We start from the raw sequence: 144,179 nt of genomic DNA, 5'->3' as shown, positions 1-144,179 counted from the left end.
TTCCTTTGCTTTTAACTAAATCAGACATCAAACTGCTTAATAGTGCGGCACAATGCTTTATATTGAAGGGAGGGAAACCGCATGTCGCGAGGAACAAACTATGTATGAACTTTCTAAATGGAGGACTGGCTCTCCCTGACTTTATAAAAAAGGTTAAATATGAGCGCAGGGTGATTCACCAAACTCCTGAAAGACCTAAAGGTCCCTAATATAGGTCAGAGACTAATAATACGAAATAACAGAAAACAGGAGCGCTAAAAGCTGAAGGTGAATTAACTCTAAACGTGAATTATTAAATGCAATAAAACCAGGTATATCCTATAAGAAAAAAAGTGCTAATCAAAAACAGAATCTAAATTAATTCAAGGTGCCATTCACTAATGGTGTATATTTAGTAGAAAACAAATTACTTCAAATTGCCAGGTGTATCCCTTTAAATAGTGTACTAGTGTTCTTAATAGGTTAAGATACTATGATTGAAAAAGAAGACCAAATCTTAGATATAAAAAGAGGCTATGCCAATTTAATATACTTCATAAAACACAAAAGGATAGTATTAAACAATTCTATTAAAAATTCTAATCTGTAAATGCATAAAACTAACGGACGTCTCCGTTAAAAATAAAACTCAGGATGCCACCACATAAAAATATATATAGGAAGATCCGTTAATGTGGACCAGTGGAACTAATATCAGTTCGAGTTAGAAAGTTAACAGGAGTGATTTCCAGAGTCAATACTCTCAGATAGCGATCAACCGCAGGCTTACCCCCATACTGTGTGTGCTCTGAAGTCTCTGTAATCAAAGTTACCGCCGTAGCGGGGTGACGTCACCTTTATGGGCGCTGTCCTGGATCAGCCTCCTGATTGGTCCTTTATCGGAGCGGCTTTAGAAAGTAACTGAAATTTTCGCTACCAAAGTATCTGCTCTTAAGTGTATACCAACACGCAAGATACCTTTGAAGGAGTGATGTATAGAAGAATTAGCTTTGTCCAATCCCCAAACGGAGGGGCTCTGATTTCACTCTGTGATAAAGTTCTGTGCAGTAGTACCCTTGTGAGATTATGCCGACCTTGTTTGCCAATAATGTCAGTCTCTGCCGGTCCAGCTAACAATTGCAAATTTTCGATTGTACAAAGGGTAACGATTTCCTGCAGCAATGCACACTCACAAGTGTAGCTCCAGCTTAGAATGTAGATAGAATAACTATAGTTGTGACTTCATCAACGCGTTTCTCCCTATACAGGGCTTTTTCAAGATGAGTTAGTCACAGCATATGCACCTTTTTAAAGGTGTATCCCAAATCTCATTGGTCCAAAGTTCATTGGTAGTTTCTAAAGGTGGAAATTATCTTGAATTGCAAAAAAATTATTTTTCAATATTTAAGGTGGTATTGGCAAACCTAAATAGTGAGGCAACCAATCCTATACAATATATTTCATAATAATAAATAGATAATTTAATATATAAAATAAGAAAATGAATATGCTAAATTAATACTAAATTAATACATTAACATAGTTTACTAGCAGCATAACTATAGTATGTCATGAATTGACACTGAGAAAATACAATGTACATATATAGAACAGAGATAAAACAAATAAATATAGGGGACTTAAAATTAGTATTATCTTAGTCTAACCAGTAACGACATTAACTAGTCTAATAAAAAAGGGGAGATGTCCAACTCAGAGTTTAGACCAGCAGGATATAATGTATCATACTTGTATATAAATTCAGCCTCTTTTAGTTTTAGAAATTTTTCTATGTTTCCTCCTCTCCAATTCTGCTTAACATGCATTATCCCCCAATATTTTAAATCTTTTGTGTTCCCGTTATGTGTATGTTTAAAGTGCTTGTACAGATTAGTGTCCTCAACTCCTTTCTCAATGCATAAGAGATGTTCCCTTATTCTATCTCTTATCATTCTCTTAGTTTCTCCAAAATACAGCAGATTACATGTGCATTTAATAACATAGACCACCCCTTTGGTTGAGCACATGATGCATTCCTTAATGATAATTTCATCTCCTAACTTGTGCAAATTTATAGTACTTCTTTTGTCGCTATGCTTGCACGCCTTACAGGAGTAGCAGGGAAAGAAACCGGATACCTTTTCTCCATATAAATTCTTTTGTGTGAAGCATTATTTTTTATTTCCATTTCGAGCACTAGGTGCCAGAATGGATTTAAATTTTTTTGTTTTTTTAAAAATCATTCTGGGTTTATCTGGAAGTGAACTTCCCAATATGGGGTCAGCTTTAAGTATGGACCAATGTTTATTTAAAATCTTTCTCATAATGCCATGGTCAATGTTATATTGCATAATAAATGGGACATTTATCTTTTCTGTATTTTCATTGGGGTGTTTTTGTTTATATGAAAGGAGTGATCCCCTATCTGTCTCCCTTGACCTATTCACGGCCCTATTTACAACCTCCTCATCAAATTTATCAATTAGAGTTATGATTTGATTCTCAAAATCTGAGAGTCTGGAACAGTTCTTTCTTACTCTCAGACTTTGGCCAACAGGGATATTATCCTTCCATTGTTGGAGGTGGCAACTATTGGCATGAATAAAATTGTTGGAGTCCACCTCCTTAAAATGTGTCCTTGTTTCCAAACTCTTATTAATAGCCATAATTTCTAAGTCTAAGAAAACAACTCTTTCTTTACTATAATCAAATGTAAAATGCATACCAATATTGTTGACATTCATGTCAGTAAACAAATTTAATAACTCTACTTCAGACCCCCGCCATATAATCAGGACATCATCGATGTACCGCCTATAGAGCATGAGGTTCGCACCATAGTCACCATCCTGGAAGAAAGACTCTTCCCAGCTGCCAACAAACAGGTTGGCGTAACTTGGTGCGAACCTCGTGCCCATAGTGGTACCCTCTATCTGTAGATAAAACTTGTCGTTGTACATAAAATAATTATTTTTCAATATAAAAGCTATGCTCTTTAGTAAAAATTCTTTTTGCTCTGACTTCATGTCTGGATCAGTGTCTAGATATTTCTTAATAGCCTTAATACCCTTCTCATGATCTATTATAGTATATAATGAAGTTATGTCTCCAGTAACTAAAATGAGATTATCATGCCAGTCTATCTGTTCTAGAACGTTGAGGACTTGCGTCGAGTATCTTAAATATGAGTCTAGTTTTTTAACAAATTTCTGTAAATAGGTATCAACGTACTGTGAAAGATTCGAGGATAATGCCCCTATACCCGAAATAATCGGTCTACCCGGTGGTCGAGTCAGATTCTTATGTATCTTGGGAAGGAAGTAGAATACCGGGACTTTAGACTATACAACTGGGTGGCATTAATTTGCTTAGTAATTGATTGGCAGGTGGGCTCCCATCACTTCCACAGGCCCACACTAGAACAAGCGGTCTTGGGGAATATATCATTGGCTTACCTACCACACATAACTAGTGCACGGGCTATCAAAACTTTGGGTCTGAACGTACTATACAGAGATCTCTTGAGAGCATGGCAACAAGCGCATAAATTCCTGGAAAAATCATGTCACGCATCATGTTATTTGCCGATAGACAGGAATCCAGAATTTCCAGCGGGTTCTGAGACAAAGCCTTTCCTGTTGTGGGAACGGAGAGGGCTAAAGTCTCTTAAACAATTACTGGACCCCCTCTCTTTACAGAGGGGATATAATTTACCTAAGACACACTTTTACGTGTTCCTACAGGTGCGCCACTATCTGGGGGCACTGGTCAGGGACAAGCCGGAGTTTTGGGAAGGACCCCCCTTCCGCCTCACACAATCACTATACCACATGGGCAGATTTTCACTTTCGGGGATATACCAAACACTTCTACACCAACGTTTGGCGGACTCACAGGCAGCTATACAGTCTGGGTGGGTCCGAGAGGGGCTAAGGGAAATCACATGGGAGGAAATACAAGATAGCATGAAAAAGACAAGGAAAGTCACTTTGTCCGCAATGTTCAGGGAATCCCAGGTGCGCGTTCTGCACAGAGCATACCTCACACCAAGAGCAATGGCGAAATGGGCACCTGGATGGTCAAATAAATGTACTAAATGTTCAATAGAATCTCCGAATCTCCTAAATTTCATGTGGGCATGCCCTCTAATCAGACAATACTGGGGTAAGATACAATACTGGATTAATAAAATATTACGTATACCACTTACACTACACCAAGAGACTATCCTGTTTCTACAATGGGATTCTCAACATAAGGAACATGAGGCAATACTGCAACACTGGACCAAAAAGTTAGGCCCCTCTTTTAATGGTTTCAAAAATCTGCTGAAACTGTAAATATTCACAGAACAAATGGATGTCAGAGTGGACGTCCAAAACAGACTGAGCCTTTTCTTACGGAAATGGCGCAGTCTCATCTTAACATTTGAGTTAGAAAATACAGAGATTGATCTTAGTGCCCTTTAGGGACTCTGTTATACTCGCAGAGGCCAGGTTGAGAGGGGAATGGGAACATGTGTTTGAGGGGAATTAATAAGACTAACTAGACAACTAGTAGGCCATAACTGAACATATTCCTGCTCGTGCACGATTTCCCCATAGGAAACAATGGGGCTGAGCTGGCTGGAAAAAAAAATAACACCTGCAAAAAAGCAGTGTTCAGCTCCTAACGCAGCCCCATTGTTTCCTATGGGGAAATAAAAGTTATGTCTATACCTAACACCCTAACATGACCCAGAGTCTAAACACCCCTAATCTTACACTTATTAACCCCTAATCTGCTGCCCCCGACAACGCCGACACATACATTATATTTATTAACCCCTAATCTGCCGCTCCGGACAGCACCGCCACCTACATTATATGTATAAACCCCTAATCTGATGCCCCCAACATCGCCGACACCTACATTATATTTATTAACCCCTAATCTGCCCCCCCAACGTCGCAGCAACTATATTAAATGTATTAACCCCTAATCTGCCGCTGCCAACGTCGCTGCCACTATAAAAAATTTATTAACCCCTAAACCTAACCCTAACACCCCCCTAACTTAAATATAATTTAAATACATCTAAATAAATTTCCTATAATTAACTAAATTATTCCTATTTAAAACTAAATACTTACCTGTAAAATAAACTCTAAGATAGCTACAATATAACTAATAGTTACATTGTAGCCATCTTAGGTTTTATTTTTATTTTACAGGCAACTTTGTATTTATTTTAACTAGGTAAAATAGTTATTAAATAGTTATTAACTATTTAATAACTTCCTAGTTAAAATAAGTACAAATTTACCTGTAAAATAAACCCTAACCTAAATTACAATTACACCTAACACTACACTATAATTAAATTAATTCCCTAAACTAACTACAATTAATTACAATTAAATTAAATAAACTAAATTACGGAAAAAAACAAACACTAAATTACAGAAAATAAAAAAGAAATTACACATTTTTTAACTAATTACACCTAATCTAATCACCCTAATAAAATAAAAAAGCCCCCCAAAATAAAAAAAATTCCCTACCCTATACTAAATTACAAATAGCCCTTAAAAGGGCTTTTTGCGGGGCATTGCCCCAAAGTAATCAGCTCTTTTACCTGTTAAAAAAAATACATAACCCTCCCCAACATTAAAACCCACCACCCACACACCCAACCCTACTCTAAAACCCACCCAGTCCCCCCTTAATAAAACCTAACACTACCCCCTTGAAGATCACCATACCTTGAGACGTCTTCACCCAGCCGGGCACAAGTGGACCTCCAGAGGGGCAGAAGTCTTCATCCGATCCGGCCAGAAGAGGACATCCAGACCGGCAGAAGTCTTCATCCAGGCAACATCTTCTATCTTCTTCCATCCAGAGCGGAGCGGGTCCATCTTGAAGACATCCGATGCGGAGCATCCTCTTCCATCCGACGGCGACTGAAGAATGAAGGTTCCTTTAAGTGACGTCATCCAAGATGGCGTCCCTTCAATTCTGATTGGCTGATAGAATCCTATCAGCCAATCGGAATTAAGGTAGGAAAAATCCTATTGGCTGATGCAATCAGCTAATAGAATTGAAGTTCAATCCTATTGTCTGATCCAATCAGCCAATAGAATGCAAGCTCAATTCTATTGGCTGATTGCATCAGTCAATAGGATTTTTCCTACCTTAATTACGATTGGCTGATAGGATTCTATCAGCCAATCGGAATTGAAGGGACGCCATCTTGGATGACGTCACTTAAAGGAACCTTCATTCTTCAGTCGCCTTCAGATGGAAGAGGATGCTCCGCATCGGATATCTTCAAGATGTACACGCTCTGCTCCGGATGGAAGAAGATAGAAGATGCCGTCTGGATGAAGACTTCTGCCGGTCTGGATGTCCTTTTCTGGCCGGATCGGATGAAGACTTCTGCCCCTCTGGAGGTCCACTTGTGCCCGGCTGGGTGAAGACGTCTCAAGGTAGGGTGATCTTCAAGGGGGTAGTGTTAGGTTTTCTTAAGGGGGAATTTGGTGGGTTTTAAAGTAGGGTTGGGTGTGTGGTTGGTGGGTTGTAATGTTGGGGGGTATTGTATTTTTTTTTAACAGGTAAAAGAGCTGATTACTTTGGGGCAATGCCGCGCAAAAAGCCCTTTTAATGGCTTTTTGTAATTTATTATAGGGTAGGGATTTTTTTTATTTTGGGGGGCTTTTTTATTTTATTAGGGGGATTAGATTAGGTGTAATTAGTTTAAAAATTTGTAATTTCTTTTTTATTGTCTGTAATTTAGTGGGGTTTTTTTTCGTAATTTAGTTAATTTAATTGTAATTAATTGTAGTTAGTTTAGGGAATTAATTTAATTATAGTGTAGTGTTAGGTGTAATTGTAACTTAGGTTAGGGTTTATTTTACAGGTAAATCTGTACTTATTTTAACTAGGAAGTTATTAAATAGTTAATAACTATTTCATAACTATTCTACCTAGTTAAAATAAATACAAAGTTGCCTGTAAAATAAAAATAAAACCTAAGATGGCTACAATGTAACTATAGTTATATTGTAGCTATTTTAGGGTTTATTTTACAGGTAAGTATTTAGTTTTAAATAGGAATAATTTCATTAATTGAAGTAATTTTATTTTTGTTTTTTTAAAATTATATTTAAGTTAGGGGGGTGTTAGGGTTAGGGTTAGAGTTAAGGGTTAATACATTTAATATAGTATCGGCGACGTTGGGGGCGGCAGATTAGGGGTTAATAAATGTAGGTAGGTGTTGGCGATGTTAGGGACGGCAGATTAGGGGTTAATAAAATTTAACTAGTGTTTGCGAGGCAGGGGTGCTGCGGTTTAGGGGTTAATATATTTATTAAAGTGGCGGCGATGTCCGGTTGGCAGATTAGGGGTTAAACATTTTAGTTAAGTGTTTGCGATGTGGGGGGGCCTCAGTTTAGGGGTTAATAAGTAGTTTATGGGTGTTAGTGTACTTTTTAGCATTTTAGTTAAGAGTTTTATGTTTCGGCATTAGCCCATAAAACTCTTAACTACTGACTTTTAAATGCGGTAGGAGTCTTGACAGGAGAGGGTGTACCACTCACTTTTTCCAGCAATCATAATACCGGCGTTAGGAAAATCTCATTAAAAAGATAGGATACGCAATTGACGTAAGGGGAATGCGGTATGCTAAAATTGCGGAAAAAAGTGAGTGGTACACCTGTACCTGCCAGACTCGTAATACCAGAGGGTGTTAAAAAGCAGCGTTGGGACCCCTCAATGCTGCTTTTTAAGGCTAACACAAGACTCATAATCTAGGTGATAGTTAGTTAGGTTTAAGTTAGTTAGGCTGTTAAATTATAGGGAAAAAAATAATTAAAAAATGTATGTTGGAGGGAGTGGCTAAGAGGCGGCCATGATCAGTCCCATTTTATGAAGCTCCTGGGGCTAAACTTCCAATATAAAAAATGCTTTGAGATGTAGCTTTCATCTAACTCTACAATTACTTGATCCCACTACTACTCATCTGGTAGATCTGAGACTTACCAAGATTTGTACATCAGACTATCCAGGAGCTGAATTAGCCGATTACTAACACAGGCCGTTACCTTATGCTGGAGCTCACAACTTACTTCAACAACTACTCAATCTATACAGTCGCTCCTCTGTGCTACAAGACTGTGCTATACTAATATTTTTTTACTAGAGGAATGTGGCACTAAAAGGGATATTACACCCGGTACCCTTCACGGCATAACTACTCGAATCAGGAGGCGGACTGTACATTTTTACTTTGTTATCTTTTCAACCACCCGCCGGTGAGCCGGGTTTTACAGGCCTATCTGTTTGCTGACCTCATTTAGTAAGTTGGAGGAATTCCAATTCAATATACTAGCCTTGCTACTAGACATTGACCGTAAGATGGATTCAGGATTTGCTGAACTCAGAGCTGCTATCAAAGGGGACGACATTGAAGAGGGCACCTGGCAACTGCTACCATCTAAGCAGGACACAGCTGCAACACCGGAGATCCACCCCACTATAGATTGGACCTTGAAATATAGATCCGAAGAGCCTAAGAGGACCATGGGACCAGCGGAGACTGAGGACAAAGGAGAAAGCCCAGACACTCACTACCCGCCTATCTCACACGCTCAGTCTCTTCAACAGCGGCAAATCTGGAGAGTGAGCTTGGCTTTGCTTTCTGATCCTGAGCGATCCATAATTATGGGGCATATATCGTGTCTTCAGCTATCTACCCCAATTACAGATTTAGATCGACAACTCTTCTTCTCACCCTTGGTGCCCTGTTCGGGGGATGCGGCTGATTCCTGGACGGGATGTTGGGGATTTTTTCAGAACCGCATCGCAATTGATCGATCATGTGATTGGAAAATGCTCTTGTCAGCTGCTCCTTCAAGACGGCTCACTACAAAGGACTATCGAGATTTCTTCTCAGTCTTAGTCTGTCATCTTAACAGAGAATGGGACTTATACCGCAACTGGTCAGACCTGGACAGAGATGGCATAGGCTAGTTACAGCATTGTTTCTAAGATGTATATTATTTCTGCACCTGCGTGGGAATTGAGTGTAGCTCTTGATAATGTATACATCTCTCCCCTGGGTCTGTTGCTAATAATCAGATGCTTAATGTATAATATGCAATGTCAATATAGTGTCTCTTTGCTTTATACTGTATTTTTGCCTATGTCCTTATCCAGATAGTTTTAGTTATATTCAGATCCAGACTTATTAGCTTATAAATGTATAGTAGACACATATTTCCAGTCACTAGCATAATTATATTATTTACTTAGCACTAGTAGCTGGTCCTAACCGCAGTTATAATATTACCCAGAACCAGAGGGAAGTATGCTAATACGACTCTACTTCTTTACTTTTCCCACAACCTTTTATTTGAATCTATGATAGAGTCTTTATATAATCTCACTTTTCATAGCTCTCCTGCTTCTAAATGACAGGACATTCATTACAATCCTATACTTTCTTAGATTTGATTTACAAGTGTAGAGCTAACCCGTTCTCTTTCTGATCCTTCCCAGCAATTTATACGTACCTATTTTTATTATAGTCTGCCCTAATTATGTGGACGACGAAGATGCCCATACTAGTCAGGGAAACTAAATTATATCAATAGCCCCCACACGTAGAATTCATTGTGAACTATTTACCCCATTATTATCTTCCTCTTATTTACCCATTACTTACATAAATAGGCATGATTTTGTTTGTACTTGTACTTTTTGTTTTTGACTCACAATAGACAATACTTCATTTTGCCTCTAGTATGAAGTAATATATTACGAGTTTATAAGGACAAGACTCTCTAGCTTCTGCTATAGTTAACATACCTTTCACAGTACTTAATAGTTTTTAGGTCCATATATTTTATGAACCAATGGTCCTATAGTTATTTTGCATCTTTTAGCACTTTATATATCCCTCATGTGGCAGCCCTACTTCTATTTCAGATCCATTGATTTTATGAGTGCCCAAACATAATGGATACTGGATGCTTATATATTTATCTCTACATCTGTTCTGTTTTATTTACTGGAGGTCCTAATATCTCTTGTATAAAATCTAGACATCATTAAAACTAATATTGGTTCAGTTGTTGGCCTGAGTGTGAGATAACTAGCCAATGCCTTAAACTATAGATGTCTAATATTTAAGCTTTTACCACTTTTGTTCAGGTGATCTTCTAATTTAAGCTTCCTCCTGAATATGAGTATTTATATGCACGAAACAAAGATAGAGTCAGTCATAATATACTAGCTCCAGATATTTACTCAAGTTATGTATGATACACCATTTTGGAGAGTTGTCTAAGCTTGACATTTTGCTATATCCTTATACTCCATCTAACTAGAATTTTAATATCATATGTGTTATAGAGGTCAGTTTATAATATTAATTACTAACCCTCCCACTCCCCCCCCATTTCTCCTTTTAGTGGTGCTTACCCGCTGTTTCCTTTTACCTACTATGAAGCCCAACATGGCTGCCAATCTGGCTATCATATGTTTTTCAGTATTTCTTGATCAAATGGCCCATAAGTGGTCACTTAATTAGCCAGCCAATTGGAATTGAGCTATTATATTCACAAAATAGAGGTCTGAGAAGCCTATCTATTGTCATACATTGTTCTGTTGCATTTTCATTTTTTACTTTTCTTATCTACTTACAACTGATGATGTTTATGGAATAGTATTGTACCTGTCTTTACTGTTTGTTTTAAGGCTATCCTGATATGTTGTTTGTATTGCTAAACCTCAATAAAAAAATTATTATAAAAAAAAATAAAAAATAAAAAAAAATGTATGTTGGGAGGATGTGGACACACACAAAAGCGGATAACAACTTTGAACATAGAGCTCGGATGTCAGGTTCGGTGAAATGAGGGTTTGGTCCTTAAACGGTCAGGATCCTCGTTAAAAATGTCTCATATTAATACGGTATAATATCATCAAGTGTAAGATTTGTTTAACTGCAGTATTTTGTCTATAGGAGGAAAAGACTGGAACATGTCAGTTGATTGTATCTATATAATAATGTGTGTGTACATATTGTCTTTCTCAACAATAAAAACGAGATTTGAAAAAAAAAAAGGACCCAGTAGGATCTTTGTTTCCCAGGATTTTAAAGAAAAAGGATAGTGCCGCCAGATGGGACTGGACTGCGCCCTTGCATAAACCTGCCTTTTACATACACACCAACCATTCGCACAGCATCACCTGAGAGCTAAGTGAAGAATCTGCCCCTCGAGCGTTGCAAAATTGGTCCCACTCTTTCCAGAGTCTAACGTAAGTTTGCCAAGTTGTTGGGGCGAGTGAGGAGCAGACTAAGGGCATTAAGGAGAGCCAGGAACCGCCAGCTGTCAAAGAAAGCTGGGACAGATTAGCCCGTCTTTGGCCACCTGAGGCATCAATTTTCTAAAAGTCACCAAGTGCAAAAAAAAAGAAAGACATACAATTTTAATATAAAATGGGAAGGAGAGATTTTCTTCACAATGGTGAATGCAAAATGTTTGTGTCTTATATGCCATGCAAGTGTGGCACTTCCAAAAAAAGGAAATGTTGAAAGACATTTTAAAAGCATGCATGAAAGTTTTGATAAAGATTATCCATTAAACAGCGAATTACGCAAACAAAAGTTAAAGGAATTTAAGTCCCAATTAACTGCCCAACAATCATATTTCATTAAACCCAATATTATATCTAAGGCTGCAACAGTTGCATCGTTTTGTGTGAGTAATGTGCAGGTAAAGCATAAGAATACTTTCGCAGATGGTGAAATAATAAAAGAAGCATTTCTGAAAGCCAGCGATTCATTATTTAATTCATTCAAAAACAAAACTGAAATTATTTCCACAATTAAAGATGTGCAACTTTCACGTAGAACTGTCACGCGTCGTACAGAACTTATGAATTCTGATCTGGTTGAACAACTGACCGAAGATATCACTAACTCTATTTGTTTTTCCCTGCATTTTGATGAATCTACTGACATAATTGATATTTCTCAGCTCTGTATTTTTATAAGAATGGTCTTTAATGATACGAGTGCAAAATAAGAATTATTAACTATATTACCGCTAAAGAAGAAAACACAAGGTGAAGATGTTTACTGCACTTTCAAACAATATATAGAGAAGAAAAAAAAATCCAATTTATAAATTGCATCCTTTACAACTGATGGAGTTCCATCAATGACTGGGTCAATCAATGTTTTTTTGACTATGTGTACCAGAGATGATGACTTTCCAGATTTCCTTTCATATCATTGCATCATTCATCAGCAGGCCCTCTGTTGTAAAATTCTGAATATGCATGCATCATATTATGGGAATCTGCATGAAAATTGTAAACTCCATTCGAGGAAAAAGTCTGCAGAGGAGAATGTTTTGTGCTCATCTAGAAGAAAACGAATATGAATATGGAGAATTGTTATATCATGCAGATGTACGTTGGTTAAGTCGGAGCATATTTTTACAAAGATTCAGAGACCTTTTACGAGAGGTAAGAGTTTTCTTATAATCAAAAGATGAAACATACGTTGAACTTAGTGATGATGCTTGGTTCGTGGATTTAGCTTTTGTTGTCGACATAACCATCTGAACAAATTAAACTTACTATTGCAAGGAAGAAACAAAACAATAGCTGAAATGATTAGATACGTTCATACTTTCAAAAACAAGTTAAATATTCCCAGTTGATGAAGGACAAACTGAAACATTTCAAAAATATTCTGAATTGTCAAAAAATGGAAGACCATTAAACAAAGACAAATATAATCAGGAAATAATGACTCTTCATTCTGAATTCGAGAAACTTTTTCAAGAATTTACCAAACTAGAACCAATTGTTACTGTCATGTGTTACCTGTTTGGCAATGTTGATGTGGAAGACATAACTATAAGTATGAATAATATTTTTTCTTTATCTATGGATGAAAATTAAGTTCTCCTTCAAAATGACATAATTTTAAAAGCACACAGTTCAGAACCTCACTTTTGGAATCTAATGGACAAAGAAAAGTATCCCAATTTTAAAAAAGGTTGCATTTAATCTAACATCATTTTTTGGCTTTACCTTACCTGTGTGAGTCTATATTTGAATATAATTAAATCAAACTATCGTTTCAGGCTCACAGACGACCACTTAGAATCCTGTGCAAGAGTAGCGGTTAGCAATTATACACCAAGATACTCAAAATTAGCAGAAAGTATGCAGTGCAATTCTTCTTCTTCAACAACTTAATAAGAAACTTTCATGTTTTCACATTAAAATATCTGACTTATATTGAGTTTTTGTTGTATTTTGAAATGTTCTAACAATAAATACATTATTTAAGCAGTAGTAAGGGCATGTAGCCAGAAAAGTTGCTGTTTTTTGCTGATGCTGCAAATAAATCTGTGACAGATTATACAGGGAGTGCAGAATTATTAGGCAAGTTGTATTTTTGAGGATTAATTTTATTATTGAACAACAACCATGTTCTCAATGAACCCAAAAAACTCATTAATATCAAAGCTGAATATTTTTGGAAGTAGTTTTTAGTTTGTTTTTAGTTTTAGCTATTTTAGGGGGATATCTGTGTGTGCAGGTGACTATTACTGTGCATAATTATTAGGCAACTTAACAAAAAACAAATATATACCCATTTCAATTATTTATTTTTACCAGTGAAACCAATATAACATCTCAACATTCACAAATATACATTTCTGACATTCAAAAACAAAACAAAAACAAATCAGTGACCAATATAGCCACCTTTCTTTGCAAGGACACTCAAAAGCCTGCCATCCATGGATTCTGTCAGTGTTTTGATCTGTTCACCATCAACATTGCGTGCAGCAGCAACCACAGCCTCCCAGACACTGTTCAGAGAGGTGTACTGTTTTCCCTCCTTGTAAATCTCACATTTGATGATGGACCACAGGTTCTCAATGGGGTTCAGATCAGGTGAACAAGGAGGCCATGTCATTAGATTTTCTTCTTTTATACCCTTTCTTGCCAGCCACGCTGTGGAGTACTTGGACGCGTGTGATGGAGCATTGTCCTGCATGAAAATCATGTTTTTCTTGAAGGATGCAGACTTCTTCCTGTACCACTGCTTGAAGAAGGTGTCTTCCAGAAACTGGCAGTAGGACTGGGAGTTGAGCTTGACTCCATCCTCAACCCGAAAAGGCCCCACAAGCTCATCTTTGATGATACCAGCCCAAACCAGTACTCCACCTCCACCTTGCTGGCTTCTGAGTCGGACTGGAGCTCTCTGCCCTTTACCAATCCAGCCACGGGCCCATCCATCTGGCCCATCAAGACTCACTCTCATTTCATCAGTCCATAAAACCTTAGAAAAATCAGTCTTGAGATATTTCTTGGCCCAGTCTTGATGTTTCAGCTTGTGTGTCTTGTTCAGTGGTGGTTGTCTTTCAGCCTTTCTTACCTTGGCCATGTCTATGAGTATTGCACACCTTGTGCTTTTGGGCACTCCAGTGATGTTGCAGCTCTGAAATATGGCCAAACTGGTGGCAAGTGGCATCTTGGCAGCTGCACGCTTGACTTTTCTCAGTTCATGGGCAGTTATTTTGCGCCTTGGTTTTTCCACACGCTTCTTGCGACCCTGTTGACTATTTTGAATGAAACGCTTGATTGTTCGATGATCACGCTTCAGAAGCTTTGCAATTTTAAGAGTGCTGCATCCCTCTGCAAGATATCTCACTATTTTTGACTTTTCTGAGCCTGTCAAGTCCTTCTTTTGACCCATTTTGCCAAAGGAAAGGAAGTTGCCTAATAATTATGCACACCTGATATAGGGTGTTGATGTCATTAGACCACACCCCTTCTCATTACAGAGATGCACATCACCTAATATGCTTAATTGGTAGTAGGCTTTCGAGCCTATACAGCTTGGAGTAAGACAACATGCATAAAGAGGATGATGTGGTCAAAATATTCATTTGCCTAATAATTCTGCACTCCCTGTAGTTATAAAGTTTGGAGTGCTGCTGTTTCTTTCCATCTTTGGATTACTATTTTAGGGTTTGTATAGTACCCTGCAACAGCTTTACACAGTGTGTGTTGGTCTATTCTTTGTGTTTTTTTAATAAATACATTATGGTAATTATTATTTTCAAGACTGGTGTTTATTTTTAATTAGGTGACCCCATTACTTTACAAAAGTCTGCCCACCCCTGCCATAGATAACGTCATACTTAACAGAAGAAAACAGCGCTATGTTCAGCAAATACATTTCTCATACACAAAATAGTATATTAAAAAACTTTTAATTATATATTGAAAATTTTAACAAAAAGAGATTGTTATCACAAATATAATACAGTGTATACATATAAAATATAATAAAAACATATCAAATAGAATGTAACACCAATTAATAATGCTTATTATTATTCATTATTTATAAAGCACCAACAGATTCTGCAGCACTGTCCATGGGTAACAAAGATAAAAGGACAGTACAATATGAGACACCAGACAAAATGTAACAAACAAATATAGAGGGGATTGGGAGCCCTCTTCCCATGGGGACTTACAATCTAAATGGGTAGGAGGGTGAGAAACAGGAGCGTTCTTTTCTATAAGAATTGCAGAGAGTTACAACGTAGGACAATAATAGAGATACTGAGGCCTACTTATCAAGCTGTCAGCTTACTTGCATTCGACGGAATACGCTCTCCATATTTAACAAAAAAGCTGTCAAAAAGCCACGCACCAAGGATGGGGCGATGAGCAGCAGACTGTTGTCAACTAACAGTCATCGATCTCGTTGCTATTCGGCTTTTTCACAGCTTTATTTATACCCTGTCACTAAGCACCGCCACTATACTAAACTGTTTAACCCCTATCCCGCCGCTCCTGGACCCCGCTGCAACTCTAATAAAGTTATTAACCCCTATCCCGCCGCTCCCGGACCCCGCCTCAACTAAATAAAGTTATTAAACCCTATCCCGCCACTCCCGGAGGCCACCGCCACCTACATTATGTTATTAACCCCTAATCTGCCACCCCCTACATCGTCACCACCTACATCATGTTATTAATCCCTTATCTTCCGCCCCCTACACCACCTACATTATGTTATTAACCCCTAATCTGCCGCCCCCTACACCGCTGCCACCTACATTATGTTATTAACCCCTAATCTGCTGCCCCAACACCACCGTCACCTACATAAAAGTATTAACCCCTATCCCGCCACTCCTGGAGCTCACCAAAACTAAAGTTATTAACCCCTTAACCCCTGGCCTCCCACATCAGTACCACTTACTAAACCTATTAACCCCTAAACCGCCAGCCCCCCACATCACTATAAACTAAATTAACCTATTAAGCCCTAAACCTAACAACCCGCTAACTGTACATTAAATATTAACTCATCCCTATCTTATAATAAATTTAACTTACCCTTAGAATTAAATTAAACTATATTAAACTAATAATAAACCTACACAAACTGTTAAACTAAGATTACATTAAACTATATTAAACGAATAATCTACCTACCCTAAAATTACATTAAACTACCAATTAAATTAACTATATTAAATATTTATAAATCTAACCCTACTCAAATTATTTAAATCTACTATTACAAATTACAGAGTTACAAAAAACTAACTAAGTTACAAAAAAAAATAACACTGTTACACAACATAAAAAAAAATCAAATATTTCAGCTAATTACACCTAGTCTAAGAGCCCTATGAAAATAAAAAAGCCCCCAAAATAAAAAAAACCCTAGCCTACAATAAACTACAAATAGCTCTTAAAAAGGCTTTTGTGGGGCATTGCCCCAAAGAAATCAGCTCTTTTACCTGTAAAGAAAAAATACAAATACCCCCAACAGTAAAACCCACCACCCACACAACCAACCCCCAAATAAAACCCTAATCTAAAAAACCTAAACTCCCCATTGCCCTGAAAGGGGCATTTATATGGACATTGCCCTTAAAAGGGCAATTAGCTCTTTTTCAAAAGTCCAAACCCTAATCTAAAATTAAAACCCACCCAATAAACCCTTTAAAAAAGCCTAACACTAACCCCCGAAGATCCACTTATAGTTTCTGAAGACCCGACAACCATCCTCAACGATGCGGAATTCCAGCGTATTTGCGGTTGATGAGTTGATAAATAGGCCTCACTGACTGTGTTCTAACTTCAATTTGTTTGTGGGCAGTTTGTTATAGGAGGAGTGCTGCTAGTGAAAATTCCTTGGCGTAAAGTCTATCTGGCCAGGCAAGTGTTTTGTTTTGTTTTCTTTCATTTTTGAGGTAAATTGTAATAATGTTTCTTATATAAAAGTAATTTTAAAACAACTCTGCTATTTTGTATGTGCGCAGTAATTAGAGGGATGGTTGTACAATTCCATTGGCGATAAATATGATAGACTTTACACCAAGGAATTTTCACTAGCAGCATTCCTCCTATAACAAACTGCCCACAAACAAATTGAAGTTGGAAAACAGTCAGTGAGGCAGAATTATCAAATGTCTTGCGTACCTGATCCGACAGTGCAGATCAGGTCCGCAAGACATCGCTGAATGCGGAGAGCAATACGCTCTCCGTATTCAGCATTGCACCAGCAGCTCCCAAGAGCTGCTGGTGCAATGCCGCCCCCTGCAGACTCGCGGCCAATGGGCCACAGCAGGGAGGTGTCAATCTACCCGATCATACTCGATCGGGTTGATTTTTGCTGATTCCTGTCCGCCTGCTCAGAGCAGGTGGACAGGGTTATGGAGCAGCAGCCTTTGTGACCGTTTCTCCATAACTTGTGTTTCTGGTGAGTCTGAAGACTCGCCGGAAACACGGGGTGTCAAGCTCCATACGGAGCTTGATAGATAGGCCCAGTGTCTCTATTATTGTTCTACATGTGCACACTCTGCAATTTTTATAGAAAAGAATGCTAAGCTTTATTAATTGCTGTTACATTCTATTTTATATGTTTTTATTGTTTGTTTTTTGGTGGTTTAGAAATAAAGCCTAATCGCCTAGATTTAGAGTTTGGCGTTAGCCATCAAAAATGGCGTTAGAGGCTCCTAATGCTGGTTTTGGGCTACCGCTGGTATTTAGAGTCAGTCAGGAAAGGGTCTAACGCTTACTTTGCAGCCGCGACTTTTCCATACCGCAGATCCCCCTATGCCATTTGCGTATCCTATCTTTTCAATGGGATCTTTCTAACGCTGGTATTTAGAGCCGTAGTTGAAGTGAGCGTTAGAAATCTAACGACAAAACTCCAGCCGCAGAAAAAAGCCAGAAGTTAAGAGCTTTCTGGGCAAACACCGGTTCATAAAGCTCTTAACTACTGTGCTTTAAAGTACACTAACACCCTTAAACTACCTATGTACCCCTAAACCGAGGTCAACCCACATCGCAGCCACTCTATTAAATTTTTTGAACCCCTAATCTGCCGACCGCACACCGCCGCCACCTACATTATCCCTAACACCGCCGACCCCTATATTATATTTATTAACCCCTAATCTGCCACCCCCAACGTCGCCTCCACCTACCTACAATTATTAACCCCTAATCTGCCGACCGGACCTCACCGCTACTATAATAAAGTTATTAACCCCTAATCTGCCTCACTCCCGCCTCACTAACCATATAATAAATAGTATTAAACCCTAATCTGCACTCCCTAACATCACCGACACCTAACTTCAAGTATTAACCCCTAATCTGCCGACCGGACCTCACCGCTACTATAATAAAGTTATTAACCCCTAAAGCTAAGTCTAACCCTAACACTAACACCCCCCCTAAATTTAATATAATTTAAATCTAACAAAATAAATTAACTCTTATTAATTAAATTATTCCTATTTAAAGCTAAATACTTACCTGTAAATTAAATCCTAATATAGCTACAATATAAATTATAATTATATTGTAGCTATTTTAGGATTAATATTTATTTTACAGGCAACTTTGTATTTATTTTATATATAAAATAAAAGGTTAAATATGAGCGCAGGGTGATACACCAAACTCCTGAAAAGACCTAAAAGTCCCTAATATAGGCCAGAAAATAGTACTATGAGATAACAGAAAACAGGAGCGCTAAAAAGCTAAAGGTGTCTCTAAACGTGAATATAATTAAACCAGGTGTATCCTGCAAATAAAGTGCTATCAAAAATAAAAACTAAATGAATTCAAAGTGCTGTTCATTAATGGTGTGTATATACAGTAGAAAACGAAATACTTAATATTTCAAGTTACAAAGGGTATCCCTTTAAACAGTACACTAGTGTTCTTAGAATGTATAAAATACTGAGGTTGAAAAAAGAGACCAAATCTTATATTTAAAAAAGGGACTATGCCAATTTAATATACTTCATAAAACATAAAAGAATGATATTAGACAATTCTCTTAAAATTGTATAAATGCATAAAACTAACGGACGTCTCCGTTAAAAATAAAAATAAAACTCAGGTTGCCACCACATAAAAATATATATAGAGGAAGATCCGTTATTGTGGGCCAATGGAACTAATAATAGTTCAAGTTGGAAAGATGTCAGGAGTAAATTCCAAAGTTCATACTCTAAGTTAGCGATCAACCGCAGGCTTACCCCCACACTGTGTGTGTTCTGAAGTCTCTGTGTTCAAAGTTACCGCCGTAGCGGGGTGACGTCACCTTTATGGGCGCTGTCCTGGATCGGCCTCCTGATTGGTCCTTTATCGGAGCGGCTTTAGAAGGTAACTGAAATTTGATGAAGTCACAACTATAGTTATTTATTCACATTCTAAGCTGGAGCTACACTTGTGAGTGTGCATTGCTGTTGGAAGTCGTTACCCTTGATATAACAAAGAATCTGCAATTGTCAGCTGGACCGGCAGAGACTGACATTATTGGCAAGCAAGGTCGACAGAATCCGACAAGGGTACTACTGCACAGAACTTTTCCGCAGAGAAAAATCAGAGCTCCTCAGTTTGAGGATTGGACAGAGTTAATTCTTTCACACATCACTCCTTCAAAGGTATCTTGCGTGTTGTTATACACTTAAGAGCAGATACTTTGGCAGCGGAAATTTCAGTTACCTTCTAAAGCCGCTCCGATAAAGGACCAATCAGGAGGCCGATCCAGGACAGCGCCCATAAAGGTGACGTCACCCCGCTACGGCGGTAACTTTGAACACAGAGACTTCAGAACACACACAGTGTGGGGGTAAGCCTGCGGTTGATCGCTAACTTAGAGTATGAACTTTGGAATTTACTCCTGACATCTTTCCAACTTGAACTATTATTAGTTCCATTGGCCCACAATAACGGATCTTCCTCTATATATATTTTTATGTGGTGGCAACCTGAGTTTTATTTTTATTTTTAACGGAGACGTCCGTTAGTTTTATGCATTTATACAATTTTAAGAGAATTGTCTAATATCATTCTTTTATGTTTTATGAAGTATATTAAATTGGCATAGTCCCTTTTTTAAATGTAAGATTTGGTCTCTTTTTTCAACCTCAGTATTTTATACATTCTAAGAACACTAGTGTACTGTTTAAAGGGATACCCTTTGTAACTTGAAATATTAAGTATTTCGTTTTCTACTGTATATACACACCATTAATGAACAGCACTTTGAATTCATTTAGTTTTTATTTTTGATAGCACTTTATTTGCAGGATACACCTGGTTTAATTATATTCACGTTTAGAGACACCTTTAGCTTTTTAGCGCTCCTGTTTTCTGTTATCTCATTTGTATTTATTTTAACCAGGTACAATAGCTATTAAATAGTTCATAACTATTTAATAGTTACCTAGTTAAAATAATTACAAAATTACCTGTAAAATAAATCCTAACCTAAGTTACAATTAAACCTAACACTACACTATCAATAAATTAATTAAATAAAATACCTACAATTATCTACAATTAAACCTAACACTACACTATCAATAAATTAATTAAATACAATACCTACAAATAAATACAATGAAATAAACTAACTAAAGTACAAAAAATAAAAAAGAACTAAGTTACAAAAAATAAAAAAATATTAACAAACTGATCGGAACAGCCAATAGAATGCGAGCTCACTCTGATTGGCTGATTGGATCAGCCAATCGGATTGAACTTGAATCTGATTGGCTGATTCCATCAGCCAATCAAAATTTTCCTACCTTAATTCTGATTGGCTGATAGAATCCTAACAGCCAATCGGAATTCGAGGGACGCCATCTTGGATGACGTCCCTTAAAGGAACCTTCATTCTGTTTTAGGACGTCGGAAGAAGAGGATGGATCCGCACCGGAGGTCTTGAAGATGGAGCCGCTCGTCATCGGATGGAAGAAGATAGAAGATGCCGCTTGGATGAAGATGTCTACCGGTCCGGATATCCTCTTCTGCCCGGATAGGATGAAGTCTTCTGCCCGATGATGGACTTCTTCAGCTGCCGCTTGGATCAAGACTTCAGCCGGAGGATGGACGTCTTCAGCCCCGCTTGGGCTTGGATCAAGACATCGGAGCCATGGACCGATCGGTGATACCCGGCATGGTGAAGATAAGGAAGGAAGATCTTCAGAGGCTTAGTGTTAGGTTTATTTAAGGGGGGTTTGGGTTAGATTAGGGGTATGTGGGTGGTGGGTTGTAATGTTGGGGGGGGTATTGTATGTTTTTTTTCCAGGCAAAAGAGCTGAATTCTTTGGGGCATGCCCCGCAAAAGGCCCTTTTAAGGGCTGGTAAGGTAAAAGAGCTTTTCTATTTTTATTTTAGAATAGGGTAGGGATTTTTTTTTATTTTGGGGGGCTTTGTTATTTTATTAGGGGGCTTAGAGTAGGTGTAATTAGCTTAAAATTGTTATAATATTTTTCTAATGTTTGTAAATATTTTTTTATTTTTTGTAACTTAGTTCTTTTTTATTTTTTGTACTTTAGTTAGTTTATTTCATTGTATTTATTTGTAGGTATTGTATTTAATTAATTTATTGATAGTGTAGTGTTAGGTTTAATTGTAGATAATTGTAGGTATTTTATTTAATTAATTTATTGATAGTGTAGTGTTAGGTTTAATTGTAACTTAGGTTAGGATTTATTTTACAGGTAATTTTGTAATTATTTTAACTAGGTAACTATTAAATAGTTATTAACTATTTAATAGCTATTGTACCTGGTTAAAATAAATACAAAGTTGCCTGTAAAATAAATATTAATCCTAAAATAGCTACAATATAATTATAATATATATTGTAGCTATATTAGGATTTATTTTACAGGTAAGTATTTAGCTTTAAATAGGAATAATTTATTTAATAAGAGTTAATTTATTTCGTTAGACTTAAATTATATTTAATTTAGGGGGTGTTAGGGTTAGACTTAGCTTTAGGGGTTAATACATTTATTATAGTAGCGGTGAGGTCCGGTCGGCAGATTAGGGGTTAATACTTGAAGTTAGGTGTCGGTGATGTTAGGGAGGGCAGATTAGGGGTTAATACTATTTATTATAGGGTTAGTGAGGCGGGAGTGAGGCGGATTAGGGGTTAATAACTTTATTATAGTAGCGGTGGGGTCCGGTCGGCAGATTAGGGGTTAATAATTGTAGGTAGGTGGAGACGACATTGGGGACGGCAGATTAGGGGTTAATAAATATAATATAAGGGTCGGCGGTGTTAAGGGCAGCAGATTAGGAGTTCATAGTGATAACGTAGGTTGCGGCGGTGTACGGAGTGGCAGATTAGGGGTTAAAAAAATATGCAGGGGTCAGCGATAGCGGGGGCGGCAGATTAGGGGTTAATAAGTGTAAGGTTTGGGGTGTTTAGACTCGGGGTACATGTTAGGGTGTTAGGTGCAGACTTAGGAAGTGTTTCCCCATAGGAAACAATGGGGCTGCGTTAGGAGCTGAACACTGCTTTTTTGCAGGTGTTAGGTTTTTTTCAGCTCAAACTGCCCCATTGTTTCCTAGGCGGAATCGTGCACGAGCACGTTTTTGAAGCTGGCCGCGTCCGTAAGCACCGCTGGTATTGAGAGTTTTAGTGGCGGTAAATTATGCTCTATGCTCCCTTTTTGGAGTTTAACGCAGCCCTTCTGTGAACTCTAAATACCAGCGGTATTTAAAAGGTGCGGGGGGGGGGGGAAGCCAGCGTTGGCTACGCGGGTCATTGCCGACAAAACTCTAAATCTAGCCGTAATAATAATAATAATAGATATTGCCATTTTTAGTTTCATACTATTTGTTTTTTTCAACCTTTATAATGTCATATAGCACATGGTATTTCACGTTTTCTTTTGACTGGTCAAGGATCCACACCTAAACACCAGCAAAAATATTACATTGTTAATGGACAGAAAATATATTGTGTGAGTATTTCTGTGTGTTTGAGTGTGAATGTGTTTGTGTATAAATGTGTTTGTGTCTTGCTTTGTTTGTGTAAATGAGTGCTTGTGTGTGTTGTTCTGTGTTTGTGAGGTTCTGTGTGTGTTAGTGTGTGCAAAAGTGTATCTGTGTGTGAGAGTGTACAGAGAGAAAGTGTTCCTTTGAGTGTCTTTGTGACGGATATATTGTATCTGCGTGTATGAGATAGATCTGCATTTTTGTGTCTATGAGTGTCAGCACGTGATTTATATATATGCTCACTAGGCTGAACATTTTATACAACTTAAATGTCTGTAACTCTAGGGAGTACTTTTCAGTGGTGGTTTTAGTTTGGCAATGGTTGAGGTTGTTATATACTTTGAGGATTTGATGGTTAAGGGGCTATGTGCATTAGGGAGTCATGGTTAAGGGTTTATTGTAGTAGAGTTACACAAAAGTGCTGTGGGTTAGGTTAGGTGCTCAGTGGTCAGGTAGTTAAGTGCAGTGTGAGGTCATTGTTAAGGGATTTAGGTGCTGTATGTGTTAAGTAACTAGGGAGTCAAGTGCAATGAGGTCTGATGGTTAGGAGGTTAAATGTGATGGAGGTTGCAGTAAGGTGGCCTAGGTTGTAGTTTTAGTGGTTAGAGGGTTAAAGGAATATTAAACTGCTGGGCACAACTAAATTAAAATAGTAAGTACTTACTATTACTATTTCTGTACCTCCTGTTGCTGCAGCTCTCTTAAAACCCATGTTCCAGTTGTAGATGTCTGATGGTAAAGCTCCACCTCTTTGTAGTGGGGCTACCATGTTGGAGCTCAGGTATTCTCATAGCCTGTGACAGAAGTACTTACATTTACATATCAATGAGCTTGTCAACTTTTTGACAACTGTATATTGTGCTTCAGATTAGGGTGCATGATACAGAGCAGAAGATGTACATTTTTTTCCAGTTGCTGCATTGCTCTATATTATTTTTGAGCACTTTTTAAAATATATTTTGTACAACTGTAAAACTGTGTAAAAAAAAAGGCAAAAACATAAAACTCACATGATGTATCATGAACACTAACTCCAAGCAATGATAATAATGTAAAAAAATAGGCAATATTACAGATCTGTGAGTGAGCACAGCGTCTGTCATAGGCTGTGAGAATTCCTGAGCTCCAAGATGGCAGTGTGCCAGTATGAAGAGGCGGAGTTTCAGTATCTGGCTCCTTTAAACTATTAAAACAGGAGAACTGATTTGAAAAGAGCTGCAATAGTAATGTTACTATTATTTTGTTTAATGCCACTTTAGGTTAAGCAAAAGGTATTTACAGATGCGTTGCTATATGTGGCAACTGTTTATGTGTTAAGTGCAGTGTATCTGGTGGTTTTGGGGCATGATGAGAGTTACTGTAAGAGGGGTTAAGTGTGATTTGTTTTCAATGGTTAGTAGCTGAAGTGTAGTGGCAGGACCAGAGATAAGGCAGATAAATTCAGTAGCTGTTCCAACAATTCGGAATTAAATGTGAAGTGTCTGCTGCAGTTAACCCAATTAACTGAAAACCCAGAGGACCAGCTGATAAGAGGATAAGTGTGCCTATGGGTTTGGGAATTTAGAGATTAACTGGTGTGGGTTTTTTTGGAGGGATAGTTTAAGGAGTGGGCCAGCAGTTTGGGGTTAATAATTGTTAGGTTTAGGTATTGGGGGGTGCATTGTAACCATTTGTTTTAACTAATTTCATTAATAGATTTTGTTAATTAATTTTTGTTCTAATCGAATGATGCATCTAACTAAATATTTTCATGAGTACATTTATAATAATCATCAGTGTTTATATATAACTAGTAATACCTCCAGTGCAAAAACAGTGTTTTAGTTGACTTTAAGGTAGATAATACTGTTTTTTGGAAATACCAGCTGAAAAGTATGCAAACTGATTTAATATTTCATATTATTAAATTGTTTCTTAATAGAATAAGATTATTAAAATTGCAATTTAAAGACATGAATATTTAATATGCATATGAAGAAAACTTGAAAATTAAAATCAGGTTGCTGACTATGCTGACTATCAAGTATTGCAAGTAGTCATTGTAACAGTCTCAAACACACCACTTACATTGGAATTCTCAGAAGAAAAGCCAAGAATTTGATTGATGACTATAATTCCTCTAGGCAATTCTCTTCTTTGGATTCATGACACGGGCTATGTCGTTCTATCAATATATTTATTATAGCTTTTTTGCTTCTCATTTCTTTTCATTACTTTTTTTATTTTCCTATATGTTCAACACTATTGTGAAAGAGTAATAATCCTAAATCCACCTACCATTCTGTACTGCTGCATACCAGTGTCACTGGATATCCCTTTTGAGCAATTTTTTCATATTTATAGATATACATTTCACATCTTCCAGGATGACTGCTGTACCTGACGTATATTAAAAAGTTTGCCTTCTCAATTTAAACTTTGTCACTTTTTTCTTTCTTCAAATTTCAGACCATATCTTGTTGGGCAAATTTTAACCAAATGTCACAATGATCCTAAAAAAAGTAATTGTGACATTCATATGTGTTTGAATTCTCTACACACATGACATGCACACAAAGATTATTGTACGTATGAGTGTGTTTGTTTTACATTTATTATCTGCAAGCAAAGATATGCTGTAGCTTGCATGATTGTTAAATCTAATAAAAAAAATAGAATTCTTTCCTTTTCACACTCATGTATTCATAAAGCACAAGGTATCTATGGGATTTTACATTTTTATATTGAATTGTACCAGACATTGCTAATTATGGGCAAGATTACAACTGCACGCTTACTGTAGCATACGAGCGATATGGGGTATGTATCTGCTCTTTGCACAAGATTTACATTTAATAGTTCAGTTACACTCATATTAGCACTGTCTGATATATTATTTTTTCTTTTAAATTGAAATAAAAGTTTATAAGGGTGCAAAGAAATGAGGTCTCAGATGTTAGAAAAAAAAGGGCTGCAAAGGGCTTTAACATAGAGATATCATATATGTACATGCGTGTGTATATGTATATATATATATATATATATAAATATAAGGATCAGAATGAGAGCCCGCACTTGTAGGTCTTACAAGTCCACCAAAGTGAATGTATTCCCAGTAACGTTTCGGGGTTTCCCCCTTTATCAAACATTAAAAACAAAATGTGACATACCTTACTTTATACCCCATACCGATCTTTCTATCCAGCTCTGCCAAGTAGGACTTCCGGTGGCGTCTCCCCATTACAACAGCGCATGCGCTGAGTAGCGCCATGGAAGCCCGACCTGGATAACTGCAAGAAAAAGCAAAACAAAAAGTACCGTAACTAGGATACGGCATATAACAAAACACTGAAGAACAGTCCTATAATATTATATACATCAACTAGCCTTAGTATATGGTGTTTATTAGCAACTTAAATATAAATGTTATAATGTAATCACACGTTTTGAAATTTTCATGTCATCATATATGACAACCCATACTATACGTATATGATACTGCTACAGATTGTGACCCAGTGCTAAAACTGATTCTATCATCCACAATTAATTTGGTGTGTCAATTAGTACATATGTCTAAGGTATTTGTGTTGACTAGTATCTGGGCTATACACATTACAATAGTAAATCTTTATGGCCACAGGTATATATGTAAAATAGTAAAAAACATTATTATCTAGTGTAATCCGTACGAGTTGTACCAAACTTATGTACTATATGTACCATATACGACACATTTCACTATAAGATCATGAAAGACTATAGAAACACTGTAAATCGAAGTGAGTGTTTAGGCCATTTAGCATCAAAGTGTCCAGAGTATGAATCCATCTGGACTCTTTTTGCAGCAAGAGTTTGCCCCTGTGACCTTACCATGTTAGAGGGGGACATGATCAATAATGGAAGATAAACAAGGGGCGCCAACATAGTGTGAATCGTTCAAACAACAAATATAAAAGTGATGTGCAAAAAACTACTCACAAGGAAAGTGGCACCTTAAATGAATAAGGTGCGATAAAGCAGGCTGACATTCAAATTCCAGCAGTCAGTACGCTGGAGGTCTCACCCAGAGGACCTGTGGAATCCAGATAGGCGTCTAGAAAGTAGCACCCACGTTTTTTAGGGCCAATGGCCGGACCAGGTGAGCTGCAAGCTGATAGGTGTTCTCCTGCTGCACTCACGCCACCGAGACTTTTCTCCAAAAACGACAGTGTCAGTGTATGAAAGGTTCTGTGGTAAAAGTCCTGTTTCAAAAACAAGTGGATCGTGGAAAGAAGCAAAAATACCGGGTCGTGGTATAAAACAAACAGTATTTATTTTGCAACGCGTTTCTCAGTCTATTCCAGACCGTTTCATCAGGCATAATCATAGTTAACAATAGAGATCTATTTAAACCCACAGTGACCCGGAATTGAAACAAAAGGTCAACTCTATTAACAATGTTGCAATTGCAAAAACATTTAACTTTTGATACATTGTATAAATTGGTTTGAACAATTGTGACCACACAGATAACACTTAAATAAAAAGTATATAAAAAACCCTATTCGCAATTACCAAATATATCTGGAAAAAAATAAAATATCTCATAGTAAACTGGACATATATTAACATGTGTGTATATGTATATCTCATCTCCTGGTTGGATTCGAACCCAGGACCTAATGTGTGCTAGGCAATGGAAAAATCAAAAGGCTACCTTTATGTCTTGTTTGAATTTCTTGCAAAAAGGATTAGTATTGATACAAAATATATAAATTGATCTACATGTCTCACAATGTCTAGAAGATAATCTTATTTGGTCTTTTTAATAAATGACTCTAATTTTTAACACCAAACTAAAAGGAATTTTCTTATAAATATAAAACTAAAAAAGAAATGTTCGTGACAAATGCTTACTATAAATAAGTGACATATAAAAATTGTAAAAAATATATATGTATATATATATTTTATTTTATGGCTCCACTGGACTTGAACTTGGGACCTTCTGTATGTTAAGCGAGCATGAAATTGATAAGGCTATCTTGAAGGGCTATTTTTATGTTATATATTGGAGCAGAAATATGTTAGGAATTATATGATTAATAATATGTATATATATATTTGGGACTCCACTGGACTCGAACTTGGGACCTTTTGTATGTTAGGCGAACAAGAAATTGGTAAAGCTATCTTGAAAATTTATGTTATATATTGGGGCGGAAATATATTTGGGAATTATGTTATTAATTGTTTCCAATCATACACAACAACCAAATAGACTAAAAAGTGTATCCAGAATGTATATAAACAATTGTAGGTGTATGTATTGATGAATAATCAAACATTCAAAAAGATGAAATGTGCAAAATAGTGTATCGTAGAAAATAATATAAATCAGGTATGTGAAATATAATATAATATGAAACTATATAGGTGCTTGGACTATTAGGTTTAGAACCGGATAGACAAGTGCATACATATACACAACTATGTGGACATGCTCATCATGGGCATATACACATAAATATAAGTGTATGGAAACATAACATATTCTATATGTGTCTAAATTGCATTAATGCAATATATTATTGAAGACTGACAAAGAAGAGAAAAAGAAATAAGAGAGATATAATGTAGTGGTATCAACATATGGTAGTGTTTGTTAATGTATATCAAAAAATATAAGAAAATATGATGTACTAGACCCTAAAAGCTAAATCTCATATTAGATATAAATGTAACCTGTATAAAAGTGATAATTTATGTGAAGGCTGCCAAATCTACATTGGCGTTTAAGCCTAATGGATACAAGGTTTTGAGTTTGTGTATCCAATATGTTTCTAATTGCCTGAGTTTAATCAGACGATCATAATCTGTGGAAGGTGGTACATGATCAATAGGGATAATTTTATAGATATCTGAACTCCCGTCGTGTATCGTTTCACAATGGTTGGGGACACTATGGTTGGTTTTAGTTTTTTTACAATTTTTACAATTTCGATGATGTTCACCCCAACGGGTACGGAGATTTCTAATAGTGCGCCCTACATACTGGACGCCACAAATACAATTAAGGAGATACACTATATATTTAGATTCGCAATTGAGACGATGTGTGATTTGATAAGTTAAACCAGTAATATTGGATTTAAAAGATTTTTGTGAAATTGTAAATTTGCACATGTTGCAACCTCTTTTGCCACATTTAAATGATCCATGGGAAGCTAAAAAGTTTAAAGTTTTGGTTTGTTTATTGGACCGAAATTGGCAATGTTTTACTCTTTTACTGGGGGCTAATTGATTCCTTAAAGTGGGAGCTCGTCTATATACAATTTTGGGTTTTTCACCGACTATATCTTTAAGGAAAGGATCCTTTTGGATAATGTTCCAATGTTTATGTAGTATGTTTCGAATTTTGTAGTGGTTGTTATTGTATTGTGTAATGAAAAGTGGTTCACAAACAACGTTGTTTGTGGATTTCTTTTTGGTTTGATTGTTGGTGCTATTTTGGACTTTTTCAAAGATTAATTCTCTATCTAGATTGCGTGCTTTTTTAAGACATTGATTTAGTAGATCTATAGGATAACCTTTGTCTACAAAGCGTTGGTAAAGAACCTTGCTTTGAATGTCAAAAGATTCTAAATTGGAGCAATTCCTGCGTATTCTCTTAAATTGGCTGTATGGGATGTTTCTTTTCCACCCTATATGGTGGTTACTAGAGAAGTCTAGATAGCTGTTGCTATCGACTTTTTTGAAAAAAGTTTGAGAAATGATGTTACCTTGATTATCCCAACTTAGTAATAGATCCAAGAATTCTATTGAAGATTTTTGTATATTAGCTGTGAAGGTTAAACCCATCTGATTCTGATTTAAATGTTCTATTAGTGTGTTAGCTAGCTCGTGGCTCCCTCTTAAAATAAAAATCAGGTCATCTATATGAAAATTGGACGACTGTTCACAATAGAAACTATAGAAGAGAACAAAACAGAACCTACAGGAATACACATAACAATTACAATACTAATTATAGACCGCACTACAATGAGAATTACAGATTCAATTCCCCAAACCCCCGCAATAACTATGGACCTAGAACTCATTACTCCAACACAAATAGACATTCCCAACAATATCCACAAGGGACATATCAGAGTCAATTTCGTGATAACCATTCTAACACATATCAACAACATTTTTCACCCCAGCATGGCTTCAGGCCTCATTCCAATCATCCTACTTCTCACAATCAGGTTACAACAAATTATCATACACAACAACCTAATAGAACACTTTTGGAGAGACCCCATGGGCATATACTCAAACCAAACAATCCATTAGAACACACAAATAGATTCAATATTTTAGCATCTTTGCCAGATGAAGAAAACACACCAGGCACCTCATATGAACATTCCTCTTCTTTTTTAGAGAATGGCCAAAATCACAACAGACATCCCTTTCCAAACAGCAACCTAAGTGTAGAAAAACAACGAAAAAGACCGTACACTTCAGACCAAGAGGGTCTAGAGGAAGGGGTTTATCAGCCAAAAAAGAAAAATTATCCAAATTAGAACAAGGTATATTCAATTTATCATCGCACATTCTAACAACTAATGAGAAAAGAGTACTCCACAAAGGCCTTTCATACTGCCCACCCAATCCTCACAACTTATATCATCTATTTGTGGATGTTAATAAATTTACAAGGAAACTATCCTTGCAGAAATTCTTTGCACAAAAGAAACTAAAACAACAAAAATATATACAACCTGAAAATACACAGACTATACTAGTCAATAATATGACCCCTAATAAGAATATGAAGGTCATATTTGCAGAAACAGAAAGCTTAACTACCCATTTATTTGATGATTATATTCATACAGATATTAAGGTAAAATCCCAATTTACACCATCTTTTTCAACAAACCACTATATAGAATTATATCAAAGATCAGTCATTGAGGATCTTGAAAAACTTTCAAAAGATCACAAAAAACAGTACCATTTACACAAAAGCGAACAAACAGCTTTACGTATGCTAGCCAACAATAAAAATCTGATAATCAAGGATGCAGATAAGGGCGGTGGTATTGTCCTACAAGATCTAGGAGATTATCTCAAAGAGGCCAATAGAATTTTAACAGACACTGAATATTATAGGGAAATCTCTTTCAATCCAACAAGTATTTTCCTAAAAGGGTACAGTACACTAATACAAAAGGGCATATCCACAGGTATTCTAAATAAAGAAGAGAAAGAATTTCTCAAAGTCACAAATCCTAGTGTGGCACACTATTACCACCTGCCCAAAATCAACAAAGATCAAGTTAATCCACCTGGACGCCCCATTATAGCAGGCATTGGTAACCTCACATACAATTTATCTTTTTATTTAGATCAATTTTTACAAAAATATGTTGTTACTTTACCCTCCTATATCAGAGATAGCACACATTTACTATATCAACTTAAAAACATTTCTACTAACGATGATCTAATTTGGATCACTTGTGATGTTGGCTCCCTTTATTCTAACATTTGCCATAACATGGGTATTAATGCAGTTTCCATCTTTTTGGAAAAGGACCTATATATGCCAGACATCCAAAAAGAATTTATATTGGAAGGAATAGAATACATCCTCAAGCACAATTATTTTATTTTTCAAGATAGATTTTTTCTACAGGTCAAGGGGACGGCCATGGGTACCAGGTTCGCCCCGAGCTTTGCAAATTTGTTTATGGGAATCTTTGAAGACCGATATATTTATTCCTCAAGCTTTTGGGCGAACCTGGTATACTATGGCCGCTATATAGATGACCTGATTTTTATTTTAAGAGGGAGCCACGAGCTAGCTAACACACTAATAGAACATTTAAATCAGAATCAGATGGGTTTAACCTTCACAGCTAATATACAAAAATCTTCAATAGAATTCTTGGATCTATTACTAAGTTGGGATAATCAAGGTAACATCATTTCTCAAACTTTTTTCAAAAAAGTCGATAGCAACAGCTATCTAGACTTCTCTAGTAACCACCATATAGGGTGGAAAAGAAACATCCCATACAGCCAATTTAAGAGAATACGCAGGAATTGCTCCAATTTAGAATCTTTTGACATTCAAAGCAAGGTTCTTTACCAACGCTTTGTAGACAAAGGTTATCCTATAGATCTACTAAATCAATGTCTTAAAAAAGCACGCAATCTAGATAGAGAATTAATCTTTGAAAAAGTCCAAAATAGCACCAACAATCAAACCAAAAAGAAATCCACAAACAACGTTGTTTGTGAACCACTTTTCATTACACAATACAATAACAACCACTACAAAATTCGAAACATACTACATAAACATTGGAACATTATCCAAAAGGATCCTTTCCTTAAAGATATAGTCGGTGAAAAACCCAAAATTGTATATAGACGAGCTCCCACTTTAAGGAATCAATTAGCCCCCAGTAAAAGAGTAAAACATTGCCAATTTCGGTCCAATAAACAAACCAAAACTTTAAACTTTTTAGCTTCCCATGGATCATTTAAATGTGGCAAAAGAGGTTGCAACATGTGCAAATTTACAATTTCACAAAAATCTTTTAAATCCAATATTACTGGTTTAACTTATCAAATCACACATCGTCTCAATTGCGAATCTAAATATATAGTGTATCTCCTTAATTGTATTTGTGGCGTCCAGTATGTAGGGCGCACTATTAGAAATCTCCGTACCCGTTGGGGTGAACATCATCGAAATTGTAAAAATTGTAAAAAAACTAAAACCAACCATAGTGTCCCCAACCATTGTGAAACGATACACGACGGGAGTTCAGATATCTATAAAATTATCCCTATTGATCATGTACCACCTTCCACAGATTATGATCGTCTGATTAAACTCAGGCAATTAGAAAAATATTGGATACACAAACTCAAAACCTTGTATCCATTAGGCTTAAACGCCAATGTAGATTTGGCAGCCTTCACATAAATTATCACTTTTATACAGGTTACATTTATATCTAATATGAGATTTAGCTTTTAGGGTCTAGTACATCATATTTTCTTATATTTTTTGATATACATTAACAAACACTACCATATGTTGATACCACTACATTATATCTCTCTTATTTCTTTTTCTCTTCTTTGTCAGTCTTCAATAATATATTGCATTAATGCAATTTAGACACATATAGAATATGTTATGTTTCCATACACTTATATTTATGTGTATATGCCCATGATGAGCATGTCCACATAGTTGTGTATATGTATGCACTTGTCTATCCGGTTCTAAACCTAATAGTCCAAGCACCTATATAGTTTCATATTATATTATATTTCACATACCTGATTTATATTATTTTCTACGATACACTATTTTGCACATTTCATCTTTTTGAATGTTTGATTATTCATCAATACATACACCTACAATTGTTTATATACATTCTGGATACACTTTTTAGTCTATTTGGTTGTTGTGTATGATTGGAAACAATTAATAACATAATTCCCAAATATATTTCCGCCCCAATATATAACATAAATTTTCAAGATAGCTTTACCAATTTCTTGTTCGCCTAACATACAAAAGGTCCCAAGTTCGAGTCCAGTGGAGTCCCAAATATATATATACATATTATTAATCATATAATTCCTAACATATTTCTGCTCCAATATATAACATAAAAATAGCCCTTCAAGATAGCCTTATCAATTTCATGCTCGCGTAACATACAGAAGGTCCCAAGTTCAAGTCCAGTGGAGCCATAAAATAAAATATATATATACATATATATTTTTTACAATTTTTATATGTCACTTATTTATAGTAAGCATTTGTCACGAACATTTCTTTTTTAGTTTTATATTTATAAGAAAATTCCTTTTAGTTTGGTGTTAAAAATTAGAGTCATTTATTAAAAAGACCAAATAAGATTATCTTCTAGACATTGTGAGACATGTAGATCAATTTATATATTTTGTATCAATACTAATCCTTTTTGCAAGAAATTCAAACAAGACATAAAGGTAGCCTTTTGATTTTTCCATTGCCTAGCACACATTAGGTCCTGGGTTCGAATCCAACCAGGAGATGAGATATACATATACACACATGTTAATATATGTCCAGTTTACTATGAGATATTTTATTTTTTTCCAGATATATTTGGTAATTGCGAATAGGGTTTTTTATATACTTTTTATTTAAGTGTTATCTGTGTGGTCACAATTGTTCAAACCAATTTATACAATGTATCAAAAGTTAAATGTTTTTGCAATTGCAACATTGTTAATAGAGTTGACCTTTTGTTTCAATTCCGGGTCACTGTGGGTTTAAATAGATCTCTATTGTTAACTATGATTATGCCTGATGAAACGGTCTGGAATAGACTGAGAAACGCGTTGCAAAATAAATACTGTTTGTTTTATACCACGACCCGGTATTTTTGCTTCTTTCCACGATCCACTTGTTTTTGAAACAGGACTTTTACCACAGAACCTTTCATACACTGACACTGTCGTTTTTGGAGAAAAGTCTCGGTGGCGTGAGTGCAGCAGGAGAACACCTATCAGCTTGCAGCTCACCTGGTCCGGCCATTGGCCCTAAAAAACGTGGGTGCTACTTTCTAGACGCCTATCTGGATTCCACAGGTCCTCTGGGTGAGACCTCCAGCGTACTGACTGCTGGAATTTGAATGTCAGCCTGCTTTATCGCACCTTATTCATTTAAGGTGCCACTTTCCTTGTGAGTAGTTTTTTGCACATCACTTTTATATTTGTTGTTTGAACGATTCACACTATGTTGGCGCCCCTTGTTTATCTTCCATTCTAGACACCCTGACCCATCGCACCGCGGGACACAAGAGGAGCACGCCAAACACCTGAACACATCACTGTTCACATATTAGGATTGGACACTTATTTTTTACATCACAGCAATTTTTGGGACATTGATAAGTACTTTTTTTATATATTTTACTAATCGCCACAAATATCATTGTTTATCTGTGATATCTGATTATTTCAATGTATCACTAATATTATACACAAATTGTCCTGAGCACTTGTTTTACACACAATTTATTTTCGTCATTATTATAAATTATAAAAAATTTTTTACACATACCAAACACTGTGCTGTTTATATAAAAATATTTATTTATTTATTTATTTTTTTTTTTTTTTTTTTTTTTTTTTTTTATGCATACGGGTACAAACCCAATCATAAAGTGGTAGGTCCCACTTTGATAACCTGTGTTCCAAGCGCATCCTCTTAAGTTTTTTCCTCCTCAGGAATTTCTTTTTATATGATCAATAATGACATACTTTAAGTCCATGACTGTATGCTTATGTTTGGCAAAATATCTTGCCACGGGCTGATCAGAGTCATCTTTATCAATGGTAGCCCGTATGGCTGCCCTGTGATTTGCCTTTCTCGCTCGCAAGTCATCAGTCGTTTTGCCAACATAAAATCTGCCACATATACAGTGTAACAGATATATCACAAATTTAGTAGTGCAGGTGACACGATGTTTGATCTTAAATTTCTTGTTTGTCCATGGATGTGTGAACTCTGTGCATTGTGTTAACGCACTACATGTTGTACAATCTATGCATTTAAAGCATCCTGTTTTCTTCTTTTTTTGTAACCAAGTAGCATTGGTGTATGCTTTCGTCAGGTCTGGTCTCATAAGTACATCATGTAATGATTTCCCTCTGCGATAACTTATCCTGGGCACTGGAGATCCCTGTAAAGGTAATCCTTTGTCACTTGCAATAATACGTCAATGTTGGTCAAGTATATTCCTCTAGGCTTTCTTGTCAGGGCTGTATTCAGTGATGTATGTCATCATGTTTGATCTCTGTCTGTTTTGATTACTCTTCTTATCCAGAATTTGTTGTTGTGACACCTTGCATGCATTTTGATAAGCTTCATCAATCAGGTTGCTATCATATTTTCTATCTTTGAATTTCTGGTGCATTACTTTCAGTTGTTCCATTTTGCCCTCCTCCGTGGAGTTATTCCTAACTGCCCTGCAGAATTGTGAAGTAGGTAATGATTTCTTGGTGCCAGGTGGGTGGCAGCTGGTATATAGTAACATAGAATTGCGATTGGTTGGTTTGTAAAAAAGTGCTGTGTTCAATCTTCCAGCCTGTTTGCTTATTCGTAGGTCCAAGAACTCAATGGTGTCACAGTTGCAGGACATTTTGAATTTTAGCTCGGGACAAATATTATTTAATCTGATAAACCATTCCTGTAACTCTTCTTGGGAACCACGCCAGATTAGAATCAAATCATCAATGTACCTCCTAAATAGGAGTATCCTTGAGTCTTCAAATGTTGTAGTATGTTCTCTTTCAAATACACCCAAGAAGATATTCGCATATGATGGGACCACATTTGACCCCATTGCTGTTCCTGCTAATTGCAAATAGTAATAGTTTTCAAATTTAAAGTCATTCATTCTTAAGCAGAATTCCAGTAGTTGTAGTAACACTTCACTTGGAGGACCAATATATGGATGATGGGCCAGTTCTTTTCGTACCTCCTGTATTCCTCCAACGTGGGGAATCACAGTATATAGACTGGTCACGTCTAAGGTGACCAGTATATCAGTGTCCATAATGTCATCCATAACTTTTAGTAGTCTTATAAGATTGATGGAATCTTTTAGATATGAAGGTATAGTATGTACCATCAGTTGGAGTACCTTGTCCAAATATGTAGTGATAGTCTGCAATATTGAACCCCTGGACGATACAATGGGCCTGCTAGGTGGGTGTACCGGGTCTTTATGTACCTTAGGGAGAGTGTATAGCACCGGTGTGATGGGGTACTCCACCACCAGGTATGACAAAAGTAATTGTGACATTAATCCTTGAATGTTTAGGTTCTTGAGGTATTCATCAATTTTCATTTTAAAATTGCGTGTTGGATTACTTGGCAATTTTTCATAGACCAGAGCATCATTTAGCTGTGACAGTATTTCAGTTCTGTAGGTGGTATAATCTTGAATGACAAGGGCACACCATTGTCCCCCTCCCTGATGGCAATGTCACAATTCTCCTTTAGACGCTTCAATGCTTGTTTTTCTTGTCTTGTTAAATTGTTTCTAACACCTTGTTGGTTGTTTTTCACTGTTACATGCATATCAGTGTTAATTAATCTTTTGAAAGTAACAATGTTAGGCTGTTGGCTTCTAGGGTCAAATGTACTTTTTTTCTTTAGCTCAGTTGATTCTATGGTTCCATCAGAGGTTGAATCATTACAATTTTCTTTTAGTCTTAATGTTCTCTGAAATTTATATGAGTCCACACACTTGTCAAATCCATCAGCATAAGCGGTTGGTGCAAAACGAATCCTTTGTTGAGCACACTTTTTTCTTCCAGACTTAGAACATGACTGCTAAGATTGATAATGTTATTGACTAGTACCTCCAGTTGTGCCTGGGTGGTCTGCCTCTTACGGCGGTTCTTGCCCCCCCCCTTCCTCGAGTGGGGTCTTGGCGCTCCCCATTTTTTGAACGGGTAATCATATGTGAGGTTTGTTCTGTTTGCCAGTCTGTTGTGGTAGATGGTGATTCATTATTAGTAGCATAATCCGAACTGTCCACAGTTGTCAGATTTTTTGGTTTATATACTCTGGGTCGTCGTCTCATCATTCTATAACTCCTTTCTTCAGGACTTAACGTCCATTAGTATGTCCGTCTTTCACGGTAATCTGTAGTTACAGCTTCCCATTTCCTTTCTTTAAATGCTATGAGTTCTCCTTTGTAGTCTTTTAGCTGTTTCTGTAGTTTCACTAACCACTCTCCCTGTTTATCCTGTTCCAGTTTTTCTAAGTGTCCACTTTCAAGTTGTACAATTTCGATGTCTAAGCTCTTTAAGGTTGCTCCTGTTTCTTCTATAACTAGCATTATTAAATCCAATGAGCTTTTATTTAATATACCACACCATTTTTTACAGAAGACAGGAATATTTATGCCTATGGTGGGCATATTTTTGATCCTGAAACCCTTTTGAATGTACATTTTCTCATGATATGCAGACAAATAGCAGCCATGAAGCTTAAAATCAACCTTTCTTTTTTTAAGTTTAAGGATTTGGTTATATAAATGTAGAGGAATCTCACGTTGGGTTTTGATTACTCCACTGTGAAATCTGATGCCCTTGTCATTCAAGATTATACCACGCACAGAACTAAAATACTGTCACAGCTAAATGATGCTCTGGTCTATGAAAAATTGCCAAGTAATCCAACACACAATTTTAAAATGAAAATTGATGAATAGCTCAAGAACCAAAATATTCAAGGATTAATGTCACAATCACTTTTATCATGCCTGGTGGTGGAGTACTCCATCACACTGGTGCTATACACTCTCCCTAAGGTTCATAAAGACTTGGTACACCCACATGGTAGGCCCATTATATTTTCCAGGGGTTCGATATTGCAGACTATAGCTACATATTTGGACAAAGTACTCCAACCGATGGTACATACTATACCTTCATATCTAAAAGATTCCATCGATCTTTTAAGACTACTACAAGTTATGGATGACATTATGGACACTGATATACTGGTCACCTTAGACGTGACCAGTCTATATACTGTGATTCCCCATGTTGGAGGAAAAGAAAAGAACTGGCCCGTCATCCATATATTGGTCCTCCAAGTGAAGTGTTACTACAACTACTGGAATTCTTCTTAAGAATGAATTACTTTAAATTTGAAAATTATTACTATTTGCAAATAGCAGGAACAGCAATGGGGTCAAATGTGGCCCCATCATATGCGAATATCTTCTTGGGTGTATTTTAAAGAGAACATACTACAATATTTGAAGACTCAAGGATACTCCTATTTAAGAGGTACATTGACGATTTGATTCTAATCTGGCGTGGTTCCCAAGAAGAGTTACAGGAATGGTTTATCAGATTAAATAATATTTGTCCCGAGCTAAAATTCAAAATGTCCTGCAACTGTGACACCATTGAGTTCTTGGACCTACGAATGAGCAAACAGTTCAAAGATAGAAAATATGATAGCAACCTGATTGATGAAGCATATCAAAATGCATGCAAGATGTCACAACAACAAATTCCGGATAAGAAGAATAATCAAAACAGACAGAGATCAAATATGATGACATACATCACTGAATACAGCCCTGACAAGAAAACCTATAGGAAATATACTACTACAACATTGGCATATAATTGCAATTGACAAAGGATTAACTTTACAGGGCTCTCCAGCGCCCAGGATAAGTTATCGCAGAGGGAAATCATTACGTGATGTACTTATGAGACCAGACCTGACAAAAGCATATACCAATTCTACTTGGTTACAACAAAAGAAGAAAACAGGATGCTTTAAATGCATAGGTTGTACAACAGGTAGTGCATTAACACAAAGCACGGAGGTCACACATCCATGGACAAACAAGAAATTTAAGATCAAACATCGTGTCACCTGTATTACTAAGTTTGTGATATATCTGTTACACTGTATATGTGGCAGATTTTATGTTGGCAAAATGACTGATGACTTGCAAACTTGAATGGCAAATCACAGGGCAGCCATATGGGCTGCCATTGATAAAGGTGACTCTGATCAGCCTGTGGCAAGACATTTTGCCAAATATAAGCATACAGTCATGGACTTAAAGTAAGTCATTATTGATCATGTCCCCCTATAACATGGTAAGGTCACAGGGGCAAACTCTTGCTGCAAAAAGAGTCCAGATGGATTCATACTCTGGACACATTGATGCCAAATGGCCTAAACACTCACTTTGATTTACAGTGTTTCTATAGTCTTTCATGATCTTATAGTGAAGTGTGTCGTATATGGTACATATAGTACATAATTTTAGTACAACTCGTACACATAACACTAGATAATATAATGTTTTGTACTACTTTACATATATACCTGTGGCCATTAAGATTTACTATTGTAATGTGTATAGCCCAGATACTAGTCAACACAAATACTTTAGACATATGTACTAATTGACATACCAAATTAATTGTAGCTGATAGAATCAGTTGTAGCATTGGGTCACAATCTGTAGCAGTATCATATACGTATAGTATGGGTTGTCATATATGATGATATGAAATTTTCAAAACGTTTAATTACGTTATAACATTTATATTTAAGTTGCTAATAAGCACCATATACTAAGGCTAGTTGATGTATTTAATATTATCAGACTGTTCTTCAGTGTTTTGTTATATGCCGTATCCTAGTTACGGTACTTTTTGTTTTGCTTTTTCTTGCAGTTATCCAGGTCGGGCTTCCATGGCGCTACTCAGTGCATGCGCTGTTGTAATGGGGAGACGCCACCGGAAGTCCTGCTTGGCAGAACTGGATAGAAAGATCGGTATGGGGTATAAAGTAAGGTATGTCACATTTTGTTTTTAATGTTTGATAAAGGGGAAACCCCGAAACGTTACTGGGAACAAATTCACTTTGGTGGACTAGTAAGACCTATGAGTGTGGTCTCTCATTCTGATCCTTATGTATATTTATGCACTGCACCTGGGCAAATAGAAAGTGAGTGTGAGTGCTTGGTACAGTACATATATATATATATATATATATATATATATATATATATATGATACACAGTAGAAGATGCACTCTCACCAACTTAGGGCAGCTGCCAGGGTGCTATAAGTGTGAACACACAGAATCCAAATAATCAAAAGTAAGTACTCACTGGACTTCAGTCATCTGTTCAAACAAAAATGTAGTTTATTGTGACGTTTCGGGACAGCACAGTATCCCTTCCTCAGACTAAAAACACTATGTGAAAAAACAGATTGATTTAGCCAAACCCCACATACCCCACCTTTCTCTGAGCAAATAAAAGTCTATCAGGTAATTAGTGTAAAACAACAATCAACTGTGTGCATAGTAAGCAATGTGAGATGCAAATGTAAAAAAAAAAACTAGTGTGTAGACAGAATCATAAAAAATGTGTGTATAAATATCTAAATAAATGTGTAAGTAAATGTGTAAATCAAGGGGATATTGGTCGCAGGTGATTGCTCAGATACCCCTGTTTGTAACAATAAAACTAACATTTGGACTATATAAACATAGCACTGTGTACTCCCCTAACACCAACCTCTTTTCATTGGTAGACTAGACCAAAATCTAACAAATCAGCACACCCCATTCGCATGAAGGAGTTATAGTGAGCCTATCAGATATAAAGCATTATTCTTTTCAGTTCACACAATAAAATCTACTCATTTTCGAAATGAAAGAGCACTCTAAACAGTCTATTTAAATCTGTCACTTGCGTGCCCATGTTCATATGCCACCAAGGAGCGGGGAAATAAATATAGTTATAATATATAAATATAGGACCTCACTTCCAAAAGGAGCAGTCTCATAACTCATAACACATTGCAGTGCATCAATATTCAATTGTTAATTTGCACTGTCATCCTTATGTTAACGAGTGCAACCAGATTCAAGGTATGTTGTGCACAACCCTGTGTTCTAGGGTATAATAGACTGACTCTATTGGCTATAAACTCAACCGATAGAAATAAAAAAACAACCTATTAGGGTGATAGAAACAAATAAACAACCTATCAGGGCATTAGATGTCATCTATTGAATATATAGTAATATCATAATCACCGCACAGAATCTAGGAAACCAATCTTTATATTAGTATGTCCCACTCAACTAGATTAGCTGTGTTGTTTTCACAAATGTGTTGACATAGTTTGCAGAGAGCTTTGTTGCAGCGCTTGGTTCCATTCTGGGTGTTCTTTTTATCAAGGGGTAGCTTTCAGTGGACTACTTTCTGTTTTAGGTTGGGTGGTTGTCTGTGTGCCAGGATAGGGGGTTTTGGAAAGATTTTTTGAGTTTGGGATCCTCTAAGAGTAGTGGCTGTAAGTCTTTTATGATTTTTCGTATTCCTTCCACAGCAGGGTTATATTTGACAACTAGTGGGATACGCAATATGTTTTTCTTCTCCTTGTATTGTAGCAAGTGTTCACGTGGGGTATTAAGGGCAGAGTTCATTTGTTTGTTTATAACTCTTTTTTGTAATTTTTTTGAGTGTGGGATCCTCTAAGAGTAGTGGCTGTAAGTCTTCTATGATTTTTCGTATTCCTTTTACAGCAGGGTTATATTTGACAACTAGTGGGATACGCAATATGTTTTTCTTCTCCCTGTATTGTAGCAAGTGTTCATGTGGGGTATTAAGGGCAGAGTTTTTCATAAATCATTTAATCTATTTCATGCATCAATCTATCTTAAAATTGACTTTTCTAGAGACTGTGTCAGCTTCCTTGATACAACAATATCTATCACAAATGGCAAATTACACTCATCTGTATACAGGAAACCAACAGATAGATGCAGCTACCTCCACAGCTCCAGCTCCCACCCCAATCACAAATCCATAATCTACAGTCAGGCCACCAGATATCACAGAATTTGATCAGACACCAAGGACCTTGACAAACACCTCATCACACTATCCCAATCATTCAGAGAAAAAGGTTACAAACAAGGGTTATAAACATACAAATGAACTCTGCCCTTAATACCCCACGTGAACACTTGCTACAATACAGGGAGAAGAAAAACATATCTCGTATCCCACTAGTTGTCAAATATAACCGTGCTGTAGAAGGAATACTAAAAATCATAAAAGACTACTCTTAGAGGATTCCACACTCTTAGAGGATTCCACACTCAAAAAAAATCTTTCCTGGCACTCAGACAACCACCCAACCTAAAACAGAAACTGATCCACAGAAAGCTACCCCTTGAGAAAAAGAACACCCAGAATGGAACCAAGCGCTGCAACAAAGCTCTCTGCAAACTATGTCAACTTTGTGAAAGCAACACAGCTAATCACAAGAGCAAATCCTATAACATTAAAGGGGCATATTCATGTATATCTCCAAATGTGGTATACATGATACATTGCACTGCATGTGAAGTGGGATGTTATATTGGAGAAACAAGCCAAAATCTGCACCTTCAGATGAACTTACACAGATACTGAATCAAAAAACATTATGAAACAAAATACTATACCCCTGTTGGTCACCATTTCACCCAACCTGACCACTCCATCCAAAAACACCATGGAAAGAAAAACCTTTGAAATGAAAATGATAATGCAGGGGGCGGTGTTGCACCAGCAGATCTTGTGAGCTGCTGGTGCAATGTTGAATACAGAGAGCATATTGCTCTCCGCATTCAGCGATGTCTGTCGGACCTGATCCGCACTGTCGGATCAGGTCCGACAGACATTTGTTAAATTGGCCTCATAATCTGTAAATTCCATCAAATTGGTCAGTATTGCTTCAGACTTGAAAAAGGAAGACACTCTTCCGAAAGCTTGTCATCTTATAAATGTATAGTTAGTTCAATAAAAAAGTATCATTGCTCAATGCAATACTCTTGTTATTTTGATATATATATATATATATGTTTTGTTATACTTTTATATATATATATAGGGAGTGCAGAATTATTAGGCAAATTAGTATTTTGACCACATCATCCTCTTTATGCATGTTGTCTTACTCCAAGCTGTATAGGCTCGAAAGCCTACTACCAATTAAGCATATTAGGTGATGTGCATCTCTGTAATGAGAAGGGGTGTGGTCTAATGACATCAACACCCTATATCAGGTGTGCATAATTATTAGGCAACTTCCTTTCCTTTGGCAAAATGGGTCAAAAGAAGGACTTGACAGGCTCAGAAAAGTAAAAAATAGTGATATATCTTGCAGAGGGATGCAGCACTCTTAAAATTGCAAAGCTTCTGAAGCGTGATCATCGAACAATCAAGCGTTTCATTCAAAATAGTCAACAGGGTCGCAAGAAGCGTGTGGAAAAACCAAGGCGCAAAATAACTGCCCATGAACTGAGAAAAGTCAAGCGTGCAGCTGCCAAGATGCCACTTGCCACCAGTTTGGCCATATTTCAGAGCTGCAACATCACTGGAGTGCCCAAAAGCACAAGGTGTGCAATACTCAGAGACATGGCCAAGGTAAGAAAGGCTGAAAGATGACCACCACTGAACAAGACACACAAGCTGAAACGTCAAGACTGGGCCAAGAAATATCTCAAGACTGATTTTTCTAAGGTTTTATGGACTGATGAAATGAGAGTGAGTCTTGATGGGCCAGATGGGTGGGCCCGTGGCTGGATTGGTAAAGGGCAGAGAGCTCCAGTCCGACTCAGACGCCAGCAAGGTGGAGGTGGAGTACTGGTTTGGGCTGGTATCATCAAAGATGAGCTTGTGGGGCCTTTTCGGGTTGAGGATGGAGTCAAGCTCAACTCCCAGTCCTACTGCCAGTTTCTGGAAGACACCTTCTTCAAGCAGTGGTACAGGAAGAAGTCTGCATCCTTCAAGAAAAACATGATTTTCATGCAGGACAATGCTCCATCACACGCGTCCAAGTACTCCACAGCGTGGCTGGTAAGAAAGGGTATAAAAGAAGAAAATCTAATTACATGGCCTCCTTGTTCACCTGATCTGAACCCCATTGAGAACCTGTGGTCCATCATCAAATGTGAGATTTACAAGGAGGGAAAACAGTACACCTCTCTGAACAGTGTCTGGGAGGCTGTGGTTGCTGCTGCACGCAATGTTGATGGTGAACAGATCAAAACACTGACAGAATCCATGGATGGCAGGCTTTTGAGTGTCCTTGCAAAGAAAGGTGGCTATATTGGTCACTGATTTGTTTTTGTTTTGTTTTTGAATGTCAGAAATGTATATTTGTGAATGTTGAGATGTTATATTGGTTTCACTGGTAAAAATAAATAATTGAAATGGGTATATATTTGTTTTTTGTTAAGTTGCCTAATAATTATGCACAGTAATAGTCACCTGCACACACAGATATCCCCCTAAAATAGCTATAACTAAAAACAAACTAAAAACTACTTCCAAAACTATTCAGCTTTGATATTAATGAGTTTTTTGGGTTCATTGAGAACATGGTTGTTGTTCAATAATAAAATTAATCCTCAAAAATACAACTTGCCTAATAATTCTGCACTCCCTGTATATATATATATGTAAAATATATGTTTATTACTGAAATAAACGTATAAAAAATATTTTAAAGTAATATGATAAATGACAAGGTGTTTGACTGTGAAGGGCTCAAAGGTGTAAATATATGTGTTTATATTTGTATGTGTATATGTATTTATGTGATATATGTGTATGTATGTGTACATTCACTCATACATACTGTACATCATGCATACTTGCATACTCATATATACATACACACATTCAAATACACACACACACACACACACACACACAAATGTGCAAAAGTTTTAGACAGGTGTGAAAAAATGCTATAAAGTAAGAATGCCTTAAAAAATAGAAATGTTAATAGTTTATTTTAATCAATTAACTAATGCAATATGAGTGAACAGAAGAAAAATCTCAGTAATATCAATATTGAGTATTACCACCCTTTGCCTTCAAAACAGCATCAATTATTCTACGTACACTTGTGAACTGTCAGGGGTTTTGTAGGCATATAGGCAGGTTCATGATTAAACAATTATACTAAACAGGTGCAAATGATAATACATTTAATAGTAGGTTGAAAAACAGATTAAATGAAACAGGAATGGCTGTGTAGGATAAATACAACTGGGTGAGGAACTGCCAATCTCTAACAAGGTTAAAGGGACACTGTACCCAAAAAAATGTATTTTGTGATTCAGATAGAGCATGCAATTTTAAGCAACTTTCTAATTTACTCCTATTATCAAATGTTCTTTATTCTCTTGATATCTTTATTTGAAATGCAAGAATGTAAGTTTAGATGCCGGCCCATTTTTGGTGAACAACCTAGGTTGTCCTTGCTGATTGGTGGATAAATTCATCCACCAATCAAAAACTGCTGTCCAGAGTGCTGAACCAATAAAAAAGCTTAGATGCCTTCTTTTTCATATAAAGATAGCAAGAGAATGAAGACAAATTGATAATAGGAGTAAATTAGAAAGTTGCTTAAAATTGCATGCTCTATCTGAATCACAAAATATTTTTTTGGGGTAAAGTGTCCCTTTAAAGACAGTTTAATGCCACAAGTCGTACATTATGGCACTAATACTCAAAATAAAAAATAGACAATAATAAAACATTACAAATAATATTTGTATAGTCAGGAAAAAAACATATGACATCCATTCTTATCCTTCATAGATGTAGAAAGCATGAACATTGTTTTTCTTTCAACCAAATAAATAATACATTCTTCAGTAATATGCAAAGCAATTCCAAGAGATTTTACATCAAAACAATCATAATATTCACAATACCTCTAGCATAATCATCTCAATACTGTACATTTTATACTTGATACAAATGTTAAATATAATTATAATTATGACACATAATTAAGTCAAATGAATATATTTTGAATAAACATATTGTGTATCTATAGAAACTTTAGAAGGATAAAGCAGAAGCTAAAAATAATAACAAACCTTATGTTTTCCACATAAATCAACAACAATAAATTCAAATTATAACTTTTATTCTTGAATATGTTTTTTTTTAAATAAAGTAAATAAGAATAATATCTAAAATGATAATATTGTTTGACTTCAATATCACAATAAAGCCCTTAGGGGTAAATTGTAACAAGGTTCTCTGCCTGTTGCATTATTCATACAAATAACAAACTTGTAATGCTTTAGAGTTCAATAAGATATTTAAAGGAATAGGAAACCACATTTTTTTATATTATTTAGAGAGAGCATACATTTTAAAAAAAACTTTCCATTGTACTTCTTTTATCTAATTTGCTTCTCTTTGTACCCTTTGTTGAAAGTCATATCTAGATAGGCTCAGGAGCTGCAAGCTAGCTGCTGATTGGTGTCTGCATATATATGCCTCTTTCTGTTGGCTTACCGATGAGTTCAGTTATCTCCCAGTAGTTAATTTGTGCTCCTTCAAGAAAGGATACCAAGAGAATAAAGCAAAATGATAATAGAAGGAAATTCGAAAAATGTCTAAATAATGGAAAAAACATTTTGGGTTTCATGTCCCTTTAAAGTCCATGAAATGTCCAGTTCGTTATTAAAATGTAATATTGGTTACGCTAACTTCAATATGCATGAAGATTTTTCCTTACCCTTAAAACTACAATATGCGTTAACACAAAATGATTTAATGTGGTTTTTTTAAAAAAAATATTTTTAAACTGTTTTTCTTATGTGTGATATAAACAAAAGTTATTGATAATGCTGCACCTAGGTCATTGATAATATGATATCATTAGTAAAGGTATTGATAATGTCACAACACATTTTAAGTATTTTATTGAGCGCTAGGCGGTTTTGTTTTGTTTTGCCTATGCATTTCTCAACTTTTTTTAAAAGAAACTGATGAAAAACAATATCTCTAACTACGCAATTTACTCAGAATAGTATAACCAGAAGGTCAGATGTGATATAACACAAAGTGCATTTTGTACTCAAATATTAATTTACAATATGACAGCTACAAAATATAAACAAAAAGGTCAACAAAAACGTAGTAAATACAATGAAAGCATCATGATTCAGATAGAGTATATCATTTTAAACAATGTTTGAGTTTCCTTCTATATCCTGAAGTTTCACCCTGCAGTCTGATTGCTATACTAATAAATATATGACAGTTTAAACTAGAGGATGTTATCACAAACTGCTGATTTTAAGCTACATGAATAAAGATGCTGCCTTGCTAGAAACATATGTCATTGTTTATTATGCTTATTGTTAAAGGGACACAAAACACAGATTTTTCACGATTCAGGAAAAGAATACCATTTTTTTAAAGTTTCCAACTTACTACTTTTATCAAATGTGCCTAGTTCTCTTAGAAACATAGAAACATAGAATTTGACGGTAGATAAGAACCAAAAAGGCCCATCAAGTCTACCCATATTAAATGTTACTTTTTCCTTAGGATAGTCTTATGCATGTCCCAGGCATTTTTAAATTCGATTACAGTCTTTGTGTTTACCACCTCAAATCGAAGTTTATTCCATGAATCCACCACCCAATTCCATGAATCCACCACTCAATTCAATGAATCCACCACCCACCACCTCTTAAAATTATTTGTTGAAGAGATATCTAGATAGGTATTGTTCATGTCCGGAGCACTACATGACAGGAAAGAGTGCTGCCATCTAGTGCTTTTGCTAATGTATAACATTGTTGCAAAACTGCTGCCATATAGTGCTGCAAACATGTGCACGCTTCTGAACTTACGTCCCTGCTTTTCAACAAAGGATAACAAGAAAAAAACGAATATTTGTTAATAAAAGTAAATTGGAAAGGTGTTTAAAATCGTATGTTCAATCTGAATCATGAAAGAAAAATTGTGTTTTATGTCCCTTTAAGATAGTTCAAGTTAAAGATCTGTCTTTTTATATGAAAATGTTCTCACAGTTTATTGTGAATTGTCATTAAAACATGCAAATAGTGGGGGCGGAGCCTGATCTTACTGCGGTAAGACGTGTCCTTAAGAAGCTCCTGATACCGGATAGATTTTATGTGGTTTTTCTGCAGAAAATCTACACTATTTTGTACCTGTGTGATCGTCTGTTCAACTGAGATCCGACAGATGCTAAGAGTGGATATCCTGACTACGTATTTACCTATGTTCTCTGAGACAGCTGTGTGACCCATATCTCCTCAGGCCTAAAAGCCATTTTACAACTGCTATGTTTGAGCAACGTGAGGATCTCAATAGGCAAGGCCTGTACGAGAAGTGAATCATAGGTCTTGGGCTGCCGCACAATTACCCCCCCCCCCAAACTCTGGGGTTAAGATATCCTGTAATAGGATAATTTCATAATACTGCAGAATACTGTGGGACTCTAACCCACCTAAATTTTACTCTGAAAATGGAGGGCCTACGCAGAGTTGCAAATGACCCAACTTGTGGAAGAGCACTATCAGAATCTGCAAAAAGAACTGTGCGCTATTTTAGTAAATTTTCTACACAAAGAGAGGGTAAAACTGGAGCACATACATTTGTCCATAACAGAACGGCTGAAGATCCTGCACCTTGTGAGCTAATAATGGATGGTATTGTAATCCCCATATCCCGCTCACAGAGTGTATTACTAAGTGCCCCTCTGAAGAAATCATTACCTACCCTACAATTCCAGATGGAGAGCCCTGTAGCTTTAAGGGATACACCAGACACTGCAGATCTAGACACCATAAGCCCACCGACTGCTTCTGAAACAAAGGTGAAGGCAATGTCCATACCTTATCTGCTTAGGGAGTATGCTGCTCATCATAAACCTGGAGGTGCAGCAGAGGTCCCTGCCGAAAAATGGAGCATCAATGTTTCTGCTTCACCAGAGGTGTCACGAATAAGTAGAAGGATTATACTGACTCGTCCATTTCTGGTCTCGGTGCAAGGTAGAGCTGCGGTCAGAGAGGAAATCTCTTCCAGACTTGAGTATGCCCAGATGAGGAGTAGTGGGGTATGGTGTAACCCAGTATCTCTGATCCTGGACAGTGTGGAGGCTTATTCTGTCTGGAGCCTGGATCAGGGAGGCCGAATTCAAGTGCGCCACAAGCTACACGGCAATTGCCGGCTGAAGATAGAGCAGACCTTCACTACTCCAGTAAGCGCCTTTGGCGAAGGAAATTAGACTGTAAACACTAAAGAGGGAACCATATCCACAGCCATTTTTCAGAGCTCCTTTGACACTCAAGTCTCCTGGAACACTGTTTATTACTTAGAATCCTGGTACGGTATACCTCCTGTGAGCTCTATGCTATGCCTGGGACGCTCTGGTGTTGGCTAACTTTAGGGAGCACTTTATTCCTACCTTACTGCAGTAAATATGTTTGTTAATCTGCTGAGATTGAACCCTGCCTTTCCTCAGGGTTTTCAGTTTATTCCATTATATTTTCAATAGTATGTCATGTTGGATTTATGCAAATCAATTTGTAGCCAAAGTTTATGTTTGCATCCTGCCTTTCCTTATTTGGCAGTGAATATTAAGTTTATCCCACCATTTTTAACTGTTATGCCATGTTGGATTTTTATGACTCAACCTTGTAGGCAAAGTCTTTTAAGAAGTTCTAGTTGTAACTCTGTTCTCTCCCATGCGGTATAAAAGGGACATATAGTTATTCATGGAGCTATCATAGAGCGCTATTGAAACAAGGTAAAATGTACAGTTAATCCTTATTATCCTCCTACATCCTAGTTCTAGCTGTACCCTGCTTATATATCAGCCACTCTGTATTACCTGAGGAGTGGATGAGGTGAACCTGTTTGCTGGTCTCTGGCTCCATGCGTATCACCTCCAGTTTAATGTACTCCTATCCATAGGTGCTACTCTAACATAGGAAGTGGTTCAGGATGGAGAAATATACTAGAAATAGTACATTGGATCTCAACGGAGATGTAGTGAAAACTCCAGAGGTAATAAAGCGTGTGTCAGCTAACCCTAACAAATAGACAGTTTGGAAATACACACTGTATATATTTAAGAAAACTGTCACTGGTTCATATCCCCATAAACCCATAGCGGAGTCATTCTGTTAATTTATCATACCACTTTATAGTTATATGGTTCTCAATTAGGCTATATTTTAAAATATCCCATTCCCTAGCAGATGACCTCATTGACATAAAGTACTTGCTCTTGCTCCCCTAAGTCACCTAGCGGCTCACTTAGCTCAATAACCCAGCTCTACCAGCATAGAATAACTCCCTGATTTTGACTAATCTATACAGAAAATAACACATAATAATTTGTTTTAACCCACAACAAATTAGCACAGTTTCATGCCTCCATATTAGCTAATTTATAACTTATCCCTTCATTTAGATCAAGAGTCCTAGAGTGATGTGTAGTTTTCCTCCTACTATATTGTATATCAGTGAGTAAGATTGTAATCTATATCCATGTAGGGGATACTTACTTTCACATATAAAGAAAAACGGAGGTTTGTTTGTGTTTTATTTTTCCCATATATGCAGCATTACAGTAAGACTATATTATATTACTAATATATTCAATTGCCAACTTGTATTCTAATACATGCCCTTTAACCATGTATCTTGCAATGTTATGTATATCAATGACCTTGTTGATTACTATTGTGTGTTTTACTTTGCCTTTACATAAGGCAATCTTGTACTGCTTTTCTTCTTTAACTTCAATAAAAAATATTAAAAATAAAAAAATAAAAAAAAACATGCAAATAGTTACATATAGGGTAGAATAAAAGATATTATACCTGAATAGCGGCTTCATGTTCCTCACTTGAGGGCCGATTATCTAAAGGTCTCTGGGTTGGTAAGATTATTTTAGATTGCTTCTATTTCCCTGGTGGAATTATATAAAGCCAATTTTTACCCTGAAACAGGGTGCCTCGCTGAGGGACTGTAAACTGCATTTTCACATGGGAAGGAGATGCATACATTACAAAAGTGCACAATGAAAATCAAAAATAAAAAATCATACAAAATAAATAATTGAGCCATTCACATATAAATACACAAGAACATTTTTTGTTGTTAAATACTCTCCTCCGCCCTCCCCCACCTCTGAATACAACTTCTCTGTCAGCTCAAGACTTTGCCAGCCACTTCAATAACAAAATCGACTCCATCACAAATGAAATCAGCTCTCAACATAATTCCATTCTCTCACCCCCTCAAATACTCTCAATCAACCACAACCCACATAACCTTAAACTTAGCTCATTCTCACCTGTTACTGAGGAAAAAGTTTCGGCACTTATATTGAGCTCTCACCTCACTACCTGTCCCCTTGACCCTATCCCCTCACAACTACTCCCCTCCCTCTCTGCTACCCTTACCCCTATACTAACACACATTTTAAACCTCTTCCTCAGCACTGGTAAATTTCCCTCATTGCTGAAACATGCACTGGTCACACCTATCCTCAAAAAACCTTCCCTTTATCCTACAACCCCATCCAACTACCACCCTATTTCCCTCCTCCCTCTTGCCTCAAAGCTTCTTGAAAAACTAGTATATGCACGCCTATCCCATTTCCAATACATTAAACTCCCTTCTTGACCCACTGCAATCTGGATTTCATCCCCATCACTCCACAGAGACAGCAATTGTTAAGGTTACCAATGCCCTACTTACAGAAAAATCAAAAGGCCACTTCTCTCTGCTTATCCTCCTTGATCTGTCCGCAGCCTTTGACACTGTTGACCACCCTCTTTTGCTCCAGACCCTCCAATCCTTCGGCATCTGTGACACAGCCATCTCGTGGCTCTCTTCCTACCTGTCAAACTGTACCTTTAGTTTAGCCTTCTCTGGGGCCTCCTCTGCCCGTCACCACTTTCTGTTGGAGTACCGCAAGGCTCTGTCCTCGGTCCCTTTCTCTTCTCAATCTACACGTCATCACTAGGTTCCCTAATAAAGTCCCATGGTTTCCAATATCATTTGTATGCCGATGACACCCAAATCTACTTCTCTGCACCAGACCTATCTCCTTCCTTGCTAACCCATATCACTAACTGTCTTTCTCACATCTCTTCCTGGATGTCCTCTTACTACCTCAAGCTAAATCTCTCCAAAACTGAGCTCCTCATTTCCCCCCCTTCTTCCAAAATCTCCACCCCCAATCTCTCTATAACTGTCGACAACTGTCGACAACTCCATCATTACCCCAACCTTTTTTATTTACTCCTATTATCAATTTGTCTTCCTTTTCTTGGTATCTTTATTTAAAAAGCAGAAATGTATGTTTAAGAACCGGCCCATTTTTTGTTCAGAACCTGGGTTGCACTTGCTTATTGGTAACCAAATGTAATTAGCCAATCATCAAGTGCAAGTGCAATCCAGGTTCTCAACCAAAAATGGGCTGGCTCTTAAACATACATTTCTGCTTTTCACATAAAGATAGCAAGAGAAGGAAGAAAATTTGATAATAGGAGTAAATTAGAAAGTTGCTTACAGTTGCATGCTCTATCTGAATCATGAAAAAAAAAAAAAAATGGGTTTACTATTCCTTTAAGATGCATTGTTCACCAAAAATCTTATTTTATCAAAATGTTTTAATTTGTATGTAAATTACACAGGAATAAACCGTATTAAATATACACAACATAAATCGTAATTTAAATAAACCGGATATGCAAAATATACCAACAAGTTTGTACTTATAAGTACAAAATAAAAAGTGTTGTTGTTTTACGAAAAAATGGGCATAATATGGGCATGTATGAAATTGTCTATTCCTGCTTAGGCCTAGATTTGGAGTTTGGCGGTAAAAGGGCTGTTAACGCTCCGCAGGCTTTTTTCTGGCCGCACCATAAATTTAACTCTGGTATCGAGAGTTCAAACAAATGCTGCGTTAGGCTCCAAAAAAGGAGCGTAGAGCATTTTTTCCGCAAATGCAACTCTCGATACCAGAGTTGCTTACGGACGCGGCCAGCCTCAAAAACGTGCTCGTGCACGATTCTCCCATAGGAAACAATGGGGCTGTTTGAGCTGAAAAAAAACCTAACACCTGCAAAAAAGCAGCGTTCAGCTCCTAACGCAGCCCCATTGTTTCCTATGGGGAAACACTTCCTACGTCTGCACCTAACACCCTAACATGTACCCCGAGTCTAAACACCCCTAACCTTACACTTATTAACCCTTATTCTGCCGTCCCCGCTATCGCTGACCCCTGCATATTTTTTTTAACCCCTAATCTGCCGCTCCGTAAACCGCCGCAACCTACGTTATCCCTATGTACCCCTAATCTGCTGCCCTAACATCGCCGACCCCTATATTATATTTATTAACCCCTAATCTTCCCCCCTCAATGTCGCCGACACCTGCCTACACTTATTAACCCCTAATCTGCCGAGCGGACCGCACCGCTACTATAATAAAGTTATTAACCCCTAACCCGCCTCACTAACCCTATCATAAATAGTATTAACCCCTAATCTGCCCTCCCTAACATCGCCGACACCTACCTTCAATTATTAACCCCTAATCTGCCGAGCGGACCTCACCGCTATTCTAATAAATGTATTAACCCCTAAAGCTAAGTCTAACCCTAACACTAACACCCCCCTAACTTAAATATAATTTACATCTAACGAAATAAATTAACTCTTATTAAATAAATGATTCCTATTTAAAGCTAAATACTTACCTGTAAAATAAATCCTAATATAGCTACAATATAAATTATAATTATATTATAGCTATTTTAGGATTAATATTTATTTTACAGGCAACTTTGTAATTATTTTAACCAGGTACAATAGCTATTAAATAGTTAAGAACTATTTAATAGTTACCTAGTTAAAATAATAACAAATTTACCTGTAAAATAAATCCTAACCTAAGATATAATTAAACCTAACACTACCCTATCAATAAAATAATTAAATAAACTACCTACAATTACCTACAATTAACCTAACACTACACTATCAATAAATTAATTAAACACAATTCCTACAAATAAATACAATTAAATAAACTAGCTAAAGTACAAAAAATAAAAAAGAACTAAGTTACAAAAAATAAAAAAATATTTACAAACATAAGAAAAATATTACAACAATTTTAAACTAATTACACCTACTCTAAGCCCCCTAATAAAATAACAAACACCCCCAAAATAAAAAATTCCCTACCCTATTCTAAATTTAAAAAGTTACAAGCTCTTTTACCTTACCAGCCCTGAACAGGGCCCTTTGCGGGGCATGCCCCAAGAATTTCAGCTCTTTTGCCTGTAAAAGAATAAATTCAATACCCCCCCCAACATTACAACCCACCACCCACATACCCCTAATCTAACACAAACCCCCCTTAAATAAACCTAACACTAAGCCCCTGAAGATCTTCCTACCTTGTCTTCACCATCCAGGTTCACCGATCCGTCCTGAAGAGCTCCTCCGATGTCCTGATCCAAGCCCAAGCGGGGGGCTGAAGAGGTCCATGATCCGGTCAAAGTCTTCATCCAAGCGGGGCAGAAGAGGATCTTCCATCCGATTGAAGTCATCATCCAGGCGGCATCTTCTATGGTCTTCCATCCGGAGCGAAGCGGCAGGATCCTGAAGACCTCCAGCGCGGAACATCCATCCGGACCGACGACTGAACGACGAATGACTGTTCCTTTAAGGGACGTCATCCAAGATGGCGTCCCTCGAATTCCGATTGGCTGATAGGATTCTATCAGCCAATCGGAATTAAGGTAGGAATTTTCTGATTGGCTGATGGAATCAGCCAATCAGAATCTAGTTCAATGCGATTGGCTGATCCAATCAGCCAATCAGATTGAGCTCGCATTCTATTGGCTGATCGGAACAGCCAATAGAATGCGAGCTCAATCTGATTGGCTGATTGGATCAGCCAATCGGATTGAACTTGATTCTGATTGGCTGATTCCATCAGCCAATCAGAAAATTCCTACCTTAATTCCGATTGGCTGATAGAATCCTATCAGCCAATCGGAATTCGAGGGACGCCATCTTGGATGACGTCCCTTAAAGGAACAGTCATTCGTCGTTCAGTCGTCGGTCCGGATGGATGTTCCGCGCTGGAGGTCTTCAGGATCCTGCCGCTTCGCTCCTGATGGAAGACCATAGAAGATGCCGCCTGGATGATGACTTCAATCGGATGGAAGATCCTCTTCTGCCCCGCTTGGATGAAGACTTTGACCGGATCATGGACCTCTTCAGCCCCCCGCTTGGGCTTGGATCAGGACATCGGAGGAGCTCTTCAGGACGGATCGGTGAACCTGGATGGTGAAGACAAGGTAGGAAGATCTTCAGGGGCTTAGTGTTAGGTTTATTTAAGGGGGGTTTGTGTTAGATTAGGGGTATGTGGGTGGTGGGTTGTAATGTTGGGGGGGGGGGTATTGTATTTATTCTTTTACAGGCAAAAGAGCTGAAATTCTTGGGGCATGCCCCGCAAAGGGCCCTGTTCAGGGCTGGTAAGGTAAAAGAGCTTGTAACTTTTTTAATTTAGAATAGGGTAGGGAATTTTTTATTTTGGGGGGCTTTGTTGTTTTATTAGGGGGCTTAGAGTAGGTGTAATTAGTTTAAAATTGTTGTAATATTTTTCTTATGTTTGTAAATATTTTTTTATTTTTTGTAACTTAGTTCTTTTTTATTTTTTGTACTTTAGCTAGTTTATTTAATTGTATTTATTTGTAGGAATTGTGTTTAATTAATTTATTGATAGTGTAGTGTTAGGTTAATTGTAGGTAATTGTAGGTAGTTTATTTAATTATTTTATTGATAGGGTAGTGTTAGGTTTAATTATATCTTAGGTTAGGATTTATTTTACAGGTAAATTTGTTATTATTTTAACTAGGTAACTATTAAATAGTTCTTAACTATTTAATAGCTATTGTACCTGGTTAAAATAATTACAAAGTTGCCTGTAAAATAAATATTAATCCTAAAATAGCTATAATATAATTATAATTTATATTGTAGCTATATTAGGGTTTATTTTACAGGTAAGTATTTAGCTTTAAATAGGAATCATTTATTTAATAAGAGTTAATTTATTTCGTTAGATGTAAATTATATTTAAGTTAGGGGGGGTGTTAGTGTTAGGGTTAGACTTAGCTTTAAGGGTTAATCCATTTATTATAGTAGCGGTGAGCTCCGGTCGTCAGATTAGGGGTTAATAATTGAAGTTAGGTGTCGGCGATGTTAGGGAGGGCAGATTAGGGGGTTAATACTATTTATTATAGGGTTAGTGAGGCGGGTTAGGGGTTAATAACTTTATTATAGTAGCGCTCAGGTCCGCTCGGCAGATTAGGGGTTAATAAGTGTAGGCAGGTGTCGGCGACGTTGAGGGGGGCAGATTAGGGGTTAATAAATATAATATAGGGGTCGGCGGTGTTAGGGCAGCAGATTAGGGCTACATAGGGATAACGTAGGTGGCGGTCGGCAGATTAGGGGTTAAAAATTTTAATCGAGTGGCGGCGATGTGGGGGGACCTCGGTTTAGGGGTACATAGGTAGTTTATGGGTGTTAGTGTACTTTAGGGTACAGTAGTTAAGAGCTTTATGAACCGGCGTTAGCCAGAAAGCTCTTAACTCCTGCTATTTTCAGGCGGCTGGAGTTTTGTCGTTAGAGCTCTAACGCTCACTTCAGAAATGACTCTAAATACCGGCGTTAGAAAGATCCCATTGAAAAGATAGGATACGCAAATGGCGTAGGGGGATCTGCGGTATGGAAAAGTCGCGGCTGAAAAGTGAGCGTTAGACCCTTTAATCACTGACTCCAAATACCAGCGGGCGGCCAAAACCAGCGTTAGGAGCCTCTAACGCTGGTTTTGATGGCTACCGCCGAAATCCAAATCTAGGCCTTAATTAGCTAAACATTTCCGCCCTACAGATCTCACTGTTTTTTTATCACTATATGCAGAAAGCAGCACAATGCGTTTATTATTTGATGCAGGATTTAATTGTTATAGTGTGCCTCTGCTCACTGCTTACTTCACCCTACACAGAGATGTTTCCCATTCCAGACAGCTGAATTACTTTCAATAGGAAGCATCTCACCACTCGAAGGAACTCCCCCTTTTTAAGATAATTCCACATGGGTAGCCCCTTTGGGGGTTGTCGTAAAGAGTCACTTAAGAACCAGCAAATTTTACATAATCAGCCCCTTTGAATCTCCTTTGCCACATTTGGTCAAGTGACAAGAAAAACTCCCATAGGTTAACTTTTTAAATAATTGAACATAATCTTCTAAATTATTTGGTTTGCACTGTTACTTAAAATGAAATTATTTAGACATGCACATTTTTTCAGCAAACAATAAATGAATAAAGAGTTTTTAACACATTTTCCCATTATTCATTCATTAATGAAATGAGTGAATGAACAAACACACAATTTGTTGATTCATTAATTTATCAACTAAAGAAAGAAACACATGAATCAATTCATTTATATTTGTTCATTCATTTATGTCCTTGAAGAAGAAATAACGTTAAAGTATTCAAATCGTTTTTTAGTTTTTCTTAATAAATATCCATTTTTATTTTGTACCACCTTTCCCTTTATTTAATTGTCACTTGAAAAATGCCCCAGCTATAATTTATTTGACTTTTGAACAATTTAATTTTTTCATTTGGTCTTTAGTAATTTCTAATAAAAACAAATTTCAAAGGCTCAGAATTTTCTTATTTAATTTTACAGTTAATTTAATAGTCAGTTATGCTTTATTTTTCAAAAATACAAACTTGTCTTGCATTGATGGATACAGACTGGTATTTTAAGGCATTAAGTATACTTACAGAATTCTGTTTTAGGCCATAGTACAAAATTAAATCAGTCATTCATTCATTTATTTGTGTCATAAAGATCTATAAAAACAATATTAAACAACTGTCATATGCATTTATTGACCTTTAATGTTAACTACACAACTAACCTGTCACAAACAAACATTAAGGGCCAGATTACAAGTGCTGTGGTATTTAACGCTTGAGCGCTAACTCCGCTAGAAGTATGTTTTTGCATCGGTCAGGTAGTGTTCGTATTACAAGTTTAAAGTAAAAAAATTTTATCAAACGAAAGAGAAATGTGTTTTTCTGAATTTCTTAATAAAATATTTTTATGAAGCATAGCTTTATTATTTATTTTTTTCAAAGATTTATTGAGATCAAAAACAATTACATCAAAATAATGTGCATAAAATAAATTGCGTTATGAAACATTACAGTTCAGATGTGTGCACAGGATAAGATGGAGGAAGGGGGACAAAGGGTTAAACTCAAATATGGTTACAATTATTAAACAACATATAAGAATAAGAATGACTTTTAGCATGCGTTCCATTCTAACATAAATCCGGCTTTGTATCGGCAACTTATGAGACAGTAATTAGTGTGGTTCTATGATGAGGTGTCTGGGTGCGGTTGTGAAGGATAATTTTGTATGTAGGCCTCCCACATAGAGATCATTTGTGCATATAAGTCCATGTTTTTGTTTTTCATGTAAGCATATTCTTCTAAAGATATTGTGTGATGGCACTCAAAGTGCAATTGATTGAGGGACAGTAAAGCATCTGTTTTCCATTTTCTGGCAACCAAAATTTTAAAGCTGTTGCTTAATATGTACAGTAGTTTTTTTGATGGGGTGGGTAGTTTGTTTGGGACTTTGTTGAGTAGCCACAGGCATGGGTCTAGGGGTATGTCCACTCCTAATATTTTACTGGACTCTCTGGCTATTTCGGACCAGATAGTGGTTAATTTGTTGCATTGCCACCATATATGGGACATGTGACATTCCAAAGACCCGCATCTCCAGCAGTGTGCTGTTTTAAGTCTGTATATCTTTTTGCACCTTTCCGGGGTCAGGTACCATCTTTGCGCAATTTTTAAATTGAGTTCTACAAATTTACTTGAGACTGAAGATTTTTTAATATTTGCGAAGATGTGTAGAGCGTCTGCATGGGAGATGTCTGTTCCTTGTTCTAGATTTCATCTGTCAATGTAATATGGGAGAGATCACTGTGGTTGTTGTGACAGCATTGCGTGAATGATTGAGAGTGCGTGTCTGGTTGGGGTCAGTTTGCTACAAAGTGATTCGAATGGTGTCATTGTTCTTGTCAAATTGTTAAGTTGTGGGTGAGAGGTAATATAAGAGTGGCATTGTCTATAAAAAAGCCAATCCTTAAATATACAGATACCAGCAGAAACCAAGTCATCTGTGTTTGGAGAGTAGTGTTCATTTCCAAGGTGATGGATTTGCAAGGATCGGATGGATGTACCTATCAGCTTGGGGGTTACTGAAAGGCCAGGTTGAAATTCGTTATTATGAGTCAGTGGTGTTAGGGGCGAGTATTTGGATGATATATTACGGTATTCTATGAGGATCCCATCCCAGATTTTAAACGTTTCTAATATTAACTGGGAAGTAGATTTTAAAAATTTGATCCTGTCCTTTGGTGTAAAAGAGAAACTGGTGTATATAGTTTAAGGGGTCGTGCAGGTTGTTCGGATTGGAGGCTGTGGGTGTAGTTGATAGGTTATATAGGTGTTCATAATAAGTGCAAAATGATTCGGCAATAGCTGCTGTGTCATGATGCGTTCTGTGTGTGGATTTTATAGAAAGAATATAATTGCAGTTAGCATTGCGTTTTAGTTTACGGGCAAAGAGCCTACTACATTTGTTATCTCCCTCATAGTAGGATTACTTAAGTTTAAAAGCTAAGTTTTTGCATTCTTTATCCATAAGGTGGGCTGTTTTACAGACTGCAGTTTAGCATTCAGCTGTGCGTCTGTGGGGTTTTTTTTTAGTTGTGTTGTGTTGAGGTGTGGTTTGAGTTATCTCTAAAGGGGTCTAGTGTAATATTGAGGTTGCCCCCAATAATTAACATCCCCTTAGCGACTTCTAAAAATTTTCTGGATAGAGAGGATATAAAACTATCTTGACCAGTATTAGGGGCATAGGCACTGACTAAGGTAGTAACTGTATTATATAGTTTCCCTACTAGAATAATACATCTACCCTCGGCGTCTATGTAGGAGTCAAACAGTTGGAAGGGTATTCCTCTCTTAATTAAAATTCCAACCCGGTGGTTTTTATTTTATTAGAAGAGTAATAGGAGGGACCAAATTTGTAAAAGAAGGTTTTTGGTTCTTGTCCCTTTAAGAAGTGTGATTCCTGTAAGAAGATTAAGTCCCCTTTTTTACTTTTGATGTCTCTAATTGCTATGCTTCTTTTATGTGGGTTATTTAAGCCCTTGGCGTTAATAGTTATGGAGGACAATCTCCTATTGGTACGGGTGGTGTTACTCATAATGTCTAAATTCTGAGGAGAAATGTATTATTAGAAAAAAACTTATTGTCAGTGAAATCTGGCCATAGTCTTGTGTGGGATGTATAAGCCGTTGTGTGGGATTGAGGCACGTAGCATGTAAGACATATATCTGAAAACGATAATTGTATAAGCTTAACAATGTATATCATTACAATAAAAAAGTAACCATGAAGATAGATAAATGGGGGGGGGGTGGGGAAATGGTGGAAAGCCATATATAAGATTGAAATTACAGTCATTTCAATCGGAGGTCCTACAACAGTTAGGACTTAAGCAGGTTATTATATTAAACCAGTGTAAACACTACATGCATATAACTACAGATGCACATCTTCAAACTTAAATAAATGGACCTTAACTAGGTCGTGTTGAAAATAAAAGGTTCATATATACTTCGTCATTTGTTATAACGAGTGAAGTCCTGGATAAGCTATAAACATTTAGTTGAAGAAAACTTAGGTGGAAAACATAATATACATTGCAAGTGGTAAAGTATTAACAACGTATTAAACTTATTGATTTAGTGGTTGGATCTCACCAATTATGAAAGATGTATATTGTCCTTGGCCCAGATCAGTCTCTAGATGAGGAAGGAGAAATATTTGCTTTGTCCTTTCTTTTTTTGTATGGCTGCACTTTGCTCCAGGCTGTTGTCTGCAGGCTGGACAGATGAGTTTGGAGGCTTGTGGCCTGGAAACTTTCTTGAGAGGATGATGGAGGGCCTGGCGGTTTTAGAGGAATTCCCAAACCATTGGAGAGCTTGTCTGGATCCTGGATTCCTTTGTAGATAAGGATTTGTCCGTCATGGGGTACTATTAGACTGAAGGGAAATCCCCACCGGTACTTGATGTGTTTATCTTGGAGTATTGACGTGATAAAACGTGCATCTCTGCGTTTCTGGATAGTGCTTTGACACAGGTCCGGGTAGATTTGTAGGTCATGATCCAGGTAGGATATCACATGAGAGGATCTAGCCTTCTGCCAGATGATTTCTCTATCTGTAAATCTGAGAAACTTGAGGATAGTGTCTCTAGGTGGAGCATTTGGAGGTGGTGGGGGTCGAAGAGATCTGTGTGCTCTTTCAATTTCCATTGGTGGTGCTTGTTGATCACCGGTTAGTTGCGGAAAGATGCCTTGTAAATAAGCCGACATGTCAGCTGGTTTTATGGATTCTGGGATTCCTCTTATGCGTAAATTGCTCCTTCTTCCCCTGTTCTCTAAGTCTTCAATCTTTTCTTCCAATGCTTCTATCTTTCAATCGTGTGTAGAGATATGGTTGTAAAGGGATCCAACCACTTCAGTAGTAGTGTCTTGTACTTCTTCCATATCTACTATTCTCTCCCCCATTTCAGAAATATATTTACGCAATGAGGATAGTTCTTTGGTAATTAGCGACTTGAATGATTCAAAATCATCCTTAGATGGGAGCTTTGCGATGTCCTGCTTGAGCTGTATAATGTAATCTGGCGATGATATTATTTCAGGAGTAGAATGTTGTTCAGGGATGGAGGGTTCCTGAGATTCTAGATTGGTTGCTTGAAAAAAGGAGCTAACAAGGGAGTTGCTGCTAGGTTGGTTTTTAGCATTTTTTCCCCCTTTGTTTTTATTTTTAGTCGCCATATTTTTTGTTAAAGTAAGGTAGAGTCAGTATTCAGTGCGTGTACGTATTTGTGAGTGTATGACTTGATCCAATTTTCCTCACATAAGTTATGCGTTAAGTTTAAGTTGCTATTTCTTTAAATAAACTTATCCAGGTTTGCGGTGGTATATTGTATGTGCATTACTCATAAATATTATTCAGGCTGCATTGGCAGAGTGAGTCTATTACCATGTGGGGCACTTCTTATTTTCAGGTTGAGGTGAATACTGGCTGATTGTTGTGAGGGTGGATTTCAAACATGCATACCTTTCCCTGCAGCATCGGGGACCCAACCTGCAAGTTCTGAGAGAGCCGTGTTAGTATAGTTTGTTTGCCTCAGGGTAATTTTCACTGCGTGTGTTATGGATTCAAGATGGCGGCGATGCGCTCCTCACCTCTCGTGTCCCTCAGTGCTGCGAGCCAAGCGGTGCTTGTTTAGCAAAAATATTACTCACATCTGAGTCTTCTATTGTTTCCCAGTGGTGTGCTGCCTTTTACTGACAGTTACTGACAGGTAACACTGTTTAAAAGCTGAGAAGTCCCACTGTTGTAACGGAGCTGTGCTACTGTGCGGCCATCCACTTCCTGGCCAAGCTCCGCCTCATAGCTTTATTATTTTATTAGTAAACTAGTGGTAAAGCCTGCCTAGAGAGTAGACTGAACCTCCAAACCACCCTGCCATTTTCTGAAGGACAGTCTATTGTAGTGATAGAACCACTCTGCCATTTTTGGAATCCTGGTGGATTCTTTCACCACCCATTTTGCTCTCTCTCTCCCCCCTCTCTTTTGCTCCCTCTCCCCCCTCTCTTTTGCTCTCACTCCCCCCTCTTTTGCTCTCTCTCCCCCCTCTATTTTGCTCTCTCTCACTCCTCTCTTTTGCTCTCTCTCCCCCTCTCTTTTGCTCTCTCTCCTCCCCTCTCTTTTGCTCGCTCTCTCCCCCTTCTCTTTTTCTCTCCCTCGCCCCCTCTCTTTTGCTCTCTCTCTCCTCTCTCTTTTGCTCTCTCTCCCCCCTCTCATTTGGTCTCCCTCTCCCCTCTCTTTTGCTCTCCCTCTCCCCTCTCTTTTGCTCTCTCTCCCCCCTCCTTTTTGCTCTCTCCCCTCTCTTTTGCACTCTCACTCCCCTCTTGTGCTCTCTCTCTCCCCCTCTCTTTATCTCTCTCTCCCCCTCTCTTTTTGCTCTCTCCCTTCCCTCTCTTTTGCTCTCTCTCTCTCTTCCCTCTCTCTTGCCCTCTCTCCCCTCTCTATTTTGTTCTCTCTCCCCCTCTCTTTTGCTCTCTATCCCCCCTCTCTTTTGTTCTCTCTCCCCCCTCTTGTTTGCTCTCTCTCTCCCCCTCTCTTCTGCAATCTCTCTCCCCCTCTCTTTTGCTCTCTCCCCCTCTCTTTTGCTCTCCCTCTATCCCCTTTCTTTTGCTCTCCCTCTCCCTCATTTCTTTTGCTCTCCCTCTACCCCCTCTCTTTTGCTCTCCCTCTCCCCCTCTCTTTTGCTCCCCCTCTCCCCTCTCTTTTGCTCTCTCTCCTCCCTCTCATTTGCTCTCTCTCTCCCCTCTCATTTGCTCTCTCTCTCCCCTCTCATTTGCTCTCCCTCACCCTCTCTTTGCTCTCTCCCCCCCTCTCTTTTGCTCCCTCTCTTTTGCTCTCCCCCCCCCCTCTCTTTTGCTCCCTCTCCCCCCTCTCTTTTGCTCTCTCCCCCCTCTTTTGCGCTCTCTCTCCCCTCTCTTTTGCTCTCTCTCCCCTCTCTTTTGCGCTCTCTCCCCTCTCTTTTGTTCTCTCTTTCCCCTCCCTTTTGCTCTCTCTCTCCCCTCTCTTTTGCTCTCACTCTCTCCCCTCTATTTTGCTCTCTATCTCTCCCCTCCTCTTTTTCTCTCTCCCCCTATCTTTTGCTCTCCCTCTCCCCCCTCTCTTTTGCTCTCTCTCTTCCCTCTCTTTTGCTCTCTCTCTCCACTATCTTTTGCTGTCTCCCTCTTTTGCTTTCTCTCCCCCTGTCCTTTTATTTAAAATTTATTAGGGCACTCCCACTCCCTCCCCTTCCCTGCTAAGCTGCCCACCTGCCTCCTGCCCACACCTCCCGCCGGCACCAGCAGAAGATCGTTACAGACGGTGACACACACAGTGTCACCATCTGTAACGATCAGGCATCTGGCCTCATATAGAGGACCGATCGTGCTCCGGCTCCATATGCAGCAGATGCCTTAACCTTCAGGAGCTCCAGCTCTCAGCTGTTATGTTACAGCTGAGAGTTGGAGCTCTTGAAGCTGTCTCGCCACAAGATGGCTGCGTGCGCATCCAACATTCCTTTTTAGGATGCGTCTGCAACTGCCGAATGTGACGGATATTATAAACACAATTATAGTATAGATATCTAGGGCCAGATTACAAGTGGAGCAGTATTTAACGCTCCTGTTTGCGTACTAACTCAGGTAGTGCTCATATTACAACTTCAAAGTAAACTATTTTTGCACGAGTGCTAACCTGATGCACGCAAAAAAGCTGAACTTAGAATATCCCATGCGCAATAACCTATTTCCCCCATAGAAGTCAATAGATGAAATAGAAAAGTGGAAAAAAACAAGCACCTTACTCGAACGCAAACACAATCACATATTCTGGTGTGCTTACCCGACATGAAAATATGAATATTTCACATTCCAGTGTTCTTCATAAAGCAGAATATGTTCTATTTATTCATAAATACATATTTCTACATACTGTATATATGATGGTTTTTTTTGGTAAAAAAAAATAAAATAAATATATATATATACAGGGAGTGCAGAATTATTAGGCAAATGAGTATTTTGACCACATCATCCTCTTTATGCATGTTGTCTTACTCCAAGCTGTATAGGCTTGAAAGCCTACTACCAATTAAGCATATTAGGTGATGTGCATCTCTGTAATGAGAAGGGGTGTGGTCTAATGACATCAACACCCTATATCAGGTGTGCATAATTATTAGGCAACTTCCTTTCCTTTGGAAAAATGGGTCAAAAGAAGGACTTGACAGGCTCAGAAAAGTCAAAAATAGTGAGATAGCTTGCAGAGGGATGCAGCACTCTTAAAATTGCAAAGCTTCTGAAGCGTGATCATCGAACGATCAAGCGTTTCATTCAAAATAGTCAACAGGGTCGCAAGAAGCGTGTGGAAAAACCAAGGCGCAAAATAACTGCCCATGAACTGAGAAAAGTCAAGCTTGCAGCTGCCAAGATGCCACTTGCCACCAGTTTGGCCATATTTCAGAGCTGCAACATCACTGGAGTGCCCAAAAGCACAAGGTGTGCAATACTCAGAGACATGGCCAAGGTAAGAAAGGCTGAAAGACGACCACCACTGAACAAGACACACAAGCTGAAACGTCAAGACTGGGCCAAGAAATATCTCAAGACTGATTTTTCTAAGGTTTTATGGACTGATGAAATGAGAGTGAGTCTTGATGGGCCAGATGGATGGGCCCGTGGCTGGATTGGTAAAGGGCAGAGAGCTCCAGTCCGACTCAGACGCCAGCAAGGTGGAGGTGGAGTACTGGTTTGGGCTGGTATCATCAAAGATGAGCTTGTGGGGCCTTTTCGGGTTGAGGATGGAGTCAAGCTCAACTCCCAGTCCTACTGCCAGTTTCTGGAAGACACCTTCTTCAAGCAGTGGTACAGGAAGAAGTCTGCATCCTTCAAGAAAAACATGATTTTGATGCAGGACAATGCTACATCACACGCGTCCAAGTCCTCCACAGCATGGCTGGCAAGAAAGGGTATAAAAGAAGAAAATCTAATGACATGGCCTCCTTGTTCACCTGATCTGAACCCCATTGAGAACCTGTGGTCCATCATCAAATGTGAGATTTACAAGGAGGGAAAACAGTACACCTCTCTGAACAGTGTCTGGGAGGCTGTGGTTGCTGCTGCACGCAATGTTGATGGTGAACAGATAAAAACACTGACAGAATCCATGGATGGCAGGCTTTTGAGTGTCCTTGCAAAGAAAGGTGGCTATATTGGTCACTGATTTGTTTTTGTTTTGTTTTTGAATGTCAGAAATGTATATTTGTGAATGTTGAGATGTTATATTGGTTTCACTGGTAAAAATAAATAATTGAAATGGGTATATATTTGTTTTTTGTTAAGTTGCCTACTAATTATGCACAGTAATAGTCACCTGCACACACGGATATCCCCCTAAAATAGCTATAACTAAAAACAAACTAAAAACTACTTCCAAAACTATTCAGCTTTGATATTAATGGGTTTTTTGGGTTCATTGAGAACATGTTTGTTGTATTCCTCAAAAATACAACTTGCCTAATAATTCTGCACTCCCTGTATATATACTGTATATATATATATATATATATATATATATATATATATATATATATATATATATATATATATATATATATATATATATATATATATATATATATATATATATATATAAAGTGGGGGGGGGGTAATTATTTGATCCCCTGTTGATTTTGTACGTTTGCCCACTGACAAAAAAAGATCAGTCTATAATTTTAAATTTCAGAAAAACGCATTTCAAAAAAGTTATAAACTGATTTGCATTTTAATGAGTGAAATAAGTATTTGACCCCTTTGCAAAACATGACTTAGTACTTGGTGGCAAAACCTTTGTTGGCAATCACAGAGGTCAGACGTTTCTTATAGTTCGGACACCAGGTTTGCACAAATCTCAAGAGGGATTTTGTCCCACTCCTCTTTGCAGATCCTCTCCAAGCCATTAAGGTTTAGAGGATGACGTTTGGCAACTCAAACTTTCAGCTCCCTCCACAGATTTTCTATGGGATTATGGTCTGGAGACTGGCTAGGCCACTTAAGGACCTTAATGTGCTTCTTCTTAAACCACTCCTTTGTTGCCTTGGCCGTGTGTTTTGGGTCATTGTCATAATGGAATTCCCATCCACGATCAATTTTCAATGCCCTGGCTGAGGGAAGGAGATTCTCACCCAAGATTTGATGGTACATGGCCCCGTCCATTGTCCCTTTGATGCGGTGAAGTTGTCCTGTCCCCTTAGCAGAAAAACACCTCCAAAGCATAATGTTTCCACCTCCATGTTTGACGGTGGGGATGGTGTTCTTGGGGTCATAGGTAACATTCCTCCTCCTCCAAACATGGCATGTTGATTTGATGATAAAGAGCTCGATTTTGGTCTCATCTGACCACAACACTTTCACTCAGTTCTCCACTGAATTATTCAGATGTTCATTGGCAAACTTCAGATGGGGCCTGTACATGTGCTTTCTACATTTGTGATCTATTTGGTAACCTGTAAACAATGCCACTTCCAATATGTGGGCATCACTACCCACACCTTAAAGGACAGGATAAAAGAACACCTCATCTCCATAGAGGAAGAAATACCAAGAAAACCTTTAGCCAAACATTTTCACATGCACCATACTGGTACATCAAACTTCTCATTTTTAGGCATTCAACACATAGAACCCCCCCCAGGAGGTGATAGATTAAAACATCTACTAAAAAGAGAGGTACATTGGATCTTTACATTAGCCATTAGAACACCATTAGGCATTAATCAGAGATATGATGTAAACCTGTTTGTTGATTAAACAACACCAAATGACCGTTTCAATGTTAAACAATCTAACAAACAAATTCAATAGGAATCGCATAAATTCACTTCTACGTTACATAACCATTACACCAGTATATGATATATGATATACAATACATATAAGAGCAAGGAATACTAACATACATATTCCCTCCTATTAACTTTATCTTTGTACGTCAAACCACACGAAAGAGAAATAGCAAGCAATTTTAACATAATTCTAGTCAAGTGGACTTTAAACATAAATCTTAACATAGATGAGGTCTTAAATCTTAGATTTGGGACTACATTCAACTATGGGATGATACCATTTGCTATCAATATATTTTCTCAAAGTATATAAACTTATTTATTTTATCTTTAAAACTTATCGTTTTAAACTCTTAATAGTGTTTTTGTTTATTCTCTTACCAATGTAAAAATGCATACTTGTAAATATTCCTTTTTACTCAATTCATATTAGACAACAATAGTAATGCTTATAAGGAATTTAGCTTTTCAAAAAATTGCCAATATTCAACTAAAACTAACTTACAGCTAGATTACGAGTTTGGATGCTGGCTGGATGAGGATGGATGTCCGGACTTCGATAACTGTAAGTGGATCGTTGGGGGGTAGTGTTAGGTTTTATTAAGGGTTTTTTGGGTGGGGGTTTTTTTAGGTTAGGGTTTTGGGCAAGTCGTAAAAGAGCTAAATGCCCTTTTAAGGGCAATGTTTAGCTTAGGTTTATTTAGATAGGTTTTTATTTGGGGGGTGTGGGTAGGTGGGTGTTTGGGTGGTGGGTTTTACTGTTGGGGGGTTGTTTGTATTTTGTTTTGCAATGTAAAAGAGCTGGTATCTTTGGGGCAATGCCCTGCAAAAGGCCCTTTTAAGGGCCATTGACAGTTTAGTGTAGGCTAGGGTTTTTTATTTTGGGGGCTTTTTTATTTTGATAGGGCTATTAGATTAGGAGTAATTCATTTATATTTTTGATAATTTCGTTTTTTATTTTTTGTAATTAAGTGTTTATATTTTTTGTAAGTTAGTAAATTGTATTTTATAAATTTAATTTCATTTTATTGTAATGTTAGGTTTTAGTGTAAGGCAGGTTAGTTTTTATTTTACAGGTAACTTTGTATTTATTTTAGCTAGGTAGCTAGTAAATAGTTAATAACTATTTACTAACTAGTCTACCTAGTTAAAATAAATACAAACGTACCTGTGAAATAAAAATAAAACCTAAGATAGCTACAATATAACTATTAGTTATTTTGTAGCTAGCTTAGGTTTTTTTACAGGTAAGTATGTATTTAGTTTTAAATATGAATTATTTACTTAATAATTGTAAGGTTTACTTAGATTTATTTTAATTATATTTGTGAGGGGGTGTTAGGGTTAGGGTTAGAATTAGGCTTATGGTTAAGTTAGGGTTAGGGTTATGCTTAGGGTAAACGTTAGAGTTAGGTTTAGTGGTTAATAACTTTAGTATAGTGACGGCGACATTGGGGGCGGCAGATTAGGGATAATAAGTGTAATGTAAGTGACGGCGATGTTAGGGGCAGCAGATTAGGGGTTAATAACTGTAATGTAAGTGGCGGCGATGTTAGGGGAAGCAGATGTTACTTTTTCTTTTCCCCATAGACATCAATGGGGCTGCGTTACGGAGCATTTCATTCCGCAATCGCAGGTGTTAGGCTTTTTTTTGCTGGCTCTCCCCATTGATGTCTATGGGTAAATTGTGCACGAGCACATCAAAGCAGAGTTTGATTTCGGTGCAGTATGGAGTTCAACGCCACCATATCGCCCGCACAACCCTGCTTTTTGTAAACCTGTAATAGCAGCGCTATAGGGAGGTGAAATAATGCCGCTTTTGTGGTGGTCGTTAATTTCCCTATAGCACTCAAAACTCATAATCTGGCTGTTAGATAAGCATTCAACCAAATGAAATATTGTTATATTATTAATATTACATATATCAGTTATGTATTTTTACTCACTCATTGTAATAGCCAATGCACAGCAATATGCAAAATGTTAAATGTATTCTACTATATCATCTAATTCATTTACCTTCCACCTGTATACTCCAGATTTCCCCTCCCCTAGTGGGAGTAAATAGATTACCTATTGGTTGATAAACTGTATTTATACTCACCTGGAGCATCAGGTATTTGTCTCTGATGTGCCCATGCGCAAAACATGTCAGATAGTAGGCGCTTCCCCTTCTTATAGTCTCCTACCTGAATAAATCTACCTCTGCACTGGGACCCTGGTTCCGGTAAAAAAAAAAAAATCTTCATTATTGCTTGAGCAGGTGAACCTTGCGGGCACTGCAGGATTTCAGTCCTTCATGGTGTAGTGTGTTACCAATTGTTTTCTTGGTGACTATGGTCCCTGCTGCCTTGAGATCATTGACAAGATCCTAACGTGTAGTTCTGGGCTGATTCCTCACCGTACTGATGATCATTGAAACTCCAAGAGGTGAGATCTTGCATGGAGCCCCAGACCGAGGGAGATTGACAGGTATTTTGTGTTTCTTCTATTTGCGAATAATCACAACTGTTGTCACCTTCTCACCAAGCTGCTTGACAATGGTCTTGTAGCCCATTCCAGGCTTGTGTAGGTCTGCAATCTTGTCCCTGACATCCTTGGACAGCTCTTTGGTCTTAGCCATGGTGGAGAGGTTGAAATCTGATTGATTGCTTCTGTGGACAGGTGTCTTTTATACAGGTAACAAGCTGAGATTAGGACCACTCCATTTAAGAGAGTGCTCCTAATCTCAGCTCCTTACCTGTATAAAAGACACCTGGGAGCCAGAAATCTTGCTGATTGATAGGGATCAAATACTTATTTCACTCATTAAAATGCAAATCAATTTATAACTTTTTTGAAATGTGTTTTTCTGAATTTTGATGTTGTTATTCTGTCTCTCACTGTTCAAATAAACCTACTATTAAAATTATAGACTGGTCATTTCTTTGTCAGTAGGCAAACGTACAAAATCAGCATGGGATCAAATAATGTTTACACTCATATAAATACATACAGACTCTGTGTGGTTATATAGTGTATTACAGCTGTACAAGGATGTAGAAAGCACCGGATTATAATACAATCTATATATCTATATGTTGTCTGGTAATTGATCTAGAATATGCCAGATCTATACACCTCCACTGGATACATAAAATATATTTACACAAGAAAATCTAGTATGGTAACAGCAAGTGAAAATAACTATCTAGGTAGGCAGTCCTTTGGAGAGAATGTCTAATAGGTTTTCTTAGGCTCTGCTCCAAACAATCCCCATGGGGTGCAGCTCAGTCCATGCAAAAAAAGATTCCCCTCTTAGAGAGGATCATCCCAGGTATTCTATGGAATAGAGAAAAGACACGTGCACTGGGGGTGCACCTAGTTTAATAAACTAAAGACTAGGTGACTTTAAATAAAATGCTGATATACAAGTAATAATGTCAGATGCGCCTATAAATAGCAATAAAACTATAGTGATGACAATATGTCTGTATTCTATACAGACTTTAAATAAAAAGATATGCAGCACACTCACGTGGTTGCACCTCAAACGTATGAGGTATGTTAAACGCACTTGTGGTATAGTAGCAGATGCTCCTCTTCTGGGAAATCTCCTGCCTGGATCAAACTGCTCCCTTGGACACACACAAACTGCAGGCGAGTATACCTCCACGTGTATAGCTAGTCAGAAGTCCTTAAACCTTAGGTAAAAAGGGGCAGGGCCAGGGGCTACTATATACAAAGGATATTTATTCAGCCATGTAATTATATACAAATGTCAGTAAAAAGTTCACAAAAGCAGGAAGGTCACATATGACGATAAAGTATATAAAACCACATAAAAAACATATCAGAAATGAATAAAAACAACAACCATTTACATAGAGTTGCTAACAGCACGAGCCTGATCCACAGCTGCTGCAGAAGATAAACCACGTTAAGCTGATCAGCTATTTCGCCATTTAGCAAGCAAGTAATAAATACTGAATCGTGGCAGGCGTATGCCAGAGGTGTATGTGTATATATATATATATATATATACACATTCCCACACATACATATTTAGACATGTGTATTATGTATCTCTATGTTAAAGCCCTTTGCCTGACTTTTTTTTTCTGAGACCTCATATCTTTGAGCCTTTATAATTTTTTTGTGCAATATTTTTTTTGAATAATTTGTATTAGATGGTGGTGTTATGAGTGTAACTGTACTTTGTAATATATATTTGAAGTGCTTTGTGGGTCTGAGGTAGCAGTAATTATTCTAGCATAAATCGCAATTGTGCTCATGAGTTCGCATTTACTTTCAGCTTGTAATATGAGTGCAAACGAACGCAAAAACCCAATATCGCTCCACTCGTAATCTTGCCTTAAATGTCTAAGCTGTCTATTTTTTTATTTATAATAGTATGTTATCTATAATATAATATATATTGTCTCTAGATTATTTGAAGTATTCTTTCTAGATAAAGAAACCATTTCAAGAATATACTCATTTGCATACTACACACAATCAGTTTGTAATTATTAAAGTAAGCAAAAACCTAAGGGGAATTTTACCCTGCCTCGCTTTTAATCTAACAGAAGACTGCAATTCATACCAATTAGTATTTTATGTGTCAAAAACATGATTTATAGAGATATAATTTTGAGCTACTGAACACATATTTACCAGTGATCAAAAGTACATAAAGATATAAGCTTTTCTAGAGATACTAGCATTTTACAACTGGTGAGCTTGTGGTACAGAACACATATATTGGGAATTTAACAATCGGTAAAAAGTACATTCATATGTAACTTTTTTCTAGAGATACTAGTAATGTACAACTTGCTTTAATATTATTTTCTTTAAATTGAAAACTCAACCAAATAATATACATCCACAATGCTCTATTATGCTATAGCAACCCGGGCCGTAATGTATTGATCATCACTTATAGAATTACTTTCTTTAGCCAGTGTTCTGTGTTCTTTAAAGTTCACCATGAATACTTGCTGTGATGCTCTCTGACACATCTCTTTATGCTCCTTATACTTTAATCTGAAAAACAAGCACAACAAAATAGTATTTGAAATGAAATGTTTCAAAGTTTGAGTGAATTTTTTTTGAACATCTTGAGTTTGATGTAATCTTTCACAGGAAATTTGATTTTCCAGGTATAGTTTTTATGACAGCAGGTCCAACTAACAGAGAAGTAGTGAAATCTAATAGTAGCGAGGGAAAAAAATACTTTACACTTATATATTAAGAAGTGTATGTTTACTATTTAAATTTCCCATGTACCATGTTAAGCAAACAGAAAATGCATCCGGTCATAATGAATTATTTTGCTGTAGGCAGATTTAATGGCACATATCAGGATTAAATGCATGAATAAAATTTTTTTTTTTATATCCTCCCAAAAGATATTTTGTAATAATTAATATGGTTTATAATGAGTTGTTAATTTAAAACATTGATTTTATTGATTTCTGGTCTGTGTTTTGTATGTAACTTAGCAAAGAATATGTATTTGAATTGTATCTATGTACTCAATGAAATACTCAATATAAAAAATGTATTTATTAGGCTTCTGATATTTTGAAAATTATTTTATAATTCTGTGTTGTTTTTTTGTTTGTTTCTTTACTATTTCTATTCTTTTCTATATTGATTCCTTGGCTGTCTTTTGTTCTTTTGTAGAAGAGAAGAAAAATGAAGCAGAGCTATTTTTCTCTTCAATTTAAAACAATTATCTATCATTCCCACCATTAAAATGCTGCCAGGTATATGTTTCTAAAAATGTTGAACTTAAACACATTAAAGTATTTCAAATGTTATCAATTTAATATTTTGCTTGTAATTGTTTTAAATGTGCAGAATATTTTTAAATGATATATTAAGGATAAGCCTATTGCTCTAACTGCTTTGATTCATTTTTATTAGTATCAATAAGACTGATCTCTGAGCATAAATTCCATTCACTTTATTTATGTATGTTGGGGGGAAAAACAGAAATCCGAAGCTCAGCAAGGTTATTGAGCTTCATTCTCATAATTGTATTGACTTATTTAAATCTTGTATAAAATCTCTTCAATATTGAGTTACATCTAAAAGAATACAAATTAACAACCCACGACACATTCACTTGGCATCATATATCATATTTTTAAAACCAGCTTAAAAAGTCAATAATGTCATTCATTTTTCCTGACTAAATCTACTCTTTGTTGTCATCTTTGTGTAGACGTTCTTGTCCACCAATAGATCAATGGGATTTGTCATTAAAAGTCAATGATGAACTGATTGGAAATCACTCATAATCATAATTTCCTTTTAGAGCTTTCATTTAACATTTTTTATGCATAACATTTTTATACACACAAAAATAAGTTTTGGAGTTCAGTGTGTATGTGTCTATCTCTGTCTTGTGCTGCCCTTCTCTCAAAATTATTTTGCCTATGCACTACTCAATGTAATATTAAGACAAAAAAACAAAACATTGGAAGGTCATTAAACACAAAGGGGTCGATCACAATCTTTTAGAAAAATGTATCTAATGATTTTCAAGAGAAAAAAAAACTTTTAAAGTCTATGGGGTAGAGCGAATCATGTCCGCTCGACCTTGCTTCTTGCTTCAAGATGCTACAATTTTATTTAAACAAAAAGGGACCTCACACTTAATTGTAAAATTAACCAGGGGTCTGCCCTCCGTTTAATCCCTATGTTGCATCGTACCCAGTAGTATTGGGTTTTTATATTTTATAATAGTATCAAATTTATCTTATGCATTAACACTAAATCTCACTTAGTCATCACTTATATATTTTTTGCATCACTCTAGAGCCCACTATGGCAGCACTGCCCATTTAGTTAAAGTTATGCTTAATAATAATAATCTTTTCCCAATCACTTTATCATGAATAGGAGTAGGATCACATTTATCACGTCTTACCTTATGATTTACTATTCTATATTGGATATAATCACACATATTTAGTGCTCACACATATAACACACTGACCCTATTCCATAATTAAGTTTGGCCATTTTATTTCTATAGATACAGTTGTTATAATTTTTCTTTTTCTTATATACACATGGTATGACTATTAGTTTATTAGTTACAAGACATTATTTAGTCTTTCCCTTCATCACTTACACATAGATTAGCTCACAGATCACTCTTTATTTGTTTTTTCAGAATAATATTATTAACATTTTTATTCACCTCACTTCCCTGTAATTTGATCCAAACGTCTATTATATATATATAGTTACATTTGCACATAATGTACACACTGTTACGCCATAATTGTGTTTTCCATTACAATCACATTTCTGAATATGACATTTAGGATTGGAATCAGATGCTAGCTGCTATACACCACAATAACGCATTGTTCGCTGCAGCCCCACACCTGGGCATATTTTGTCCATTGAGATTGGATTCCGTCATAGAGGAGGCGTGACTAACAGAGATGTGTAAACAGTGAGTTGCACGCTTGTTGAAACGATCATTTCATTAATCCCAAATTGCTACATTGTAGCCTATAGACCATTTAGAGTAAATACAGACCTTATCTTTTACGCAACATACAAAAAACAAGGGGATATGGGAACGCGCTGTAAAAAACAGCATATGAGAGGTAAAGAACTATATAAGGAATGTAGATTACACAAGAGTATAATAAAAAAGGTTTATAAAAAAGTTTATAAATGTATTACAATAAGCGATGCCGGCATCTGATACAAAGTAAAATAGTACAATTAAAATAGGATAAGAATCAACATATAATGTGAAACATCAGTGTGTAATGATATAAGTAGCTGAAAAAAATAGCTGAAAAAAAAAAATATATGTTGCAAAATATATGTTGCAAAATAACACAATGTTAAAATTAAAACAGAGTCAATGTTACCGTCCTTAACACAATCAGGCCAGTGATTAGAGTGTCTGATCCAGCTGTTTATATGTATGCAGGTATAACTTGGGTGATTCCCTCTGTGTTGTTTATAAAACAGCGAAAAACTTGCAGAATCTTCTGGCTTGTATCCAATGACTGTGAGTTAAATTTCAAAGACTAAAAGAGTTAGCATAAGGTGCGCAAATCTATCCCCTGCAACATACACTAATCTGTTCCCATAAAGCAGATATGTTGAAAATGTAGTGAAAAAATAAGAAAAATATGTGTAGGTGCGCTAACAGCTACGGGGATTAGGTCTAATAATTATAAACCATCTAGATGGTATATGTAAAATAATATAAATACTAAAATCATAGATTGAATTCTTGTATAAGTTATAACAGATAAAGTGGACACAAAACACAATTAGACTTGATATGAATATAACAATTTATATATTTTAATACTAAAAAATATGTTTAAAATATGCATACATATCACACAATAAATATGACTGTTATTTATGACCGGTCATATACATATAGTTACGCTAAAAATGTTAAAAATCTACTAATGGATATCTGGCAATAAAAAGTGATAAGATATAATTAGGTGCAGCAGAAATTTATACTTCGTGCATTAAGAGGTAGGGTAAGGGATTGGTTCTGCTTAGAACTATAAATTCTTAAAATCTTTAAATTCTCAAAATGGGTCGTTTGATCTTGGTAAATGTGTTGTTAGAAATTTAACGACTAAATTAACAATAAAGTCAATTTATATCCACCTAAAAGTTTATTCCTTTGAATGTCTAAATCTTCAAACAAAGTTCCGTTTATGTATCGACGATTGTCCAATCATCAGACAGATCCGTTTGTTTGGTAAAGTGGTTAATTCAACACTAGAGTGGTATCAAGGTATTTTCTAGAATTTTAGTCTTTTAACGAGTGACAAAAGTTACCTAGCTGTAGGGCCACAACACCTCTACAAGGCCTACCTGTCTTGCTTTGCAGTATGGAATGTCCGCTGAGGTCAGGCACAGGTGTCTGGAGCGGCTCCTAACAGCTGGCGGTATTCCTGATCCTCATTAAAGTAGATCCGGCTGGAACGAAAAACTCTGCGCAGAGTATGTAGGAGAGAGGCGAAAATAGTTCCGGGCAATCTCTCTCAATCCTTGGCAATCGTGTTATATTAACACCTTGTAGTTTGTTGTCTGACTCCTTCAATGCGTTTCGCCATGTACCATGGCTTTATCAAGATGGTTCAGACATATTTCAAACTTCCTTATATACGTATGCTTCGTCTGTGATTGGTTTATCCCTTTTCATGGCATTTCTTTTAAGGTGGATTTTTAAAAGGTGGAATATTTTGATAGTCAAATCCCTTAATTCTAAGCTGTCATATCTTCACAATTTGTGATGTTAGCACAAAGTGTAGAGCATGCAATACATTTAAAACATGTATTGCATAAAAAGCTTTGTATCAAAAAACAATAAATAATAAATATTGATATATACAAATTTAAAATATAATGCATAGAAACATGCATGAACAGCACCTAAAAAGTAAAAATGATATTTTTGAATGGGGTTTTTTTTTGGAAATGCTTAGTTGAGAATTAGTGAAATATCTCTTATTAGTATTTTATTACATGTAAGAACTCCAAGGACAAAAATTATACAACAAAGTTGTTAAACCGATATTGTCTATGTGTGTAGATACATATCAAATGAGTATTTCATTACATTCAGTTAAACTAAGCTAGTATTGGCATATATCCATATATGTTCCTTTATATGGATTATTGGAAATTAAACCTGTTTTTATCTATCATGCAATCCATTTTACTATAATAAAGCTAAATCAATATTTTGTGTTGTTATAAACATCCAATGAATTACCAACTAAAAAACTACATAGTTTATTCTAAAGTGTGATAAAAAAAAAAAAAAAAAAAAAAGGGGAGGACATGGCTAGACTAGAAAGGGTCCTGATATGGAAATCAATATCTATTGGATATATAATGATTATTGTTTTTTTAATGTCTGATTTGTTACTTAGGAGGGATAGATGTGCTGGAAAAGGTGGTCATTACTCTAAAATAAATGGGTGTAAATCCAATTCTGAGTTTAATCCTTGAGGGTACAAAGTTTCGAGCTCAAAGATCAATTCTGCTTCTTTTCTAAGGAGCAGTTTATCGAAATCTCCTCCTCTCCATGGTTTATTAATTCGACAGATGCCCCAATATTTGAGGTCATTTATATTATTATGGTGTACTGTCCTAAAATGTTCATACAACCTAGTGTCTTGGTCTCCTTTTTTGATTAAGTTTAGATGTTCTCTAATTCTTGTTCTCAGAACTCTAGAGGTCTCTCCCACATATTGTTTCCCACAAGTGCATTGGATCAAATATATGATCCCTTTATCGCCACATCTGATGGTCTCTCTTATTTTGTATTTCTTGCCTGTGTTTGTGGATTTGTACTCTTTACATTTTGTGCTGTGTTGGCAGGCTTTACAGCTATAACAGGGATAGTAACCCTGTAATTTATTTCCAGTCAAATCTTTATCTTTAGTTCTGTTCATTTTTTTCTTAAAATCACTAGGTGCGAGAATGTTCTTAATGTTGTTTGCTTTTCTAAAAACAATACTAGGATATTCTGAAATACTGTTCCCTAAAATCGGGTCTGATTTGATCAAGTGCCAGTGTTTGTTTAAAATTTTGGTTAAATGTTTGTGGTGACAACTATAGTTCGTGACTAGCGGTATTTTCAGGGTTTCACCGTTCTTATTGTCTCCCCTTTGTTTTTTAGTGAGTATGTTCTTTCTATCTAAATTTCTAATTTTGGTGATGTCCTCTTTTAAAGTTTCATGTTTATAGCCTTTTTCTAAGAATCGATTTTCTAAGACTTTCACTTGTGTGTCAAAATCAGAGATTTTAGAACAATTTCATCTAATTCGAAGAAATTGACCCTTAGGGGTGTTATCTATCCACCTTTTTAGATGACAACTGTGTGTTGGAATATAATTATTAGCATCTTTTGTCTTAAAATGATTTTTCATTGCTAGTTCCCCTTGTTCTATGTAAATATCTATGTCTAAAAATGTTATTTGTTGTTTGCTTATTGTGTATGTGAATTTCAAATTGAGATTGTTTTGATTCATGTCTTCAAAAAAGGTTATAAGACTGTCTTCGCTCCCCTTCCACACTATTAAAATATCATCAATGTATCTTTTGAATAGCACAAGGTTTGCCCCCAGCTCATGATCATGGGCAAATTGGTGTTCCCATTTACCCATGAATAAATTTGCATAGCTGGGATCAAACCTTGTGCCCATAGCAGTACCCTGCAGCTGAAGGTATAAATTATCGTTAAATGCAAAGACATTGTTTTCCAGTATAAATGTTATACTCTTTAGAATGAACTGTTTGTGTTTCATTTGCATGCTATTTTCACTTTTTAGGAACCAATCTACAGCTGCAATACCCTCATCGTGTTGGATACTAGTGTACAATGAAGTAACGTCACTAGTTGCTAAAATGAAATTATCTTGCCATTTCAAGTTTTCTAGTAAATTTAAAACATCTGTAGTGTCCTTAAGGTATGTTGGCAATTCTTGGACGTATTTCTGAAGCTGTGTGTCTACATATAAAGATAAATTTGAACAAATGGAGGATATGCCGGAAATTATGGGGCGCCCTGGGGGGTTGGATAGATCTTTATGAATTTTGGGTAAGAAATAGAACATGGCCATTTTAGGATGTTTCTGATAAATAAAATAAAATTCTTTGGTGTTAATTATATTATTCAGTTTGGCCTCTTTTAAAATGTTATATAGGTTGGTGTTAATTTTATTCATAGGATTTAATTTGAGTTTTTTATAAGTATCTGTATCGTTCAATAAACGATTTGCTTCCCCAATGTATTTGTCTGTATCCATAATGACCAATCCCCCGCCTTTGTCTGCCGGTTTGATGGTAATGGTTTTGTCTTTTTGTAATTGTGTAAGCACTTCTCTCTCTCTTTTAGTCATATTGTATTTGATCTTTCTTTTGTCCTCTGTATTTATTTTAGCTATTTCAGATAAAACGGATTTTTCGAAAACTTCAATATTGCTTCCTTTACTTTGATAGGGGTAAAACCTAGATTTGGGTTTCAATTGAGTGTGTGTAATGGTATTGTTTGTCCTAGAAGTCTGACTGATTTGTCTTTCTATGGGATTTTTAATAAAATGTCTTTTTAAAGTTAGTTGTCTAGTGAATTGCTTAATATGGATGTGGGTTTCGAATTTATTCATTTTTGCAGTAGGTGCAAAAGTTAAGCCCAATTTTAGTACTTTGGTTTCATCATCTGAGAGTGTTTTTTTACTGAGATTGAATATACCTGTCTGATCTATTTTTGTTTCTTTTTGGATTGTGCATTTTTTTCTTCCATTTCCCCTAGTTCCTCTATGTTTCTTTTTGGTCTCGTTCTTCTTTGATCTAATGGGGTGCCGATCCCTAAAAAATCCCCCGAGGTGTTAGGTCTTGTGGATTCTTCCTCAGTATGTACATTTTCTGTGTTGTCATGTTGTGATGCTATTGGCTGAAATATATTTCTTATAGGGATAGACCACTCCCTTTTCTTTAAATGATTAGGTTTGTTCCCTGTGGGAAACTTTTCCTGTTCAGTGTGGTGATTCTCATAGTTTTCATAATTCCTATTGAATTGATCTTCATTATTACTCCTTTGTCTAGGTTCGTAAAAGTGTTGTGTGTGATTCCTATCACCATAATATTCATTATTTATCCCAGTGTTCTTTCTAAACCAATAATTGTCTTCTTTTTGGTTGTAGTGCCTGTTGTGTCTATCATCTCGATCATTATAGTGAACTATTCTTCTATCTTGCCTATAACTATTGTGTCTTGGTGAAGTGAAGTAGTGATTTTCTTTACGTGACCACATATTTTGGTGGTGGATATGTGAATTATAATCTTCATATCCTCGTGAATGTGAATTATTTCTATTATAGTGATTTTTATTGTGTGGTTCCTGAGAATAATTCCCTTTGTACCATCCTCTGTGTCTTGGTCTATAATTGTGTTCGTTGGGTTTCAAAATTACTGGTCTATCTTCTCCGTGTTTAGTTTTATTAGTGTTACTATTTTGATTCTTAATCTTATTATCTTGAAATGTTGATTCTGTATTTGCTGTTTCCACTGAATCCATATTTTCTATTGTATCTGGGGAAGTGATATCATGGTGGTAATCTTGCTGGTCCCTATTTAATTTGCGCCATTTGATGGATAATATATTTTTACTTGTATTGTTCAGATTCTCAATAATCTGTTTTTGTTTGCTTATAAATATGTCATTATCTTGATAGTTTTCTATTTTTTCTTTGATGGTGTCTATTTTGGTCTTAAAGTCTGTTAAACTGACTGTCCTAGATTTTTTAAGTATTTCTATTAAACCAAATGAGGCTTTTTCTAAAGTCTCAAACCATTCTAAGCTATGTTCTTCATTTAATTCAAAAGTGCATTTCTTTTCAAGTCTGAGCCCTCTTGGTATTAGTTTGTTTGTAATATATTTCTCTAGAAATACTAATTCGATGTTTTTTTTTTTTTTTGTTTTTTTTTTTTGTTTTTGTTTTTTTTCAAGAAAAAACACAAACAGCAAATTTCAACAAAACTTGATACAAAAACGACACCTCATATTCCATATATATGGAAAAACACTGCATACAAAAAAAAAACAAGTTATACCGCCACTTCACAATTGTCCCTAGCCATGTTTCATCTAGCATCTGGACAAAAAATCTCCAATCCTTCCCTTTTTAGATATATTAACACCACAATGCTTGCCCCGCATTGCAAGGTTGAATCTTTATAACGAATCGGAAAAAAAAAAAAAAGGAACCAGTAGAAAAGAAATGGGAGAAGAGGTCCCCTCTATCCTCACCCCCCCCCCCACACCTTCCTCAACACCCTCCCTGAGCCAAGCCCCCGGGAAATGTCCAGCAAGTACTTGCAATTGGACATAGGTGTTTTCCCTAAATGGTTTAACTAACATTATCTGTATCGGGCGTGGGCAAGATAAAATAAATGTCTTCCAGTGTCTAAAAAATATTGCAAGACGGTCATCAGCTGGGTTTTGCAGATTATATTGCTCCGAAATAACTTGGGTGACTAGTGCTTTTTTTAACTCTTTCAGGGTTGGAGCAGTTTTAGCCTTCCAGGATCTCAATATTAAGATACGGCCCAATAATATAATCATATTAATTAATTTAGTCCCGCGCTGGGCATTTTGAGCCAAAAAAATATTTCCAAAGGGTGGATCTCATAGTCCACCTTGAGAGTTACTTTCATCCAATAAAAAATTTTCGCCCAAAACTGGGCAATCTTTGGGCAGGACCAAAAACAATGGAATAAGTCTGCACAGGGAGCGCTGCAACGCGTACATACTTTTCGGGTCTTATACCATCTAGACAAACTATCTGGTGTTAAATAGGCCATAAGAGATAGTTTGATCTGTGATTCCCTCCATGAAGTTAAAATCCAGCTTTTCTGAATTACTTTGAAGGAATTTGTTACCACTGAGCGTTCTATCTCTGGGAATATTTTATTCCATCTTTGGACTATATATTCTACCTGTATTTCAGAGGGCTTTTGATTAAATAAAGCGTAGAATGGGCCAATTGAATAATACCCTGTCTTAAATAGTTTAATCCTAGTTTGGATCTGCCGGAGTGCCCAATCAAAACCATATCTTTGCTTTAGCTCAGCTATCAGATGTCTTACCTGTAAAAAGGCGTAAAAGTCTTTATTTGTAAGCCCAAATTGGGCACTTAAATCACGAAACGGAACCGGAATGAGATCTTTATCTGCTATTTGGCTAACATAAACTAACCCCTTAGCAGTCCAATCTCTAAAAACTTTATCTGACAACCCTGGCGGAAAAATCGGATTGCCAATAATTGGTAAGTAGTCAGAGACATATGGAGAGCAATCGATTATCCCACATAATTTTTGCCACGCTGCAATTATATATCTAAATGTAATTAACGAAAAAACCGTCGAAGGTAACGAAGTGATTGGGCAGTGGAGAATAGCAGCTAAACCAAATGGGGCTATCAAAGAGGTCTCCCAAGTCGAAGCAGCTACTTGATCTTGTTCTGTTAGCCAGTCTACGGCAATCTTAACCCGAGATGCTAAACTATACAGCTGTATATTCGGAAGGTTGAGGCCTGCCGCATCTTTGTTATTCATTAATCTGGCGACTGAGATACGCACATTTGCGCCTTTCCATATGAAATTCGAACACGCTTTATTATATTTAATTATATCTGTCTTATGTATCGCATAGGGATGTTTTGAATAAGATAAAACAATTTTGGAAAAATAATAGTTTTTATAAGCGTTACTCTGGCAGTTAATGAGATGGGTAAATTAAACCATCCTTCCATTTTTTTCTTAGACTCTAAAAAACAGTTGGCAAAATTCAACTTATACCACTCCTCTGGATTCGCACTAAGTTTTATACCTAAATATGATATCTGAGATGTTTCTCTAAACGGGTACTTAATATTTTGTTCTCTTTTGATTATCCACAGAAGTTTGGATTTTGAAATGTTAATTTTATAGCCAGAAATTGCCCCGAAAGTTTCAAACATATCTAGAACAAGGGGAAGCGTTTTCCTGGTGTTATTCAGACATAGAAGTATGTCATCTGCATACATTAATATTCTCAATTTCTTGTCACCTATCTGGATTCTGTCCAATTGTTGACGGAACCAGATCGCTAATGGCTCAAGTGAGAGATTAAAAAGCAGTGGGGATAGTGGGCATCCCTGTCGCGTACCCCTTTGTAGCACTAAACGTTGTGATAGCTCTCCGTTAACAAGCAACGATGAGTTAGGGGCGGAATAAACTATACGGATAAATTCATATAACTGCCCCGTCAGTCCAAACTGTTCTAGCAAGAGAAATAAATGCGTCCAAGAAATGCGGTCAAATGCCTTTTCGGCGTCGACCGTTAATAATGCTAAGTCGGTCATCTCTTTGTGTCCAGAACTTCTGAATTTGTTCCAAAAATAATCTAGAAGAGTCATGATCTTTCGTATATTTTTAGCCGGATTCCTCTTAATCATAAACCCCGCTTGATTTTCATGAATTAATAGTCCCAAATGTGGACTCAATCTTTTTGCTAAAATTGATGCCAACAATTTATAATCCGTGTTCAACACAGAAATGGGTCTATATGAGTCAGGAAGTTCTGGGTCTTTATTTTTTTTAAGAATCAAAGATACGACCGCTGCTGCGAAATAGGGGGAACATTTATTATTCTTAAAAAAATAAAAGTTAAATAGCTCTTCCAATGAGGATACAATCTGAGGTTGGAAGATCCTATAAAATTCTATGGGTAAACAATCTGGCCCGGCTGCTTTATTAGTTTTAGCAGATTTAATAGCCACATTAATTTCCTCTACCGTAATCGGTTTATTAATTTCTGTCAATATTTCAGTTGTAATTTTTGGTATCTTAATTTGATCCCAGAAGGTTTTCCTGCTATCTATCTCATGTTCTTCGGCTTTATATAACTTTGAAAAATAATCATAAAATACTCTAGTGATCTCTGAGTTACTGGTGACTCTTCTGGTATTAGTCCTGATAGCCGTAATATTATTTCTGTTAGTTGTCTTAGTTAATCTTGCCAAGAATTTAGCTGATCTCCCAGCAAACCCACCATAAATGGTCTTCTGTCTTTGTATCTCTATCGCTACTTTTTGCTTAATATGTGTATCATAAGCTAATTTAGCATCTATATATTTCTGCCAGTTGATAGATGACCGCCCTTCTAGATAAGTTCTGTATGAGTTCTTAACTCGATTAGATAATTGTAATTTGAGTTGTTTAGCTTTTCTTTTACGCTTACACATATAATGCTTAATTTCCCCACGTAAGACCGCTTTAGCGGCTTCCCAAAAATATTCAGGCTTATCCATATATGAACTGTTGAATCTATAATACTCTTGCCATTGATTACAAAGCTAATTGTGAAAATGGGGATCATTGACCAGATATTTAGGGAAAAAAATAGTCTGGTTAATAGTCCTATCTATATTAGGTGCGTTTAATGTCAGAGAAATCACTGCGTGATCAGAGATCACTATATCTCCTATCTCTGTCGACCACTCATGTCCACTCCGAGAAACTGGAATCAGAAAAAAATCTATCCGGGAGAGAGACTGTTTACCCTTTGATAGACATGAGAAAGCCCTCAAATCAGGATGCTGCAGATGCCAAATATCTATTAAACCTAGTTGTGAACAGACTTTCTGTAAAATATGACTTTTTCTTTCGCGTATGGATCTAGGGGCTTTACTATCTCTGTCCAGAATCGGATCAGCTATCAGATTAAAATCCACCGCTACTATTAGGTTCTGTCCTATGTATTTATGTAAATATTGTATCATCATATCCCAAAATTCTCTATCAACTGCATTAGGACCATAAATATTACACAAAACATAGCGGATTTTATTATAAATCAATTCTACAATTAAAAACCGCCCGTCCTGATCTACATACGTTGATTCTATTTTATAATCAAGGGTCTTATTAAAGAGAATTACTACGCCTCTCTTGCGGGCATTATACGGTGCCGCTATTACTTCCCCCACCCATTTGGAGCGAAGTTTCGGAACCTTGACTTCTTTTAGGTGTAGCTCTTGCAGGAAGGCTGTATCAGTTTTCTGCTTTGCTAAGTGTTTAATTATTGATTTCCTCTTTATTGGGGAAGTTATTCCCCCAACATTCCAAGATGTTAATTTAAGGGGAGCCATCCACACATAAAGCTACCTCTGAAACCCTCCCCCAACATGTAGGTGGAGAAGGGATAGGGGGGACGCAAGGACCAAGAGCGCAGAGATATAGACGAAACCAGAAGGGAGAAAGAAAACCAGCATAGAACAAAGAGGGGAGAGAAAAGTAAGAGGGGAAAAAAAAAAAAGGGGAGGAAAGGGAAAGAGAACCCCAAGCATCAAGAAGGAGGATAATTTATTACCCGCCCCATCAATTAAAAACATTCCAAATTCCAAGGAAAAAACCACAATAGATATATACAAACAAAACAAAGAGCATAATTCTACTAAAAAACAGTACTACTCTTAGTATCATATTCTAAGCTATTATAGCCATCAGATACCCAATTCTTTACATAGTGATCTGGCCTCATTGCTGTTATTTAAGGTATAGGCGTTACCCACCTTATTCACTAACAATTTTGCAGGGTATACCAAACGAACATTGCAATCTGCTTTCAAAAATCTATCAAAGAAGGGAGACATTTCTCTTCTTTTAGCTGAAGTTTCAGCTGAAAAATCCTGAAAAATCATTATTTTATGTGAGTGAATATTTAAGACACTTAATTTCCTGTAATATTTTAAGTACAACATTTTGTCCTGATAGTTCATAAACTTAAAAATGACTGGTCTTGGTTTATGCATAGTATTATTCTCTCTAGGGATACCTATTCTATGGGCTCTCTCAATCAGGAATGGAGCAGGGGGGAGAGGGACAAGGAGTGCCTGAGGTAGAGTAACTGATGCGAAGAATATTAGATCTTGAAACTCCACCGACTCAGGGAGACCGATCACCCGCAAGTTATTTCGCCTTGACCTATCTTCTAGGTCCTCCAAACGGGCTTGTAATTGGGAGATGGTCTTACCCTGAGTCGATATAGTTGACTCATGCTTGTTCACTATATCTTCCACGTCAGACACCCTTGCTTCCACCTCGTCCATTCTGATTGTGAATTGCCTGACTTCCGCTGTTAGATTAGATATCTCTGCCTTTATTTCTTTTTTAATCAAGTCAAAATGTGGTGTCATCATTTTGACCACTTCTGCCGCCAAATCAGACATATTGGTGGCTGCCATGTTATTCACACCCCCTTCCTGCGAAGTGTCGAGGGATATATCAGTGTTTTTAGAGTTGCCTCTCTTGTCTTTTACTTTAGGAGGCATTTTAGGTGAAATACCTTTTTGAGAGGACACAAATCTGTCCATTCACCACTGTGTATGTGTGACTTCTAATAGGTGACTTAAGATCTAATATCTATTGGGACCCCAAGCGGGGTAACGTGAAAAAAAAACAAAACAAAAAAAACAAAGGGCCACAAATAGTGCCACGTGAAAAAAAAAAAAAAAAAAAAGAAAAATTGTGCATCTAACACAGGCTCTGCAACGGTTAGCGCTGTACTTGCCAGCAGTCTCGCCTGACTTCTGAACCTTCGCCGCTAATGGGGGCTGTGTCAGCGATGTTACTGCGATAGCTCAGAGCAGACCGATGCACTCTCTCAAGGTACTCTAGGGCGACAATACCAAGCGTTTACACGCTGACCACTGGAATCACTCTATTCTCCGTGTCTCGGATTCTGCAGCGTGCTTCAGAGCAAAAGGGAGGTGTGTTATCAGCTCCTACCCGGATTGGGTCAGCTTGTGAGCACCGAGCCACACACCCTCCACGCTGAGGGTTATGCTTCTGCACCTACTCTTTCCGGCTTCCAAGTACTCTTAGCCTTCAATGGAGTCCGCTCCAGGGCCGACTCTCTAAGGAACCCCAGGCTGACCGGCACGATCCCTCCAGACACAGCGGCGGCTCTGTGATCAGGTAACACTGTGTGGTGCGAAGAATCAGCTCTCTCTGTGCCCAAAGGGAGGGTGTGACATAAACTCCTGTCCAGATTGGATCAGACTGCATACACCGGGCCACACACCTCCCTCACCAAAGCCGAGCCCCTGCTGCCGCAAACCAGCTGCGGGATCACTTCCCGATGTTCATCCACTGCAGAGGAGGTAGGGGTGCCGTAGTTCCTATATTTTATCCTGGGCAGTTTTGTACACAGGCAAATGCACAATCTATCTTAGTTTTCTTATGTTGCGGTGCCCTTTAGCAAATAGAGCACTATTATGCCATCTCGGGACTTCTCCTCCGTGGTTTTAAGTCCTATGCCAGTCTTAGTGGTTTACACCTAAGCCAAGGCATCCTACGGTAGGCTGGAGAAAGGATTTTACTCCTTGTTTGGAGAGGCGTAGCGAGCAGCAGCTACTTGCATGCTACCTGTCCACTGCGCACCCAGCCGGAAGTCACATCCGATGTTTTGTTTTAATTCTTTAACCATCAAGCTTTCTAGTTTGGACATCAATTCTCCTAAGTCTATATTTTCAATTGTGTCAATTGTGTTAGTCTCAATAGTCATATTCGAAAGTAATTGGTCTCTTACTGTGAAGAGTTCCATAGTGGATTTTTTGGGATGTTCCCTATTTGGTATGGAGTATATAATAATATATAAAAAATATAAAATATAAAAAATAGGTAAGAGATGCTGCTACCAAATGTATGGGAAAAGGGTTAATAGGCTAAAAGAGTTAGTATAAGGTGCGCAAATCTATCCCCTGCAACATACACTAATCTGTTCCCATAAAGCAGATATGTTGAAAATGTAGTGAAAAAATAAGAAAAATATGTGTAGGTGCACTAACAGCTACGGGGATTAGGTCTAATAATTATAAACCATCTAGATGGTATATGTAAAATAATATAAATACTAAAATCGTAGATTGAATTCTTGTATAAGTTATAACAGATAAAGTGGACACAAAACACAATTAGACTTGATATGAATATAACAATTTATATATTTTAATACTAAAAAATATGTTTAAAATATGCATACATATCACACAATAAATATGACTGTTATTTATGACCGGTCATATACATATAGTTACGCTAAAAATGTTAAAAATCTACTAATGGATATCTGGCAATAAAAAGTGATAAGATATAATTAGGTGCAGCAGAAATTTATACTTCGTGCATTAAGAGGTAGGGTAAGGGATTGGTTCTGCTTAGAACTATAAATTCTTAAAATCTTTAAATTCTCAAAATGGGTCGTTTGATCTTGGTAAATGTGTTGTTAGAAATTTAACGACTAAATTAACAATAAAGTCAATTTATATCCACCTAAAAGTTTATTCCTTTGAATGTCTAAATCTTCAAACAAAGTTCCGTTTATGTATCGACGATTGTCCAATCATCAGACAGATCCGTTTGTTTGGTAAAGTGGTTAATTCAACACTAGAGTGGTATCGAGGTATTTTCTAGAATTTTAGTCTTTTAACGAGTGACAAAAGTTACCTAGCTGTAGGGCCACAACACCTCTACAAGGCCTACCTGTCTTGCTTTGCAGTATGGAATGTCCGCTGAGGTCAGGCACAGGTGTCTGGAGCGGCTCCTAACAGCTGGCGGTATTCCTGATCCTCATGGAAGTAGATCCGGCTGGAACGAAAAACTCTGCGCAGAGTATGTAGGAGAGAGGCAAAAATAGTTCCGGGCAATCTCTCTCAATCCTTGGCAATCGTGTTATATTAACACCTTGTAGTTTGTTGTCTGACTCCTTCAACGCGTTTCGCCATGTACCATGGCTTTATCAAGATGGTTCAGACATATTTCAAACTTCCTTATATACGTATGCTTCGTCTGTGATTGGTTTATCCCTTTTCATGGCATTTCTTTTAAGGTGGATGTTTAAAAGGTGGAATATTTTGATAGTCAAATCCCTTAATTCTAAGCTGTCATATCTTCACAATTTGTGATGTTAGCACAAAGTGTAGAGCATGCAATACATTTAAAACATGTATTGCATAAAAAGCTTTGTATCAAAAAACAATAAATAATAAATATTGATATATACAAATTTAAAATATAATGCATAGAAACATGCATGAACAGCACCTAAAAAGTAAAAATGATATTTTTGAATGGGGTTTTTTTTGGAAATGCTTAGTTGAGAATTAGTGAAATATCTCTTATTAGTATTTTATTACATGTAAGAACTCCAAGGACAAAAATTATACAACAAAGTTGTTAAACCGATATTGTCTATGTGTGTAGATACATATCAAATGAGTATTTCATTACATTCAGTTAAACTAAGCTAGTATTGGCATATATCCATATATGTTCCTTTATATGGGTTATTGGAAATTAAACCTGTTTTTATCTATCATGCAATCCATTTTACTATAATAAAGCTAAATCAATATTTTGTGTTGTTATAAACATCCAATGAATTACCAACTAAAAAACTACATAGTTTATTCTAAAGTGTGATAAAAAAAAAAAAAAAAAAAAAGGGGGAGGACATGGCTAGACTAGAAAGGGTCCTGATATGGAAATCAATATCGATTGGATATATAATGATTATTGGTTTTTTAATGTCTGATTTGTTACTTAGGAGGGATAGATGTGGTGGAAAAGGTGGTCATTACTCTAAAATAAATGGGTGTAAATCCAATTCTGAGTTTAATCCTTGAGGGTACAAAGTTTCGAGCTCAAAGATCAATTCTGCTTCTTTTCTAAGGAGCAGTTTATCGAAATCTCCTCCTCTCCATGGTTTATTAATTCGACAGATGCCCCAATATTTGAGGTCATTTATATTATTATGGTGTACTGTCCTAAAATGTTCATACAACCTAGTGTCTTGGTCTCCTTTTTTGATTAAGTTTAGATGTTCTCTAATTCTTGTTCTCAGAACTCTAGAGGTCTCTCCCACATATTGTTTCCCACAAGTGCATTGGATCAAATATATGATCCCTTTATCGCCACATCTGATGGTCTCTCTTATTTTGTATTTCTTGCCTGTGTTTGTGGATTTGTACTCCTTACATTTTGTGCTGTTTTGGCAGGCTTTACAGCTATAACAGGGATAGTAACCCTGTAATTTATTTCCAGTCAAATCTTTATCTTTAGTTCTGTTCATTTTTTTCTTAAAATCACTAGGTGCGAGAATGTTCTTAATGTTGTTTGCTTTTCTAAAAACAATACTAGGATATTCTGAAATACTGTTCCCTAAAATCGGGTCTGATTTGATCAAGTGCCAGTGTTTGTTTAAAATTTTGGTTAAATGTTTGTGGTGACAACTATAGTTCGTGACTAGCGGTATTTTCAGGGTTTCACCGTTCTTATTGTCTCCCCTTTGTTTTTTAGTGAGTATGTTCTTTCTATCTAAATTTCTAATTTTGGTGATGTCCTCTTTTAAAGTTTCATGTTTATAGCCTTTTTCTAAGAATCGATTTTCTAAGACTTTCACTTGTGTGTCAAAATCAGAGATTTTAGAATAATTTCGTCTAATTCGAAGAAATTGACCCTTAGGGGTGTTATCTATCCACCTTTTTAGATGACAACTGTGTGTTGGAATATAATTATTAGCATCTGTTGTCTTAAAATGATTTTTCATTGCTAGTTCCCCTTGTATTATGTAAATATCTAGGTCTAAAAATGTTATTTGTTGTTTGCTTATTGTGTATGTGAATTTCAAATTGAGATTGTTTTGATTCATGTCTTCAAAAAAGGTTATAAGACTGTCTTCGCTCCCCTTCCACACTATTAAAATATCATCAATGTATCTTTTGAATAGCACAAGGTTTGCCCCCAGCTCATGGGCAAATTGGTGTTCCCATTTACCCATGAATAAATTTGCATAGCTGGGAGCAAACCTTGTGCCCATAGCAGTACCCTGCAGCTGAAGGTATAAATTATCGTTAAATGCAAAGACATTGTTTTCCAGTATAAATTTTATACTCTTTATAATGAACTGTTTGTGTTTCATTTGCGTGCTATTTTCACTTTTTAGGAACCAATCTACAGCTGCAATACCCTCATCGTGTTGGATACTAGTGTACAATGAAGTAACGTCACTAGTTGCTAAAATGAAATTATCTTGCCATTTCAAGTTTTCTAGTAAATTTAAAACATCTGTAGTGTCCTTAAGGTATGTTGGCAATTCTTGGACGTATTTCTGAAGTTGTGTGTCTACATATAAAGATAAATTTGAACAAATGGAGGATATGCCGGAAATTATGGGGTGCCCTGGGGGGTTGGATAGATCTTTATGAATTTTGGGTAAGAAATAGAACATGGCCATTTTAGGATGTTTCTGATAAATAAAATAAAATTCTTTGGTGTTAATTATATTATTCAGTTTGGCCTCTTTTAAAATGTTATATAGGTTGGTGTTAATTTTATTCATAGGATTTAATTTGAGTTTTTTATAAGTATCTGTATCGTTCAATAAACGATTTGCTTCCCCAATGTATTTGTCTGTATCCATAATGACCAATCCCCCGCCTTTGTCTGCCGGTTTGATGGTAATGGTTTTGTCTTTTTGTAATTGTGTAAGCACTTCTCTCTCTCTTTTAGTCATATTGTATTTGATCTTTCTTTTGTCCTCTGTATTTATTTTAGCTATTTCAGATAAAACGGATTTTTCGAAAACTTCAATATTGCTTCCTTTACTTTGATAGGGGTAAAACCTAGATTTGGGTTTCAATTGAGTGTGTGTAATGGTATTGTTTGTCCTAGAAGTCTGACTGATTTGTCTTTCTATGGGATTTTTAATAAAATGTCTTTTTAAAGTTAGTTGTCTAGTGAATTGCTTAATATGGATGTGGGTTTCGAATTTATTCATTTTTGCAGTAGGTGCAAAAGTTAAGCCCAATTTTAGTACTTTGGTTTCATCATCTGAGAGTGTTTTTTTACTGAGATTGAATATACCTGTCTGATCTATTTTTGTTTCTTTTTGGATTGTGCATTTTTTTCTTCCATTTCCCCTAGTTCCTCTATGTTTCTTTTTGGTCTCGTTCTTCTTTGATCTAATGGGGTGCCGATCCCTAAAAAATCCCCCGAGGTGCTAGGTCTTGTGGATTCTTCCTCAGTATGTACATTTTCTGTGTTGTCATGTTGTGATGCTATTGGCTGAAATCTATTTCTTATAGGGATAGACCACTCCCTTTTCTTTAAATGATTAGGTTTGTTCCCTGTGGGAAACTTTTCCTGTTCAGTGTGGTGATTCTCATAGTTTTCATAATTCCTATTGAATTGATCTTCATTATAACTCCTTTGTCTAGGTTCGTAAAAGTGTTGTGTGTGATTCCTATCACCATAATATTCATTATTTATCCCAGTGTTCTTTCTAAACCAATAATTGTCTTCTTTTTGGTTGTAGTGCCTGTTGTGTCTATCATCTCGATCATTATAGTGACTTATTCTTCTATCTTGCCTATAACTATTGTGTCTTGGTGAAGTGAAGTAGTGATTTTCTTTACGTGACCACATATTTTGGTGGTGGATATGTGAATTATAATCTTCATATCCTCGTGAATGTGAATTATTTCTATTATAGTGATTTTTATTGTGTGGTTCCTGAGAATAATTCCCTTTGTACCATCCTCTGTGTCTTGGTCTATAATTGTGTTCGTTGGGTTTCAAAATTACTGGTCTATCTTCTCCGTGTTTAGTTTTATTAGTGTTACTATTTTGATTCTTAATCTTATTATCTTGAAATGTTGATTCTGTATTTGCTGTTTCCACTGAATCCATATTTTCTATTGTATCTGGGGAAGTGATATCATGGTGGTAATCTTGCTGGTCCCTATTTAATTTGCACCATTTGATGGATAATATATTTTTACTTGTATTGTTCAGATTCTCAATAATCTGTTTTTGTTTGCTTATAAATATGTCATTATCTTGATGGTTTTCTATTTTTTCTTTGATGGTGTCTATTTTGGTCTTAAAGTCTGTTAGACTGACTGTCCTAGATTTTTTAAGTATTTCTATTAAACCAAATGAGGCTTTTTCTAAAGTCTCAAACCATTCTAAGCTATGTTCTTCATTTAATTCAAAAGTGCATTTCTTTTCAAGTCTGAGCCCTCTTGGTATTAGTTTGTTTGTAATATATTTCTCTAGAAATACTAATTCGATGTTTTGTTTTAATTCTTTAACCATCAAGCTTTCTAGTTTGGACATCAATTCTCCTAAGTCTATATTTTCAATTGTGTCAATTGTGTTAGTCTCAATAGTCATATTCAAAAGTAATTGGTCTCTTACTGTGAAGAGTTCCATAGTGGATTTTTTGGGATGTTCCCTATTTGGTATGGAGTATATAATAATATATAAAAAATATAAAATATAAAAAATAGGTAAGAAATGCTGCTACCAAATGTATGGGAAAAGGGTTATTAGGCTAAAAGAGTTAGTATAAGGTGCGCAAATCTATCCCCTGCAACATACACTAATCTGTTCCCATAAAGCAGATATGTTGAAAATGTAGTGAAAAAATAAGAAAAATATGTGTAGGTGCGCTAACAGCTACGGGGATTAGGTCTAATAATTATAAACCATCTAGATGGTATATGTAAAATAATATAAATACTAAAATCATAGATTGAATTCTTGTATAAGTTATAACAGATAAAGTGGACACAAAACACAATTAGACTTGATATGAATATAACAATTTATATATTTTAATACTAAAAAATATGTTTAAAATATGCATACATATCACACAATAAATATGACTGTTATTTATGACCGGTCATATACATATAGTTACGCTAAAAATGTTAAAAATCTACTAATGGATATCTGGCAATAAAAAGTGATAAGATATAATTAGGTGCAGCAGAAATTTATACTTCGTGCATTAAGAGGTAGGGTAAGGGATTGGTTCTGCTTAGAACTATAAATTCTTAAAATCTTTAAATTCTCAAAATTAGTCGTTTGATCTTGGTAAATGTGCTCACAGATCACTCTTTATTTGTTTTTTCAGAATAATATTATTAACATTTTTATTCACCTCACTTCCCTGTAATTTGATCCAAACGCCTATTATATATATATAGTTACATTTGCACATAATGTACACACTGTTACGCCATAATTGTGTTTTCCATTACAATCACATTTCTGAATATGACATTTAGGATTGGAATCAGATGCTAGCTGCTATACACCACAATAACGCATTGTTCGCTGCAGCCCCACACCTGGGCATATTTTGTCCATTGAGATTGGATTCCGTCATAGAGGAGGCGTGACACTGACTAACAGAGATGTGTAAACAGTGAGTTGCACGCTTGGAGAAACGATCATTTCATTAATCCCAAATAGCTACATTGTAGCCTATAGACCATTTAGAGTAAATACAGACCTTATCTTTTACGCAACATACAAAAAACAAGGGGATATGGGAACGCGCTGTAAAAAACAGCATATGAGAGGTAAATAACTATATAAGGAATGTAGATTACACAAGAGTATAATAAAAAAGGTTTATAAAAAAGTTTATAAATGTATTACAATAAGCAATGCCGGCATCTGATACAAAGTAAAATAGTACAATTAAAATAGGATAAGAATCAACATATAATGTGAAACATCAGTGTGTAATGATATAAGTAGCTGAAAAAAATAGCTGAAAAAAAATATATATGTTGCAAAATATATGTTGCAAAATAACACAATGTTAAAATTAAAACAGAGTCAATGTTACCGTCCTTAACACAATCAGGCCAGTGATTAGATTGTCTGATCCAGCTGTTTATATGTATGCAGGTATAACTTGGGTGATTCCCTCTGTGTTGTTTATAAAACAGCGAAAAACTTGCAGAATCTTCTGGCTTGTATCCAATGACTGTAAGTTAAATTTCAAAGACACATTCACAGCCGTATTTGTGGGATGTCCCGTGCAGTGGGCCGGTTCCGGTCAGGAAGTCAAAGTGCAGGAGTAATGATAAGCAACGATAAACTCCGTTTCTTTGAATTAAAATGAATCAGACTGCTTTTAACAGATGTGGGTCATGGGTGGGAATTACGCATATAGAGTCAATTCATATATTAAAGAGGCTCAATGCACCGCACCTACCGCATATGTAAGTCAAGCAGTTGTATTGCAAGTAAAGTTTGTAACAGCATCCATATTATTCAGATTCCAGTGCTGGACAGAAGAAAGTAGATCATGGGTATGATGGTATTTCCAAGAAAAAACAACTCTGTGAATTAGAGTTGGTCTCATCCACCTTACCTACTACTTTTTACCTACTACTTAATTTCACAAGTTATGAGCAAATTTCTACAAGTTTCAGCCTAGTCAGGCCTTGACGCGTAGAAATTTGAACATTATATGGTTTTTTATCGATACATGTTTTGTGCTAATCTATTAATACATTTAGTACACACATCACATAGCATTTAGTTTCGACACAGGTGAATTAATTCTACCTTTTTGAGAGGAAGGGTACTCCATGATTGGCTTGCAAGCCATTTGAAGAGGTGGGCAAATTTCTAATAGGTAGCATAGCCATATTTAATGGTGAAGTTTTAGTAAGTATAGCATGCCTGATTAAACGACTTTTATGCAGAGTGCAAAGTGTTGCATTGTTTCTAAACCCAGATGCTTAGATAGCTGTGGGTAGACCACAGTATTTGTTTCATTGTTTGTTTTTAGTGCCTCCTATTTGATAGTACAACTTTTTATCTATCTTATTTGTTCATAAAACATTTTGAACAGTTAGTGGATTGTAAGATGATGGAGAAAGAAAACTGGAAGTGGGTGAGTATTAAGTAGAAGTCAGGGAGATGCAGGGCAGTGTTTCTAAACTCTACTCTTCAAAATCCTATATCACATGCTAGATTTAAAGGGACATTAAACACAAAACAAATGCTAGGTAGAATGATGCATTCAGATAAAAGATTAGTCTGAGAATAACCTGTAGATGTATTTTTTAAAGTTTCATTAGCTGTTCAAATATTGTGAAATTTTAGTGTTGGTAAAACAAAGGGAGCTGCCATGTTGTAATGTAGGTTACCTTCTCTCCTGTGGTCGATTAGAGACAGTTATAAATAGGTTACTAGAATGTGCAGCCAATGGCTTTGTGGAATATAATAGTGTCCTGCAATTCAATTTCTAACAGAAACTTAAAAGCTTACAATTTCAGAATGCAATTACTGGAAAAGGGGACAAAATAAATAATGCAAGTATATTGCAGAGGTTATACATATATATATATATATATATATATATATATATATATATATATATATATATATATATATATATATATATATATATATATATATATATATATATATATATATACAGGGAGTGCAGAATTATTAGGCAAATGAGTATTTTGACCACATCATCCTCTTTATGCATGTTGTCTTACTCCAAGCTGTATAGGCTCGAAAGCCTACTACCAATTAAGCATATTAGGTGATGTGCATCTCTGTAATGAGAAGGGGTGTGGTCTAATGATATCAACACCCTATATCAGGTGTGCATAATTATTAGGCAACTTCCTTTCCTTTGGCAAAATGGGTCAAAAGAAGGACTTGACAGGCTCAGAAAAGTCAAAAATAGTGAGATATCTTGCAGAGGGATGCAGCACTCTTAAAATTGCAAAGCTTCTGAAGCGTGATCATTGAACAATCAAGCGTTTCATTCAAAATAGTCAACAGGGTCGCAAGAAGCGTGTGGAAAAACCAAGGTGCAAAATAACTGCCCATGAACTGAGAAAAGTCAAGCGTGCAGCTGCCAAGATGCCACTTGCCACCAGTTTGGCCATATTTCAGAGCTGCAACATCACTGGAGTGCCCAAAAGCACAAGGTGTGCAATACTCAGAGACATGGCCAAGGTAAGAAAGGCTGAAAGACGACCACCACTGAACAAGACACACAAGCTGAAACGTCAAGACTGGGCCAAGAAATATCTCAAGACTGATTTTTCTAAGGTTTTATGGACTGATGAAATGAGAGTGAGTCTTGATGGGCCAGATGGATGGGCCTGTGGCTGGATTGGTAAAGGGCAGAGAGCTCCAGTCCGACTCAGACACCAGCAAGGTGGAGGTGGAGTACTGGTTTGGGCTGGTATCATCAAAGATGAGCTTGTGGGGCCTTTTCGGGTTGAGGATGGAGTCAAGCTCAACTCCCAGTCCTACTGCCAGTTTCTGGAAGACACCTTCTTCAAGCAGTGGTACAGGAAGAAGTCTGCATCCTTCAAGAAAAACATGATTTTCATGCAGGACAATGCTCCATCACACGCGTCCAAGTACTCCACAGCGTGGCTGGCAAGAAAGGGTATAAAAGAAGAAAATCTAATGACATGGCCTCCTTGTTCACCTGATCTGAACCCCATTGAGGACCTTTGGTCCATCATCAAATGTGAGATTTACAAGGAGGAAAAACAGTACACCTCTCTGAAAAGTGTCTGGGAGGCTGTGGTTGCTGCTGCACGCAATGTTGATGGTGAACAGATCAAAACACTGACAGAATCCATGTATGGCAGGCTTTTGAGTGTCCTTGCAAAGAAAGGTGGCTATATTGGTCACTGATTTGTTTTTGTTTTGTTTTTGAATGTCAGAAATGTATATTTGTGAATGTTGAGATGTTATATTGGTTTCACTGGTAAAAATAAATAATTGAAATGGGTATATATTTGTTTTTTGTTAAGTTGCCTAATAATTATGCACAGTAATAGTCACCTGCACACACAGATATCCCCATAAAATAGCTAAAACTAAAAACAAACTAAAAACTACTTCCAAAAATATTCAGCTTTGATATTAATGAGTTTTTTGGGTTCATTGAGAACATGGTTGTTGTTCAATAATAAAATTAATCCTCAAAAATACAACTTGCCTAATAATTCTGAACTCCCTGTGGACTGCTTTATATATATATATATATATATATATATATATATATATATATATATATATATATATATATATATATATATATATATATACACAGAGAGAAATGCACTCACAGGAACGAACAACCAGCTCAATACCATTGTTAGCCTGTTCTATGGCGATTTACCACCTGGGTGCAACTTCTTTTAGCCCAGCAATGCTTTTCACAGAGTAGAACTTTCCTGTAGTATATCAGACTGATCCCGCCTATTACGGTCAGTCCAGCGCCGAAATACCAGGCAATTCCTCTCTGAACAAGGAACACAGCAACCCCAGACGATCGTTTCGGCCTTCATTGGGCCTCGTCAGTGAGGTGTAGCAGTATTCCTCTAAGCACACTGAGCAAGGAGTCCACGTCTGGTTTCCCCTTTTTCCCATAGGGAGACTAAATACACACAGAGAGAAATGCACTCACAAGAACGAACAACCAGCTCCATACCATTGTTAGCCTGTTCTATGGCGATTTACCACCTGGGTGCAACTTCTTTTAGCCCAGCAATGCTTTTCACAGAGTAGAACTTTCCTGTAGTATATCAGTCTGATCCCGCCTATTACGGTCAGTCCAGCGCCGAAATACCAGGCAATTCCTCTCTGAACAAGGAACACAGCAACCCCAGACGATCGTTTCGGCCTTCATTGGGCCTCGTCAGTGAGGTGTAGCAGTATTCCTCTAAGCACACTGAGCAAGGAGTCCACGTCTGGTTTCCCCTTTTTCCCATAGGGAGACTAAATACACACAGAGAGAAATGCACTCACAGGAACGAACAACCAGCTCAATACCATTGTTAGCCTGTTCTATGGCGATTTACCACCTGGGTGCAACTTCTTTTAGCCCAGCAATGGTTTTCACAGAGTAGAACTTTCCTGTAGTATATCAGTCTGATCCCGCCTATTACGGTCAGTCCAGCGCCGAAATACCAGGCAATTCCTCTCTGAACAAGGAACACAGCAACCCCAGACGATCGTTTCGGCCTTCATTGGGCCTCGTCAGTGAGGTGTAGCAGTATTCCTCTAAGCACACTGAGCAAGGAGTCCACGTCTGGTTTCCCCTTTTTCCCATAGGGAGACTAAATACACACAGAGAGAAATGCACTCACAGGAACGAACAATCAGCTCAATACCATTGTTAGCCTGTTCTATGGCGATTTACCACCTGGGTGCAACTTCTTTTAGCCCAGCAATGCTTTTCACAGAGTAGAACTTTCCTGTAGTATATCAGTCTGATCCCGCCTATTACGGTCAGTCCAGCGCCGAAATACCAGGCAATTCCTCTCTGAACAAGGAACACAGCAACCCCAGACGATCGTTTCAGCCTTCATTGGGCCTCGTCAGTGAGGTGTAGCAGTATTCCTCTAAGCACACTGAGCAAGGAGTCCACGTCTGGTTTCCCCTTTTTCCCATAGGGAGACTAAATACACACAGAGAGAAATGCCCTCACAGGAACGAACAACCAGCTCAATACCATTGTTAGCCTGTTCTATGGTGATTTACCACCTGGGTGCAACTTCTTTTAGCCCAGCAATGCTTTTCACAGAGTAGAACTTTCCTGTAGTATATCAGTCTGATCCCGCCTATTACGGTCAGTCCAGCGCCGAAATACCAGGCAATTCCTCTCTGAACAAGGAACACAGCAACCCCAGACGATCGTTTCGGCCTTCATTGGGCCTCGTCAGTGAGGTGTAGCAGTATTCCTCTAAGCACACTGAGCAAGGAGTCCACGTCTGGTTTCCCCTTTTTCCCATAGGGAGACTAAATACACACAGAGAGAAATGTACTCACAGGAACGAAGAACCAGCTCAATACCATTGTTAGCCGGTTCTATGGCGATTTACCACCTGGGTGCAACTTCTTTTAGTCCAGCAATGCTTTTCACGGATGTCATTTCAGATGACATCTAAAAGCAGGAAATGCTCAGGAGTCTGATGACGGGCATCATCGCCCGAAAACGTTTATTCTGATGTGATAAGAATAAAAAGCACTTTTTTCACTATACCGGCGAGTGCCTCTGTTCACTGAAACCCTTAATATATATATATATATATATATATATATATACAAAGACAGGAAAAGGAGGGCACTCTCAGGATTTAGGCACTCTCAGGATTTATACGAATAGGAAATCATTTATTATTCTTCATCATTACAGCAGTGAAAAATCATAAGTTGACGTTTCGGCCTACAATGAAGCCTTCATCAGGACACATAAAAAACTGTTGAAAAAAAAGAAAACACATCCAATATTTTGCCAATATACATAATAAAATAATACATACTCCCACCACCAAAATGCAAAACTTAACCATCCAGCTAAATTAAATTTAAAATTAAGATGCGGGCAACCCCATAGAAGCGAGACAAGCAAATTCAATAATACTGTAGAGATAGAAACCCCTGTACATTAAGGAAGAGGCTCGGCGTGATACTGTCAGGTGTTAGACACATAATGGGACCCCTCCACAATATATAGTACGTATGAGGTTCCCAGGGTTACACCAAAACCCCCTGTGCTCCCATAGTAATAAGACAGCTGCTAGCACCCTCCAAGGGCACGGCAGTGTGCCCCCAGTGGGTCATAAGGTAATGTCTAAAACCACCCTAGTATATAAGCTTGTAATAATACAAGATAGGGTTAATTCCACGTAAGTAGGTATCCTGCATCAAAATACTCAAAGTGCTATGCCTATTCCACAGGGCTAACGAACAAGTCCAGGCTTGTATCTAAACAAAACCCACATATCAAGAGCCTGCATAGTCAGACTGGAATTTATACCTCACAAACACCGGGTAACACCGGCGAATACATTAATCTTGTACCCAGCCTCATGCAGAGCCTAACCCAATGCTATTGGATTAAGAACTCTGCCAGCAGTAGTAAATAACACATTGTGCCAACCTATATAACCCTGTAGGAACCTACTATGAGCGGCTAACCCCCTCTGACACATTAAAAGAAACTAAAGCAATACATAATCTGTAACCAGAGACACCTCTAGCTCATATCGCACTGCTGGGCTATACAGCACTACAAACGGATAGATGTGAAACCCCTACACGCCTGCAATGGATCTACGATTTTAGCCCATGTAAAGCACAGTAGCACTAGCCAGCGCCGCATGTAAGGCACATAACCCCAAGTGTCCGATATATTGTATAACTGTAGTATTATCCTATTGTCAGGATCGTACCCCATATTTTTACTAATCACACTCACTGCAACAAATATCCATAACTGATACCCCGTAGCAAGAAAGCCATATAAGCAGAAGCCACCGACCAAACTTGGTCCTGGTGGACTATAGACAGTTACACCTTACCATTGTAGTAGAAAACAAGCAGATTCCAAATAGGTACATACCTACAATAGGCACTCTGTGCCGCACCAACGCACCAGAAAAGATAGATGCCGGTATCTAAAACCGGAAGCTTTATATACCCGTGTCACTTGTGAGTGATTGGTCCTAACACAAGGGTGTGTTAGGTTGCGTAGCCAGTACATCTGATAGGTCCGACTTGCGAACAAAGTGTGACAGACGTGTCTGATCATGTGACCAGCCCAGCTGTTATCCACCACCCGTGTAAGCACAACAAATGTAAACCCAGTGACACAATCACTCCGGGTTCTATAAAGCAGTTCCAGCTACCCCCAATCCCTAGACATTGCGGTGGACAAACTAGCAAGCCAGCAGTGCTCAATGGCATAGTAAAGGCGTTATGGGTAATATTCCTGTTAACCAAGTAAATGGCACAAATCAATGTTGTTATGGGTAATATTCCTGTTAACCAAGTAAATGAGACAAACCCCCAATACCCACCAAAGGGGCATACGTGCATGGTCAGAGGAGGACCAATGTAGTATTGATCAATTTAGCCGGCCAATATCTGCTAGTAACACAGAAGATAGCCTGAAAGCCCTCAAACAGTAGGCAGTATCCAATCCACACCAGCTGTAGTGTGTTTGGATGTTTCAGTAACCAATTAAATAACACAAATCACCAATATCCATCACTGGGGCATAAGTGCATAGTTAAAGGTGGACCACTGTAGTCCTATTCCACTAAAGTGGCCAATATCTCCTGATGACACAGAAAATAGCCAGAGAAGCCTCCACTAGTAGGCAGTATCCTATCCACAGAACCTGTAGTGTATGGCAGAAAACATGATCACCAATGTATATCCTTAGAAACATAAAATCCCTGGAGGTATGTTCAAAACTATTATGAGGTAATCAATACATGATAGGAGCCGCGCCCAGTCAGCAGCCACAATTCCGTCAGAATCACGCCAAGTACAACTTCCAGGGGGAAAAGGCAGAGACCAGAAAAAGGACAGAGAAAAAACAAAATGACATAGGAAGCAAGAAACATATTTAAATGTCAAATATAAATGCAATTAATAAAACACCGAAAAATCAAGGTGGACATTCAGTCCATGAGGGCTAAGAGTGTTGAGCCTGTAGATCCAGCGGCTCTCACAACACAATAGCTCCTTGTGTCTATTTCCACCCCTTCTTGATGGAGCTACACTGTCTATAAGCATCGCTTTCAATGCTGACACCGGATGTTTGTGTTCCAAAAAGTGTCGAGCCACAGGTTGGTCTGAAGTATTATCCTTGAGTGCAGTTCTGATGGCGCTCTTGTGGTTGGCCAACCTCTCACGGAAGGTGGTGGTAGTCTTCCCCACGTAATACCTACCACATGGGCATGTCAGGAAATAGATCACATACTGGGAAGTGCACGTGAGCCGGTGCCTAATCTTGTAGGTCTTATTAGAGTGTGGATGGTGGAATGTGGATCATACCATCAGAGAGTTGCAGGTAACACAATTGCCACACCGAAAGCACCCTGGCTTGGTGTTGGCCAGCCAGGTAAGCGGTATCTTCCATGGATTCGTCTTCATCAACATTGACTTTAAGTTTTGGTTACTCCTGCGAACAACTCTTGGGGGTGGTGATTCTGCAAATGGCAGAGAGTGGTCATCTCTCACCAAGTGCCAATTCTGGCGGACCATGTCTGCCACTTTGTCTTACACCGGGCTGTAGGAGGTCACAAAATTCAGTTATTGTTCCTCTTCATCGACTTTCTGTCTTCTCTGGATGAGTGCCGCTTGGTTGTATTGTGAGACCTCATTAAGTGTCTTTTGCACTAACCCCGGGTTGTATCCTCTCTCAAAATTTCTTCTTCATGTCCTGGAGCTGTATAGCTTGTCTTGTGGGGTCAGAGTTATTGCGTATCACTCTTAACAGCTGGGATTTAATGATGCCCGCTTTTAATTGGCGGGGGTGGAAACTATCGCTTTGCAATAGAGTGTTCCGGTCTTTGGGTTTTGAGTATAGAGTGGTATTCAACTAACATCCAGTTTCCGTAATCTTTTTGTAGACACAAAGATCCAAAAAGTGGATTTGTTCCTTACTGTATTCATTTTTTAATGTGATTGAAGCCTCTGCCTCATTCAGTTGTTGTATCCATATTTGTAGTTCATGTAGGGTCCCTCCCCATACCACAAACAAGTCATCAATGTATCGTTTATACAGTAGCACACTGGGGTTCCGATTGAGAAAGATGAATTTGTCTTCAAAGTGAGCCATAAAAAGATTGGCGTATGACGGTGCCATACTTGATCCCATAGCCGTCCCCACTAACTGCAGGTAATAGGTGTCCTCAAAGCGAAAGTAATTGTGCGTTAGACACATAAGGAGCCAATCCAAGAGTACTTCAATGGGTGGGCCTTCATATATGGTACTAGATACCAAGAAGCTTCTAACGGCCTCTATGCCCAACTCGTGTGGTATGACAGTATATAGGCTGTTGACGTCAAGCGTCACTAAAATGCAATCAGCAGGAAATGTTTCATTCTGTAGCATCCGGATCAATTGAATGGAGTCTAATAAGAAGGCCTCTGTACTTCTTACTAGCCCCTGCAAGTGGAAGTCAATGAAGACGGATATGTTCTGGAACAAAGACCCCACAGCAGAAACTATGGGCCTTCCCGGTGGTTTTTCCAAGACCTTGTGGATCTTTGGTATGGTATATATGACTGGATACCTCGGGTGGTCAACAGATAGAAAATCTAATGTGATTTGGTCAATATAACCATTGTTAAATGCCATGGTCAAGCTGGTGTCCATCATCTTTGTATATGCTTTTGTGGGATTGAAGGGCAGTCGTTGATATGTATTGATGTCCTTCAACTGGTTTAACAGTTCCAACCTATAATAACTATAGTCCATGACCACCACCGCTCCTCCCTTGTCCGCAGGGCGTATGATAATGGTGTCATCCACTTTTAGTCTTTCCAAAGCACACAACTCAGGTTTGCTCAGGTTCTTGCGAATGGATTTTGCATTTTTATGGGCATGCTCTACGTCTCGAATACAGATGTTCGTGAATGTCCGTATAGTGGGATGGGTCATCTTTGGCTCAAAATCTGAGGGTCTTGCTAAGACTGGTCTTGGTCCCAAAGAGGGGGAATGTTTGAAGTGATCCTTTAATTTTAGGGTTTGTTGCAATCTATGGATGTCCACCAGGCAATCGAACACATTTGGTTTTGGTGTGGGGACAAAGCTTAGCCCCTTGCTTAGGATTCTTGTTTCATCATCGTCCAGAGGTCGGCTGCTGATGTTGATAACGACAGTCTCGCTTGTATTCAATTTCTTGGTGGTTTTCTTCCACTGACCTCCTCTACGGACGGCTGGCATGTGTCTTTTCTCTTTGGGACAGCGTCGTTTTTTGACGGTGCAGGACCTCTCCTCTGTGATCTAGTTAATACCCTATCGCTATGCAGTGTACTGTGTGATGTTCCCGCAGTACCCTCTGAACCACTAGAGTGCCTCCACTGGTATCAACTGTGTTAGCTAGGGAATTTGGTCTCCTCTCAAATCTTCGTTGTCTGTAAGGTCTCTGTTTACCAGTTAACCATTGATACACACTCTTCTCCCTATAGTCCATTTCCACGGTATTCAACTTCTTGTTTTTAAAGCTTATGAGATCCTTCTTATACTTCTCCAACTGTGTGCTTAATTTTTTTAGCCAGTCCTCGCTACTGTCATTTCTTAAGATCCTTTCTTTGTCTAGGGTTATCACAGTTCTTCCACTACTGCCTTCTTTAGTCGAGTGACCTCCTCTATGACCAAGAGGATCCAATCGAATGAACATTTGTTCGCTATGAAGCACCATTTACGGCAGAACTCGCTGTTACTTCTGCCGATAGTTGGCGAGTTTCTAACCCTAAATCCCCTGGGGATCATCCTCCTTTTAAAGTAGTCAGTTAGGTAGTTTGCATGTAATTTATAATCTACCTCTTTTCTTCTTAAGTTGAGTATTTTATAATAGATGTTGAGCGGCACTTCCTCCACAGTTTCTGATTCGCATAATTCGAGGATGCGTTCCGCATCTTCATCTGTGAAAGCGAATGTGCCCTCATCAACTGTTCCAGCATGTCCATCATAATGCTGACCACTGACTTGTGATGTTTCATCCATTTACTCCAAGAGTACTGACCCCTACAGTATTGGAATTGCCACAGAAACAGTTAATATTTGGTGTTGCCCCAATAACACCCTACGTGAGGTTAAAAACAACAGGTGAGTTGATGGAATTTTTGCAAATGAGGTATGTAAAGCATAAACCGTGGGTGCATGGAAAATTATACTATAACTCCAATCGCACGTGTTCCAGCACTCCAACTTTGGTAGTTTAATACCGGACCTGGGTGCAATCCTCTAAATACATGTAGATACAAAGACAGGAAAAGGAGGGCACTCTCAGGATTTATACGAATAGGAAATCATTTATTATTCTTCATCATTACAGCAGTGAAAAATCATAAGTCGACGTTTCAGCCTACAATGAAGCCTTCATCAGGACACATAAAAAACTGTTGAAAAAAAAGAAAACACATCCAATATTTTGCCAATATACATAATAAAATAATACATACTCCCACCACCAAAATGCAAAACTTAACCATCCAGCTAAATTAAATTTAAAATTAGGATGCGGGCAACCCCATAGAAGCGAGACAAGCAAATTCAATAATACTGTAGAGATAGAAACCCCTGTACATTAAGGAAGAGGCTCGGCGTGATACTGTCAGGTGTTAGACACATAATGGGACCTCTCCACAATATATAGTACATATGAGGCCCCCAGGGTTACACCAAAACCCCTGTGCTCCCATAGTAATAAGACAGCTGCTAGCACCCTCCTAGGGCACGGCAGTGTGCCCCCAGTGGGTCATAAGGTAATGTCTAAAACCACCCTAGTATATAAGCTTGTAATAATACAAGATAGGGTTAATTCCACGTAAGTAGGTATCCTGCATCAAAATACTCAAAGTGCTATGCCTAGGCCACAGGGCTAATGGACAAGTCCAGGCTTGTATCTAAACAAAACCCACATATCAAGAGCCTGCATAGTCAGACTGGAATTTATACCTCACAAACACCGGGTAACACCGGCAACTACATTAATCTCGTACCCAGCCTCATGCAGAGCCTAACCCAATGCTATTGGATTAAGAACTCTGCCAGCAGTAGTAAATAACACATTGTGCCAACCTATATAACCCTGTAGGAACCTACTATGAGCGGCTAACCCCCTCTGACACATTAAAAGAAACTAATGCAATACATAATCTGTAACCAGAGACACCTCTAGCTCATATCGCACTGCTGGGCTATACAGCACTACAAACGGATAGATGTGAAACCCCTACACGCCTGCAGTGGATCTACCATTTTAGCCCATGTAAAGCACAGTAGCGCTAGCCAGCGCCGCATGTAAGGCACATAACCCCAAGTGTCCGATATATTGTATAACCGTAGTATTATCCTATTGTCAGGATCGTACCCCATATTTTTACTAATCACACTCACTGCAACAAATATCCATAACTGATACCCCGTAGCAAGAAAGCCATATAAGCGGAAGCCACCGACCAAACTTGGTCCTGAGGTGGACTATAGACAGTTACACCTTACCATTGTAGTAGAAAACAAGCAGATTCCAAATAGGTACATACCTACAATAGGCACTCCTGTCGCACCAACGCACCAGAAAAGATAGATGCCGGTATCTAAAACCGGAAGCTTTATATACCCGTGTCACTTGTGAGTGATTGGTCCTAACACAAGGGTGTGTTAGGCTGCGTAGCCAGTACAGCTGATAGGTCCGACTTGCGAACAAAGCGTGACAGACGTGTCTGATCATGTGACCAGCCCAGCTGTTATCAACCACCCGTGTAAGCACAACAAATGTAAACCCAGTGACACAATCACTCCGGGTTCTATAAAGCAGTTCCAGCTACCCCCAATCCCTAGAGATTGCGGTGGACAAACTAGCAAGCCAGCAGTGCTCAATGGCATAGTAAAGGCGTTATGGGTAATATTCCTGTTAACCAAGTAAATGGCACAAATCAATTTTGTTATGGGTAATATTCCTGTTAACCAAGTAAATGACACAAACCCCCAATACCCACCAATGGGGCATACGTGCATGGTCAGAGGAGGACCAATGTAGTATTGATCAATTTAGCTGGCCAATATCTGCTAGTAACACAGAAGATAGCCTGAAAGCCCTCAAACAGTAGGCAGTATCCAATCCACACCAGCTGTAGTGTGTTTGGATGTTTCAGTAACCAATTAAATAACACAAATCACCAGTATCCATCACTGGGGCATAAGTGCATAGTTAAAGGAGGACCACTGTAGTCCTATTCCACTAAGCTGGCGAATATCTCCTGATGACACAGAAAATAGCCAGAGAAGCCTCCACTAGTAGGCAGTATCCTATCCACAGCACCTGTAGTGTATGGCAGAAAACATGATCACCAATGTATATCCTTAGAAACATAAAATCCCTGGAGGTATGTTCAAAACTATTATGAGGTAATCAATACATGATAGGAGCCGCGCCCAGTCAGCAGCCATAATTCCGTCAGAATCACACCAAGTACAACTTCCAGGGGGAAAAGGCAGAGACCAGAAGAGGACAGAGAAAAAACTAAATGACATAGGAAGCAAGAAACATATTTAAATGTCAAATATAAATGCAATTAATAAAACACCAAAAAATCAAGGTGGACATTCAGTCCATGAGGGCTAAGAGTGTTGAGCCTGTAGATCCAGCGGCTCTCACAACACAATAGCTCCTTGTGTCTATTTCCACCCCTTCTTGATGGAGCTACACTGTCTATAAGCATCGCTTTCAATGCTGACACCGGATGTTTGTGTTCCAAAAAGTGTTGAGCCACAGGTTGGTCTGAAGTATTATCCTTGAGTGCAGTTCTGATGGCGCTCTTGTGGTTGGCCAACCTCTCACGGAAGGTTGGTGGTTCCTACAGGGTTATATAGGTTGGCACACTGTGTTATTTACTACTGCTGGCAGAGTTCTTTATCCAATAGCATTGGGTTAGGCTCTGCATGAGGCTGGGTACAAGATTAATGTAGTTGCCGGTGTTACCCGGTGTTTGTGAGGTATAAATTCCAGTCTGACTATGCAGGCTCTTGATATGTGGATTTTGTTTAGATACAAGCCTGGACTTGAAACAAATTTGAGGTGAATTAAGAATTCACCAAGAAAGAATACACATATAGCACTCTTGAGCTTGTAGCAAATAATTGCAATGAGAAAACTGTCTGTTGTTCACAACAAATGATTAGTTAGTGATCATCGAGGTGAGAGAAAGGAAGATCATAAAATGTAACTTTTATTTGTTTATTCATTAAAAAGGGGGGGGGGGAACACACAATTAAAAACACACACAATATGGACTCATGCGTGAGCGTGAGCTAGTGGTGTCTCTGGTTACAGATTATGTATTGCTTTAGTTTCTTTTAATGTGTCAGAGGGGGTTAGCCGCTCATAGTAGGTTCCTACAGGGTTATATAGGTTGGCACAATGTGTTATTTACTACTGCTGGCAGAGTTCTTAATCCAATAGCATTGGGTTAGGCTCTGCATGAGGCTGGGTACGAGATTAATGTAGTTGCCGGTGTTACCCTGTGTTTGTGAGGTATAAATTCCAGTCTGACTATGCAGGCTCTTGATATGTGGGTTTTGTTTAGATACAAGCCTGGACTTGTCCGTTAGCCCTGTGGCCTAGGCATAGCACTTTGAGTATTTTGATGCAGGATACCTACTTACGTGGAATTAACCCTATCTTGTATTATTACAAGCTTATGTACTAGGGTGGTTTTAGACATTACCTTATGACCCACTGAGGGCACACTGGCGTGCCCTAGGAGGGTGCTAGCAGCTGTCTCATTACTATGGGAGCACAGGGGTTTTGGTGTAACCCTGGGGGCCTCATACGTACTATATATTGTGGAGAGGTCCCATTATGTGTCTAACACCTGACAGTATCACGCCGAGCCTCTTCCTTAATGTACAGGGGTTTCTATCTCTACAGTATTATTGAATTTGCTTGTCTCGCTTCTATGGGGTTGCCCGCATCTTAATTTTAAATTTAATTTAGCTGGATGGTTAAGTTTTGCATTTTGGTGGTGGGAGTATGTATTATTTTATTATGTATATTGGCAAAATATTGGATGTGTTTTCTTTTTTTTCAACAGTTTTTTATGTGTCCTGATGAAGGCTTCATTGTAGGCCGAAACGTCGACTTATGATTTTTCACTGCTGTAATGATGAAGAATAATAAATGATTTCCTATTTGTATAAATCCTGAGAGTGCCCTCCTTTTCCTGTCTTTGTATCTACATGTATTTAGAGGATTGCACCCAGGTCCGGTATTAAACTACCAAAGTTGGAGTGCTGGAACACGTGCGATTGGGGGTATATATATATATATATATATATATATATATATATATATATATATATATATATATACAGGGAGTGCAGAATTATTAGGCAAATGAGTATTTTGACCACATCATCCTCTTTATGCATGTTGTCTTACTCCAAGCTGTATAGGCTCGAAAGCCTACTACCAATTAAGCATATTAGGTGATGTGCATCTCTGTAATGAGAAGGGGTGTGGTCTAATGACATCAACACCCTATATCAGGTGTGCATAATTATTAGGCAACTACCTTTCCTTTGGCAAAATGGGTCAAAAGAAGGACTTGACAGGCTCAGAAAAGTCAAAAATAGTGAGATATCTTGCAGAGGGATGCAGCACTCTTAAAATTGCAAAGCTTCTGAAGCGTGATCATCGAACAATCAAGCGTTTCATTCAAAATGGTCAACAGGGTCGCAAGAAGCGTGTGGAAAAACCAAGGCGCAAAATAACTGCCCATGAACTGAGAAAAGTCAAGCGTGCAGCTGCCAAGATGCCACTTGCCACCAGTTTGGCCATATTTCAGAGCTGCAACATCACTGGAGTGCCCAAAAGCACAAGGTGTGCAATACTCAGAGACATGGCCAAGGTAAGAAAGGCTGAAAGACGACCACCACTGAACAAGACACACAAGCTGAAACGTCAAGACTGGGCCAAGAAATATCTCAAGACTGATTTTTCTAAGGTTTTATGGACTGATGAAATGAGAGTGAGTCTTGATGGGCCAGATGGATGGGCCCGTGGCTGGATTGGTAAAGGGCAGAGAGCTCCAGTCCGACTCAGACGCCAGCAAGGTGGCGGATGGAGTCAAGCTCAACTCCCAGTCCTACTGCCAGTTTCTGGAAGACACCTTCTTCAAGCAGTGGTACAGGAAGAAGTCTGCATCCTTCAAGAAAAACATGATTTTCATGCAGGACAATGCTCCATCACACGCGTCCAAGTACTCCACAGCGTGGCTGGCAAGAAAGGGTATAAAAGAAGAAAATCTAATGACATGGCCTCCTTGTTCACCTGATCTGAACCCCATTGAGAACCTGTGGTCCATCATCAAATGTGAGATTTACAAGGAGGGAAAACAGTACACCTCTCTGAACAGTGTCTGGGAGGCTGTGGTTGCTGCTGCACGCAATGTTGATGGTGAACAGATCAAAACACTGACAGAATCCATGGATGGCAGGCTTTGAGTGTCCTTGTATTGCCTAATAATTATGCACAGTAATAGTCACCTGCACACACAGATATCCCCCTAAAATAGTTATAACTAAAAACAAACTAAAAACTACTTCCAAAACTATTCAGCTTTGATATTAATGAGTTTTTTGGGTTCATTGAGAACATGGTTGTTGTTCAATAATAAAATGAATCCTCAAAAATACAACTTGCCTAATAATTCTGCACTCCCTGTATATATATATATATATATATATATATATATATATATATATATATATATATATGTGGATGGAAAAGAGAAAATCAAAAAGGGCGCACAGCTAGGCACTAGAATAAAAATTGACTATTAGTAAAGTAGGTATGTAGTTTTCAGACCTATGTGGTTATAGTAACAGGATAATAAAAATAATAATAATAATAATGTCCTTGGATTGTTATTGTATTCTAAAGAGTTCAGTAATGTGCTTTAGAATATTCGACACTTCTTTGTCTGAGGTGAGTGGATTTGTGCTTACCAGAGGTAACCTCAATCATATGAGGTAAATTGTAGACTTGTCTGGGTTAGAGATGTTTCTTTGGCTCTTGTCCAGTCGATTTTGCTTTGTTCTTTGCTGTAGGAATCTTTCCTTTGTTGAAACCCTTTGGGATCTTTGTTTCCAGGTGGCTCCTGGCAGCAGTATGTTGTTTTGAATGAAAATCTTGGACTCTCTTGTATCGTTTGTTGAAAGGCAATGGAAAATCCTGGACTCTCTTTTTCTTCTTGGTGATGAGAATATCAAATGCCCTCAATCAGAGTATGAGGTAAGTAATAGACATTGATTAAGTATTTCGATCTCCTGGTCAGTGCTCTGGTTGGCTGCAGTACAAAGATTGCCCAATGCAGTATTTGAATTTAAAATACAGTTCAGCCTGCTTGTGGGACACTAATGGCTGTATGCTTAATGTGGTTCTTTTAAACAGCTTAACCTGCTGGCCGTTATTTGTGGTCAATAAGACCAATACGTTTATAATGCTGTTAGGCTAAAAAGCCTCTGTTGGCAGTTGGTAAGTTCAAATTGTGCGTATAATATGCTCACAGAGGCATATGTATAAGGAAGGGTACAGTCGCTCAACAAGTCCTGTTACCCGTTGTGTTAAATATGATGCCGTGCCGCAATGTAGCAAAAGGATGTCCGCCCACCTTAAGATAATCCTATTAAGCATACAGCCATTAGTGTCCCACAAGCAGGCTGAACTGTATTTTAAATTCAAATACTGCATTGGGCAATCTTTGTACTGCAGCCAACCAGAGCACTGACCAGGAGATCGAAATACTTAATCAATGTCTATTACTTACCTCATACTCTGATTGAGGGCATTTGATATTCTCATCACCAAGAAGAAAAAGAGAGTCCAGGATTTTCCATTGCCTTTCAACAAACGATACAAGAGAGTCCAAGATTTTCATTCAAAACAACATACTGCTGCCAGGAGCCACCTGGAAACAAAGATCCCAAAGGGTTTCAACAAAGGAAAGATTCCTACAGCAAAGAACAAAGCAAAATCGACTGGACAAGAGCCAAAGAAACATCTCTAACCCAGACAAGTCTACAACTTACCTCATATGATTGAGGTTACCTCTGGTAAGCACAAATCCACTCACCTCAGACAAAGAAGTGTCGAATATTCTAAAGCACATTACTGAACTCTTTAGAATACAATAACAATCCAAGGACATTATTATTATTATTATTATTTTTATTATCCTGTTACTATAACCACATAGGTCTGAAAACTACATACCTACTTTACTAATAGTCAATTTTTATTCTAGTGCCTAGCTGTGCGCCCTTTTTGATTTTCTCTTTTCCATCCACATTCCTAACAGTGACACGGGTACACTGTATCAGAGGCAGCACGCACATATATCACTATTACTACTATTGTTGCAAAAATAGCCATTACTCACCAAGTGTTAGAGTTTTTAGCGCAGGTGCCCCTCCTTTTTTCTAACATATATATATATATATATATATATATATCTCCTCTCCAAGAACACAGGCACTCACTGGTCTTTATAAAAGCTAATCCTTTATTCAATCCATTAAAACGATAATAATACCATGACGTTTCGGCACACCATCGTGCCTTTATCAAATGTATCAAAATATTAAAAAGCTTCATATCAAACTTACCCCAAATCACCTCTTAAATACTACTGGAATATAGCACATGCCACCCCAGCTCATCGTGTGTAAAATCGGCGTCTGACGTCATCAGGGGGCGCTGATCTGTGCGCCCTGTGAGATCGTAGGGCCGACGTTGCCATGGCAACATGTAAACTGTACACAGTTACCCGGCGAATGTGCAATAGACCAATATATATATATTTGCATGTCGAGTGTGTCGCCGATTACACATATTGACGGAATTCCCCATACTTATTATAATGGGGAAAAGTACCGCAAGTCTCCAAACTATTGGACAAAAACTATGTCTATATCAGCGCAACACTCCCAGCAGATAATACTAAAAACAAAGTGCGTAAAAAACATAGTGTATAAAATTCAAAAATGTGTTAGAAAGGAGCATCTATATAACATTGTATCCATATCATAATGAGTGAAAAGTATCAAAAAAGCATTTGATGTAATAGTGACAGTAAACTACTTCAATTTACATATAAGGTGAGATACTAGCTCACATTCATGCCTACTAGTATTATGGTAGAAACATGGGAACAATATGTGAGAAATTATTATATGTCCATTTTTAAGACCCATACGCTATAACAGGACAAATCTGTGTACTCTGATTATATTGCAAAAACAGAATTTATCTAGTAGAAAGGGCTGAAGTCCAGTGAGGTATTGAGGCCATATGGAGAGATGGTATTTAGCCTGTAGATCCACTTGGTTTCGCATTGTAGTAGCAGGTTCCCCCTGTCACCTCCCCTTGGGAGTGGGGGTATATGATCTATAAGCATTTTGCGTAAACTTGAAACCGCATGTTTATGTTGGATGCAATGCCTAGCTACTGGTTGTTCTGATTCACCAGTGCGTAGGGCCTCCCGTATAGCACACCGGTGGTTTGCCATACGCTCACGGAAGGTTGTTACAGTTTTGCCGATGTATACACTGGAACATGGTCAAATAATCATGTATACTACATATACGCTGGTGCAGGTAAGGCGATGCCTAATGACGAATCTTTTGTTGTTGTGAGGGTGCTGAAAAGAATTGCCCCTAAGCATACCATTGCAGGTTACACATCCAGAACAGGGAAAACAGCCCATCTTCGTGGGTTTAAGCCAAGTATCCTTTTTGTAATTCCTTATTGGATCTGACTTAACCAATATGTCCCTTAGGTTATTTGCTCTCCGGTATGCTATTCTGGGGGCAGCCACCCTCCCAAATGGAATTGTGGGATCACTGCCTACCACTGGCCAATGCCTCCGGACCGCCTCAGTGAGGTGTCTTGAATCTGATGTATATGTAATGACCATGTTGATCCGGTCAGGGTCTGACTTGGTTGTCCTTTGCCTTTTTTCCAGATTAGTGGGATCCATAAGATCATCACGTGCCCTCTTAACCATCTCTCTAGTATAGCCTCTCTCCACTAGTTTCGTGTCCATTTCTTCCAGTTGTTGATGTAGCATAGGTATCTCACTATTGTTCCTAATGACACGAGTGAGTTGGGAGGTGACAATCCCCTTCTTTTGGTGCAGAGGGTGAAAACTCCTCGCATCCAACAAGGAATTGCGGTCAGTTGGTTTAGTATAAAGAGAGGTACCAAAACGAGTGATACCCTCTGCATCAACTTTGAAAATATTAAGATCCAAAAAATGTACAGATACTGTACTGTATTCCAACTTAAACCTGATTGGACAAGCCATGGTATTTAAATGTGACACCCACTCAAGCAATGCTGACTCACCACCTCTCCACACCAAGAACACATCATCGATATAGCGTGTGTAGTACATGATGTTGCTATTATCATGTGGCCGCATCAGCATGCGTTCATACCACGCCATGTAGAGGTTTGCATAAGTGGGTGCCACATTCGAACCCATGGCTGTACCTGCGATTTGCAAAAAATAGTCATTTTCAAATTTAAAATAGTTCTTCTCAAGACAATGTGTTAACATTTTGCAAAGGAACTCTATGGGTGGACCATTGTACAAATCATTGCCCGTCACCATGGACCTGACAGCCTCCACACCCTCATGATGAGGTATCACAGTGTAAAGGCTGTCCATGGTGACAAGCACATCATCAACACTTAAACCAACATATTCCTTGAGAACACAAATCATATCTGGGGAATCCTTTAAATAAGATTCAGTATGCTTAACAACATGCTGGAGGTGCGAGTCAATGTATATGGCCAAACTGGACAAAATTGAACCCCTGGCAGACACAATCGGTCTGCCAGGTGGATTTTTTAAGGTTTTGTACACCTTTGGCAGTAAGTAGAGTACAGGAACCTTTGGATAATCTGTAGTGAGAAATGTCTGCTCCTGTTCACTAAGTATACCTGCCTCAAAGCCCTCCTGTAGAAATCTGTCAATGACCCTTTTATAGGTTGATGTAGGGTTACCAGATAATTTCTTGTACGTTTGGCTATCTCTTAACTGTCTAAGTGCCTCATTCCTGTACTCTGTATAGTCTAAAATGACAACAGATCCCCCCTTATCCGCAGGGCGGATAATGATGGATGTGTCATTTTTCAGGTCCGTGAGTGCTTGGGCCTCAGCTTTACTCAAGTTAGAATATGTCTTGTGTTGGGGTATTTGTTTGATGTCATGGCTAAGAGCCCCTGTGTATCCTCTGATGGAGTTGTGTGTATTTGCAGGTTCAAAGGTGGATTTTTTCTTGAATGGAGTGGGGACATAAGTATAATTTCTAAAATGATCTCTTAGTTTCAGCTGCCTTTGTAACTTATGTATATCCACCAGCATATCAAAAGAATCAGTTTTGGGGGTCGGTATGAATGATAGCCCCCGATTTAACAGGGATATTTCAGCTTCATTCAAATGTCTGCTACTGAGGTTAAATATAATATCTACTTTTTCCTTGCTAATTATTTTTTTGTGGCCCCCCCTTCTGATTTTTCTTCCCTCGCTTCTCTTTTTGTAGTGGGAATAGTTGGTGGTTTTGCTGTCGAGCGTGTCCCCACTCCTAAAAAAGAATTGGAGTGTTCGCTGTTGTTAGTATTACTCTGGCTAGAGGTGATACCTCCAGGCCTGAAGAGTCTCCTCCACTGCTATCGACTATACTTAGTGTGTTTCTAGGGCGCAGATTAGGTCGCCGTCTATTCTGTGTAGTGTCATCTTTGCCATATAGCCACTTATATACACGTTTCTCTCTATAATCAGTTTCAACACTGTTAAGTTTCTTATTTTTGAATGCAATAAGATCACTACGGTATTTACTGACTATACCTTCCAGTTTGGTAACCCAATCCTGACTCTTATCCTCCAGCAGGATGTGCACACTGTTTTGCTTAATGATGTCAGTTTCATTTTTAATTTTGTTCTCTAACCTAGTGACCTCTATCACCAACAACATAAGGTCATAGGAGCACTTGTTTAACACGGAGCACCACCTCCTACAAAATTCAACATTATTGCGGCCTAGGGTGGGTATATTTTTCACCCTAAATCCCCTTGGGATATATTTCTTCCTATTATACCCAGATAAAAAAACTGCATGTAAATGATAATCTATTTGCTTCCTCCTTAAATTTAACAATTTATGATATACGTTAATGGGGGTGTCACCCCCCAACTCACTCATTTCGTCACTTATTCTGATTCTCTCCGCATCATCATCTGTAAACACCAATGGCTCTGTGTTGAAATCTTCATCCTGATACAGATTATCGAACTGTGCTGACTCAGCCATCTTTAACAGGAATTTTAACAGTTAGTGCATAAATAGCAAGTATACAAGACTGTAAGCCGGTAGTTTTGTGTCACATACAAATGAACATCAAACAATGTATATCCGATGCTCCTCTAGTTATGTACTTAAAAACAGGTCAAGATTAGATGTGAAGTTTCCAATATCAAGTTAGCATCTCCATATAACAATTATAATGCAGCATCCACAGTTCATGTGCGTATAAATGATCGGAGTGCTTATCCCAAAATGCAAAAGCATAGATACAGTCCAGATAGAGGACAGCACAATCTTACACCAATTCAACTGCCAAGGTGCACTGCAAGCCAATTCGTATCCTCTCCAAGAACACAGGCACTCACTGGTCTTTATAAAAGGTAATCCTTTATTCAATCCATTAAAACGATAATAATACCATGACGTTCCGGCACACCATCGTGCCTTTATCAAATGTATCAAAATATTAAAAAGCTTCATATCAAACTTACCCCAAATCACCTATTAAATACTACTGGAATATAGCACATGCCGCCAGCTCATCGTGTGTAAAATCGGCGTCTGACGTCATCAGGGAGCGCTGGTCTGTGCGCCCTGTGAGATCGTAGGGCCGACGTTGCCATGGCAACATGTAAACTGTACACAGTTACCCGACGAATGTGCAATAGACCAATAGATATACGTCAGACGCCGATTTTACACACGTTGAATTTTGAATTTTGTAGGAGTTGGTGCTCCGTGCTAAACAAATGCTCCTATGACCTTATGCTGTTGGTGATAGAGGAGGTCACTAGGTTAGAGAACAAAATTAAAAATGAAACTGACATCATTAAACAAAACAGTATGCACATCCTGCTGGAGGATAAGAGTCAGGATTGGGTTACCAAACTGGAAGGTATAGTCAGTAAATACCGTAGTGATCTTATTGCATTCAAAAATAAGAAACTTAACAGTGTTGAAACTGATTATAGAGAGAAACGTGTATATAAGTGGCTATATGGCAAAGATGACACTACACAGAATAGACGGCAACGTAATCTGCGCCCTAGAAACACACTAAGTATAGTCGATAGCAGTGGAGGAGACTCCTCAGGCCCGGAGGGTATCACCTCTAGCCAGAGTAATACTAACAACAGCGAACACTCCAATTCTTTTTTAGGAGTGGGGACACGCTCGACAGCAAAACCACCAACTATTCCCACTACAAAAAGAGAAGTGAGGGAAGAAAAATCAGAAGGGGGGGCCACAAAAAAACAATTAGCAAGGAAAAAGTAAGTTTTTATATTTAACCTCAGTAGCAGACATTTGAATGAAGCTGAAATATCCCTGTTAAATCGGGGGCTATCATTCATACCGACCCCCAAAACTGATTCTTTTGATATGCTGGTGGATATACATAAGTTACAAAGGCAGCTGAAACTAAGAGATCATTTTAGAAATGATACTTATGTCCCCACTCCATTCAAGAAAAAATCCACCTTTGAACCTGCAAATACACACAACTCCATCAGAGGATACACACGGGCTCTTAGCCATGACATCAAACAAATACCCCAACACAAGACATATTCTAACTTGAGTAAAGCTGAGGTCCAAGCACTCACGGACCTGAAAAATGACACATCCATCATTATCCGCCCTGCGGATAAGGGGGGATCTGTTGTCATTTTAGACTATACAGAGTACAGGAATGAGGCACTTAGACAGTTAAGAGATATCTGGTAACCCTACATCAACCTATAAAAGGGTCATTGACAGATTTCTACAGGAGGGCTTTGAGGCAGGTATACTTAGTGAACAGGAGCAGACATTTCTCACTACAGATTATCCAAAGGTTCCTGTACTCTACTTACTGCCAAAGGTGCACAAAACCTTAAAAAATCCACCTGGCAGACCGATTGTGTCTGCCAGGGGTTCAATTTTGTCCTGTTTGGCCATATACATTGACTCGCACCTCCAGCATGTTGTTAAGCATACTGAATCTTATTTAAAGGATTCCCCAGATATGATTCGTGTTCTCAAGGAATATGTTGGTTTAAGTGTTGATGATGTGCTTGTCACCATGGACAGCCTTTACACTGTGATACCTCATCATGAGGGTGTGGAGGCTGTCAGGTCCATGGTGACGGGCAATGATTTGTACAATGGTCCACCCATAGAGTTCCTTTGCGAAATGTTAACACATTGTCTTGAGAAGAACTATTTTAAATTTGAAAATGACTATTTTTTGCAAATCGCAGGTACAGCCATGGGTTCGAATGTGGCACCCACTTATGCAAACCTCTACATGGCATGGTATGAACGCACGCTGATGCGGCCACATGATAATAGCAACATCATGTACTACACACGCTATATCGATGATGTGTTCTTGGTGTGGTGAGGTGGTGAGTCAGCATTGCTTGAGTGGGTGTCACATTTGAATACCATGGCTTGTCCAATCAGGTTTAAGTTGGAATACAGTACAGTATCTGTACATTTTTTGGATCTTAATATTTTCAAAGTTGATGCAGAGGGTATCACTCGTTTTGGTACCTCTCTTTGTACTAAACCAACTGACCGCAATTCCTTGTTGGATGCGAGGAGTTTTCACCCTCTGCACCAAAAGAAGGGGATTGTCACCTCCCAACTCACTCGTGTCATTAGGAACAATAGTGAGATACCTATGCTACATCAACAACTGGAAGAAATGGACACGAAACTAGTGGAGAGAGGCTATACTAGAGAGATGGTTAAGAGGGCATGTGATGATCTTATGGATCCCACTAATCTGGAAAAAAGGCAAAGGACAACCAAGTCAGACCCTGACCGGATCAACATGGTCACTACATATACATCAGATTCAAGACACCTCACTGAGGCGGTCCGGAGGCATTGGCCAGTGGTAGGCAGTGATCCCACACTACCATTTGGGAGGGTGGCTGCCCCCAGAATAGCATACCGGAGAGCAAATAACCTAAGTGACATATTGGTTAAGTCAGATCCAATAAGGAATTACAAAAAGTATACTTGGCTTAAACCCACGAAGATGGGCTGTTTTCCCTGTTCTGGATGTGTAACCTGCAATGGTATGCTTAGGGGCAATTCTTTTCAGCACCCTCACAACAACAAAAGATTCGACATTAGGCATCGCCTTACCTGCACCAGCGTATAAGTAGTATACATGATTATTTGCCCATGTTCCAGTGTATACATCGGCAAAACTGTAACAACCTTCTGCGAGCGTATGGCAAACCACTGGTGTGCTATACGGGTGGCCCTACGCACTGGTGAATCAGAACAACCAGTAGCTAGGCATTGCATCCAACATAAACATGCGGTTTCAAGTTTATGCACAATGCTTATAGATCATATACCCCCACTCCCAAGGGGAGGTGACAGGGGGAACCTGCTACTACAATGCGAAACCAAGTGGATCTACAGGCTAAATACCATCTCTCCATATGGCCTCAATACCTCACTGGACTTCAGCCCTTTCTACTAGATAAATTCTGTTTTTGCAATATAATCAGAGTACACAGATTTGTCCTGTTATAGCGTATGGGTCTTAAAAATGGACATATAATCATTTCTCACATATTGTTCCCATGTTTCTACCATAATACTAGTAGGCATGAATGCGAGCTAGTATCTCACCTTATATGTAAATTGAAGTAGTTTACTGTCATTATTACATCAAATGCTTTTTTGATACTTTTCACTCATTATGATATGGATACAATGTTATATAGATGCTCCTTTCTAACACATTTTTGAATTTTATACACTATGTTTTTTACGCACTTTGTTTTTAGTATTATCTGCTGGGAGTGTTGCGCTGATATAGACATCTTTTTTGTCCAATAGTTTGGAGACTTGCGGTACTTTTCCCCATTATAATAAGTATGGGGAATTCCGTCAATATGTGTAATCGGCGACACACTCGACATGCAAATATATCTATTGGTCTATTGCACATTCGCCGGGTAACTGTGTACAGTTTACATGTTGCCATGGCAACGTCGGCCCTACGATCTCACAGGGCGCACAGATCAGCGCCCCCTGATGACATCAGACGCCGATTTTACACACGATGAGCTGGCGGCTTGTGCTATATTCCAGTAGTTTTTAAGAGGTGATTTGGGGTAAGTTTGATATGAAGCTTTTTAATATTTTGATACATTTGATAAAGGCACGATGGTGTGCTGGAACGTCATGGTATTATTATTGTTTTAATGGATTGAATAAAGGATTACATTTTATAAAGACCAGTGAGTGCCTGTGTTCTTGGAGAGGATACGAATTGGCTTGCAGTGCACCTTGGCAGTTGAATTGGTGTAAGATTGTGCTTTCCTCTATCTGGACTGTATATATATATATATATATATAAATATAATATAATTTATCATTTTATATTACCATCTCAAAGTTTTTATTGTCCGTTAAAGCATTTTCCTACCTCAGTCATTCACAATGGTTGTGGAAACAGCCAGCTGAAGCAGTAAAATGGTCTATAATCTAAGAGGGCCAATCTGCAAGTAAAAGTTAACAACTGAATTTGGTTGGTGAATCTGGAAGGTACAAGCACTGAGTGTAATTTTAGTTAAGAAAGTAGAAAGGTGTGGAAATTGTTTTAGTTACTTGAGGAAAAGTTTGGGGTAAATTAAAAGGAAGAGAATATTAAAATTAAACCTTCATGATTTAAACAGAACATGCAAATATACATTTTACTTCTGTTATCTAATTGATTGCCTTTGCTGATATTTATAACTCTGTTACAAATGTGTACTTGAGAGCCTACTTGGGTATGCTGTTCAACAAAGGAGAGATTTAAGTACATTTGATAATGGAAGTAAATTGGATACATTTGTTTTAACCAGCTCTGATTGAGCAGTTAATAGTCTTATTATTTATATTAACCCTTTAACTGCCTCTGTGACAGATTGAATAACTGTGGTTTCATATATTGTCTCAGTATAATAACTGTGCGCAAGCAACACAAGTTCCCCTGCACATTAAACATCCCCTCAATTTGTTAATTTCTTTCTGATATGTTAGCCCTTATCCTTAAGGTGTATATTATTTATATAGCTATATGCTAAGGTAAAACATGTTTGATTTCTCAATTTCCCAGTTGAATTTTTGTATCTCAGATACCTAATGCTATACTATAATGCACTGCTTACTGAGAGTTAAAAAATAGCAGCCATAGCACTGCTCAGGTGGCAAAGAAAAGTCCCCTGAAACTTTTATATTTGAGGTAATTGACAGGGGTAATTGACAGATCCTTCTCTGGCACTGCACAAGGAAATCCTTGTGCAATGATAAATGCAGAAAGCAGATAAACAGTGTCTGCTGCCTACTCACCACAAGGACGAGTGAACAGGTTTCCTCAACCATTACCTCTCACAAGTTAGTGGGCTCCATTTATCATTAGGCTGCCTGCACTTAACATTGCACAAGCCACGAGTGGGCGCTATAAATCATCGCAATTGGATCTGATCGGGATGATTAAAATCTGCAACATTTTAAGTAGCGGAGAGATTAAGTAGCAGCAATCTTAAGACCACTTATACTTAACTAGCTTTTCAGACTTGATCACGCAAGCTTGAAATGCTGGGACTCTAAAGATGCTATTGCAGCTTGATAAATGGAACCCTATACTCTAACTCTAATATATTACTTTACTCTCTCAAATATGACTGAGGCATCTGCACTCCAATCAGATCTCTGTCTTATAAACTGCAATGGTATACCATCACCTAACATCTTCTCTCATCTCTAATATCCCTCCCTCAAACACCCACCTTTATGTCACTTGGCTATGTTGCTACTAATACTAACTTACCTTTTTAGCCATAATCACAAATCCTGTTTGTTTGAAACAACTCTACACTAGATTTACACTAATAGATTTACACTAATAAAACAACTATCAACTCATCTTTAATATGTCTACTTTAATATTTTCTTATTCCTTTTAAACTTCACAAGCCACTAATCTATTTTATCTCTTCAAGCTACCTAATACTCCAGATTTCTGCTCCCATTTTACATTAACCTTCTTAGTCACTTCTCACATTTGTATATTTCTCTAATATTTGCACTATTCTAAATAATTATGAACAAATTAAACTAAGTATGACCAATTTAGGACTAGATTACACAGCGTTGGTACAAATGGGGTTGCTATAGGAAAAGTAGCTTTTTTGTTTTGATAAGTAGCAAGTCCATTTCCACTTGCTCTTGATACGTACATGTGGTCATAGGTAGCGACCAGTTGCTACATAATACAAAGTTGTAGGGATTTATAGTTTCAAGGAGCTTCAGTCACATATTTTGCTTACGTAACCATCAGCAACAGCTTCATTTGCTACAAGTCAATGTGTTAGAGTCAGAGTGGCGAAGATTCAGGATCAAAGTAGCTATAGCAGTAGCATTTTCAATTAAGAGTGATTTTTGTAAGTTACAAGAAATAATGGTCTTGATTTATGAACTGTTGAGCGGATATTATTTGCTGGACCTTACTAAATGCAATTGCTGCTTCTTAACCCCTTAACGACACACGTCGTACAGGGTACGTCAAACACAAACTGGTCTTTAAAGACCAATGACATACCCTGAGGCATCACTACAATACCTTTTTTCAAACACCAATGCAGAGAGAGTTACTCTGTGGCCCTCTCTGCATTGGCCAGCGATGGTGCGATCATTGGTAGGTGGGAGCAGCTTGCAGGGAGGCGGGTGGGCGGCCCATCGCTGGATCACTTCTGGCCAGCGCAATATCAGTTCATTCCCCGGTGCATGCGGGAGCACGTGCGCGCACTTGTGTGTGTGCTAATATGAACTATATTAGTACACACACACTATAGTTTAGGTTTAATTTTTTTATTTTGGATAGCTTTGCTTATTTTTTTCTGTCAATTTACTTTTTTATTTTTTGTAACTTTAGCTTGGGGGTTTGTATTTTTTAAACATATACTGCCCTCTGTGCATTCTTATCGCCTAGTACCAAAATAAAGATTCATAAACATAAGCTTTAATGTTTACGTTAAATAAAAAAAAACAATGCAATCTTATATCGTTTACCAATACAAATATTCCACTAGTTTGAATTTAAAAGTTTTTAATCCACTCGTAGCAAAAGATGATGTAGCAACAGCTTATAAATGTGTAGCAAGCGTCATATGATACGTTAGCTACAATGCATTTGGAAATCCCATTAAAAGTATAGACAGTCACAAGCTCTGGCTGCTCTACAAGAGCTTTTGCTACCTTGTTCTTGTTACCATTTGTAGCAAGTGAAGTGGGATAGCTGATGATTAATAATAAGGGAGCCAATGATTTGCTAATTGTAGCTAGTGCTGGTAGAAAGCTGGTTAAGTTAAACATGCTCTAATGTAGAATAATATATGCTGATAAAAATCACATCAGCCAAGCTTTGAAGGAGTGCATAGAAACTAAATTTAGAAACGATACCTATATGCCAATAATTTACCACCCAACTACCTATTTGACATTTTTTAAATTACATTTAAGTTATTATCTTTCAAGACGGTTATGGGACCATTGAACTATTACATAATGGTAAAGATGCGAGCACAGTGAGCATTTTGGGTTAAAGGGACATTTATATGATGCATATAAAATAGCTTTATTTAAAGGGACAGTCTACTTTATTTTGTTATTTTTTATTTATTATATAAATATGCTTTATAATCTCTAAACCTGTAAATCCCTGCCTGTTTCTAATCCCCTGCGGGCCGCCTCTTATAGCAGTGCATATTATATAGTTTTCACAGCCAGTGCATATTATACACTTTTCACAGCCAGACAGTGCTAGGTCATGTGTGCCCTATAGATAACATTGTGCTTACTCCAATTGACTTATGCATGAACCAGCACTAATTTGCTAAAATGCAAGTTTGTAAAAAGCACTGAGATAAGGAGGCAGTCTGCAGATCCTTAGATACAAGGTCACTTAAGACATTAAGAGTTAAAAAAGAAAAAAAAAAAATCATAGACCTGTGGTTCAGAAAATGCAAAACATGAATTACTATTTAAAAATACTTTGCACACAACCTAAGGGATTGACTTGTCCGCCTGTAACAAACAATGTAAAAACTTAAAATAAAGTTAATATGATGTTTTTTCCAAGTCATTCTCATATTGCCTAAATCTTACTGTTGATAAGTAATAAGATTTGGCATTTTCTCTTTCTATTGTAGATAAATACATGCTGATGGCGTAGCAAAGTCACCAGAAAAAGATTATAAAAGCCTTTGGACATGCTATTTTGATTACTTGTAAAAAATAGTGTCAAAGCACAAAACAAAAGTCGTAGAATGTATTTTCCAAAAAAATATTTGCTTCTAGTAATATCACTAACATGTGTCAAATTGGAAATGACTTTGTTAACTACTAGAAAAAATAATAATTCTGTTTTGATACTAAGTGCAGATCGTTACCAACGATTTAATGATAATAATAGGACTTTAAATTGATATATTTTTGCATGGGATGTTTAACCCTTTGAGTGCTAAGCACTTTCCCACCTGGGAGCTAAGGTGATTACATTTTTTTTTAAAATTTTTATTTTTTTAAAACTTTTTTTTTACTTTAGAATTTTTTTTCCAGATCCCCAATACTTACACCGTTGGAAAGGCGATTATCTTTCCAACGGTGGGTCTTGGGGGTCTATAGCTGCTTAGATGCCTGAGATACAGGCTTCTAAGCAGCATGCCCCCTTTCCCTATACTTTGTATTTTACATTTTTAATAAAGTTTCACAGTGACGTCATCAAGTCTTTGCACATGTTGTCACCGCGCAAAATGTGAAGCCCCGGCAATGCCTGTCAATATGCAGGCCCGATCGCCGGGGTAGGAGCGAGTGGGAGCCCCCAGATCTCCCTCAAGTAGGAAGCTCTGCGACGGCTCAAGGGGTTAAAATGACCTATACGTGTTAAACAGTGTATTTTAAATTCAGGTTAACAGTATATCGTTATATATTTTGTATTGAAGTAATGGAAGGTGAATACAGTTATAAATATAAGAATAAAAATATACAATAAGATTAAAATAAGATTTAACTCATATTCATTATTTGGGAATACAATACCTTTTTCTGCAGTTTTATACTTTATCTTTTTCTCACATGCTGATGTGTTTCCTTTTCTGTGATCAAATTTGCCTCCTCTTCCAGTTGCAATGATCTGCAGTTAAATACAAATACAATATTTGAATAGTTAAAATGAAATAGAATGCATAGAGTTCACAATGAATTAATTAATTCATTCCTAGGTTAATGTTTATTTGTAATCCAATTAATCTGATAAATTAAATGTAGATTATCATATGTTACACTGAGGAACAAAGCTCTACAAGATGTATCCTATCCACATAACTTTCAGGTAGCCTACTTAAAATTCAGTGAGCATGCCTAAAGTAAGACAATAATAGATTATTTTAATTATGCAACACATATTAAGCTTTCTTCTGTTTGGGTTATAATTGGCACATTTGCAATTATAACATATAAATTTATTTGTGAATTGAACCATTAACAAAACAATCTCAGATGTCAACCAAAGTGATTTTCTGCTAATCCAGTTGATCAGATGCAAGATAAATTAAACTAGAAAAATGTGCATCATATTTATGCAAATATTCAGTAGCATGCAGAGACAAAGTTATAAATTACAATGATTAATTAGTTGAATAAAATGTATGTTTATACAACTTTCCTCATCATGATCGTACAGTAAAGAAGACTTAGTAACATTAAAAAACAAAACAAAACTATATTGCATTCTTTTTCTTTTGAGTACAATATATGACATTTTTAATTGGCCAATTTACTATTCGGCTTACATAGTAACATAATAGATTGAAAGAAGAGATAAGGTCACTTAAGTTTAATCCTTACAGATCCTCTTCTATTCCAGTATTAGAATAAAATACCTGGTAAATGAATTACAGTAATACCTTTACAATCCATATTCCTTTAACACAAGCAATAACCTTGGACTATATTCAATCATTTTATTAATAACTGTATCAGTAGTCCTTAACTTCTCATGCAGAGTCATAATTTGTTCTTACAGTAAAAAAAAAAAAAAAAAGTTTGGAGATAACCTTCTCTCTAACGTTAATGTTTAACCTCTTTCTGCAAAAAAATGATGTTAGAACAAATAGTGCTTCTGCAAACTCTTTGTATGGTACAGGGGCATAATTACACATTATTTAGCCCCAGGTCAAAGGCTGTGCCCCCCCCCCATTTCAAATGCCCCTGTTCTGCTTTTTGCAATAAGCAAAAGCTGAGCCAGCAGCTATATAGGAAAAAGTAACTGCATATATATATATATATATATATATATATATATATATATATATGTGCGCGTGTGTGTGTATATATATATATATATATATATATATATATATATATATATATATATATATATATATATATATATATATATATATATATATATATATATATATAAAAAATAAGAATTAGAAAGCACTCACTGGACTGTAGACAACAACTTCAATGAAATATCCTTTATTGTGACGTTTCGGGACCAACAACGTCCCTTCTTCTGAAGGGACGTTGTTGGTCCCGAAACGTCACAATAAAGGATATTTCATTGAAGTTGTTGTCTACAGTCCAGTGAGTGCTTTCTAATTCTTATTTTTTACATACCTGGCTACAGCACCCTGGCAAGTTGCGGTCTGTTGATGAGAGTGCATATACCACATACAAACTTTTATATATATATATATATATATAGATCATCAAAAAGAAGTATACGATCCATGCTAGGGTAAAGTAAAACTTGACTTTTATTCTTATATTAAAATGTTACAACGATGGAGGAATCAGCAGCTTTGCAGAGTAGACGCAGCACTGGGCTTACGCGTTTCGGCTGTTAAGCCGTAGTCATAGCCTATAGTGCTGTGTTTGCTACTGCTATTTAAAATAAAGACACAGTAATCCTATTGGCTTTAAGTTAATTGATAATTAAAAACACACAAATGCGCTACTCTTGCTGAATGCCAGCAAGAATGAATATATGCGAACACGTTTTATAATTGCATAGTTACTTATTGCAATATATTGATCATAGAAACTAACATAGTTGAGAAAAAAAATAATAAAAATAAATAAATAATAATTTATTTCTTTTCTATTAGCAATGTTAAGTGAGAAAATTATTATGGTAATTTATGTTATGTGTCAAGTACCCCATATATGGTTGTAATAAACAATGCAGATTACAGATGCACTCAGCAGCAAGTGAAATGGGGTTCAAACCCCTCCTCTTAATGTTTGCTGTTTAAAATAAGCTATATATTTCTATTTTTGTATTTTTCTTTCATTTTTATATATGGCTATCTGACCTGACTCTCTGTCATGTCATGCATTTACTATATGTTAATCTCCAGTTTTCTTCCCCTAAGGGTGAATTGACTACATCCTGAAGAACAAAAAGATATGTTACACCTTTAATCAATGCCAACAATTTAATACCCACATTTGTGTATTTTGAACCGATATGTGGGTATACACATATACCTTGAGTGACCTGGTTCTTAATTCCCCTAACCTTATATGTGGATAAATCATACTGTTGTCCTATTGTGTACCTCTTGTAGTATTATCCTTATTGTTACGGCTGGGCACACAAACAGTATTGAACAGAATAGGATTGTGGTATATGTGCAGGTCTATCACACACATTGGATTTATTCCCAATAGTTTATTAAATCGAATCTGGAATTTAATCCTTTGGGAACTCTAGTGTCTAATTTGAAAATCCAAAAGATTTCTCTTTTGGCTAAAAGTCGCTCGAGGTCACCGCCCCGCTTGGGCAATACCACCTTTTCAATGGCACACCACCTGAAGGTGCCTAGTGAGCTTTTATGTTTTTGGGCAAAGTGTTGCACAAGCGGAGTGGTTGCCTTACCTTGACTTATTGTGGAAAGATGTAACCTAATTTGAGTATTGACATGCCTTGACGTGAGACCCACGTACTGTTTCCTGCAAGCTGTACAAGTTATCAGATATATAACATGAGTGGTTCTGCAATTTAGACAGGCACGTATGTCATATTTGATATCATGTTCCACAGACTCAAACTCCTTGGTGACCTGTACAAACTCGCAGGGACGACAGTGGTGGCTCCCACATCTGTACATGCCTACATGTGTAAGCCATGAACTGTTCGTATTGGATGATTTCCTAAATTGGGTGGGTGCTAGTATAGACCCTAGAGTCTTGCTCTTTTTGTATGAGCATCTGATTCCTGTTTTAACTACTTGTTGTAGTTGGTCATCTGCCGCAAGAATTGAAAAATTCTTTCTCACTATTTTGCATATGTCATAATATTGAGAACTGTATTCAGTTACAAAATTAACTCTGTCACAGGTAGAGCCTTTCTTCTCTGTTCTGTTGTATTTAAGTAGTTCTGATCTCGAAATACCTTCTACTACTGTCTCTGCCTTCTCCAAATCCCTTTGTGGGTATTTCCTTTATCTCAAATTTTGTTTAAGATCATTGGCCTTGTTTTTAAAATCCGAGGGGTCAGAGCAATTGCGCTTCAGCCTAATTAGTTGGCCTTTTGCTATCACGAACCTTATCTGCTTTGGATGGCAGCTCTGGCCATGGAGTATAGTATTGCCTGTTATGGGTTTGTGATACACACATGTGGACACTTTTTGTCCCAAGGTACCTCTGAGCGATAAATCCAAAAAATGTGTTTCCACAGGATTGATTTCATGAGTGAATCTCAAACCCATATCATTGTTGTTTATGTAAGTCATAAACAATTCAATGCTTTCCTCTGACCCCTTCCAGACCAACAACAGGTCATCTATATACCTGTAATAAAGTTGTATGTTGTGTTTGTGAGGGTTGCTATCTCCATTGATGCGGCACAGCTCCCACCAGCCTAGATATAAATTGGCGTAGGATGGGGCAAATTTCGCTCCCATAGCTTTGCCGCACCTCTGGAGATAGCAATTGAAAAAAATTGAGTCAGAAGAAACTTAATCACTCTCAGGAGAAAGGCCTGAAAATCAGTACTGTAGTTGGAATAATTATGTAGAAAGAATTGTATTGCTTCCAGTGCTTTGTTGTGGGGAATGGAAGAATACAGTGCGGCAACATCCACAGTGAGCCACATATAACCACTTGCCCACTCGAACTGTTCTACAATGTTGATGACATGTTTAGTGTCCTTCAGATGGGATGCCAATTGTATCACCAGAGGCTGCAGGATCGAATCAGTCCATTGTGACAGGTGTTCCAAAAGTGAGCCAATACCGCTCACTATGGGCCTTCCCTGTACATTGGTGACAGATTTGTGAACTTTGGGAAGATGGTGGAAACAGGGGATCCGTGGATGCGATACATAAAGATATGCCACTATCTGGTCATCCAGAAACCCCTGTTTCCTACCATCGTCCAAGATATTTTTAAGTTCTAACTGGTAAGCTCGTGTAGGATCTCTGTCCAATTTAACATAATCATGTGGATTATGTAATTGGCGATGGGCCTCAGCTACATAATCGACCCTATTCATCACAACCACCGCACCGCCTTTATCTGTGGTGCGTATGACCAAGTTATTGTTGTTCTCTAGGTCATTCAGTGCTTTTCTTTTATTAAAGGACAGGTTGTGTTTGATGTCAGCGCATGTAGCGGCCAGATTAATCAAATCTGTTTCAACCCTTTGTTGGAAGGTTTCCAAAATGGTTCCTCTATTTTGAATTGGGTAAAATGTTGAATTGTTTTTAAAGCTTGATGCCCTACTGGTAGTGTTAGAATGAATTCTAGACTCATTCTCCAAGGAGTGTAGGGCCACCACATCACAGAGTTCATTAAAATCGTGGAGAGTATCTTTCTCTTGATTCTGTGAGGTTGCTCCTTCCACATTACTTGGAGTCGTGTCTGTCACACCAAAATGTTTTTTCAAAGTTAAATTCCTGATAAGGCGATTCACATCCAACAAAGTTTGGAACAGATTAAAATTACTCGTAGGTGAAAAACCCAGTCCTAAAGACAACACCTGTACTTGTTCATTAGAAAGTGTATTGGAAGAAAGATTTAACACATTATGAATCATTTGTACTTGGTTTGCGGGCGATTGCCCCCCCGTTGGTATCTCCCTGACCCTTCCCCTTGCGTCTGCTGAGATCCCCCCATATGATCTTGAGTTTCTCGAAAAACCTGAGGGAATACCTGTTCAAGATCAGAGTTTGCAGTCCCTTGAGCATTTGTGGTTTGCATAGAATCCTGTACATGTAATATACTATGTGTCTGCATAGGTTCGTAGTGAGTTACATGTTGCAATTGTTTATTTTCTTTCTGTCTAACAGATGACCCACCTGATGGCCTTGCCATAGGACCTGTGTGTGTAACAGAAGTAATAGCCAAATTATGGGGTGCAGAAGGGACTCCAGTATTGGAGGCAATCGTAGGTGCAGTGCACTCTGTTAATCCTTCTTCAGAGGAATATTCTGAGTCACTTCCTGAGAATGTGACTTTTTTTGTTGTTTTATGAGGAAACTGAGTACGTCTGAATTCTCCCCTCTTCTTTCTATTCCAAATGTATACTCTGTCTGATAGTCTGATCTATCCCTTAGAAACTTAGAGTGCTTATTTTCCATTACAACACTTTTACCCCTAGCCACAATGCCTCTGAGTATGGTGTCAAATTTCCCAAACTGTGGATCATTTATACGTTTATCCATCTCAGTTTGTAACTCTGAGATTTCATTTTTTATCCCAATTAACTGTCTTGATTTAAGATCTTTTAACATATTCATCAGTTTCATTGAGCAATCAGTTAGAGTCAAATTCCAGTCCTTAATAAAGTCTTTTTCATTTAAATCCACATCAAATGTTGGGAATTTAAAAAGTCTCAATCCTCTGGGAATCATTCCCAACTCAAGGTATTTCTCGAATGTCCAGATATCCCACTGAACTTTGCATTCTTTCAAAAGTAGTGACTCCATCATTTCAAATAGAGAACTAAGAGATAATACTCCTTTGTCTTCTGAAAAGATGTGTTCATGATCTTTAGTCTTGTGTTCTCGTTCAATTGCTGGCATAAGTGAGAAATAGTCTCTATTGTATTGTACCATATTTCCCTGCTGCTGAATTGCCTCCATTTTAACTGCTGTGCAACTGTGAAAATGGTGATTCAAGCACTCCACTGGTACCTCCTGTTGGTACCTAAAACCTTGGTTACACAACAGAGAAATAGTGCGAATCACACAAACCACTTGCACTTTTTTGTGTGTATGTGCCTTTCCTGTAATAACTCAGTCAATACCCAAGCCAGTGTGTATGCATTCAAATCCCTGGGGTATCCGTTACTTATAATTCGGGTAACACAAATAAACTTTAGCACTATCAATGTGCTTTCTTACCCCACACCTCAGATCTTCCAGCTTCCGAGAAAATAGGGTCCGTGTGTTCCGTGTAGGAACGCTGCTTCTTGGTACCCTTCGCCTCCCTCAGCGTCTCCAGACGGAAGTGTTCCACAGGTGGCCCAAGAGTCCCAGGTGACTTCACTTTCAGTTGGGGATTTGCGAATTGGCTGGCTTACAGGGCTCACAGTGCACAGCAGTACCTTGGCGTCGGATCCCAGGATATGGCAACAGATCATCAAAAAGAAGTATACGATCCACGCCAGGGTAAAGTAAAACTTGACTTTTATTCTTATATTAAAATGTTACAATGATGGAGGAATCAGCAGCTTTGCAGAGTAGACGCAGCACTGGGCTTACGCGTTTCAGCTGTTAAGCCGTAGTCATAGCCTATAGTGCTGTGTTTGCTACTGCTATTTAAAATAAAGACACAGTAATCCTATTGGCTTTAAGTTAATTGATAATTAAAAACACACAAAGTTGCTACTCTTGCTGAATGCCAGCAAGAATGAATATATTCGAACACGTTTTATAATTGCATAGTTACTTATTGCAATATTTTGATCATAGAAACTAACTTATAGTTGAGAAAAAAAATTAAAATAAATAAATAATAATTTATTTCTTTTCTATTAGCAATGTTAAGTGAGAAAATTATTATGGTAATTTATGTTATGTGTCAAGTACCCCATATATGGTGTAATAAAAAATGCAGATTACAGATGCACTCAGCAGCAAGTGGAATGGGGTTCAAACCCCTCCTCTTAATGTTTGCTGTGTAAAATAAGCTATATATTTCTATATTTCTATATTCAGTCTCCACCCAGCTTAAGATGTTGCTCCACAGATCAGCCCCCCCCCCCCACTTAAAAATATGAGGAGATAGGAAGGCAAAATTGATTTTTGAGCTTTATATAGTACTAGGCAATACTAGTCTATGTTTAAAAAATACAAATCCCCAAGCTAAAGATACCAAAAATAAAAAAAGTAAAATTACAGAAACAAATAAACAAAGCTATCCAAAATAAAAAAATTGAACCCAAACTAATACCCCTATAAAAATAAAAACACCCCCTAATCTAATACTAAACTACCAATAGCCCTTAAAAAGGCCCTTTGTAATACCCCCCAACCCACCAAACCCCCCAAATTAAAACAAAACTAAAATTAAAAAAAAAACTAAACTACCCATTGCCCCTAAATGGGCATTTGTATGGGCATTGCCCTTAAAAGGGCATTCAGCTCTTTTACTGCCCTTAAAAGGGCAATCAGCTCTTTTCCAGCCCAAAAAACCTAATCTAAAAAAAAAATATAGCCAACCCCAAAAAATAAAAAAAAAAAGCCTAAGACTAAGCCCCAAATAGATACTCACCATTCCTGAAATCTGGCGGAGAAGGTCTTCTTCTAGGAGGCTCCATCATCTTCTATATTCATCCAGAACAAAGGCGGCATGAAGCAGAGGTGTCTTCCCATGTGTGGATCCTCAGCAGCATTTCTCAAAGGTGTTCCCTGCGGCAGCATTCCTCAGTGGCATGGAGGCTCCTCTTCATCTGATGTCTGTCGTACACTGAAGATTGAATGCAAGGTACCACAATCAATTTGGGGAACCTTGCATTCCTATTGGCTGAAATTTTGAAATCAGCCAATAGGATTAGAGCTACTGAAATCCTATTGGCTGTTCAAATCAGTCAATAAGATTTCAGTAGCTTTCATCCTATTGGCTGATTTCAAAATTTCAGCCAATAGGAATGCAAGGTACCCCAATACATATCTTCAGTGTGCGACGGACAATTGCATGAGGAGGAGCCTCTACCCTGCTGAGGACTGACGCTGCCATTGAGGACCGCTGCCGCTGAGGATCCATGCATCGGGGAAGCCAGCTCTGCCCCTCCGCTCAGTGCCACCTTTGCTCCAGATGAAGTTATAAGATGATAGAGCTGCCTGGAAGAAGACCTTCCTGCATGACTTCATGAACAGTGTGTACCTATTTGGGGCTTAGTGTTAGAATATTTTTTTATTTTTGGGGGGGTTTATTTTTAAGATTAGGGATTTAATTGGGTGGAAAAGAGCTGATATCTCTTTTAAGGGCAGTAAAAGAGCTGAATGCCCTTTTAGGGGAATGCCCATACAGATTTTTTTTTTAGTGTTAGGTTTTTTTTTTATTTTGAGGGGGTTTGGTGGGTGGGGTTTTTTTTACTGTTAGGGGGTTTTAGAGTTTTTTATTTCTTGTAATTTTATATATATTTTTTTTAATTTAATATTAGGTTATTGAGATTAATTTAAGGGGTGTTAGGTTAGGGGGCATAGTAATTAAATTAGTTATTTGCATTGTGGGGGGTTGGCGGTTTAGGAGTTAATAGATTAATTAGGTTTATTGAGATATGGGGGTTTGTCAGTTTAGGGGTTAATAGGTTAATTAGGTTAATTGCAATATGGGGGTTTGTCGGTTTAGGGGTTAATATGTTAATTAGGTTAATTGCAATGTGGGGGTTTGTTGGATTAGGGGTTAATAGGTTAATTATTTGTGGATTAGGGGTTACTTACTTTATTATTTTGCAATGTGGGGTTTGGCGGTTTCGGTATTTGTTAATACTTTGTGCAGGAGGTTAGGTTGTTTTTGTTATACTTCGTGCGGGCGGTTACGTGTTTTTTATTTATTTCTTGTGGGCGGTAATGTGTTTTTTCGTTATTTTGTGCAGGCGGTTGCATGTTTTTTTGTTTTTTTAAGGCTTCAGGTTTGCCTGCGCTGCATCCAGGTGGATTGTTTTGGCTGTGCACACAGCCAACATTCTTTTGGCTGCCTAGCGCAGCCAACATTCCTTTGAGGATGCATGTGCAACTGGTGACACAGACGGATGCGTTACAAACGCGATTATAATATAAATACCCAAGTGGGCTTAACAATTTTATTTTCATGTTACTTTTCAAATATATTTAAACCATTGGAAAAGTTTGGTTAATATTTATAGGTGTGTTTTGTTTTTTATACTGTTTAATACAATTCTGTTAACAACTGGTAACCCTCTGATAATAGTAAGAAAAAGTACAAGAAATAAGCACAGACTGCAGTGTTCACATGTTACACACTTATACAAAACATCTCTGTCATTTAGTGCTGAGGAAGTGATTTTGTCTGGGAGTTACTGGAGTCAGGGCCATCTTTAACACAGGGCAAAAGGGGCAGCTGCCCAGGGCCCAGTCTTTGTTGAGGTACCCAAGAGTCCTAAAAAAAAAATATATTTTGGTTCATACCAGACTGCTGATGTCATGTGACATGGAGGACACACACAGTCAGTCCTAATACTGTCACAGTCGAAAGTTCTCTGCTTATATTTATTTGTCAGAAACTGTGCCAGACCGTGTCGGTGTCATGTGCCATGTGCTGTTTTAGATGTGCACTGTGCAGCACTGAATATTAACTCGGCATCCAGCCAATCCCACTGCACCAGAAAAGGTCCTGCTGGGTTTACCACTGTTACCAGGTAACTGCTCTGGTGGTGAGGATTGTTTCTGGGTAGGGCAGCAGCAGAAAGCTAGAGCGGCAGGCACGTGAGGATTTGAGCATCTGTGCAGCTGCATACACTGCTCTCTTCAGTCTTGAGGCTGTTTGACTCATCTCACACTGTATCCATGCAGCCTTGGACAGACAGCATCCAGTCTGCTGGTCCCCTTAGCCCTGCTCTTTCTGCTGTGGCCCTAAGATCAAGTAACTGAAGTTTGTTAGAGGAACAGTGCTTTGTAGAAAAGTGTCAGTGGGAAGAATAAGTGAGTGCACACAGGCCCCTTCCCCATGCAGCATCGTCTAGAGCAGGGTGAGATGGAACTTGTTCCTAGCAGAGAATTGACATGTGCTGTTGTGGCTGATGTATAGTGTCATGCTGATACTTTACACATTAAGGTAAGGTTTATTTTTATAGTTTTTTTTTTTCTCCCTGTCTCAAATTTTACAGCTTCCCATAGTAGTTCTGCTGTTCCAGTCAGTAAACTTATATTTTTCTGCACCCCCATGCTTCCTCCTCAGTCTTTACCTTGCATTGCTCCTGTTAGCTGCCCTAAATCTCTTTAATCATAACTTCACTGTATTCCAGCTTAAACCGTGTTGGACAGTCCATGGAGTTCAAACATGACACCCATTGTTCCAATTCATCTCTGCTGCCCCCCTCCCCACTGATATCTCTTTTAAGGGCAGTAAAAGAGCTGAATGCCCTTTTAGGGGAATGCCCATACAGATTTTTTTTTTAGTGTTAGGTTTTTTTTTTATTTTGAGGGGGTTTGGTGGGTGGGGTTTTTTTTACTGTTAGGGGGTTTTAGAGTTTTTTATTTCTTGTAATTTTATATATATTTTTTTTAATTTAATATTAGGTTATTGAGATTAATTTAAGGGGTGTTAGGTTAGGGGGCATAGTAATTAAATTAGTTATTTGCATTGTGGGGGGTTGGCGGTTTAGGAGTTAATAGATTAATTAGGTTTATTGAGATATGGGGGTTTGTCAGTTTAGGGGTTAATAGGTTAATTAGGTTAATTGCAATATGGGGGTTTGTCGGTTTAGGGGTTAATATGTTAATTAGGTTAATTGCAATGTGGGGGTTTGTTGGATTAGGGGTTAATAGGTTAATTATTTGTGGATTAGGGGTTACTTACTTTATTATTTTGCAATGTGGGGTTTGGCGGTTTCGGTATTTGTTAATACTTTGTGCAGGAGGTTAGGTTGTTTTTGTTATACTTCGTGCGGGCGGTTACGTGTTTTTTATTTATTTCTTGTGGGCGGTAATGTGTTTTTTCGTTATTTTGTGCAGGCGGTTGCATGTTTTTTTGTTTTTTTAAGGCTTCAGGTTTGCCTGCGCTGCATCCAGGTGGATTGTTTTGGCTGTGCACACAGCCAACATTCTTTTGGCTGCCTAGCGCAGCCAACATTCCTTTGAGGATGCATGTGCAACTGGTGACACAGACGGATGCGTTACAAACGCGATTATAATATAAATACCCAAGTGGGCTTAACAATTTTATTTTCATGTTACTTTTCAAATATATTTAAACCATTGGAAAAGTTTGGTTAATATTTATAGGTGTGTTTTGTTTTTTATACTGTTTAATACAATTCTGTTAACAACTGGTAACCCTCTGATAATAGTAAGAAAAAGTACAAGAAATAAGCACAGACTGCAGTGTTCACATGTTACACACTTATACAAAACATCTCTGTCATTTAGTGCTGAGGAAGTGATTTTGTCTGGGAGTTACTGGAGTCAGGGCCATCTTTAACACAGGGCAAAAGGGGCAGCTGCCCAGGGCCCAGTCTTTGTTGAGGTACCCAAGAGTCCTAAAAAAAAAATATATTTTGGTTCATACCAGACTGCTGATGTCATGTGACATGGAGGACACACACAGTCAGTCCTAATACTGTCACAGTCGAAAGTTCTCTGCTTATATTTATTTGTCAGAAACTGTGCCAGACCGTGTCGGTGTCATGTGCCATGTGCTGTTTTAGATGTGCACTGTGCAGCACTGAATATTAACTCGGCATCCAGCCAATCCCACTGCACCAGAAAAGGTCCTGCTGGGTTTACCACTGTTACCAGGTAACTGCTCTGGTGGTGAGGATTGTTTCTGGGTAGGGCAGCAGCAGAAAGCTAGAGCGGCAGGCACGTGAGGATTTGAGCATCTGTGCAGCTGCATACACTGCTCTCTTCAGTCTTGAGGCTGTTTGACTCATCTCACACTGTATCCATGCAGCCTTGGACAGACAGCATCCAGTCTGCTGGTCCCCTTAGCCCTGCTCTTTCTGCTGTGGCCCTAAGATCAAGTAACTGAAGTTTGTTAGAGGAACAGTGCTTTGTAGAAAAGTGTCAGTGGGAAGAATAAGTGAGTGCACACAGGCCCCTTCCCCATGCAGCATCGTCTAGAGCAGGGTGAGATGGAACTTGTTCCTAGCAGAGAATTGACATGTGCTGTTGTGGCTGATGTATAGTGTCATGCTGATACTTTACACATTAAGGTAAGGTTTATTTTTATAGTTTTTTTTTTTCTCCCTGTCTCAAATTTTACAGCTTCCCATAGTAGTTCTGCTGTTCCAGTCAGTAAACTTATATTTTTCTGCACCCCCATGCTTCCTCCTCAGTCTTTACCTTGCATTGCTCCTGTTAGCTGCCCTAAATCTCTTTAATCATAACTTCACTGTATTCCAGCTTAAACCGTGTTGGACAGTCCATGGAGTTCAAACATGACACCCATTGTTCCAATTCATCTCTGCTGCCCCCCTCCCCACACTAGAAACACATCATCAATGTACCATACATAGTATATGATGTGGGGTGAGTGAATGGTTTCATGGCCACTTGTTCGTACCATGCCATATAAAGATTGGCATATGTGGGTGCCATGTTTGAACCCATGGCTGTCCCCGAGATCTGTAAATAATAGTCCTTCTCGAATCTAAAGAAATTATTTACAGGCATAGTGTTAATATATATATATATATATATATATATATATATATATATATATATATATATATATATATATATATATATATATATATATATATATTTGGATGTGTGTGTATATATATATTTTTTCTCACAACTGCAAATTCAGACAGACATTATACTTCACTACTACAGGCAATACAGACTCCCATCTTTCCTGCAAGCAAATTCAGACAGACACTATGCTTCACTACAACAAGCAATACAGACACCCACCTTTCCTGCAAGGTAACCTCACTGATTCCTGTCTGATATATATATATATATATATATATATATATATATATATATATATATATATACTGTATATATCCTATATAATAAAAGGCCAAGTGTGTTTGTCCGAAGCTGTCATGCGCAGTAGAGACTGTGCACGAGGACAAACAGATCTGGCCTTCCAACTGACCTGGCGTCATGTGGTGGAGTGGGCATGACCTGTCGGGTGTGGAGTGGGCGTGACCATGTGGGTGTGGCATTGGCGTGATCAGCATGTGGGTGTGGTTGGGTGTGACGGGGCTGGGGTGGGTGGGGCCAGATACTGGGGCGGCTGCAGAGAGACAGAGAGCTCTAAAGAAGGGGGATAAAGAGAGCAGAAGAGGGTGGATAGAGAGAGCAGAAGAGGGGGGATAGAGAGACAGCAAAAGAGAGAGGGGAGAGAGACAGCAAAAGAGAGAGGAGGAGAGAGACAGCAAAAGAGAGGGGGGAGAGAGACAGCAAAAGAGAGGGGGAGAGAGACAGCTAAAGGGAGGGGGGAGAGAGACAGCTAAAGGGAGGGGGGAGAAAGACAGCAAAAGGGAGGGGGAGAGAGACAGCAAAAGGGAGGGGGGAGAGAGACAGCATAAGAGAGGGGGGAGAGACAGCAAAAGAGAGAGGGAGAGAGACAGCAAAAGAGAGGGGGGAGAAACAGCAAAAGAGAGGGGGAGAGAGACAGCAAAAGAGAGAGGGGGGAGAGAGACAGCAAAAGAGAGGGGGGAGAGAGACAGCAAAAGAGAGGGGGGGAGAGAGCAATAGAAAGGGGGTAGAGAGACAGCAAAAGAGAGGGGGAGAGACAGCAAAAGAGAGGGGGGGAAAGACAGCAAAAGAGAGGGGAAGAGAGACAGCAAAACAAAGGAGGGAGAGAGACAGCAAAAGAGAGGAGGGAGAGAGAGACAGCAAAAGAGAGGAGGGAGAGAGACAGCAAAAGAGAGGGGGAGAGAGACAGCAAGAGAGAGAGGGGAGAGAGACAGCAAAAGAGAGGGGGGAGAGAGACAGCAAAAGAGAGGGGGGAGAGAGACAGCAAAATAGAGAGGGAATAGAGACAGCAAAAGAGAGGGGGAGAGAGCACAAAAGAGAGGGGGGAGTGAGCACAAAAGAGAGGAGGGAGAGTGCACAAAAGAGAGGGGGGAGAGTGCACAAAAGAGAGGGGGAGAGAGCACAAAAGAGAGGGGGGAGAGAGTGCAAAAGAGAGGGGGAGAGAGCGCAAAAGAGAGGGGGAAAGAGTGCAAAAGAGAGGGGGAGAGAGCGCAAAAGAGAGGGGGAGAGAGCAGAAAAGAGAGGAGGGAGAGTGCACAAAAGAGAGGGGGGAGAGTGCACAAAAGAGAGGGGGGGAGAGAGCACAAAAGAGAGGGGGGAGAGAGTGCAAAAGAGAGGGGGAGAGAGCGCAAAAGAGAGGGGGAGAGAGCGCAAAAGAGAGGGGGAGAGAGTGCAAAAGAGAGGGGGAGAGAGCACAAAAGAGAGGGGGAGAGAGCACAAAAGAGTGGGGGAGAGAGTACAAAAGAGAGGGGGAGAAAGAGCAAAAGAGAAGAAGAGAGACAGCAAAAGAGAGGAGAGAGAGGGCAAACGAGAGGAGAGAGAGCAAACAAGAGGGGGGAAGAGAGAGAGAGCAAAAGAGAATGAGAGAGACAGCAAAAGAGTGGGAGAGAGAGAGAGCAAAATAGAGGAAGAGAGACAGCAAAAGAGGGGGGGGAGAGAGCAAAAGAGAGGGGGGAGAGAGAGAGCAAAAGAGAGGGGGAAGAGAGAGCAATAGAGAGGGGGTAGAGAGAGCAGAAGAGAGGGGGGAGAGAGAGCAAAAGAGAGGGGGGAGAGAGAGAGCAAAAGAAAGGGGGGAGAGAGAGAGCAAAAGAGAGGGGAGAAAGAGAGAGCAAAAGAGAGGGGGGAGAGAGAGAGCAAAAGAGAGGGGGGAGAGGGAGAGCAAAAGAGAGGGGGGGAGAGAGAGCAAAAGAGAGGGGGGAGAGGGAGAGCAAAAGAGACGTGGGAGAGAGAGAGAGTAAAAGAGAGGGGAGAAAGAGAAAGCAAAAGAGAGGGGGGATAGAGAGAGAGCAAGGAGTAAATTAGAAAGTTGCTGAAAATTGCATGCTCTATCTGAATCATGAAAGAAAAAAAAATGGGTTTAGTATCCCTTTAAGAAATTCTGAAAAACATATTTTTTCCATTTGATATATCTATGTGTAATTATATATGTCCTAATAACTAATGATATATAGTAAAAGTAAAAATGACGTATATACCTGTAACAAGAATATATGGCAGTTGTATTTGTATTGCAACACTGTGGAGGCCATCTTCGAAACTTTGCAACTTTATTGTAAAGGCAAATGATTGCACTTTCTTTAAAATGTGAGATCTGTAGCAATACCACTATTGATTGCAGGACAAGATGGGCCCCTTAGAGGTGTGTGCCCAATCTTAATGGAAACCTCTTAAACCCCTATGGTTATGCCCCTGATATGGACCATTAATATATTTATATAATTCCAAATTCTTATTTAGGAGAAAATATATCAAAGTATCTGTTCATAATAACCTATCCTCAGTATACAGTATTGCATTTACAAATCCATGGTGGCAATCTAAAAGGGTTAGGAAAGTCAGGTAAATGAAGTTTACTACTACTTTATCCTGTATTTCTAGCATCATAACTTAGTTACAGTAGAAATTATCCTCCTTTTTAAATAAAAATCTTTAAAGATGTTTTGTCTCTAAAGGTCCCAAAAACAGTTCTTTCGAAAAAACTTGCCCCAACATCTTATAATTGTTCATTTAACTACTTTTTCCCCCTCACAATTAGGAACTTTGAGCGCTCTTCCTGATGCTTGCTCATTGTGACATTAGACTAATTGTTTTCATAATCATATTATTTTAATTATCAAACAGCACCAGCATAAAAAGTGTGGTGCTGTTTGATAATTAAAATAATATGATTATGAAAACAAAAGTAAATTCCTGGAACACAGAGAGAAAATTCTCATCAGATATTGCAGAGAACTGAATAACAGCGAGTTAAAAAAACGGCTTCTAGACTCTCCCCCTCCCTCTTCCCCCCTACCCTCTGCCTCTGAACATCGGGCGATTGAAACTGAACTTAGTGAACAGTGAAACACACAGACTGTAAGTAGTTCAGTACATAAAACATTTAAAATATGCTTGATAAAAGAAGATGCAACTACTGTATATCACATATAAAATAGATCTTTGTCCTCATACACTGTAATGCATGCTTTGCATTACAGTGAATTAGCATTGACAATTTGACTGCCTTCTATAACATCAGTGAGAGAAGCTGCCGTGCACACATGTCATGTGACTGCAGTGCCTGAAATGAACATGCATTACAAGATGGCACCCTGCATAGGAAAACACAAGCTGAGGATAAGCATAGAAAATATGAGGAGTCTTCATGAAGAGTTTTATAGTAAGATGAACATACAGCATTGAGAACAGTGTATTAATTTATTTTGATTCCTCAGCAACTGTTAGTTCAGAAAATCTTAAGCAGGTGTTAAGTGTCCCTTTAAGGACAAAGGCTTTTTAGTTTCTGTACTTAAATGAGATGCACTTTTGCCATTTTTGCTCTTTATTGGCTCACAATAATCATCTGCTCTTGCATTAAGTGCAACCATACATATCATATAGAGTTTTTAACAGACAAACAGGATTTTCTTTTGATACCCTATATTGGAACATAAAATAACAATACATACGAATGCTGAATAAAAGTGTGGGGTTAAATGGAAAAGGTAATTCTTTATCCTGCGGTTTTCTTTACAACTTTTCTACAGAAATACTGTAATGAAAGAAAAAAATACCTCAAAATAAAATAAATAAAACACCTCATGGGGTCGATCCGATATAGATCGTAGTTTGCGGCGCAAGCGAGGGAACCCGCGTCGCCCGCAGTTTCAGCTCGCAACTCGAGCTATCCCATATACTGCTCCGTCAGATGCTAAAGTGCCGTAAGTCTGACAAACCAGCGATGTCCAGAAATCTGCGCAAGTACAAATATCTGGCGTCGCCAGTGACTTACGGCACGTTAGAAACTGCCGGCGCCTACAAAACCTGACTAAAGTCTAAATCACCCGCACTGTCTAACACGCCTCCCTAACATAGCCCGACAAGCCTAATATGCCTCCCTAACATAGCCCGACACGTCTAACCCTCTATCCGCTATCCCCCCTCACAATCCTAACAATAAAATATGTATTAACCCCTAAACTGCCGCTCCCGGAGCCCGCCGCAACCTAATAAAATTATTAACCCCTAAACCGCCGCCAGCTATACTAAATCTATAACCCCTTAAAGTGA

General features: G+C 37.8%; 1 long non-coding RNA gene across 1 annotated transcript; it reads right to left on the bottom strand.

Moving 5' to 3' along the window:
• Window positions 1-73,008: 73,008 nt before the first annotated feature.
• LOC128655444 (uncharacterized) lies at window positions 73,009-126,894 on the bottom strand. The gene is made up of 2 exons (XR_008401799.1): window positions 126,817-126,894; window positions 73,009-73,442 (listed from the first exon to the last, which is right to left on the bottom strand). It is a non-coding gene; the product is annotated as an uncharacterized LOC128655444 (long non-coding RNA).
• Window positions 126,895-144,179: the final 17,285 nt, after the last annotated feature.

Source organism: Bombina bombina, chromosome 4 (genome assembly GCF_027579735.1).
Source record: "Bombina bombina isolate aBomBom1 chromosome 4, aBomBom1.pri, whole genome shotgun sequence".
Taxonomy (NCBI): Eukaryota; Metazoa; Chordata; class Amphibia; order Anura; family Bombinatoridae; genus Bombina; species Bombina bombina.
The sequence above is the reverse complement of the archived record's forward strand: the minus strand, read 5'-3'. Positions and strand labels throughout refer to the sequence as shown.